Here is a 144,179-nt window from a genome sequence, read left to right as displayed (position 1 = left end):
TACTGAAAATAGTTTTAAAAAACAACTGAGCATCTTGAGATGCAATTTTCTTTCTTGTATGGAATGAAATATGCGTGTTTACTAAATCGATTTACAATAGTCCAAATCATATCATGATTAGCTTGGGTGTTAGGCAAACCAATAATAAAATCCATTGAAATATGTTCCTATGGTCGTTTAGGAATTAGTAAAGGCATTAATAAACCATATTGCTTACCGTGGTGTCGCTTAACTCTTTGACAAATTAAACACTCATATGATACAAAGTTATAAACATCAGATTCCATCTGTGGCTAGTAAAAATCTTCAACCAATGTATGTAAAATAGAAATGATACCTCTATGGCCTTGATATGGGGGACAATGAATTTCATGCAACACAAATGATCTAAATGGAAAAGTTACACACAGCCTTTTCTTATAAAACATAAATCCATCAGTATAAGACAATGAATTTATTGGAATCCAGTTATTTGCAACTAATTTATTCCAATCAACGTGAAAAATGAGGACTTGGTCATAGGTATCTTTTATAGGGATAAGGGAATCAAAAGATATAACGGAGATGTTATGGATACTTGGTCTTCTACTTAAGGCATTGGCAACAACAGTCTCTTTTCCAGGTTGATATTGGATAAGTGGATGAAAACTTTGAATAAAATCAGACCATTTAATATAACGGTCGGAGATTTGTGGGGCTGACTAAGGAGATGTTTAATACTTTGTTGGTCAGTTTTGATCATGAATTCAAATCCCATTAAATAGTGTTTCCATTGACGTAAACCTTGTACTATAGCTAGCAATTCCTTATCATAGGTAGAATATTTGAGTTCAGATGGTTTAAGTTTGTAGCTAGAGTAGCATATGGGATGTGAATCTTGCATAAGGACAGCTCCTATTCCAGATCCACTAGCATTAGTAACTACTAGAAAAAATGGTTTATTAAAGTTAGGCAGTTGCAATACAGGGCCATGTGTTAAGGCATGTTTCAATAAATCAAAAGACTTTTGCTGATTATCATACCAATGATACACAATACCTTTCTTTAATAATTTTGTCAAAGGCAATGCAAGCAATGAAAAATTTCTCACAATTTTTTTGTAAAAGCTAGCAAGACCTGAGAAAGAACGTAATTCATGTACATTTTTAGGTGTCTGCCAATTCAAAATTGCTTCTATCTTTTTAGGATCAACATTAATAGCATCAGAAGAAACAATATGCCCTAAGTATTCAATTTGGACTTGGAAAAATTCACTCTTTTCAGGATTATCATATAATTGATTCTCTTTCAATAATTTGAAAACCAAAGATAAATGTTCATAATGCTCATTCTCATTCTTACTGAAAACCAATATGTCATCAAAGTAAAAAACAATTACATAATACTGATGCTTCAAAAATATGCGATTCATCATATGCCTGAATGTAGCTGGTGTATTAGTTAAACCAAAAGGCATAACAAGGAATTCATAATGACCAAATTGAGTTCTAAATGCAGTTTTGAAAATATCAGGTGTATCGAATCGTACTTGATGATATCCAGATTTAAGATCTATCTTGCTAAATATTATGGCCCCTTGTAGTTTATCCATGAGGTCGTCTACCCTAGGAATCGGATATCTATTTTTTACAGTAGTCTTGTTTAGGGCATGATAACCAATGCACAGCCTATAGGTGTTATTTTTCTTCTTGACTAACAGGATAGGTGCACCAAAAGGAGAACTACTGGGCCTATTGAGTCCTCAGGTTAACAATTCTTCAACTTGGGTTTAAATTTCTTTCTGTTCAATTTGATTATGTCGATAAGGGGCTTTACATGGTGGTTGAGAACTTGAAATAAAGTCTATTTTATGATCTTCAGGACGTGTAGGTGGTAAGCCAGGTGGTAAGTCAGCGGCAGCAAAACAATCTTTAAATTAGGAAAGAAATTGTGTGTGTTTAGGATGCATCTGGTTTTCCTTATCTTCAATTTCCTTCACCCATATTAAGTATGATTTGCTACCTTTTATGCACGTTCATCCTGTGTGTGGCTAAGCAATGGAAAATTATCTAAAGTATGCATACCATGTAATGTGATTTATTTTCCATTAGAATGAATCTTCATTGAATGTGTGGAATAATCTATATCGGGATTATATTTATGACGCCAAGGCATTCCTAAAATAATGTCACTAGATTGCAAAGCCACAACTAAGAAATTTTTGCGATCAACATAATCACCAATTTTAATTTCTAAGTCATGAACTTCTTGTGTACCATTGTATCTAGTACCTAAGAATGCAGCCTTGATACGAGAATGAGTTGGAACAGTATGTAAATTCAATTCATTGACCAATTTTACAGAAATAAAATCATGTGTGCTCCCGTCATCATGTAAAATAATTTTTTCTTTACCATGCACAAGACATTTTATCATTAATAAAGAATGAGGATTTGGCATACTTGGTAAAGTATCTAAAGTAGTACCAATATCATCATCGTCTTCCGTAAAATCTGGCATTTCTTCATGGTCTTCATCTTTAGTCACTCCCAAGTAGTTGATGTGAATAGTTGGCTTTTTAGATTGACAATTCACCGCTAGATATCCAGGTTAGTGGCACTTGTAGCAGACTATGGGTTTGGCTTTGGAAACATTATCAGTAATAGCTGAGAGTTTAGGTATGTTGGGATTTGGCTGGAAAGATGGCTTAGGATTTGGATTTGTGTTTGATGGTAAAGTAGGGGGTCATGTCCAAGATTTATGGAGAGAAGATGGAACAAAGCGATTTTGATTGAATCTTCGAAAGTTAGAATTGAATTGCTTTGTGCCGAAGTTACCATTAGTTGGGAATTGTTGTGGTCGCTTCTCTTGTCCTCAAATTTTGTCTTTAGCATCATGGGCCAAAGAAATTGCATCCTCGAGAGTCGTTGGCTTGAACATGTTCACCTCCACATAAAAGTGACCAAGCAAACAAGATATAAACTTGCGCTTGTGGACTGCCTCAGGTACATCTTCGAGCATTCGAAGTTGTAATAAGGGATTTGAGAAACACTCGGTATATTGTGAAATAAACTCACGATCTCTTTGTTGCAAAAGATCCCACTGTTTGATTGCTTTTTCGTGGAATTGAGGTGGAAGAAAATTCTGCAAAAAATTCTTTTGAAAAGCCTCCCAAGGAGTAGGACAATCAATACTTTGCGGACAACTATCCACCATAGCGATGCTCTGTCCACTAAATGATTAGTGACACACTTGAGTTTGTCTTTTTCGGCATACTGTTCTTCATGAAAATAATAATCAAACTGACTGATAAAAGCGAGAACAGTCTTTCCATGACGTAGACCATTAAAAGTATGGAATTTGAAATTTCTTTTACTTATCTTGGCTTCTTTCCTGATTGATTGTGCTTCGAGTGTCGCATCGATCGTACGTCATATAACATCTTCGGGTTGCGGTCCATCTTGTTTGACAGTAGATTGTTGAAGAGTGGCTAGTTGAGCTTGCAAAGTTTGACGTGCTCTTCATTCCTCTTGAAGTTGCATTATAATTAGGTCTAATTTTTGCTTCAATGTTGGTTCCAGTAAATCAATTTGGCTATAAAATCTTCCATATTTTGATCGGTCAACAACGGTCAACAAACTGGGCAATGTTTGATGATGCCCAAGTAGCATTCCACTCATGGGTTCAAGACCGATGCCATAGAGTTAGAGAAATTTTGTAGGCTAAAATAAGGTAGTGCCACAATCTAGAGCTATACAACTCAATTTAAGGTCTTGAGAGGATGTATGTCCTAGAATACCCAACCCAATGGTGAAATGTTGCACTCTCTATATGTGTAAGGCAGGTATCCACAAAGCTTTAGCTTCAAAAGACCTATCAATTCATAGCCTGGAATATTTCTACTAGTGTCGTAGCCACATTGAGATATTTCTAGCTAAGAAAAAGTCAAAAAAAGGGAGAAAATCAACCAAACCCATTGACAAACCCCATCATATGGAACCTAGTGACTTCATTTAGGGATTCTAACTTAGAGGAAGAAAGTAGCAGTGAGGAGGAGGACTCTGAGGAAGATTAGAGGGCACTTGAAAACCTATTGTCAAAACCCTCTAGCGTACCAAGTACAGTAATTTGGGTCACTTGGTTCCAAGTGCAGTCCTAATTAGTGGTGATGTAGTATTTTTCATATGGCTATCCACGATACAGAAGTCTATCAATGTAATAGTTGTAGTTAGATGGGAAATGCTAGGCCCTAGCAAGGTGTGGGAGGAGCATAGCTAGCCCATTGGAATAACGTCAGACCATTTGCTACCACGACTTCGATCGTATCATACATACAACAAGATTATCCATCTCACGGCATGGGTCAAGGAGGATGAGCAAGACATTAGGGAGGTAGAAGAGGATATTACCACCCCCAAAATAAACTATATTTCTTTTGTATATAAAAAGGCCACTCTAGATTAAAGTGTCTCAAATCCTAATAGTATGATGCTCACAAGAGGCAAAGTTAGGATCAGCCTTCGTTGCCACTGGTGTCTATCAATACGGTGGAAATCAAAGAGCTACCTAAGCTGAAGGTCAATGTGGTTACCTAGTTAGGTAAAAAGTGAAAAGGCAAAGCAATGGAGAAGCCCACAAGAATTTTCTAGGCCAAATAGTAGAAATTTCACCGCGAGGTGGCTATACGAACAGCAAACGAACCAACAATATTGAGAGATCTTTAGCCGCTACATACACCGAATTCAAGATCCATAATAATTGTGGAAGGGACCACACGAACATCAACAATACCACTGAGATTGCAACCAATTCCAAGTTCGAAATTAAAAACTTCCAAATGGTACCACAATGCACCCTCACTAATCCAAATGGTGCCCATCAATCTGGAGACACTGTAGGAGTTGTAGATAAGCTTCTAGGCAAAAGTGTGTGATTCCTAGGAGGGCACAATCTAGAAATTTTGGATTGTCTCCATGGATCCTTGTTCTTTGCTGTGACCCTTGCTGCATCCGATGATCTAGATACCAATGTCCATTCCTAGCCTCCAACCCAACTTACTTTGACAATTCTTATCCCATCTCTTGTTAACCTTGAAGCCACTACTGAAAGGTGAGAAGGATCGAAGCTTGCACGCGAGCTATGGCGGGAGAGCAAGAGCAAGAAAGAGAGAGACAAGAAATGGGAACTCCAACAGTCACAATGTGTGACCGGGCCTTCCTTTATTCAAACTGTCACTAAAAGAATAAAGAATAAAGTGACGTGACGGGCGCCCGCCACCTGCAGTGTGCAGTGGCGGGTACTGTCAGTGTAGTAATACACGGGGCGGCACGGCGGAGGCGCCTTTACCCCCAACAACCTCCCACTTAAAGGCGAATCTGCCCTAGTGAGAGAGAAAAGAAAAAGAAAAGACAGTACAAATGTACATAGGTACAAGGGATGAGGAAAGGCGACATCTCATCCAACGCCCATCAACCTCCTGAGGAAGGCAAAGCGCTCAGTAGTGAGGCTCTTCGTGAGCAGATCTGCAGGATTCTCGTCAGTGGAAATCTTGACAAGATCAACAGACTTGTCCTCCATGACACCACGTATGAAGTGATACCTCACCTCAATGTGTTTCGTCTTTGCATGGAAGACCGGATTCTTAGCCAACTGAATGGCACTCATAGAATCCGAATGCAGTGTAGGTGTAGCATCAATCCCAAGGTCAGCAACTAGACGGCCTAACCATATGGCCTCCTTGCAAGCCTCAGTGGCTGCAACATACTCGGCCTCAGTGGTAGACAAAGCCGTACACTTCTGAACCCTGGACATCCAAGAGACAGCCCCTCCAGCATAGGTGAATACATAGCCAGAAGTGGACTTCCTACTATCTGCATGTCCTGCATAATCGGAGTCAGTGTACCCCACGACCCCTGTATCCTCGCTGCCATAGCAAATACACATATCTGCTGTGCCCTTCAGGTACCTCATGATACCCTTCACGGCATCCCAATGTCTGTTGCCAGGTGTAGCCATATAGCGTGCCACAACACCAACTGCATGCGCAATATCTGGACGAGTGGCTATCATGGCATACATCAAACTGCCCACGGCTGAAGCATAAGGGATCTTGGCCATCTCGGCCCTCTACTCATCTGTCTGCGGACAATCGGCCTGTGATACCTTCACATAAGAAGGTAATGGACAGCCAATAGGCTTTACGTCCTGCATGCGGAAGCGTTCAAGGACTTTATGAATGTACTCCCGCTGTGAGAGATACAAAAGCCCCTGATGCCTATCGCGCTTAATGCGCATCCCAAGTATATGTGAGGCCTGTCCCAAATCCTTCATCTCAAAGCTCTTCTTCAGCTGAGATTTAAGAGCATCTAGCTCATCATGAGCTTTCCCTGCTATCAGCATATCATCAACATAGAGTACCAAGATAAGCAAACTGCCATCACGGGCTTTCTTCGTGTAAAGACATGGATCCATAGCACTCCTGCTGTAGCCCTGTGACTGCATAAAGGCATCAAACTTATGATACCATTCCCTAGGTGCCTGCTTCAAGCCATACAAGCTCTTCTTCAACTTGCACACTAGGTGCTCCCTGCCAGGTTCTGCAAAGCCCTTAGGCTGATCCATATAGATCTCATCATGCAAGTCCCCATGTAGAAAAGCCGTCTTGACATCCATCTGATATAGATCTAAGTCAAGCTGTGCAACCAAAGCCAAGACTAAGCGCAGGGTGGTCATCTTAACCACAGGAGAGAAGACCTCATCAAAGTCCACACCATGTTCCTGCTTAAAACCCTTTGCTACCAATCTAGCCTTGTATGCCGGCTTGGGGTGTCCAGGGGTACTTTTCAGCTTGTACACCCACTTGCATGGCAAAGCCTTCTTGCCCTTAGGCAAGGCAACCAAATCCCAAGTCTCATTCTTATGCAGGGAGTCTATCTCAGACTGCATAGCCCTCTCCCAGGAGTGACTATCACCCCTGCGCATAGCCTCATCATAAGTGAAAGGCTCTCCTGCATCTGTAACCAAAACATAATGCATAGAGGGCTGAAATCTGTCAGGTGGACGTCTGTCTCTAGCAGACCGTCTCACCGCAGGCTCTGCTGCCTGTCTAACTGCCTGTCCAACACCCTGGCCCTGTGGAGGAACTGCTGCAGGCTGTACTACTGGCTGTGCTGGAGCTCTAGGCTCCTCCTGAAAGATCACTCTGCGGATCTCAACCACCTTCTCAGGCTGCCTATGCATCTTGTCTTCATGGAAGACGACATCATGGCTGCGTACTATTTTCCGCGCCTGCGGATCCCATAGGCGATAGCCCATCTCTCCTGACTCACCATAGCCAAGGAATATGCATTTAATGCTCTTTGGATCCAATTTACTCCTCTTGTCCTTGGGCACATGGCAGAATACCTCACATCCAAAGACACGGAGATGCGCATAAGAGGGTGGCTTACCAGCCCAAACTTCCTCTGCAACCTGGAAATCCAATCCACTGGAAGGCGATCGGTTTATGACATGCACTGACGTACTAACTGCCTCAGCCCAAAAACTCGGGGGTAGGCCTGCATGGCTAAGCATAGAGCGCACACGCTCCTGAATAGTCCTGTTCATGCGCTCAGCCAAACCATTCTGGGGTGGGGTGTAAGGGGCGCTCAACTGACGCTTAATACCCCTGTCATCACAAAACTGCTCAAAAGCATGCGAGACATATTCTTCCCCATTATCTGTCCTAAGGCATTTCAGCCTATACCCAGTCTGGTTCTCAACAAGAGCAAGCCATCTCTGAAAAATTGCCAAGACATCGGACTTCTGCTTTATGGGATAAGCCCAGACTTTCCTAGAAAAATCATCAATGAAGGTAACGAAGTACTTCGCGCCACCCATAGACATGCAAGGCATAGGCCCACAAACATCGGAATGCACCAATGCCAAGGGCTCACTCATGCGTGGCCTACCCGATTTCTTATGCGTAGACCTATTCTGCTTACCATAAAGACAATGATCACACAAGTCAAAACATGCATAATCCAAAGGCGGAAGATACTGCAAACCAGATAACATTTTCATTCCTTTCAAAGACATATGCCCCAAACGGGCATGCCAAAGTGATACATGTGGGATAGAGCCCACTGCCAAAACATGGTCTACAGAAGACCCAGATACAACAAGAGGATAGAGGCTGCCAGCCTTGGCGCCTCTAGCAAGCACAAGTCTGCCTTTGGTAATCTTCCAGGCAGAATCCCCAAAACAGACATGAAATCCTGCATCATCCAACTGTCCTGCAGACATAAGACTACGCGTAAGCGCAGGTACATGACGTACATCCCTGAGCAAAAAGGAACTGCCAGTGGAAAACTGCAACTGAATATCTCCACAGCCCACAATATCAAGAGACCTGTCATCTCCAAGTCTGACTGATCCAGATACAGTACGGTAAGAGTGAAACCACTCACGGTAAGGCGTCACATGGAAGGACGCACCTGAATCCAATAACCAACACTGTGCATACATACTAGGTGTCTCAGTCAAGTGTGAAGCATCAGAAGAACTAGCTGCAAGTATAAACTCATCACCACCATCGGACTCTTCAGTCTGCGTGACATTAATTTCCTCAATCTTGACGTTGGACTTCGCAGGTACTATGCTGCGATCAGAGGACTTCTCCTGCACTTTATCTTTCCCCTTATCCTTGCGCTTCTCATTGCGCAACTCATGACACTGTGGTCTAATATGGCCCTTTTTCCCACAATGATGACAAGTGACATTTGCATTGCGTCCACGCGACTTACTACGCGACTTTCCACCACGAGATTTAGACCGACCCTTCTGCGAGTCACGGCCTCGGCCATTACCACGGTCATACCTGTCATTCCTGCCTCTAACTGTCAAAGCATGACTACCACGAGAGGCATCCAAGTTTTTGCGATTCACCTCTTCCTGAAGAAGAGCACTCTCAACATCTGCCAATTTTAGAGTAGCACTAGAGGCACAAAGGGCAGTGCGGAATACATCCCATGACTCATTCAGAGTTCCAAGCAAGAAAAGAGGAGTTACTTCCTCTCCAAAGGTGATATCCTGCGAAGTCAGGTTCTTCAGTATAGCATGGAACTGGCTCAAGTGAGCAGACATAGTCGCATTATCCTTCATGCGCAGATCCATAAGCTGCTTCAACCAGTACATCTGACTCGCCGGACTTTTCTTATCATAAAGATTCTTGATCTTATTCCATAGATCCCATGCACTCTGTGCTTCCTCAAATACATTATAATGTACCTGTTCAGTGAGAGACAATACAATCGTGGACTTGCATAGCTCATCAAGTTCAAGCCAGTCGTCAATGTCCATAGTTTCAGGCTGCTCCCCACTGAACCGAAGTGGCTTAATCTGAGATTTCTGCACCAAAACCTGCCATATTTGACTCTTCCAGTAAGAGTAGTTGGTACCATCCAACTTTGTAATGTTAAAGATGGCACTATCATGCGAAGATGACGCCATTATGCAGGCTGGAAATGCCCAAACAGTCCAAAACTGCTTGCTGTTTTACTGCAGAAACTGCCCAAAAATGACCAAAACGGGGTCCAAAGGGTGAGCAAAGTGTGCCAAAAGTTGCTGCCCACTTAGTACTAGGTGCGGTACACCAAATCAGGATATTTCAGCATGAAAAGTACACCTCAGTCCACCAATAACTGCTTGCTGTAATAAATTGCAGGTATGTAGTCTAGAGAGCAAACTGTCCCAAAATAGGATCCAATGTCAAGCAAATAATGCTAGGTCCAAAGCCGGCATGAAACGGACATAAGCAAGGCCAATGACAGTGAAAAGAACATGAGCTCAACACCAAGCATGTCAAAATAACATCTGCCAGTGAAAGGCACACCCCCAGACACTCTAGGCAAAGTGTTCCCGTAACTGCCAAAACCTGACACAAATAGGTATCTGCTCAAAGAGAAAGATCCAAATATGAGACTCAGCTCATAAGCATCCTGTGAACCAAGAGTACATCAATGCATATCCATAAAGATCGGAGTATGATCCCAAAGTCTCAATGTGTATGTAGCTGCTCAAGACATAAACTGCTTCAAATACATGTAAGTGCTCCAATAGCATGCAACTGTCAAAGGTCAAGAAAGCATGTAAAATGCTCCCACTGGCACAAAAGGCATACAAAGCGAGCTCAGAAGCTCAAACAACCCAAGAGAAAGCACCAGTGATAAGTGACCCTGTCAATGCATCAAGCGCATCCGAGAGAGCATGACATACATGAAGCACCGGTCGTATTAACCATGAAGCAATACATAAGCCCAAATAAGCTCTCGGTCAACTCAATGACATCCAAATAGCAACCAAGATCAGTGATCAAGTAAGCCGGGAATGCTCAAATACATCCAAATCCAAGCTCCAAATGTCGGTATGGCATACACGAACCAAATAGCATATGTCACGAACCAAAGCATGTAATGCAAAAGCCTAACTGTCAAGCAGAGACATGAGGCATAGGTGGTCCACGAGCATGCCGAGTCGGTCCAAATGCCAGTGAAGACGGAGCTAATGCGAAGCTCAAAAGCATCCCATAATCTCATACATATGCTCCAAGTCGTCCCCAAATGTCAGAGATATCATGCCAAAGCTCAAAGCATACATCCGGTATCGGTAGGTAAGTGCCAAAGCATGTAAAGTACCTTCAGCCCACTGTTATTCCAGCATGTATTTACTGTTCTAAACAGTAGATTTCAGCCCCAAATTCAAGCCAAAATCATGGTCAAACCAAATGCATACATCCCCAATACATCCGGGTAGGAAGTAGACCGCATACGGGCATCAAACAAGGTAACCGGAGTAGAGTATAAGCATTAAATGCCAATGCCAAGTGTGGCTGCCCTGTTTCCAGCACTGTATAACAGTAAATAACAGTCCCAAATCAGCCAATATTTCAAGCCAAAATCATGACATAATCATGTGCATACATTCCCAAGGCACTAGGCATCATGTAGACCGCATACGGGCATCAAATAGCACAACCGGAATGGAGTATAAGCAACAAATGCTAATGCCAATGGTGCTGCCCTGTTTTCAGCCTGTTATGACAGTTTATGACAGTCCCAAATCTGAAGAAATCAGCCCCAAAAGATCAAGACCAATACCCAAAGCTTGAATGACATCAAACATGAAGTCTATAGCCCTCTTGATCAAGGTAGAGAGCAAGAAGCAATGGCCAAGTGTGGAGCTGAAGTAGATGAGTGCTCACAGCCTGGAAAAAAATGATGCAATCTGCCTTGTTGGTGCTGAACTTGCTGTTGCTCCACATGGGCTGAAAAGGGGGTAATGGGGGGCTCAATGATGGCCCAAGGTAGGCACATACCAAGCCATGAAGGCCCAATGCAAAGGGGAGGGAAGATATGAGCTATGGAGCTCAAGAAGAGTGGCTGCCCTTTGTTCCTGCCCTGTTTCAATCTGAGAATACACTCAAATGCCTGCAAACGCTGAAGCAATACCTCAAGGGCAAGGCCCTGATGAAGCTCAAGAAGGCCAGGATGGAGCTCGGGAAGCCGGGGAGAGTCGGGAGCTCAAGAGGTCGGCTATGGCTGCCGGGATGGAGACCCAATGCGTGAAGCGAGTCGATGCGAAGGTCGGGAAGCACCGAGTCAAGCTCGAGCAAGAGAATGCCAAGCTCTGATACCAGTTGAAAGGTGAGAAGGATCGAAGCTTGCACGCGAGCTATGGCGGGAGAGCAAGAGCAAGAAAGAGAGAGACAAGAAATGGGAACTCCAACAGTCACAATGTGTGACCGGGCCTTCCTTTATTCAAACTGTCACTAAAAGAATAAAGAATAAAGTGACGTGACGGGCGCCCGCCACCTGCAGTGTGCAGTGGCGGGTACTGTCAGTGTAGTAATACACGGGGCGGCACGGCGGAGGCGCCTTTACCCCCAACAACTACCCCATCCTCCTCCATCCCTACAACCTCTCTTGTTGCCACTGGCTTGACATCAACACTTCAATAGAAGGCTATAACCTTCACCCTGTAACATGTCCCCCTGTCCACTTGTAGGACACGTCTAGCAGCCCATCGGGAAGGCTGTCTAGAAAGCGCCACTCGGCACTCACAAGGAATGTCACGGGGTTTGCGATCGAGGTCTTCTCAAGTCTGCCACAAACTGGAAGCAACTATCCGTTCCCACTTAGGACCGACCTGTATCAGGGATTTCCTAACAGTCAAGTTCCTAGAAGTAGCTAGCAGACGAACCACTTTGCGCAGAAACATCAAGGGCCAAAGCGGATTTGTACTGCACTTGGTTCAAGGAGAATGGGAAACGAAAGGGATTCGAAGCTCGACCTCTCTGCCCATAAGGCATAGTTCCCAGAGTCGTTAATATTTCATTGCGAAAATATTACATTCTCTCCCCCTTAGAGGAATCGAGATGTCCTCATCTCGAGAAAATCTGGGGGGATTGTTGGTTGAGAGTACGTTCATCCATCCAGGTGGCATCCTCTTCACGGTAATCTTTCCATTAGATGAGGTATTCTCTCAAGGTCCTGGATCTCAAATGCCTCTCCCTAACATCTAAGATCCTGTCAGGCCGTAGCTCAAGGACTCCTTGGCTCGGCATTACAACTTGTTGATCATCAAGCACGTGACTAGGGTTAGGCACATAATTTTTCAATAGACTGATATGGAATACATTATGAACTTTTAGGTTTTCAGGGAGTTGCAGTCTGTAAGCATTAGGCCCTAGGTACTTGAGAATCTTGTAGGGTCCACAATACCTTAGACTTAGCTTTTTGCATTCACCCAAGGATAGGGAACTCTTCTTTGGATGTACGCGAATGAAGACCATAACACCTTCAACGAAGGATCTTTCTTGCCGTTTCAGGTCCGCATAAGCCTTCTGTCTGTCCTTGGCGTTTGGATGTCCTATCTTATTGATTTGATTTGGTCATCCATGTCTTCCAGCATCTGCTTTGAAGCTTCAACCCTCAAGGTTGGATCCAAAAAGCTTAAGGGGGTACGACAATCATGCCCATACAATGCTTGAAAAGGGGTCATTTGAATGCTTTGTTGGTAATAAGCATTGTAGGCAAACTCAACCAGTGGTAAATATTGAATCCACTTTTTGGGTTAGCGACAGCAGTGTGCCCTTAGCATATCCTCAATGACTTGGTTGACTCGTTCCTTTTGACCATCGGTTTGGGGATGGTAAGCTATGCTGAAACAGAGTTGAGTCCCAATGACCTCAAAGATAGCCCTCCAAAAGTGTGAGGTGAAGAGAGAGTCACGATCACTAATGATTCTTCTGGGCAACCCATGTAGTTTGAATATTTCCTTGATGAATAACCTTGTGATGTCTGAGGCTTTATAGTTTGTCTTAACAGGGATAAGATGTGCAACCTTGGTGAGCATATCCACCACGACCATAATGGAGTTGTATCCTCCCTGAACTTGGGGCAGGCCAACAACAAAGTCCATACTAATGAATTCCCATTTCATTTGGGGAATGTCAAGTGGCTACAATTTCCCTAGCATTTTGACATGTTCGGCCTTAATGCGTTGACAAGACAAACATTCCGTGACATATTTGAGAATGTCACCTTTGATCCTATCCCAATAATAGCTCTCCCTGACCGCATTAAGGGTCTTGGCATAGCCAGGATGTCCTGAGAAATGGGAGTCATGGGCTTCCCAAAGTATCTTCTACTTGAGTGATTGGCTTGCTGTGATACATAATCTCATCCTATAGTAGACAAGTCCACTATTAATAGAGAATTCTTGATACTTTGTTTGTAGCTTTAGGTCTTGATCTTTGATGGGGATCTCCCTTAGCATTTTCTGATAGGTTGGGTCATGGCATGCCTCTTCTCTAGCTAGCTCAAGAATTGGGTTGTTTGGCATAGATACCTTTGTGGCTAGAGATCTGGGTATTGATGGATCTTGCAAAATCAGAGAATTCAGAAATGCCTTGCGACTGAGTGCATCAGCAACTACATTCTCCTTTCCAGGCCGGTATTTGATTTCCAGTACTTCAATCCATCGACGTTGCCTCATATTGAGCTCATTCTAGGTGAAAATCCATTTAAGACTCTTGTGGTCCGTCACTAGGGTAAATTTGTTACCCAGCAAGTAGTGTCTCCAAAGTTTGAGAGCATGGATGACAGCCAACAACTCCAGATCATAGGTAGCATAGTTCCTTTCATGGCTCTTCAGTTTCCTTGAAGAGTATGCTATAGGATGACCTTCTTGTATGAGCACACATCCTAAGGCTAGTGCGCTAGCATCAATTATCACTTCAAACTTCTTACTACGATCAGAAAGTTTCAGGATAGGTGCTGATACCAAGCTTTGCTTTAGCTTGTCAAAGCTAGTCTATTCAGCAGGTGACCATACAATTGATACTTGCTTCTTTAGTAGATCAGTCAGAGGCACTGCAATCAAAGCATAGTTTTTGATAAAGACCCTGTACCATCCTATCAATCTAAGAAAACTACGTATTTCTTTGACAGAAGTTGGTGTTGGCCATTCCAGAACGCCTCTGACCTTGGCCGGATCTACTAAAATTCCTTCCGCTGATACAATGAATCCCAAATATTCAATCTGTCGCTTGAAAAATGCACACTTCTTCTTCTTGGCATAAAGCTTGTGTGCCCTCATTGTTTCAAGGATGATGCGAAGCTGGGGTTCATGATCTTCTTCCTCTTTGGAGTAGACTAGGGTATCATCAAAGAAGACGAGTATGAAGTCATCAAGATAGGGCCTAAAGATATCCTGCATTAACCTGTTGAAGGTAGTAGGAGCATTTGTCAGCCCAAATGACATGACTAGGAATTCAAAGTGTCCATACCTTGTGCTGAATGCCGTCTTTGAGATATCTTCTTCCTTGATCCTTATATGATAATATCAGACCTGAGATCTATCTTGGAGAAGATCTTCGCACCTTGAAGATGGTCAAGAAGTTCATCTATTCTTGGAATGGGATATTTATTTTTAATGGTCGATTGATTCAACCCTCTGTAGTCAATGCATAGCCGAAGCGTTCCATCTTTCTTCTTCTGGAATAGCACTAGAGCTCCCCATGGCGAACTGCTAGGATGAATGTGGCCTTGGTCTAACAGTTGCTTGAGTTGCTCCTTCAGCTCAAGCACTTCTGGGATGGACATCCTATATGGTCTCTTTGCGAGACTGGTGCAGCTCCTGGCACCAACTTGATTTCGTGATCGACTTCCCTTTGAGGAGGAAGTTCTGTCAATTCTTCAGGAAATACGTCTGTGTATTCCTTTAACCATGAAGGTTCTTCCCTAGATTCTTGATTCTGATCTAGCTCTGGCCATGATGGTGGCTCCTTGGCCATGGACGGCACCTTGGGATGGCCCTTGACGTTGTCCTCTGCTAAGCTTGGAACGCTGCCTTTTGAAGTGACCAGGCTTGTTGCAATGGAAGCGATGGAGATTGCAGCCATTACCTTGGGTAGGAATGAAGTTATTAACAATATTGGCCCTAGCTTTCTTCCTTTGTCCCTGATTATGGCCCTGTGCTCTCTTAGCTTGAGACCTATACACTCCCTTGTTCTGATCCTTGTAAGACCAAGTCATGTTATTTCTTGGCTTGGTCTGCACCTCCTGTATTATGGGTGCAGCTCGAATGAGCGCATCTTGAAGGTTTGTTGGGCGCATTGATTCCATGTGGGTGTTTATGGGTGGATTTAACCCAGCACAAAACTTTGACACCTGTTGTGTCATGTCCATTTGTGGCACGTACTTTAAGAGAGACGAATTTTGAATAGTATGCATCCAGGGACAGTCCAAGCTGCTTTAATTCATAGAATTCGTTCATCTTCTGTGTGCGGTAGGTAGGTGGTAGATATCTCCCTCGCACAGCTTTTTTTAAGCTTCTCCCATGTAACTCACCCTTCCGAGATCCCTTGGTCTCTACACCATTGTTTCCACCAAAATCTTGCTTCGTGGGTAAGCTTCAGTTTGGCGAGCATAGCTTGGTTAGCGTGTGCAGTACCTGCTGCCTTGAAATAATCCTCCATGGATTCGATCCAGACCTTGGCGTCAGTTTGGACGGTCTCCCTTTCCATCGAATTCAGGTGGCTTGATTTGTTTGAGAAGGAACTTCTTCTCTTGAATTACATATGTACTTGGTGCAGGGGTCGGACTAGGAATCTGCACTTGAGGTTGCGCCTAGGCAATAAGATTCTTTACATTAAAAACTTGCTAAACATTTCTTCACATTACATTAACATTCCCAGTTCAGCTTTTAGCCAAGTGATCTAATCACTTAACTCCTTTACCAACACTTACAGCCATGATAGACAATGATAAAAAGTCTATTTCATTCATGTGGGCATAGCCCTTCTGAGTACAATTATTTTGGGAAGGCAGAACAAGCTAATTGGCACATCAGTTTGGGGAAAATAAGATTGTGTTATATTCGGCTACGTGAACTGAGTAATAATATGGAGAGGGGTCATGGATTTTCAGGAATCTATAGGTCACAAGAAGCTTGGGATATCCCTTCCTTTGGTACCTGTTCTTCTCATAACGTCCCAACACCTTGATTTTGTCGGCAGGGATTACTTGAGTCACTTCCTTGTACACATACTTGTTCTGCTTGACCTTCCGACCGCCGACATGTAGGGTTGCGTTTACGTGAGCTTTGACAAAGATGAACAGGTTTACGATCTTTAAATCATCCATCCACTTGATTCTCTTCAAGTTGGTTTGAAGGTACGCAAGTTGGTGGGCCGCTATGTAATATATTCCTGATTCACCCATCCATCTTTGTTCCATGTACAGGGGTGAAGGATTGTAAATGTGGTCTAGAATATTCATCATGCCTAGCCTTTGTTGATAATGCAAAGCACACATTGCAGTCATAAACATAACCTGGAACACCAAGAAGTTATTCCATGCTTCGCGACTTTGCAGGCCAGCATCAATAAGTAAGTAAGAAAATGTTCATAACGGCAACATTGCTCTACTTCCCCTCATTAAGTTCCCTTGTAAATATTAGATTCGTTGGTTCGCTCTGATACCAACTGTAACGTGTCCCCCTGTCCACTTGTAGAACATGTCTAGTAGCCCATCGGAAAGGGGGTCTAGAAAGAGCCGCCCGGCACTCACAAGGAGTGTCACGGGGTTTGCGATCAAGGTCTTCCTGAGTTTGCCACAAAGTGGAAGCAACTGGCCGTTCCCACTTAGGACCAACCTGTATCAGGGATTTCCTAACAATCAAGTTCCTAGAAGTAGCTAGCAGACAAACCACTTTGCACAGAAACATCAAGGGCCAAAGCGGATTTGTACTGCACTTGGTTCAAGGAGAATGGAAAACGAGAGGGATGCGAAGATCGACCTCTCTGCCCATAAGGCATAGTCCCATTCTGTTCCCCTAAAATAGCACAAATCGAAACTCTAGCTCTATAGGTTCTAAGTCATTGTTACCTCGAATCCTTTGAGAAAAGTTCCCGGCCAGCTGGGACCACCCTTCCGTAGGACGGACCCAGGGTCACATCCACCGCACTTTCCTCGGGTTGCTTTAGTTATCTAATTACCTACCACATTTAGTTTGACAAGCAAAAACATCTTCCTTAATTAACTAGTTAATCACTGGTTCCTTCACGTAACTTAGGCACTGACATAGAAAAACAATGTCAAGCAAGTTTCTTTTTAACATTTGATCTTTATTTATCAAATTCTTTGGAATACATCAAATAACCTATCCGAAGGCTATTCCAGCAATCCTCAGGGATCCCTATTCCAAGTTTCGCCCGTTGACTAGTATGCGGGCCTCGAGATCCCATCTCGAGTCACGTCAGCCTCTTATGCAGGATCCGGAGACAAGGGATTTACGGTCAGAGCCTCCCCTGGCACCCAAGTGTCCTCCTACTCCAACTAGCACCCACGGAGAGACCTCTCGTGGCAGGTTCGGTCCACGTACATGGTGCAGCTAACAACCCCCTTGGATAGGGTCAGGCAGACAGTCGAAGGTAATTGATACTGCCTCTCCCTCGGGGCCCTTTTTCCATGGGTCACATCCATCGCACTTTCCTCGGGTTGCTTTAGTTATCTAATTACCTACCACATTTAGTTTGACAAGCAAAAACAGCTTCCTTAATTAACCAGTTAATCACTGGTACGTAACTTAGGCACTGACATAGAAAAACAATGTCAAGCAAGTTCCTTTTTAACATTTGATCTGAAGCATTAGTTATTTTTTCGGCATTAGTTCCTTGAGCAAAGAAGTACAAACAGTGCTCCTAAGTGTACAATCACGAGCATTCCAGTGGTCGTTTGTACGGCCAACTGCTAAGGTGTAATTCCTTCTTTTCGAATACTTTCAGCATTCGATCCTGGATCAATCATGACTTGGCAAGATCCCAAGGGTTTCGTAAGCCGAGTTGCTTGTTTACCCTTTTTCCATGGGTTAGGGTTTATACCCTATTGACCCAAATTGTTACTACCTTAGGTTTCCTTATTTTATGGTCAATAAATCCTAGGCAACCTCATCGCCCTAACTTGGTTGGTCAATTGCTTTCTTGGCAATTCATTACTACCCTGGCTTGGCAAATTAGTCTTCAAGGAAGAGTGTTGAAGCAGGACGACTACTCAATTCCTAGGAAATTCAACTTGCAATTAGAACTCGCCAAACTTGGTCTAAGGAGTAGCAATACTATTTTATGATTTAGACACAAGAGCATATGACGTAGCAGCTTGTAGCACGAGATAGGTGTCAGTATCTTACTTGTGGGATTATATCTTTCTTTGTACGGTCTTTCTTGATCAAGTACACCTTTGATCAAGATAAGGGCTTGGGAGTCCTCTTGACCCAATCCGAACCCTAACCCTACTAGGCCGATGAAAATTTTGGCCCTAGGGTTCCTAAATTCCTTGCGGAGGTCTAGCGTTTGGTCAACTGATCCTTAGGGTGAGAACCCTAGATCATTCTTGCACGGTGATTAATCCTAACATTTCGAGAATGTGGGTAGGGTCTTTAAGATCGGAATTATTAAATCAACATGCTAAGTGCGATACTAGGCAGAATTTTAATATAGCTTAACCCTACCTAGCACATTGAGGTGTTCGTCGTACACTAACTATTCACACCTTTATGAATCCCATGCGAGTTACACAATTACATGCAATTTACCTAATTGATCTAATTGTCTTACGACAAGAGGTGATCTTTCCCTTAGAGATGCAAATACTTTCCCTAAAAGATGTAAATAAGAGATGTATCATTCCATGCGAGTATGCAATTTCAAGACCATAGACCTTCTACTTTTATGCAACTTAAAGAGATCTTTCTTTTCCTTTCCCTATGCAATATTGATTGACATTCAGAGCTATTCTTTAAAACCCTACATTTTATGCATCGAATTCAAGCTTTAGTACTTTAATGAAGATGCATCCTTTCCTAAATTCAAACTTTGATAAAGGAACACCATGCATGAGCGAATGCCATGAGTCCATCATTGATTTAATCCGTCCTTTATCACTTAACCCAACCTAGAATGTAACTATCATCGCATGCGATTTGCAAAGTTCATAAATCATTTCCATCCATTGCAACTATTCAGACATCATTTAATGGCCGTCTACGATTATCTTATACATGAGTCACAACCAGGAAGTTATTACATAAGTTCATTATATGTTATATGCCCTATCCTTTGCGTGATGCAACAAGGATACCTTTGCACAATTTTCAGTCTTTTAACTTATGTATCATACGTTCAAAAATGCAACTACCCTTGACCATGGAAGTGCAAGCAAATGCAAGTTCTCGACATGCAACTAAACTTTGTAAATCGAGCGAGTAAATAAATTTCCCAATGCATTTAAACTTCCCTACAAGAATTAAAACATGCTTTATGCATCCTTTCCATGCCAAAATAATTTTTAAAACCTGGCCATTCAAAATCGGGGCATTGTCCACTCTTGTACTTTGGGTAGAAGCTCTCGCGTGTGCTCCTCTCGACTTTTGCTTAGGAGCCATTGACGCAGTAAATTTCGTCTCAGCAACTCTCCCTTGGTACCCCTTATGAGTTTTGGAGTTGCTATTGACCGAGACCTCCTTCTCTGCATAGGACAGAGGCCTTGCAAGACACGGTTTAAAGAAACCCGGAAGGCACGGGTGAACCAGGCCTAGGGAAGCTTCAATAGAAGCTTTTAATCCTTCTGGATAACCAGGGAGATGACGTGGGACGTGATGGGTGGAGATGATTGGGATGATGATGAAGATGACGACGACGACGATGATGATGAAGACAATGGGAGCGGGGGCGACGACGATAGCCTGGTGGCATGGCAGTATGGCGGCGGCACATAGAAGGTGGCGGGCAGCTCCACAGGGTGGCGGGCAGCAACAGCACGATCAATCCCCCTCTCCAAGCTTGGAAGGGGGGTTTATGTGAAAGGAAGGTTGGGGGGGGGGGGGGGGGGGGGGGAGGGGGGGTGGCCACACAAGTGGCGGGTTGCATGCCTCCTCCCCATGCCCCTCCACCACTCAAGCTCCCCACATACTCCCTCTCCCTGCCATGCAACGACTGATGGGGAGGGAGTTAAAACATAAAAAAATTTGCAAAATTATCCCTTTTTTCTCCTGTGAAGGGGTGTTCCTACGGTGGCTTGCGATTTTGAGCCACAGATTCATTTGCACCATGCGGTAATGGTATTGTTAATGCACGAGGCTGGAGTTCTTAAGCCAGAGTCTCGTTGTTGCAGAAGATCACTCAAAATTTCTTTTACGCGGGATCAAGTGTCGTTAATATTTCGTTGCAGAAATATTACACATCCCAACCCTTGTTCTCCATATGCCCCTAGAGCTTGGTAAGGCAACATCAACTCCATCTCCCAATCTGATTGCTATCAAGAATCATATGGTGGGGGGATTTGCTTGAGTTACTACACCAAACACATACCGTACACATAAGAGGAAGCTCACTCAATAACACAAGAAAATATATTAAGCCCAAAATATTTTATTGCTAGTTTCTTCTTATTCTTTCTCACACAATACAATATACACAAAGTATAGATAAGATACAATATAAAGCAAAGCGGTCTACCAAGTCAAATAGTGCATAATTGACTATACTAATTGATTAGTGCTATAACTATGCCATAATTGTAGGTAGGCACAACATAATAAATATAATAAGTGATAAACTAGTGGCCATGTGAGAATCATAATGACTACCGATGTGCTAAGTGTAAACGTGTGGACCCATCTAACTAGGTAGTCCACCATCATCAATGTCCTCACATGTTGAGCTTGCCATCTCAATACTCCCCCTCAAGCTCGACTGTATCTTTGCAACTCCAAGTAAGCTTCAAAATTTTCAAAGCTTCTTCCTTTGTGAAAATGTCAGCTATTTGATACCATGTGATGAAATATACCAAGTTAATCTCACTTCTAAGTACCTTCTCTCTCAAAAAGTGGTAATGCACCTCAATGTGTTTTGTCCTAGCATGAAATACTAGGTTCCTATAGCTAATTGTATGTTGCTTATTTTTCACATTGAATGATAACTAGACCATCTCCTTGCACATCCAAATCACCCAATAACTTTTACAATCAAACAACCTCATATGTTGCCATAGCAGCACCTCTATACTTAGGCTCTATACTTGATAAAGAAACCATAGATTGATTTTTGCTACTCCACGTAATTATTGCAATATCAAGGGAAATGAATCTATTGGTAGATCTTCTATCAAACATGCTACTAGCCCAATCTATATCTATGTATCCAAATATATATATATCCTTACTTGCCTCATAAAAAAGTCCATAATACAAAGTGAACTTCGTATATCTCAATATGCATCTAACTACATCCAAATGGAGCTTTGTAGGCATTTATATAAAATGATTGATAAGGTCAACAACATATGACCTTGTGATAGACCTGCAAATCAGACTCCATACTATCCTCATGAATATAGTATAGTCTTCTATCTCATCCCCAATATCAACACTCAACTTCATCTTTTGTTCCAATGACACTAAAATAGACTTACATACTATTAAACCATACTTGGATAACATATCCAAGCCATATTGCCTTTGGGAAAGTCTTATACCATCATCACATTTGATCACCTCAATACCAAGAAAGTACCTTAGCTCACCCAAATCCTTCATCTCAAACTTATTCTTCAAATAGTTCTTGACTTCTATGATCCCACTCTCATTATCACCTATAATAATCAAGTCATCCACATAGATGACTATGATGAGATGAAACTTGCATCTCCTTCACATAAAGTGAGTGATCTACATCAGAAACATAAAGACAATGTTGAAAAGATACTCTCCAATCTTATCAAATCATACTCTAGGTGCTTACTTCAGCTAATAGAGTACATTCTTTAACTTACACACATACGTGGAATGCTCTAAATCCTTATAACCTATTGGCTTCTCCATGTTCACCTCTTCTTGCAATTCACCATGCAAGAAGACATTCTTGACATCCATTTGTTGCAAACTCCAACTTTTGGATATTGCCAAAGCAATCACACATCTAACAGTTGCCATCGTGGTAATTATACTAAATGTCTCTTCATAATCTATGCCATATGTTTGAGCATAGCGTTTTGTAAACCCACTCATCGTCAATAGCATTATATTTGCTAACAGAACCATCTACATCATGCTTGATTTTGTAAACCCACTTATAGTCAATAACTTTCTTACCCTTAGGCAATGGTACTAGATTCCAAGTCTTATTGGCTACTAGTGCAACCATCTCCTCATCTAGGTGCATTCTAATGAACATGACCAATACTATCCTCAAAACAAGTGGGCTCAACATCCTCAGCCATGTTTACCATATAAGCATAATGGCGAGCTTCATAACGCTCAAAATCAAATGTTTTAATAGGATATCTGACCATGCTAGACCTATGTACCATTGGATCACTCAATGGAGCTATTACCATGTGCTCTCTGTACACCTAGTATCATGATTGAGGGAATACCAAGCTCATAATCCAAACTCTCTAAAGAATGACTGGAATATCCACCAAATCCCAAATGACTAGCACTTACATCATCACCATTTGACACTTTCTTGTTCCCTTTATCTTTACCTATAACAATTGTAGATGCACTTGAAGATGTGGGGCTACTCCTTAACCTCCTAGACCAAGGGCTAACTATAGATATACTATCTATTAATGTTTTTGATCCACTATTGCTCCGTAAATCTTGCTTTTCTTTTTACAATAACTATCATCATCATCATCATCATCCAATGCATCAGCACTAGATGCATATCAACATCTCATCTCATTATAAAATATCCTTATTCACTATGAACTCACCTATGATAGGATTATAGCAACGATATCCCTTTTTCTCTAAATAATATCCAATAAAAATACATTTTTCAACCTTCAGATATGTTAAAATACATGAGATCTAGAGCATGGCAGATGCGGAAGCTATGGAGGTTGAAAGAGGAAGAAGAAACTCATGAAGACATTGACCCTGACAAAGACAATTTTATCACACAAGTGAATTAGGTTCCAAGATTGAGACTTGGACTCATAAACACAATATTATGTATTAACAATGACAAGACACTTTACTGGAAAGAAAAGAGTACTATCATTGCATTAGAAAAAGAGTGCAAGTACAATGCTTTATAGGAATTGAGTGGTGGTACTTTCTCCTACTGTGCATATGGGATTCTGGTCCTGAGCCCTCACTACTCCTTAGAAAGGGATTGAAGTAGGTGTGATTGTAAATATCTCAACACCCCTCCTCAATCACAACCAAAAGTACAAAGCGTATAGAGGCTTTAGTGAAAGCAACACTTGCAAAGTGTGAGCACACCATAAACATGGCAAAACACCAGAGGGGTTGTTGTGCAAAAAAGGCTAAGTGTGGGTACCACAAACATGATGGTCATTCCAGAGGTTGTAGTAGGGGCCTCACAAAGTGTACAGAGTCTATAGTACAAAGCTAACTGAGGAGTTCACAGGTTTATGTCTGAAGCATTAGGGCTAGGAAATACAAAGCTAAAAAATTATATCTGAATAGAAGGGTTGATGAGGTTTGCCCTTCTCTTGGTGGTCTTCTTCTTCTTCTTATTCTTCCTTTGCTCCATTCTCTTATTCTTCTTTGATTGCAACTAGATAGGCCTTTTGGGACCTTTTTCTGGCATGGAAAAACTTCTTAGTGTGCCCGGTCCTTTTGCAAAAGTCATAGAAGAGATGATTCTTCTTGCCTTTGTACCTGTTGCCAACATATAATGCATGTTCATCTCTAGAGGTGCTTGGTTCTTCCTTAGTTTTTAGCTTCTTTTCCTCCTCTAACAGTGATGCCTAGATATCAACAAGTTTAGGGTTTGGCATGTTGCTAAAGGTTGTTGATACATTATTATATTCAGGAGATAAACTCTTAAGTAGAACACCAATGCAAACATATTCTTCCATTATAATGTTGATTCTTGCAAGTTGGGTTAGAAGTCCTTCCATGTAATTTAGATGTGTGGCAAGTGATGTGCTAAACTTCATTTTAAGCATGAAAAACTCAATCAAGAGACCATACTTTGATGATTTAGACTATGCACCAAAGTTAACAAGGTGTCAAGTCTCTTCCATGTATCCTCTGAAGTCTCACAATTATCCACATGGTGGATATAGATATCATCTAGCTCTAGTTTGATAGTGGCCTGAGCCTTATTATCATTCTTTTGCCAAATGACAGCAAGGTCCGCATCACGAGGCTTCTTTTCTTTTTCGGTGGTAATGGCCCAGAGGCCCTTCTTCATTAAGATGAGTTTGATGCAGGTCTGCCAGGTATGAAACCCAACTCCTTTGAAACGAGCAGTTGGAGAGTCTTTGCCCATGTTAGACTTGCGAGAATAGCAGTAAATCAACTTTAGAATGATTAGATTTAAGTAGTAGAAGAGTTGGTTGAGATGAGTCAAAAGACACAAGTGTTTAGAGCAAAAATGAGTGTCAATAAACATTATGTTTCTTCCTTGAGTCTTCCAAATCTACAAAATCCTTCAAGTTCTTTTAGATCCAAATCTTTTCCTTCTTGATTTGATGTTGGGACCTTCAAATCTGAGTGATAGTGGGTTGTTCCAAGGTGGCAAGAGAGAGAAAATGATGAGATTTTTTAGCTTGGTGAAGTTTGGCTATGGAGTCACAGTTAGGGTTTCTGGGGACAGTCTAGTTTTTCTAGCATTGCAGGAGCTATACTTGATCATTTTGAAAAAAAATTATATGAGGATGAAGCTTACGTCAAGGGCTACTAATACCCTATGGTGATGGCTGGGATTGCGCCCTATAGAACATGCATCAGCAACACGACCTAATCAGCGCATAGATTTTGACAACCACCTGTAAAAATGACAATGCTGGCCTCATCGAGCATCAATCTTGATGATTTTTGTGATAGGATTGAGGGTCTTGATCTGGGGAAGATCTTCTTAGAAGGAAGCTCTAAGAGATGTGCCTTGGTTGAAGAGATCTTAGCCCTCCAAGTCAAGTAGGTCCTGTAGGCTATGGCAGACACACACAATAATTGTGAAGAATCACAATGCTGAGTTTGAATTGGCCTAATGTTGAGCTCTGAGATGACGAGGAGGAGCTCCAAAAGCAGGACAACACTTGTCCAAAAGAAAGTTCAAAGAGATTTGACCTGTGGAGGGAAATATGAAAGTTTCAATATGACAGGGTGCTACTGGCTATGGTAGCCATGAAGGCAAGCTTGAAGGTGGAGATGGAAAGTGAGTTCATAAGATGAGACTAAGCTGAGTAGAGATGGACCATAGGTGAAGAGCTACTAAAACGAGCTAAGCCATGCTCAGTTGCACTCTGATATCATGTTAAAATATGTGGGATCTAGAGCATGGTAGATGCGGAAGCTATGGAGGTTGAAAGAGGAAGAAGAAACTCATGAAAACATTAGCCCTAACAAAGACAATTTGTCACACAAGTGAATTAGGCTCTAAGATTGAGACTTGGACTCATAAACACAATCTTGTGTATTGATAGTGACAAGACACTTTACTGGAAAGAAAAGAGTACTATCATTGCATTAGAAAAAGAGTACAAGTACAATGCTTAGTAGGAATTGAGTGGTGGTACTTTCTCCACTGTGCATATGGGATTTTGGTCATGAGCCCTCACTGCTCCTTAGAAAGGGACTGAAGTAGGTGTGATTGCAAATATCTCAACAAGATCAAGCTTATTTTACAGCTCATCTGACACATGAACATATGCAATACAACCAAACACTTTCAAGTGTGAGACATTGGGCTTCTTGTTTGTAAAGCATTCTTCAAGGGTCATTCCATGAACTGCAATTGAGGAATTCTATTTATAATATAGACAACAGTATGAATAACTTTAAACAAAAAATATTTTGGCATATTCTTTTTAGCAATCAATGCCTATGCAACTTTTACAATATGTTTATTATTTCTTTCTCCAACCCCATTTTGCTGTGGAATATACATGTAAGTAAACTATCTCTTTATCCCATGAGGCCTCAAAAAGTCACTAAACTCATTAGAGAGGTACCCTTCCCCTCCATCTAACCTCAAGCACTTAACTTTCAAGCATGTTTATGTTCAACAACAATCTTGAAAGTTTTAAAGTGCTTAAATATAACACTCTTTTCCTTCATGAAGTATAATCATAGCTTTCTTGAACAATTATCAATAAACATGACAAAATATTTATTACCACCAAGAGATATGTTTTGTGTAGGCCTCCACATATCTGTATGTGCAACATGAAGTATATTCCTGTCCACATCTCTATCATGTGAAAAAGGTTGTCTTGCTTGTTTACCAAACTGACATGCTTTACACACTTTATGAAATTCTGTAATTCCTCTAAAAGCAGACAACCCTGTAACCAACCTTTTGGACTGCATTAATTTTAGCCTTTATACATTTGCATGTCCAATATGTGCCATATTTCAATGTCTACAACTACTCCTTTTCCCTTAGCATACATAGCAGCATTCATAGCAAGAATTCGATCATCTAAAGTGAACATGTGGTCAACTTTACTTCCTTTTGCAACTAACCTACACTTATCATTAAAGTCTTTTACAAAAAAGCCTTTTGTATTAAATCGAAGCTGCAATCCTTGCTCTAATAGATACCAAATTCTTTGTGATTGATGGCACATGTAATACATCTAATAGACTCTTTGTCCTAGCTATCATGCAAGGTCAAGGAAACTTTTCCAATGTGTGAAATTTGGTGGCATGAATCATCACTTGTCTGAACATAACATAGATTTTGTAAATCCTACATCTCTCCAAACCATTTAGCATGACTAGTCATATGATTATATGCATCTGAATCAATATATATACACCATCATGTGTCCCCTTTCCTATAACAGCATCCATCATATGCTGCATGACAAGCATACACTTATTTTTGTCTTCATTCTATCGAGAAGATGATGCATAGTTTCCTTCATGCAATTTATCACTATGAATATAATTCTTCTTAGCATAATAATGGATTGCAATGTGACTTATTTTGCTACAATAATGACAAACAATACCAGAATTTCTAGAACCTTTGTTCTACTATCCATCTCTTCCTTTAGAACTTCCCCTATCTCTAAAGTTTCCGTGGCCTCCTAAAACTTGTATTTCACCAAACTGTTGATTTAACGTCTTTTGCTAGTTATCACTAGCACATCCCATACCATGGCCTCTTGAAAAGGAGCTGTCATGTCTCCTACTTGAACTTGAGTAAAATGCTTGGATCTGTTCACCACTTCTTTTAGATTATTCACCTTGCAAGTTGATCTCTTCAATGATCATGAGGAAGACCAATTTATCAAAATCTGAAAATGACTTCAGTACATTTATAGAAGTCATAAAAGATTTTCAAGTATTTTCATTATTAAGACTGCCCAAAGTAGATGATAATAAATCATCATGATCGGGCATTGCATTAATTGCTATCAAAGCATCTGGAATGCTCGTCACCTTCAAAACATACTCATTGATAGACATTTTTCCTTTCTTCATAGTATTCAACTCTTACTTAAGTTGAATATTTCGTGCATTTGTGTTCACATAAAATATATTTTTAAATGTGATCCATGCTGCATGTAAACTTTCTACATTTCTAATATACCCCATCATTGTATTATCCATGACTGTAGATAGCTAATATATCAACCTTTTTTTCTTTGCATTCCATTTTTTCCATGCCTTTAATTCATTTGTAGTAGGGTCACTCAACTTTGGTTCCATTTTTTCATTTGAAATGAACTCGTAAAGGCATTTTTTAATAAGGAAGTTTGCCACACAGAACTTCCATGATGGGTAGTTGTTCTTGTCCAACTTCTCAATGACGGGGTTTTCACAGTTCTCTACTGTTATTACAAATTTGATATGAAATAGTAAGGAAGTCTTCTACAACCTTTCACAACAAGTGTACATCAATCCACCAAGCAGTCTTTTTCAGTGATTGCTCAACATTTAATATAATCTACAACTTGTTTGTAGATAATGTTGGAAGAGAGGGAGAGAGACAGAGTGGAGCAAAAGATGAGCCTCAACTCATTGTTGTTCTTCTTTCATTATTCTTCCATCATACTAACTAAAAGAGACTTACACACATAGGTATGGCTAACCAAGACTAACTGTGGTAAAGTCACTGACTACACCGACTTATTGAATATCACACACATGTACAACTGTATCCAACTAATGTCAGTCACACACATAAAGATAGACTGACTGAAGAGTAGCGAGAGCTTGATATTCTAACACTCCCCCTCAAGCTCAAACTATCTAATAAACTCTAAGTAACTGTCTGAAATATATGAACTTTTCTTTACCAAGAGACTTGGTAAATATATTTGCTACTTGGTCTTCAGTCTTCACATGAATCAAGTCAATCTGCCTTGTAAGAACCATTTCTTTGATGAAATGGTAGTGAACCTCAATATGTTTGGACCTAGCATGGTAGACAGGATTGCTAGCCAACATAACACTGCTAAGGTTATCACAATGTAATCTCACTCTACTTTCGAGCTGTATTCCCAAGTCTTTCAACAGTTTAATCAACCAAACTACTTCACAAGCTGCTAAGGCAACTCCTCTGTACCCAGCTTCTGTACTAGACAATGCAATAATAGGCTATTTCTTACTCTACCAATCATACTGCTGCCCAATCCAAATGCATAACCACTGGTTGATCTCCTGTCATAAGCACAACTAGCCCAATCAGCATTAGTAAACCCTGTCAAGTCAAGAGATTTTCCATATGCATAAAACAACCCATAATCTATAGTATCCTTCACATATCTCATGATCCTCCTGACTGCATCTAAATGTGGTTTTTGCGAGGCTTTTGCATGAACTAACTAATCAGCCCCACATTGCATAACATAAGTCAGGACATGTAATAGTCAAGTATATCAAGCTGCCCACTATCTATCGATACATGGTCACATTTTCTATGTCATTCCCAACATCAATCTGCAACTTGACATTCTGATCAAGAGGTGTCTCCATAGGCTTGCATTCAGCCATACCATACTTTTGTGACATGTCATGAGCATACTGCTTCTGTAGTAGCCATATACCTTGAGGCATAGAGACTATCTCAATCCCAAGAAAATACTTTAGTTCACCAAGGTCTTTGACTCTAAATTTAGCCTATAAACATGATTTAATCTCAGCAATGCCCTCTTCATCATCTCCAGTGATGATAAGATCATCTACATAAACCACTAGAAACACATATCCATGATCTGTCTTCTTCGTGAAAATACTGTGATCTGCATCACCCAATCTAAATCCATATTGCTATAAAGAACTGTTGATCCGAGCATTCCATGCTCTAGGTGCCTATTTCAGTCCATATAAAGCCTTTTTCACCTTACATACATGTGTAGAAAAGTCCAGGTGAACATATCCTTTAGGCTGCTCCATATATACTTCCTCAACCAAATCACTGTTCAAGAAAGCATTCTTGACGTCCATTTGCTATAATTTCTAGCCTTTGCATGCTACCAAAGCAATGATAGTTCTAACTGTTGCCATTTTAGCCACATAAATAAAAGTCTCCTCATAGTCAAGGCCATATTGCTATGCATACCCTTTTGCAACCAGCCTAGCCTTATAGCGTTCTAACGAACCATTTGACTTGCACTTAACCTTGTACACCCATTTGCAGCCAATGGGGACTTTGCCTTCAGGAAACTCAACCAATTCCCATGTCTCATTTTTAGCCAAGGCTGCATACTCCTCATCCATGGCAGCACACTAGTTATCATCTGTAACTGCATCATCAAACTTTGCAAGTTCTTTGTAACCTGTCACACTAGCCATATATGCATAATGGCAGGCTAAATGACCAGTGAATGTAAACCTGTCAACTGGTTTTCTGACTCTCTCAGATCTCTGTAACTGTGGCTCACTCTGAGCTTGTCTCTCATGAGGCGGTACATAATGACTCTGCCTTGCTTTAGGCATCATAATAGATGGAATGCCCAACTCACTATCCAAACTGTCGTTGTTAGATGACTCATAACCTGCTGAAGTGGACTTGTCACATCCTCAAGCATCTTTTCTTTTCCCTTATCCAATCTCTTCCTCATTGACATATCTATGTTAGTGGACATAGAAGTACGACTCCGCAAGCATCTTGACTGACCAAGGACTTACTGTAGGTGACCCATCACATGTAGGACCACTCATAGATGTACTCACTGTAGGTGTATTTTCAACCTTACTAGTGCTAGTTGATCCATCAATAGCCACTGCAATAGGATTACCATACCACGATGCCAGCTCATAAAAAACATCTCTGCTAATCAATGTCTCATGTGTAGACGGTACATAACACTTGTAAGCTTTCCAGTCATGTGCATAACCAAGGAACACACTCTTGACAGCTTTAAAATCCAATTTCTTCCTCTTTTAACCAGGAACATGCACATATGAAATGTTTCCAAATACCTTCAAGTGTGAAATGTCAGGCTTATGACCATATAACCTCTCATATAAAGTTACATCATGAATCCCTATTGTAGAGGTTCTATTCAACACATAGACAACACTCACTACTGCTTTAGCCCAATAACCATTTGGCAAACTCTTCTCATTCAGCATAGCTCTTGCCGATTCCATCAGTACCCTATTTTTCCTTTCTGCTACACCATTTTGCTACGGTGTATAGCTGCAAGTTAATTTTCTTATGATCCCATGTTTAGCAACGTACCTGTCAAAGTAATTAGATACATATTCTCCACCTCCATTTGATCTAACATGCAATTTTACATTTCAACTCATTTTTAGCATGCTTCTTGAAATCCTTGAATGCATCAAACACATCATCCTTATGTTTCAGTATGTAAAGCCAAGTATACTTGCTAAAATCATCCATGAAGGATACATAGTAACAAGCACCACCAAACAAAGCATTATGAGATGGACCCCATACACCTGAATGTACCAACTACAAGGGTCGTGAACTATTCTGTACATGTCTCATAAATGGAAACAGTGCTTGCTTTCCAAACTAACATGCATCACATACATGTCCAAAGTCATGATGAACTTAGGCAGTCCAAGAACAATCTCCTTCTGCTGCATAGATTTCAGCTTTGTACATTCACATGGCCAATCCGCTTATGCCATATCTCAACATCCCATATAGCACCATCATCATGTGCAAACATGGCTGCTTTCATTTCTAGAATTGACGCATCAAGAGTAAACATTTTGCCATCTCTTTGGCCTCTAGTAATCAATATGCAGCCATTACCATATTGTTCAACAAAGCATCCATCTCTATTAAATCTCACTTGCAAATTATGTTCGGCCACCTGTCCAATTAACAAAAGATTCTTGGTTATTGTAGGTACATGTAGTACATCATGCAGGCTCTTTTTCTTGCCATCAAGCATCAACAACGAAACAATTCCTGTGTGTGCTAAATGTCATGTTGGGTGTCATCCCCAATACACACATAACAATGTGAACCTGCAACCATCTCATCAAACCATTCTCCATGGGGTGTCATATGATTTGAAGCCCCTGAATCAATGTACCATCTCTCATCTCTGTTCTGCCTAGATGCATTCTTAGACACATGCTGCATGGCAAACAATTTGTCAACCTACTCATCATGAGCACTGCTAGAAGATGCATAGTGCCCATGTTGTTTCCCCTTTGCCTTCATATCTCCCTGCTTTTTGTAACAATTCTTTGCAATGTGTCCATATCTTGGACAGTAATGAAAATCCTTATCTCTGTTTAATTGATCATTTGACTGCCATGAACCAGATCCACCACCTATACCATGGGGTGATCTCCGCTTACCTCTAAAGTTGCCAAATCCACGCTGACCCTATGTATTTGTGCCATGCCAGGCATTCTGCTGATGTTTTCCATAAGCATTTCGAGTGTCTCCTCGACCTCAAAAAGAGCCACGGCCTCTGCCACCTCTACCATTTTGACTAGAGTAAAGAACAATGTCTCTACTTTGAGATGTACTAGAACATGTATTCAGCCCAAGCTTAACTTCCTCATGCAGTAGTAAAGCAATCAGCTCATCCCAATCAGGGGATTCAGCTCTCACAAAAATAGACATATCAAATGCTTTATACTCTTTGCCAAGTCCATTCAATGTCACTGCAATCATATCATCCTCAAACATTGAAGATCCAATGGTAGCAAGTTGATCCGCTATGTTCTTGATCTCTGTAGTGTAGTCCTGAATGCTTCTACCATTTCTAGACATGTTATTGAACCGTTGCTTTAGCTGAATCTTTCTTGCATGTGTTACATTTCCATAATTCTTCATGAGTATGTCCCATGCATCCTTTGCGAAACTGCATCCAATAATCTGTATAACCATAGCATCTGATATACATAAGGAAAACCAATGTAACACCTTGCATGCTCTCTCAGTCCATAGCTTATGAGCCCCTTTCTGATCATTTGTCTGATTTCTTTCATGCATTTCAGGTTCAGCCTCATCAACTGCACATAAGTCCCAATAACCTCTACCAACAACCAAAAAATTCTTAATACGGAACTTCCATAAAGCAAAATTTTTGTTGTCCAACTTTTCTCCCACAATTTGAGTGATATTTTCAGTGCCTTGAGCATTTGCCATAGTTGCAGCTTAGGTATTCAATGATGTATACAACCTGTAAGTATCTGACTCCTTTTCCTGTAGTTTAGGACCAGCTTCCTACTATTCAAGACAGTTTCCTACAATTCATGACAGCTTTCCTGTCAATCTACTTTATGCATCATTACCTTATCTCCTTTGTCCATCACAAAAGCATCCCACCAACTTTGTTAAAAGCCTATTTAACTTGAGTCTTTCATGATTACTATCGGACTCCTTTTTGCTAGAGCATTATGAGATACTTAGCTTGAGTCTTTATTCTTCCTAAGTGATGGAAATAAAACAAATATGGAATAGTTACACAAACTACCATGCTAAGCAATCCTAAACATATTGATAATGACGTTGAATTTGACACCCCTAAACAACTGTCACACAACCATCTCCAAGGTTTTTTTGTGATGAGTGGATGCACACCATCATGACATCCACCCCCTCCAAACTTGCACATCCCCTAAATGTGCCACACTAAATAGCCACCTAGATCAAACACCCATATGATATGCATCCAATCAAACATGTGCATTATTATTCTCTCACTAGAATCATAAACAAGAATCATTAACATCCAAAAAAACACATAGCAATCCCAATCTCTTTTACTCAGATCATATGGAAATGGTAGTGCATGGCATCCCTCTATCATATAATCCTCTATGACCAAATTCATGAACTCGGTAGATCCTCTAGGATCAAAGGGTAAACCAAAACCCTAGTGCATCTTCTTATATCCTTTAGTTTCCCCAACAAAAATCATGTGCATCCTTTGTCCATCATCCTGCACATCAACGTATTTAATCCCAACTCATGAAACTGCAAAGGAACACTCTCCCAAACATATATATCTTTATGTAGAGGTAGAACATGACTTACACCATTTGCACATCCATGTTCTCTCCCGAAGCATCTTTTTTTTTTGCATCCTCAAGTATCTTAGCACCATCCCTCTCTTGCTCGATAGCATCAACACACTCCATCACCACATCCTCAATAAACATGTTCGCAATACCATCAATAGTCATATGATCCATGTTATCAATCATGTCATTTTATACATCCTCCCCTAGCATTTCATCAATCAATGCATCTGTATCCTAAACATCAACCTTAATATTAGAAAACATAGTGATATCCTCATACAAAACCTCTACATCTGCATGACCCTCAAGCACTATGTTTATATTAGCATTTATAGTCAATACATCTCCATCAATAACACCAAATTGCATGTTAAACATCATAGAAACAACCTTAGTCATAACCTCTATAGCACCAATAGACTCTAGCTCTATGTCGACATCAACATTATCCTCTCTCACTTCAACATCTAGTTGTGGAAGCTCAAACAATCCAATAGACAAATCACAATCTTGCATACAAACCTTAGCTTCTAGGGTACGCTTGCATTCTTCCCAAACTTTAAGAGCATGCTTGTATTCATCCCAAGCTATATGTCATATTTCTTGAACTTGTTCTTTGAGCCCACTTTCATCAATGTACTCAAAACATTCAATCCTAAAATCCTCTATGATATCAAACTATTGTATTCTTTCATCACAAACTTTGAGATAGCTAGATACATCCTATACATTAAATAGACCCACTTCCTCTACAATCTACTAAAGTTCTTCCATTGCCAGATCCTCCATCCACTCATGTTCATGTTTAGTAATTTCATATTCCTACATATCTATGACTTGATGTGGTAATTGCATTTGTTTTGCCTCCATAAATATTTGAACGGCTCATACCCTCTACAATCCATACCTAAATCTTTATACTTAACTACATGCATACACTTTTCTAGTGATTGCATCTACTCCTTGTTGAATTCCCTATTACAGACCCTGTTAGCTTCACAATTGCTATAGTTTCCCATCCTATAATCCTAATGTGGTATTTCATGTTGTGTTCACCACTTATGTTGGAGGGATGCACGTGCAGGCCAAAAAGACATGGGGTCTTTGACAAGTAAGCCAAAGCACTTCTTGATGCATTCAGCCAACCCCTATGTAGTGCCCATTTGTCTCAAGGAAATTTGGCCTCATCTACCCAATACAATGTCCCCCCCTCTTTCTATAGGAGTCTCTATGCTCTTGCTTGAATCCTCTACTTCATCCACCTCATCTTGAACATATATCTCAACCAATCTCCTATTATCAAATCATATGTGTCATGGATGATCTCTTGATTTTCAATGCCTTGCTTCCATGACATATTCTAGCCATAATTGAGGAGGGGAAAAGCTTTCTTGGAAAAACTATCATGTATTTTTTGTGGATTAAAAAATAGCTTCATGGGAAGGTGTGGCGAAGTATGGAGGAAGTGACTTGCATTGAAGGTGGCGAGCTTGAAGGTGTGATGGTTGTGTGGTTTGTCAGCATTGGTTGACATATGAAGACAATGTAGTATGTGTGTTCCTGGTTGTCATGGACAAGGGAGAAGAGGCACCAGTTCAGAATCTCAGTGTTGATTTAGGGGTAGGATAGCATGTGAGTGTGAAGAGAGGAAGAAGCAAGTTGGTTGAGCCATCAAACTCCATGGACTATTGTGGGATCGTGATCATAATCATGAAGCCTTTGCGGTTGATTGTGAAGATGCTAGGAAGAGGTCAACTAAAGCCAATGATGTTTATAAAGGCTACAGGGCCAATTTGAGGGGCTATAATCACATTGCTTGTGAGAGGGTGACTCATTGTGATAAAGCAGGTCATATAGAAGAGTTGCAATAGTCAGGGGAGGGGTTGATGTATCATCGCCTTGAGGACTTGTAGTTATTCAAGAAAAGCTAGCACAATCAAGGTAAGAGAGTGGATTGGTGTCTATCTACCTAGCAGTAAGCCAACTAGACAATGTTTTCATCATCATAATTAGCACCAACTTCTTAAAAATCACAGCACCATGGGGAGCTATAGCCACATCACTGCATAGTCTTGATCCATCTTCCCAATTGTCCCCCCTCTTCTCACAACTCCTCTTGTTCAAATGGAGTAACGATGGGCATATGCAACAAAGTTGGAAAAAAACACAAGATTAAATCCTACTCTTTCACAAACTTAGGCTTAGGGAAAAAGAAAATGGGGAGTATTCAAGACAGAGAGCTAGGAAGTGGCATAATGCTCATTTTAAGACCAACAAGCAGTTTGCGACAGTTGACATGGGTAACTGTTTACCTAGTGTTTATGCTATATTTGTGAAAAAGCTCAACTTTCGTGTAAGAGGCAAGAAAACAAAATTGAGGATTTGATTTAGAGTACTAATGGCATAATTGTGTTGGTGGTTTGATTTTTGAGTTAAGTCAAGTTAAGTCTATCCATATGAACTAGGCATTTCGAGCAACCCCCAGACCAAATTGATACCATGAGAGAAATGTCCTAGGAGTAGTGTAAGAAGTTTGATGATCAATTTTGAAGTCTATAAGGGTTGAAACAAAGAAGGTCAATCGTTACATTCATTTGGAGTGACTACATATTGAGGAGGCATCAAGTTCATGATCGTGAGGAAGAAATCGGGTCAACTACAACGTCATGTTGTTGGGTTATTAAAAGAGAGAGGCTTTAAATTCTTCAAATTTGTGATTAGACATATAAGGTAGCAATGTTCTTTTGATGAGTTGTATGTGGTGACCAGCTCATGAATGCAATTAGTTATGTGGTTTCATGGAAAGGTGGTCAATGTGTTATGACATATCGTGGAGAGCAGATACTTCCATCTATCTCTTATGCTAAGTCAAGGCTGTAGCTTATCTAGAAACCCATTGAGTATGAGCTTCATGAGAACATCATTCCTTTGTCTATTCTTCATGCAGAGCTTCATGATGTAATTGAAACATATGGATTTTGTCTTGCTATTTGTACTTGAGTTAAACAATAAGATGTTGAGATTTGTACTATGTAGGATGAAAGATGAAATGAACACTTATGTATGTGAAGATTATCAAGATAATGAGCGAATGCTCATAATGTACACAGTTTTTCTTCTTGGGATAGGGTTTGAGCTACATAATGACAATTGTAGCTCAATGCAAAAATAACTATAAGGGTTTTCATTGATATTTGTAGATCTTAAGTTTGTTCTACTTCTTCTCTTCTCCTTTTTCCTGAACCACTTTACAAAGAGTCCGTGTCTTTCCAACCTTCATGAAAATCTTCTTGACAATGTGCATGAAGAGGTTGACAAATTCTTGGGAAAAGGCCATAAGGGCTTAGTCTACTTTGCTTTTTGATATAAGGTTGTTTTGAGCTTTGCTTTTTTACATATAAATACTGCATAAGATGTTTCGTCTTCTTTTGTAATTCTACACAAGTTGTTGAGAAACTACAAAATATTTTAAGGATTATAGTGTCCATTGTAGATATATTATATACAGGTTATCAAGAATTAGTAACTAGTAATTATAGACTACTAGAAACAAGTAGTTTTAGGTTGCAGGTAGTTTGAGACGCATTAGAGATTATAGATTTCATAGTTTTGGAGGTTGTTGTTGGCTATTACCGTATGCAACAAGTGTTACTATAGTAGAGATTATGATGTATACGTTGTAGCAATCCTTGAGCTATATAGATGGTCATATTATCCATGCATATTTGCTTGTGAATGAGTATGAATAATGTTATTTTATGTCTTGTAGATATTCTAGGAATATCAATCTTATAATGTACTTTAGAATACTTGGATGCTTTTATGCTACTATATGAGGAAGCATTAATGTTGTAATACCATCTTTTAACTAAGTGAAGTGATTTTTATAGCGTTTGGACACAAATATATGCATTATTAAATGAATAGTGGTTCATTTTCTATCTTCTCTCAATTCTAAGTATATTGAGTAGGTATTGCAAAATGTTTGCCAATTTTATGGTGTAGTTTGTTGATCTTGTGGTAACAGTTGATTGCTCTTTTGCAAAAATGGATTTATCGTCTATAATGGAAAGGAACTAAACAACATCAGATAGGTTGATGGTACCAACTCTAGTTTATGGAAGGAGCAAATCCAAGATGTCCTTATTCAGAAGAAGCAATTAAGGCCCATAAGAGGCATAAATGAAAAATGAGTACACATGTTTGAAGATGATTGGTCAAAGCTTGATGCATTGCCAAATCCACTATTAGGGTACACTTGGTAGAATTTATACACTTTATAGTTGTGAATGAGACCACTATACCACTTACGGAAGAAGCTATGTGACACTCATGAGAATAAACTGCCTTTAATCTCATGAAAAAATCATTTGAGTTGCAGATAAATGAGGGATCTACTATTGCTTCCCATCTCAATGAACTCAATATCATATCCAGCCAAATGCAAATTCAAATGTTAAAGTTCAAAGATGAGGTTAAGCTTATCTTTTTGTTATGCCTCTTACATGCATCATGGATACCTTTAGAACAACCATCAATATTTCAAATCTAGATGGTGAGTTAAAGTTTAATGATGTTGTGAACAATTAATTGGCTAAAGAGATATGTAGAAAATCCATGGATCAAGGTAGAAATGGTCAAGCATGGGGACTCAAGAAAAAAAGGTAAAAAATAGTACAAAATCACGAATAAGATCATGGATGGTCATGCAACAAATCTAGTTCCAAGAAAGACATTGAATGCTTCCATTCTGGTAAAACAAGTCATATCAAGAAGGACTATTACAAATGGAAGTGAGAGAAATTTTATAAGAAGAAAGAGGATAATGGTGCTAATAGGAAAGAAGGTAAAGAAAAGGTAAATATTGAAGAAATCAAAGCATTGAATGTGCATAATGATGATGGTGATTGCTATTCGCTTCTACTCTTCTTGCACATATTCTAGTCATAGCAAATAGACAATTGGTGCCAAGATTGGATACTTGATCATAGTTCATCTTTTCACGTGACTCCTCATAAGGAGTGGTTCTATTCATATGGCGATAACAAGCATCGGACAGTCCATCTTAGAAATGATGATGTATGTGATAGAGTTGGTGCATGTGATGTGTAGTTTGTTTTTTAGAATGGATCTATCTTTACTCTTTGAAACTTATGCCATGCACCTAAGCTTACTCTAAAAGCTTGATATCTACTAGTCAATTGGATAACTTGGAATACTCTACTACTTTTAGGAGTCAATTATCGTTGAAAGTCCAAAAGGGATCATTTATTGTTGATAAAGGAGCCAAATGTGGCACTTTGCGTCCCCTTCATGTACCTTCTATTAAAAATCATGAAGTTGTAGTAGCAGCCAAATGTATCTTTATGGCATCACCAATTAGAACATTTGTCTAGAAAAGGAATGGAAATACTATATCATTTGGGTTTTTTTTAAATATTTATATTTTTGACCATTATATATACTAAAAGCATGCATGTTCAACCCATAAGAAAAACTTAAACAACAAGAAAAGGAGTGAGATGTTTGACTTGATGCATAGCGATATATTTGCGCCTATGCATACAAAGTCTATAGAGGGGACATCCTATTTTATCACATTCATTGATGATGCATCTAAGAAAGTGTAGGCTTTCACTATGGGTATAAAAGATGAGGTTTTGCTTTGTTTTTAGAAATTGTTGGCACTTGTAGAAAATCAGTATGGCAAGAGACTTACATGTCTCATAACTGACAATGGTGGAGAATATGTCTCTCATCATGAGATAGAAATTTTTGTGCAATGCATGGGATAAAAAGGGAACTCACAACACCTAGTTATCCTATCCAAAATGGTGTTGTAGAGTGCATGAATAGGACAATAAATGAAAGAATGGTTGAGTATACTATCTAATGCTCGTCTTATACTTAAGTATTTTGAAATGAGGCTATGGCAATTGTTGTACATTTGAAAAACATGCTACCTAATACTACTTTGGATGGTGGTATTATTGAAGAGGCATGGTTGAGCAAGAAGCCTTCTTATGATCACTTAAGAGTGTTTGGCTATGAAGCTTATATGCATGTGCCAAAGGAAAATCATAATAACTTAGAACCAAAATTTAGTAAGTGCATCTTTTTGGTTATAGACAAAGTGGTGAGATAGGTTATTGCCTTTGGGATTTAGAAGGTAGAAATATTATCTGTAATAATGATGTGATCTTCAATGAGAAGAAAATGCATTAGCAGCCTCTTAAAGAAGTGAAAACAAGAAAGGTTACTTTCTAGCATGTAGTTCCATTGTTATTTTGCCACATAGGGCAAGTACTAATGTAACAAGTGTAAAAATAATGGGCATAATTGATGCTTTAGTAGTTCCAAATAGGAAGCATGGAGATTTATTGAACAGTAGATAGAGTCCTATGGTACCTTATGAAGAAAGAGTGAAGGATGAAATTCCCACTCCAAGTTAACCCATTGTGATATACACATCTACTTGAATCTCTCGTCCCCAAAAGAGATTTGACTATCTAATATTGATGGATTGTGGGGAGCCATCTTGTTATAAAGAAGCCATGATTCATGATGATAAGCTTAAGCGTGAGCTAGCTATGAAGTCTATTCTATCATGAAGAATTAGACTTGGAAGTTGGTTCATTTTCCAAAGGACAAAAATGCTTTGCAATGCAAGTGGATCTATAAGTTGAAGGTTATAGGCGATGCTACACCAAAGTACAAGATAAGGTAAAAGCCAAAGGTTTTAAGCAAGAAAAAGATGTGAACTTTTGATCAGATATTTTCATCTATGGTGAAGTTGATTACTTTTTCCATTGTTCTTGCCTTGGTGGCTAAGGATAATATGGACTTTGTACAATTAGATATCAAGAAAGCATTTGTACATAATTACCTTCATTATGAGATCTACATCCAACAACTAAAGGATTTTGTGGAACATGGGAAAGAAAAGCTTGTCTACAAGCTAAAAAAGAGTCTGTATGGATTAAAGTAGACCCCACAGGAATGGTATAATAAATTTGATGTCTTTATGTAGTCTCATGGATGTAAGAAGAGTGAGTTATACATTAGAAAGGCTAAAGATAGTAGCTTGATAATGTTGATCCTTTATATGGATAATATGTTGATAATTGGAAAAAAAGTATGAGATTCATGACTCGAAGAAAAGATTAATGGAAACATTTGAAATGAAGGATTTGGGACATGAAAATCATATTCTTGGTATACGCATAATCAAGGATATGACAAATAGATTGTTCTATCTATCCCAAAAGGATTATGTTGCCAAAATGTTGCAGCATTTCAATATGGAGGAAGGGAAAGCAATTTGTACTCCATTGCCTCCATATGTGAAACTTGGTGCTGGTGATTGTCCAAAATCTAATGAAGAGAGGGATGAAATGGGCAAGATTCCATATTCATCATGTATGGATAGTTTGATGTATGCTATGATTGCCAATCACTTGGACATTGCTTTTGTAGTAGTGGGAGTAGTGAGCAATTGTAGCAAAAAGCATTAGGAAGCATTGCATGGAAACTTGAGGTACTTGAATGTTACAAGAGATATGTGCATATGCTTTGGGAAAAATAATAGTTGTGTACTTGGATACACATATGCAAACTATGCAGGGAACATTGATAATAGAAAGCCAACCACTGGATATATTTTTACTATATATGGTGGTGCAATCTCATGGATGTCTTACTTGCTTAAATGCATGACATTATCTACTAGCAAAGTTAAGTATATTGTAGCCACAGAGGTGAAAAGATCAAGGAGGAAAAGTGAAAGAACCATTCATGTTGAGAAAAAGGCTAGATTAGAAATTGTATCGTTTGTGCCTCTTCATACAAGCAAATGAGTGCATCCAATACATTCTATTTTGTCTAGTTTGACTTGTCGACTCAAATCTTTATCCATCCAACTCATCATCCTCATCTCTCCACATTCTAAGGTACAATTCATATCGTGTCACATATAAAGAAGGCACCACTCTAATATGCGTACATACAAATGTTTCAACATTCTTGGTGCTTTATTTGACTATTGACAAGGTGGTCAAGTGAATCAGAAGATTAATTTTACAACGATTGATTATCCCCCCCTCATTAGGCACATTCTATGGCTATTGCTTGTGGGTGGTTAAGCTCTTTGTCTTCAAGTCTTTAGTCTTGTCTTTAGAAAAGGTACCCTTTTCCCTTTTTGTCTTGGTTGTTTTCCTCTATAAAATTAGATTGTCTTTTCAACCTGCATACCTCTTCATGATGTCCAATCTTCTTATAGTGATTGCATTGGGGTAAGTGTTTCGATCTATATTCTATGTTGATGTGTTCTTTCCTTCTGCAATGGTAGCATTCCTTGGGATCCTTATTTGTAAAGAATATGGTGTCCTTGCTCATAGATAAGTCAACCTACCCTTCAAGTTCATTTTCTTTCAAAATAATCAAAGATATGTACCCTTTAAGGTTAAGTGATTGATGAAAAATAAGTGAAACTTTCAAAGATGCATGTTTCTTAGGTAGGCTTACAAGTAGCATTACTATTCCATTCTTTTTTGGAATTTTAACTTGAATACCTTCTTGATTATTAAGCTTCTTAATTTTGATACATTTTCTGTAAGTGAATCATTGTATTCATGATGCAAACTATAGAAATCCATTTTCAAGTACATTTGATTTTTTGCCAAAATTTTATTCAATTCCTCCCACGCTTCCTTTGCTATTCCTTTGATGTTAATGTGGTGGATAAGGCCTTTGGAGCATGATATAGACCAAATAACACAAGTGCTTATTCATCCTTCTCTACTCACTCTTTACTTATTTGTAATGGTGCATTATCTCAGATTACCATCCATAGTTTTTTGTGCATGAGTAGAATCTACATCTCAGTTATTTGTAATGGTGCATTATCTTAGATTACCATCCATAGCTTTTTGCACATGAGTAGAAACTACATTTGAGTTGCCCAATGATACTTCTTCCCACTCTCAAACTTTTCAATGCCAAATGGAATATTGGAAGTTGAATCCATGATTTTTTTGAAGAGATCTTACTGAGTTTGGAATAATAGTTGGTAGTGTCTAACTCTATCACAAGCACAAGAGAGATCAGAGTCGAAATTTTAGATAAACATTCCTACATACACATTGATACACTTTTATGCTTGGATTTGCTTGTGAATTGTGGACCATTTAATACATTGTCATGTGGATGTAACTCATATGATATATTATTCAAATCACTTCTATGTGCACTCACCTTAGCAGTTCAGACTTGCAATGTGTGAACACGGCTTAGACCAAACTAGTTCAAGTATGAGTAAGTGTGAAAAAGGCTTTATGAATGAGATTTTTTAAACTTGTAGACAACCACAGTAGATTAAAAATAGGTCAAATACCATCGTAAAAGAAAAAGATTAACAAGATAATCTAGTAAACCAAATAGATTATCAAGCTCATATATGGTGATAAGATTGCTACTACAAACATGTAGACAACTAGATTAGATTAAAAATAGGTTTGCAAGCATAAGCGTACCTTAAAAACACCTTTCCAATTCAAAAGAAACTAGATTAGATTAAAAATATAAAGAAATAAATTAAGAAGATAATAGATGGAGGATGGGATGAGTGTCATATCATTCCATAGGAATTCTTTGTACTGTCACGGCATGTAGTAGTCAATCTTTGGCTAAGAATGCCATGGCTGCGGCTCTCCAGCTTGGTGGCAGCGTCATTATCAAGACGGCGGCGGCTGTAGCTGCGTCGTCTGTTCCTTCTCACTTGAACAGGTCAGCCAAGAAAACCATGGATGTGGTTTATCTGGTGGAGAAGTCGCAGGAGCCAGGTTCCACACCACCCTCCTGGAAAGCCACCCGCCTCGTGTCCAGTACCCTGCTTGGAGCCCTCGATGATCGTATCCAGCGTGGCAAATGGGAAGCAGCCTTGAAGGTAAGCTCTTCTCTGTCTTCATAAACATAAACATACAACAATTCACAACTTCACTGACACTGGACATGGGCAATTCACAGCATTGATGGAGACTGGCCATGACTGATTGTAATTGGGCCAAATTATGCATGATTAGCCAAGAATTGATTAAGCTATACAGCATTGATTGAGACTGGACATGAGTGAGAGTTGTAACTGGAGCAAATCATGTATCATTAGCCAAGAATCTATTCTTAGTGGTCATAGTCACCTAGGAGCAGGTCTGAATCACGTCTTTAAAGATCTTCAGTCTTTTGCTCTAACCAATTAAGCTATCTGAACTGCTACCTGAACTCAGGAGGAGTGGGTTCGAATCACGTCCTTAAAGATTTTCAGTCTTTTGCTCTAACCAATTCAGCTACCTGAACTGCTAGTACCTGCACGTTTGCACCTTTCCAAATAACATATCACACGTATGCTCTCAAATGTCATAAGATTGCACATGATGTAAAATTATGGATGACTTGTTTGTATGCCAACATACATTGCCCTGTGCTGTCATCGAGTAAGGCATGTCTGGTTGCGTTTTCTGTAACTGGGTTCCACCTGGACATCGCTCATGTGTGCCTATAGGAATGAGCTCTGAAAATGACTGTAGCAGGCAGTCACTCTGTTTTCCCTCCCAAGATAGGTTGCTTATTTTTACATTTTGACTAGATAGGCAGGTCCCTAAGAACTCCCTTTTACTTCTACTTTCAACAGTCACCCAGATTTTCCTACCTTTTTTATTGTTTTGGCTCCTTCCCCATTAAGAAGAGCCCCAATTTACTCAGTTCCTAGGTTGGGAATATTCTCTAAAGTTTCTGAACACTTTTGCATGTACGTCCTTCTTGTGGTCTATCCTTCCACTTAACAAGATGCCCTTTTTAGATCTCATCCCTGAATTCATGATGTCTAAAATTTGTTATAGTTTCTTACTCATATGGTTCGTAGGAGGGTTTATACAATCAATCGAAGCTTCAACATCAATGAGATAATCATTGACATTGAGACTCTTCTTCAATCTACTTTCAAGAAAGCTTTAATGCACTTTTCAAGTTTCTAGCACCTTCAACTTATAAGCAAAAGAATCTGTGTGTTAAGTGTCTAGAATGGACCACTATACCCAGGGGATAACTTTGGCCGCTTGCCTATTTTAGATGGGAAGACTAGATGGGCAAATCTAGGTGTCCATGAACCTCACTACTTTGCTTCCAAACACACTTTAGAACAACAAAACACAATATAAAATGAGTTTTTAGAGAGTACTATAATATTGCATGGAGTCCTAATACTTATTGGAGCCCACCTTTCTTCTCCTTGTTGTTTTTAAAGGAGTATTTGCTTTTCTTCACTTGTTGCAGAATGTGAAGTGAGCAATGGAAGGTGAAGGAACATAGAGAGAAAAGAAGAGCAAATGAAACACAAAAGGAATAGAAGGAAAACACTGATCTGAACACTGAGACAAGGCTGCATACAATGAGCTCTTGCACGTGCATAGGTGCATTAGTGAGTGTGCGGGACCGATGGTAGAAGATGAGAATCTGAGTGAGGAAGATGACTGAGAATGATGGTTAGCTGAAATGGTGTATGGAGGCATGTGAGTGGCTGCGGTAAATAGGCAATGCTGCCCATGATGCTATATAGATAGATTACACAATGCACTTTACTATTTGAACAAGCTTAGTGAAGCAATGGATGAGATGATCAAGGTCTAGGAACCCTAATCTCCACCTAATATGCTTGCAATGAAGGTATCTTGCACACAAGGTAGACTTACAGACTACAACAATAACAGAGTTTCCAATATCCTTGTTTCAAGGCTCACAAGTAGGAGATGTACACAGAATAAGACATGGAAAAACACCCTCTCAGATCATAGGTGTGGTCAACAGCGAGAGAAGCAAAACATATGATGGAAGATTGGACCACATGGATGTGGATGAAGTCCATTGATGACGATAACTAGCTGAGTAGCATGAACCCCTTTTTAGATGATGAGAACTTTCTAGTAGGGGGTGACAAGAAGATCCCAATGGGAGTGGAGACGTCTTGAATAGGTCACACCAAATCAATCCGGTTGGGAATGGACGAGCCAAGTCTTTGATCCAATTAGAAGATGACAGCAAGGAGCTATTGAGGGCATAATAAAGCACTTCTGCCAAAGAGAAATATGAGAGACCAAAGGGTGCAGGATGGGCATGCTAACAACACGGAAGGGTGGCTCAAAGAAAAGTAAAAGTAGCTATTGCATGAAGTAAGGGCCTTGTGAAGATGTGCATCCTTGAAGAGCTCGGCTTGATCCTCGAAATCCCCCTTTGAAATTGATAGGAGGAGGAGGGAAGCACAACTGCATCATTGATCTTGATATCCCCCCTTGAAATGGATAGAAGGTTTGAGGGAACCACCAAAGGAAATGTCCCCACAATTGCATCATTGATCGTGGTATCGCCCCCTTGAGAGGGATAGAGGGTTCAAGAGAATGGAGTCAATAAAGCCACCCTCATGACAACTTGTCCGAAAACTGGTTCTTGGGACAATTGTTAGCCTGCCATTTTATTTTGTTAGTCTGTCCTCTCTTGGTTGTGAGCTCTGTTAGAGTTTGACGGAGACATCAAAGCTCAAGTGTTATTTCCACTCAGTTTTGTGCACATTTCTTTTCCTACTTAGTGTCAGGGATACTCACACACTGTTTGCAGCTATTACACATGTCCTAGCAGAGTTTATGCAGCCTAGACATCAGTGATCTGCCGAGCATATGCCACATCAGTATTTTTGTCTCCAGATTTGGCTGGTCAGCCAGATCTAGCTGGCTGGCCCACTGCATTTATTGCTCCTCTCTCTGCAGCTGGTCGGCCAGTTTCAGCCATTTCTGGGTATATATATCTGTCTCCAGCTTTAGAGCAGATCATCTTCTTGTGTCTTTTGCAGGTTGCTGCAGGCTGCACTCTCCGTTGTCATGGGATTCTAGGCTCATGATGTGAAAATTACAGTTTGGTTGTCTATATGATGGTCTTGCTAGCTCTTGGTAAGGACAAGTTTTAAGGTGTTTTTCATGCTTCATCAAGACTAAGTCACCTAAGTCTGCTCCATGGGACATGATGTATGCTCTATAAATCATTCATTGTTTTAGAAGAAACATTCAACTTGGTTAATTAGCAATATGTGATGACTTCTAGTTTGAAACTTTTCCTCTCTAAGAGTACATTCACTACTTGAGAAAATAAAGTTTTGTAAGTCATGCTACATATGTCATGGTATATGTGATCATGGACAATCATATGGCTTGATTGAGGCTGTGACTACATGTGTCAGTGATGTAGTTACTCCAAAAACATGACTCACAAGTTCATTATAAAGAAGAACCACTAAAGTTCATGAAGTTTACTATGTTTGTGAGCATAGGACATTGTATATGTCTTGCATCTTACTTGTGTGACTAATGAATACTATGAAATAGTCAAGAAAGAAAACAAGAGGACAGCGTGATCAACGCTGCATTTTTCGGGCAGTTCTCAGGATTGAAACTGTTAGCAGTCATGTTTGTCATGCCTTGTCATCTCCTGCCTGTGAGCCTCAGTCTGAGTTAGACGAGGACATTAGGAGCTCTGACATGTCTGTCATGTGTTATGATGGAGGAGGCTAGTCACAGTCTCGACTGGCTGTCAGTTTGCATTTCTATGCATTTCCTTTATTTGTCGGGGTCCAGTGTGCATTTTTAGGGCAGTTTCTGCATTTCCCAGGCTGCCCACACCTGCCAGGTATTGTCCCCCTGTTTCGGGATTTTTTGGCCCTAGATGTGCCACGTCAGCATTTTGCGACTGCATTAAATGCAGTCGGCCCAGTTTTAGGGCCCCTGGGGCAGGTCGGCCAGTTTTAGGCTCTTTTGGCTATATATAGCCAGCCCCCACACTTGGCTGATTATCTCTTAGTCTTCTTCCTCTTCAGCAGGTGCACACTCCGACATCCTTCTCCTCCGTCTTTGGTGCTGCCATCGTCATCAGCTTGATCTAATTCCCTTACTGACGCTTCGGGCTGCGTGCAGGGACTGATCAGTCCATTTCAGTGTATTCAGCATACATCTCAGTCAGTGCAGACTTTCTTCCTTCATTCTCTGCTTTCTCTCCTCTCCTCCGTGTTCGTATTTCCTCTTCCGTTGCGCACTCTCACATGGTATCATCGCCAAACTGAGAGCACGGAGGTCTTCATCGACTGGAGAGAGACCACACCTATCATCTGTTGCTGCCCCCCTTCTCTCCAATAGCCAGGCGGCCCCTCCAGGTGGTCTGAATATTTGCGTTTGCTGCATAGGTGGTCTGAATATTTGCGTTTGCTGCATCAGCCCCTTCCAGAGGCTGCCACGTCATCAACCAGCCCTGTCTCCTTGCGTTTTCAGCTGGGCGGCCTTCTCTTCAGCTGGGCGACTCCACTACAGGCTGCATTTTGCATCCAAGGTTGTCGTTTTCCCTCCTGGCGGCTCATCTCCAGCTGGCGCTTCTCTTCTTGGCTGCATTTTGGTGCCTGGCAACTCTCCCTCCGGATTTTGTGCCCTACACAGCTGCATTTTCACCTCCTGGTGATAGGCGACCTGATTTCCTGGTGTTTGGTGGTTCTTCTGGTGGTTGGTGACCCTTCTGGTGGTCATTCTTCGGCATCGGCACAGTTTTCTTTGGTGTTTGGTATTTTGCAGATTGGAAGATGTCTTATCATCAGTTTACAGGCTTTGATGACTCAGATGATGAGCGATCCCCTTCCAGTGGGCCGAAGATGCAGCCTTTGGTACCCCCTGTACAGGTACCCGTACTTCCTCAGCTGCCCAAAGAGGACCGGTTGGATGGCTCCAACTTTTCTCTATGGTCCTGCAAGGTGGAGTGTATCTTGGACTCCTTCGATCTTTGGGAGCTTGTTTCTGTTCCTATTCCCCGGCCTATGGTGGATCCCGCAGATGGGACATCTATGGATCGCGCAGCCTTATGGGATCGGCTCAATTCTAGAGCCAGATCTTTCCTCTTTCTGAGTTTGCAGGATTCTGTCCTTGTTCATGTTCACAGGTTGAAGATTGCAGCAGACGTGTGGAGAAAGCTCGCGTCTCTCTACCATCAGAAGACGTTTGCCCACCGGATATCTCTCGAAAAGAAGTTGCGGATGCTCGCTATTGATGATAGTCCTTCCATGCAGGACCACATCAACAGATTACAGGATATGAGGGATGAGCTTGCATCCCTCGGTCGGACGATATCTTCTGAAGACATGGCTATGATTCTTTTGACTCAGCTACCATCGCCTCGGTTTGATGTCTTCTACACAAGCCTTCTTACATCGAGGACCCGTGAGAAGCTTCTATGGGAGGAGCTATCCCCGTTTGTCTTGGAGCATGACGAGCGACTCAGAGAGGTCAGTGCTAGTGGATCCGACTCCACTAGAGCCTTTGTTGCAGGTTCGGGAGGACAGAAGAAGAAGAAGACGAAGTCAAAGGCTAAGAAGAAGGACAGTTCTTCAGGCTCTGACTCAGATTCAGAGAGACCGAAGTGCCCACATTGTGGGAAAGGGACACATCCAGAGGAGAAATGCTGGAAGAAGTACCCTCACCTTCGTTCGGGAGCGAAGGGTGGATCTACATCGGAGCCTTCTTCTACCTCTACACCCGCTGTTACCCATGAGTCAGTGTTCCTTCATATCCATGCTTTGGAGGAGGATCCTTCTTCCGTGGCTGCAGTGTCTTCTGCGCAGCCTTGGTTAGTGGACAGTGGTGCTTCGAGTCATATGACTCCCCGAGGTGATTTGTTACAGGATCTCCGTCCATCAGAGGGTTCAGTCACTGTTGGTGACATTTTATCGGTGCCTATTAGTGGTGTTGGCACATTGCCTTTGTTTACAGACCGACCTACGAGCTTCCTTTCACAGGCCCTACATGTTCTGGACTTGGGCCTTTCCCTCCTCTCAGTTTATGGTCTTACGAGGCTTGGCACACGAGTGATCTTCACTGAGCATGCCGTTGTTATTGAGGATTCTTTTACAGGAGCTGTCTTATCTACAGGTTGGCAGGAGAGCGGGCTTTACAGGCTCCATTCCCCTTCTTTGATGCAGGGTCCTCCGAGGCAGTCTATTGCTACACCCGTTCCCGCTCGTGCACCTTCTATTCCACAGGTTCCTTCCCATCCCCCACCTTCTCCTCCGGTGGTTCCCTCGTACCCCCTATCCCTTTCAGAGGGGGACGATCTCGGTGATGCGGCTGTGGATTCCGTGGCCCCTAGTGTTTTAGAGGGGGCTTTCCAGGATCGTGAGGAGCTCCTTTAGCGGGGGCAGTCTACTTCGACGGACTTCATCGACATTGGCATTCCTCTTGCCATCCCCGGATCCATTTTTTCTTCGGCCTTCAGCCACATCCAGGATTTGAGAGGGGGTGTTAGCAGTCATGTTTGTCATGCCTTGTCATCTCCTGCCTGTGAGCCTCAGTCTGAGTCAGACGAGGACATTAGGAGCTCTGACATGTCTGTCATGTGTTATGATGGAGGAGGCTAGTCACAGTCTCGACTGGCTGCCAGTTTGCATTTCTATGCATTCCCTTTATTTGTCGGGGTCCAGTGTGCATTTTTAGGGCAGTTTCTGCATTTCCCAGGCTGCCCACACCTGCCAGGTATTGTCCCCCTGTTTCGGGATTTTTTGGCCCTAGATGTGCCACGTCAGCATTTTGCGACTGCATTAAATGCAGTCGGCCCAGTTTTAGGGCCCCTGGGGCAGGTCGGCCAGTTTTAGGCTCTTTTGGCTATATATAGCCAGCCCCCACACTTGGCTGATTATCTCTCAGTCTTCTTCCTCTTCAGCAGGTGCACACTCCGACATCCTTCTCCTCCGTCTTTGGTGCTGCCATCGTTATCAGCCTGATCTGATTCCCTTACTGACGCTTCGGGCTGCGGGCAGGGACTGATCAGTCCATTTCAGTGTATTCAGCATTCATCTCAGTCAGTGCAGACTTTCTTCCTTCATTCTCTGCTTTCTCTCCTCTCCTCCGTGTTCGTATTCCTCTTTCGTTGCGCACTCTCACAGAAACAGGGCGCAAGACAGAGAGATGGAAGGAGCTCGAAGACTACCACACAAAGGGAGCTGGAGGCATGCAACCACAAAGGAGGATCAACCCATCAAAGGGCTGCAACACTTGACATGTAATTGTATCTTCTCTCCATACGTCTGTTGCTTTCATGGCCACAAGTGGCTGTCCAAAAGAGGGCTGAACTGTGTATTTAAGGGCAGCAGCCCATACTTACTGGATCTCTCTTATGAATCTTGAAGAAGGTTTATTCTTGACTTGTGTATTCTTCTATAGGCTGTGTTTGATCTCTTATGCCAAGAGAGGCATAAAATTTACTCTCTTGAGTACTTCAAGAGTTGAATGAGGATTGCTATTGGCTGTCCAAACCTGTAATCTGAAGAGCTGAAGCTCATCTTCTTGCATTCTCGTCTAATCTTGTCACCTCAAGGGGGGGATTATTCTTGCTCTTGGAAGTTAACTGCAAGCTACCGTTGTAGAAGCTTGAAGAGAGAAGTATCAAGAAGCCTTCTTGACTTGATTATGTGATGAAAGTGGGCTGAAATAGGCAGCCCAAACAAAGTATCGTGGGCAGCAGCACATATCCTTCTCATCTTGAAGATTCATGATCAATCAATGGAGTTACTTGACATTGATATGCTTGATGCAAGTTGACATTGCATGAGCATTGTGGAAGGGAATCAAGAGAGCATCTTGATTGCTCTATGTACATGCTTGGGCTGAAATAGGTAGCCAATAACAGGGCGCAGGATTTCCTTCTTCTCTCCTACTTCTACATGCTTATTGCAAGCAACCTATTGGTTGTTACATGGTCTTGAGTATAGGGGCTGCTTTTGTACTTTATCAAAGAGTCTTCTTAGAAGGTTGATGCCATGTATATGGGCTGAAATAGGCAGCCCACACAGTGAATTTCGTGGATGGCAGGTTCTTTTTCTTCTCTATTGCTTCATAAGGTGAGACAGATACTTGTATTTGGCTGATCTATACCCTCCGTGTGTAAGGGAAAGCTTGTGCTATCATGAAAGGTGAATTCTGGAAGATATTTGGGCTGATATCTTCAGCCATAATCAGAGAATTAGCGCAAACAATGTTTTTTTTTGATTTTTTTCTTGCTCTACAAAAGACGTCTTGACAAAATATTCAAGTCTTATGTGTCCCTATGACAGGGCAATGTTTGTAGATCATTCATAGATGCTTTGAGTTGGATTAAGAGGAGCTTTTTCTCTTTATTTCTTGGCTGAAGTAACCTATCCTTATCTGAAACTCTATTTGAAGCTATCTTGAAGCAAGTCTCATTTGCTCTACTAGCTTGTATTTGACTCATAATCTTTTGACTCTATCAGTCTACATTAAATGTATTCATACAAAGTTGATTCATGCTTTGGCATCATGTATGTTTGATGGGAAGCAGAGTTGTTTATGATACATGACAGCATATTGTACTTTAATACATATCTTGTGATTGCTCTTACAATCAATAAAACAAGCTTAATTTGAGTCAGATCTTATGAGGTAATACTCTTGTGATCTTTGCTAAAAACATGCAGTTGGAAGCTCTATTAGCATCTTTGAGAACTTGACTTGAAACCTTCAATCCTTCTCTTATCTCTACCATCTTTGGAGTCTAAGCTCTTGAACCCGCGTACATTCCTCTCTCAAACTCCTGTGATTGACTGTGAAGTTTTCCTTGAACCCTTAAACATTCATTGGAATCTACTTATTTCTTGAGGACACATCTCCATCTATCTTGTTCAGTTTTCTTGTCAAATCCCTGTGGTGACCTTCAACCCTACGCGCTCCGACATTGGTGAACCCGATGTGAAGGTCGGTTGTAAGAAAACTCCAAGATGGGGGATTCTTCAGGAGATACTCTACAACAGTTGGTGCGTATACTGTAGCAAACTCAGCAACAACAAATCCAAATGTTATAACAACAACAGCAAAGGCAAGACAAAGAGAAGATTGATTCCACAGCTATCAAGGCTCTAGAAGAAGTTAGGCGTGAATTAAAATAATTTAATGGTCAAAAGGTCTCTGTTTTCGTTCACTTGTATGTTGAGAAAATACTCTTTTTTGGTGTATTGCAACATGCATAATACAACCCCAGATCAAGAGATGGAAGATACGCCACAATCTAAGAAGGCCGAAGGAAAGAAGAAAGGCAAGCAACCAGGCTACAAATTGCAGTCTGATAGAGAATTTGCAACCGATTTCAAACGAGTCCTAGAAGAACGAATTTTGAGAAGTAAAATTGAGTTTATCTTAGACGAAATTCTTGGAATTGCCAAATGTGAATTTCATGATGTAATTATTAATGTAATCAAAAGAAAAAGACAATATGTTGGTGATGATGCCGAAGATACAATGCATGCTTTTTTGCAAGCCCTTTGCGTATTTGTACGGGAAGAAGAGAAGCTGAATGCACAAGGAATTCAGCTTGAAGCAGTTAAAGAATTAATTGTAGCAATTGAAGCTGAAGATAAAGAAAGCATGGATGTAGAAATTGAAGAAGTAAAGACTAAAAATGTAATGGTTGACTGGACCAAGCTAGTTGGGCAGCCTGCCTCTCAAAAAGAAGGTCGTTTACAGCACATGCATGATGAGGAAGAAGCTGGATTTATTCCAAGCAGTCACTACTCCCGTACGCATTGGGCAAGAGCAACAATGGAGACAATTGTCAAAATTGGAGAAAAAGAAACACAATGTATTGCACTCTTAGACCATGGTTCTGAGATAAACGTCATGGCTAGGAGTCTCTATGAAAGTGACAGATGGCCCATAGATGTTGATCCAAGTTGGCGAATGAGAGCTACAAACAACTCTTCTGGAGAGTTATATGCTGCATGTCCTAATGTGCAGGTAACTATTGGAGACATAAAGCTCCATATCCATCTTCATAGACACCTCATGGTTCTAGCTCCTCATTTGCCAAGCATGCTTTTAATAACAAGGCTCGTTTCAATGGGTCAAACTATACCACTTGGTCCAATTTGATGAGGCATGTCTTAGACTCTCAAAATCTATAAGATTTAGTGCAGGGATTGGAACCCCAACTCGATCTTGCACTTGTTTCATACGAGGTTGTTTGCTCATGGAAGGCTCCTAACGCCTCTACTATTGTTGAGCTTATATAGGACTTATTGCCTGAGTTTCACTCTCAGCTTCAGCATTTTGACTTAGCATATGAGCGTTAGGCACACTTGACTGACCGGTATGTGGCTCGAGATAGGACTTATCACATCAATTTGGATCATGAGCTTCAAAATTTTAAAATCACAAACAAGGATGACTTGAAAATCAAGTTGGCTGAGTATTGGCGTCTCCTTGCTGGGTCCTCAACCACGAGGGTTTCTAAGTCCTCTGATGACAAATACATTTTACAGCTGATTAGCATCTTTATACAACCCCAATGTTGGGTGAAAAGGTCCTTAAGCTACTCCCGTGTATATATATTTATTTACACATGTTAACACACCCTTGTGGATGTAAGCGTACCGTACCCGAAGTATAAATACATTCTTTTATTCTTTGTGTGTACCACACTGGTACACACCCAACTCTCGACTCTTCACTCTCACTGTACCGCACAACTGAACACACCTCGATTGACGCGTGCACTTCCTGAGTGCTTCTTCTCGTGCTCTTCAAACTGATGTTAGAGCATTAGCAAATGAGTTTGTGTTCTGGAGGACCGGGACAATCAGTCATAGTCAACCAGTGGTCAATCTGATCAGCAGGTGTGGCAGTCGTGATAGCAGGCATGAAGTGATAGGCAAGTGTGGCAGGTTTCTATAGGCGTCAGTTGTCGTGAGCAGCCAACAGGGATGAACTGCAACTGGCGGGACTGACGATAGGCTGGCAGGGTCGATTGTAGGTAGGTCAAACAGCAGCGGGTGGCACATCTAACAGATATGCGACCAACGTTGCAGTCCAGTAGGTGAAACGTCATAGGTCAACGCCTGGGCTGTTCGTCAAATTTTTGGCTTTTTTTGACATTTTTAATTCATTCTAGCAAGCAGGCCCCTTGTTCATTAACGGGGGTTCACATGTACAAGCATAGGGCTCAGATCTGTGCAGATTTATGCCTAAAATTTGGCGCTTTTCCCGGATTTGATGCTGATCATGCAAAATAGTGGCATCTAACCTAGAAATTGCAGACATTTTGTGCATTTGCCTAAAAAATTTGGGGCTTTTCTTATACAAGTGAAATTTTGCTTAGCTGAGCCAATTTCACTATAATTTGTGCACAGTTGAACCTCGACATTTGGGGGGTTTTGCAGAATTTGTGAAATATCTGCAACGTTTGCCCCATATTTGATACTCGGGATGATGAGTTAATGCAATTGGGGCAGACTTATTGCAAAAGTTTTGGGGCTTTTCGCGTTGGTGACTTATTATATAGTAGATTCATTACTGAGTGGGAGAAATTTAGACTTGAAATGTATCAAATGTTATAAAAAGGCAGCTTCTCTTGGTACATGTATTGCTGAATGCTCATTATGCAGTGAAACAGTGGTACATACTGTTAGCCTGCTCTTCTTCAGTCTCAGTCTGTCATCTCCTGGTTGTGAGCTCCTGTCAGAGTCTGACAGGAGTCAGAGGAGCTCTGTCAGGACATTTTTGTGGCTGCTCTAGTCAGCATGCAGCCCTGGGTTTGTTCCAGCCCAAACTGGGCTGTTTTTGTGCTGACTGCCCATTTTTCTGGGCAGTCGGCCAGATCTGGCCATAGTCGGCCAGATCTGGCTGGTCGGCCAGTTTGGCTGGTCGGCCAGTTTGCTGGCCTGGGGGCTATTTATATCAGCCCCCCCAGTCAGTCCAGCATTGCTCTCTGCAGGTACAGCACTGCTCCCTCCGTCTCCGTCTCCGGCATTGGTGCTGCCACTGCTTCCAGTCTGTCCTGGTTCCCTCACTGACGCTCCGGGCTGCGTGCAGGGACTGTTCTGTCCATTCCAGTGTATTCAGCATTCATCTCAGTCAGTGCAGTCTTTCTTCCTTCATTCTCTGCTTTCTCTCTCCTCTCCTCTGTGTTCGTGTTCTTCTTCCGTTGCGCACTCTCACATGGTATCATCGCCTGATTGAGAGCACGGAGGACATACCCACAGGAGAGAAATACCTTACTACTGCTGCCAACAGATCAACCACAGCCAGGCGACTGCATCAGGAGGCTGTCCAGTCTGCGTTTGCTGCCCACGCTGCCTGCAGGGGCTGCCACGTCATCCAGCGACGCAGCAACCCTGCGTTTTCCACTAGGCGGCCTCTCCTGCTGCTGGGCGACCTCCCTACAGGCTGCGTTTTGCTGCTCTGCAGGTCGCTTCCACTCCTGGCGGCACTTTTCCTGCAGGCGACCTCTGTCTGGGCTGTTTCCTGGTGCTGGTGGTCTCTTTTCTGGGGTTCGACATCAGATCTCTTTGCGTTTTGCAGATCCAGGTGTTTGTAGGCACTCCCTGCCTGCGTCTTGGTGGTTGGTGACCACATTGCTGGTCCTATTTCGACAGCGGCACAACTTTCTTTGGTATTTTTGCAGATTGGAAGATGTCTTACCAGTTTTCAGGCTTTGAAGACTCAGAGGATGAGCTTCTCTCTCATCATTCCTCTGAGCGGAGGCGGGATTATCGTGAAGTTCGACATCGGGAAGACCCTCCTCGCACTCGTCCTTCTTCAGTCCATGCATCTCAGAGGGTTCCATCTACTGCGAAGGTTTCTTCAGTGAAGACTGCATCAGATGTGCGGATGCCTTCCTTGATTCCCTCTATCCAGGTGCCGATTCTCCCTTCCTTTCTGAAGGAAGATAAGTTGGATGGTTCCAACTACTCCCTATGGTCATGCAAGGTGGCTTGCATCCTCGATACATTTGACCTTTGGGAGCTTGTTTCTTCGCCCATCGACCGACCCCCCGTGGATTCGTCCGATGGCACCTCTATGGACCGTGTAGCCTTATGGGATAGGCTCAACTCTCGAGCCCGTTCCTTTCTTTTTATGAGTCTCCATGATTCTGTTCTTGTACATGTTCACAGGTTAAAGACCGCGGCGGAAGTATGGACAAAGCTTGCGTCTTTGTATCAGCACAAGACATTTGCCCACAAGATTTCCCTGGAGAAGAAGTTGCGGATGCTCAGTCTTGATGGTTCTTCTTCCATGAAGGAGCACATCACGAAGATGGAGGATATGCGAGGCGAGCTAGCCTCTCTTGGTCGTCTGATATCGTCTGAGGATATGGCGATGATTCTGTTGACTCAGCTGCCATCACCCCGTTATGATGTCTTCTACACCAGCCTCATCACTTCGAGGATCCGTGAGACACTCCTATGGGAGGAACTTTCCCCGCTTGTCTTGGAGCATGACGAGCGACTCAAAGAGGTGGGAGCCAGTGGCTCCACCAAGGCATTTACGGCTGGCACAGGTGGCGGCAAGAAGAAGAAACAAAAGAAGGAGAAGGCCAAGGACAAGAAGGAGGAGGACAAGAAGGATGCGAAGGAGAAGAAGCCCAAGTGTCCCCATTGTGGGAAGGGCACTCATCTCGAGGAGAAGTGTTGGCAGAAGTATCCCCATTTGAAGCCTAAGGAGAAGGACTCGAAGGCGGCCCCAACCACAACAGAATCTGCGTTTGTGCATCTCTTTGTTGAGGAAGACACTGCCCTAGCTTCTACCACACAGGAGAAGCCTTGGCTCGTCGACAGTGGAGCATCTTCACATATGACCTTCCGTCAGGATTGGCTTCAGGATCTTTGTTCCAGAGGGGGTACAGTCACCATTGGTGACAATTCTACAGTTCCTGTTCGAGGCGTGGGGACTTTACCTATGTTTTCTGACAGGCAGTCTTCCTCCGCCAAAGTTCTCTATGTCCCTGATTTGGGTTTTAACCTATTATCTGTGCATGGTCTTACTCAGTTGGGTACCCGAGTCATTTTTACTCAGGATGCAGTCACAGTGGAGGATGCTTCTACAGGTGATGCTCTTTGGACAGGTACACAGGAGGGTGGGCTTTATACGCTCACAGCCTTGGCTGCGCGGACTTCCCATGAGCTTGGGCTACTTTGGCATGCTCGGTATGGTCATTTGAACCTCGATTCTCTTCGCCGGGCTTCTAGGAGGAAGATGGTGGAGGGACTTCCTGATTTCCCTCCTCTTCACACTTTGTGCCCTAGCTGCTTGAGGGGCAAGCAGCACCGGCAGCCTCACTCGCCGGTTGCTTCTAGGCGGTCTACTTCTCCGCTTGAGTTGGTTCATACCGACCTTTGCGGACCTATGGGCACGGCCTCCCTTGGGAAGGCCAAGTATTTGATGCTGATTGTGGACGACTTTAGTCGTTATGTGTGGCCTTATTTCTTGGAGTACAAGAGCGAGGCGTACTCCCGTTTCTGTGAGTGGCAGGTGTTTGTGGAGACCCAAACAACTTCCAAGGTTCGTGGTGTTTGAGCTGATCACGGTGGAGAGTTTACTTCTCATCTTTTCTCTCAGTTTTGTAGGGATCATGGTATTCGGGTGGAGTATTCCCATCCGAACACACCATCAGAGAATGGTGTGGTGGAGCGTGCGAATCGGACCATGATTGAGATGGCCCGATCTATGCTGGAGCATAGGAGTCTTCCTCATTTCCTTTGGGGTGAGGCGGTGGCTACAGCGGTGCATATACGCAACCGCTCTCCGACTTCGGCATTACAGGACATGACTCCGTATGAGGCTTTCTTTGGGAAGAAGCCTTCCGTGTCCCATTTTCGCATCTTTGGTTGCGATGCTTTTGTCCATGTGGACAAGAAGAAGAGGAAGACGAAGTTCGACTCTAAGTCGAGAAAGCTTATCTTCGTTGGTTATAGCACGACCACGAAGGGATATCGGCTCTATGACCCGACAACGCGGACGGTTGAGGTGAGCAGGGATGTGATCTTTGATGAGGCTTCGGCCTCTGAGGATCCGATTGATAGTTCTATTACAGATGTTTCTTCATCATCGACGGACCCCCCCCCCCCCCCCACCTTCTCTCCCTTTACTTCCTTCCAGGATGCCCCTTAGCACCCCCCCTATTCCTCCTCCTTCGGCTTCCCTTTCCCCTTTGGTGGATGTGCCTTCGTCTTCTACGAGCTCTTCTACCGCCACTTTGGGATCTTCACGGGATGTACAGCCTTCTTCAGATGCGGAGGATCTACCTTCACTCGGTGAGGGGGAGTCCCTCTCCGATTTGGGTGCTTTACAGGTTCCGGAGGCCCCCCGGTCTCCCTCACAGTCGCCGGAGTCTCTCAGGATTCCTTTATGGTATCGCCGGCTCATGCAGGATTCAGGTGTTACTCACTTTCCTGCTTCTTCTACAGGTCCACGTCGATCAGCCCGTTTACAGGCCCAGCGGGACAGTTCACTATGTGTGAACTATGCTCTTATGTCACAGATTCTTCAAGATTCCGAGCCTTCCACTGTGGAGGAGGCTCTTGCACAGGATATTTGGAGACAGGCTATGCAGGCCGAGCTCGACTCCATCGAGCGAAACCATACGTGGGAGCTTGTACCGCGTCCCGCGAAACGGAAGGTGATTGGTGTGAAATGGGTCTTTAAGACCAAATATCTTGCAGATGGCTCCTTGGACACGCATAAAGCTAGGCTTGTTGCCAAGGGTTTTGCCCAGCGTGCAGGGTTGGATTACTTTGAGACTTTTGCTCCTACAGCTAGGATGTCCACCATCCGAGTTCTTTTGGCTCTTGCTGCTCACCGCCGTTGGCCTGTCTATCAGATGGACGTCAAGTCTGCTTTTCTGAATGGCGTTCTTGAGGAGGAGATTTATGTTTCACAGCCTCCTGGTTTTCTTGTGCAGGGGAAGGAGGATCATGTCTACAGGCTGCGGAAGGCTCTTTATGGCCTAAAGCAGGCTCCTCGTGCTTGGTACCAGCGGATTGACCGCTTCTTTCTACAGAGTGGCTTTGCGCGCTCCGCTTATGATCCCAACCTCTACTTACGGGTTGTGGATTCTCTTTCGGTGTTCCTCATCTTGTATGTGGATGATCTTATCATTACAGGGAGCGACACTCAGCAGGTGGAGCATACACGATCCATTCTTCAGCAGGAGTTTGACATGACGGATCTCGGGATCCTTCACTTCTTTCTGGGTCTGGAGATCTATCAGATGGCACAGGGCATTTTTATCTCGCAGCACAGGTACATCTCCGAGCTTCTTTCGGAGTTTGATATGGCTGAGTGTCGGCCTATCTCATGCCCCATGGACCCTGAGTCCAAGCTTTTGACAGCTGGAGTTCCTCTTACCGATCCCACCCGTTACAGGTGCCTTGTCGGCTCTCTTATCTGGCTGCTTCACACTCGGCCGGATATCTCTTTTGTGGTGGCTTTATTGTCTTCTTTTATGCAGACTCCTACCCAGGATCACTGGCAGGCGGCCTTGCGGGTTCTTCGCTATTTGCAGGGGACTCGATCCTTTGGGATCCTGTATGGAGATGGGATTACCCTTTCTGGATGGAGTGATTCTGATTGGGCAGGTGATGTGGATTCGAGACGATCCACTACCGGTTATGCTTTCACCCTTGGATCTGGTGCTGTCTCTTGGAGCAGCAAGAAGCAACCTACTGTGGCACTTTCTTCTATAGAGGCTGAGTATCGGGCCCTATGTTCGACTGCTATGGAGGCAGTTTGGCTCCGTCGCTTACTCGCGGAGATTGGCTTTTCCCAGACCGGACCTACGGAGCTGCGCGTGGATAACCAGAGTGCTCTTGCTCTGGCTAAGAACCCGGTGTTCCATGCTCGTACGAAGCACATTGAGGTTCAGTATCACTATGTTCGAGAGCGGATCGTGGATTCGGAGCTGGTGGTGGTCTATTGTCCTACGGCGGCCAATGCAGCTGATCTCTTTACGAAGCCCTTGCCTCAGGCTTCTTTGCTTCATCACATGCGGTTCTTGGGTCTTTAGACACTCCCAGGAGTTGAGAGGGGGTGTTAGCCTGCTCTTCTTCAGTCTCAGTCTGTCATCTCCTGGTTGTGAGCTCCTGTCAGAGTCTGACAGGAGTCAGAGGAGCTCTGTCAGGACATTTTTGTGGCTGCTCTAGTCAGCATGCAGCCCTGGGTTTGTTCCAGCCCAAACTGGGCTGTTTTTGTGCTGACTGCCCATTTTTCTGGGCAGTCGGCCAGATCTGGCTGGTCGGCCAGATCTGGCAGGTCGGCCAGATCTGGCAGGTCGGCCAAATCTGGCCAGGTCGGCCAGTTTGGCTGGTCGTCTCCGGCATTGGTGCTGCCACTGCTTCCAGTCTGTCCTGGTTCCCTCACTGACGCTCCGGGCTGCGTGCAGGGACTGTTCTGTCCATTCCAGTGTATTCAGCATTCATCTCAGTCAATGCAGACTTTCTTCCTTCATTCTCTGCTTTCTCTCTCCTCTCCTCTGTGTTCGTGTTCTTCCGTTGCGCACTCTCACACATACAACACTTGCGTTATTGCATTTGGGCATTATGGTGATGTATTATTGAAGTGGGAGATGTCATCTATGTAAATTTGTCAGATTTGATTCATGTACATGCTGTAATTATCACTTGGGACTTGAATTGTAGCAAAACATCTGCTTCTTGGAAACCTTTGGAAGTACAAGAGTGTGTACTTACTATTATATTCAGGAACCTTGGCACTTGCTTTTGGGTGAAAGTACTCAACATTCTATTGCAGTCTTTTATTATTGAAGATGGCTGGCAGTGCATCTACATGTGACACAAAGAATCTTTTTGAGATTCGTAAATTTGATGGCAATGGCTTTGATTTTTGTAAAGATCGTATGTAGGGTATACTTTTTCTGAAGGATTGTGATGTTGCTTTGTCAGAACATAAGCCTATTGCTTTGTTAGATGAGGATTGGGCTAAAATGAATAAGAAAGCCATTACTTACATTAAAATGGCTGTCACAGATGATATCTTGGTTGATATGAAGGGACTTACCATTGCTTATGCAGTTTGGGAAAAACACAAGGCTACGTATGAGAATACAACTCCTGTCAATCAGGTTGATCTCATGCGAAAGTTAGTCAACTTCAAGCTTGATGAGTCTAAGCTCGCCTCAAAGCATTTAAATGCTTTCATTGGTATTTTGAGTCAGTTTACAGGATGCAGGCTTGCTAGCTTTTGATCCTAAGTTGAGGGCTATCTTCTTGCTCATGACTTTGCCAAATTCCTGGGAAGCATTGGTTGTGTCATTGAGCAACAACCCCTACTTGACATTTGATGGTGTGCGTGGTTCTATTCTCAATGAGGAGATTAGATGCAAGGCAAGTGGGGAAAACATTGGATCAGCCTACAATATAAGAGGACGAATTGAAAAGAGGTTAAATGCTGCAAATAAGAACAAAAATCGCAGCAAAAGCAAGGAAAAACAACAAGATGTCACTTGCTATTAGTGTGGGCGCAAAGGGCATAAAAAGCTTGATTGCAGGTACTATAAAAGAAGCAAGAACGCAAGAAGTAGGCTAATGCAAAAGGCAAAAAGAATGAGAAGGATGACAACTCTACCCCTAAAGAAACAGAAAAGGCAAATGTGGTATCTAATGTTGTTGTTGAGGAGACAGAAGAAGATAAAGATGTTGATTTGTTGGTTGCATCTTCGGATCCACATGCTATGACAGTGGAAGACATGCATATCACTAAAAGGGATGTGATAGATGCCTTGTTGTTTGCTCTTGATGGTTTGCCACAATATTGTTGATAGTGGTGCTCATTTTATGTAACTCCATCCTTGGAGTGTTTTTCTTATTATATAGAAGGTAACCTTAGGAAAGTCTATCTAGGCAACAACTATGCATGTGATATTGAAGGAATGGACACCATACACCTGGCTCTTGAAAATAGTCAGGAATGGGCACCATATTGATTCTTCATGATGTTAGGTATGTACGTGGTATTAAGAAGAGCTTGCTTTTTGCTGGGCAACTAGACAATAGGGGTTACTTCACTATCTTTAGTGGTGGAATGTGGAAGATACACAAAGGGTCTATGCGAGTCATTAGAGGTGGTAAAAAGGGAACTCTATATTATCTCCATTGCAAGGCACTTCTTGGAAAGTTTGTTGTAGTTGTAGAAGTGCAGTTATACATGGAGTTATGGCACAAGCATCTTGGATACATGAGCCAAAAGGGTTTATGGGGACTTTCTTCACTTCGAAAAGTTAATGTGGAAAACTCAAAGCTTGACTTTTGTGATGATTGTGTTCTGGGAAAACATGTAAAGAGTTCATATTCTCATGGAGCGTCTAGGAAGACATGTATCTTGGATTTAGTCCATTTTGATGTATATACCATGCCAATAGAAACTCATAGCGATTTTCATTATTTTGTATCTTTTATTGATGAACATTCTAGAAAGCTATGGGTTTACTTGCTTAAGCTGAAAAGCGAGGCATTGGACGCCTTCAAAAGGTTTTATGCATTTGTTAGCACTCAAAAGGGTTTAAAATTAAAAGGTGTTGATTGCATTCTATCAATCAATATTGTTAATGAACCTGAAAAAATCGTTTTTAAATAAAAAGGATGTAAAATTAAAAGGCATAACAACAGACAATGGGGGAGAGTATGTATCTAAAGAATTCAATAAGTTTTGTGATAATAATGGAATTAAACAAGAGCTTACAGCTCCTTATAACCTGTCATCTAATGGTGTGGCTGAGTGAATGGATCACACTTTATGTGAGAAGATTTGATGCATGTTGTCCATAGCTAATCTTGGGGAGAGGCACTTAAAACCACAGTACATATTTGCAACTGATCTCCACATCGTGCATTTGAAAGTGGCATCCCTAAAGAGGTTTGTTTTGACAAACTTGCTTCATATGACCACTTAAGGGTCTTTGGCTGCGAATGCTATGTACATATACTTGTTGATAGTAGGACCAAACTTGACATAAAATCCCATAGAGGTATCTTCTTGGTTTATGGAGATGAAAAGAAATGGGCTATAGAGTTTGGGTTTCAAGCACGAAAAAGGTGCTATGCAGTCGAGATGTGGTATTTAATGAGTCAAAGAGTTGCTGAAAAATGCGACATCTAATGATTTTGACAAAAAGAAAGTGAAATTTCAGCATGATTAGCCACTTGAACAGCCATCAGCCACTAAAAATTCAGCTTCATTTGATGCTGTTTATGATAATCAACGTATCATAATTGAGCCAGATGATAATGGGCAGCAAAGGGATGCTGAAAATTAGCTTGGGCAACAAAATCAGCATGCTGAAAATGAATTATAGCAGCTTGAAAATGTTTTTCAGCAACCTGAACATGCAGTTTAGCAGCCAAATAATGAGGTCCTTGACATTCCCTTGAATGTGGATCTGGTGCCTGAGAACACAAATCATTGAGTGAGAAGATCCACACGTGTCAAGAGACCTATATAGAGGTTTGATCCCTCTTTGGACTGCATTTTACTCATAGATGAGGGTGAGCCTCTTACATATAAAGAGGCATTACCATGTGAGTTAAAGAAAAAGTGGGAGCTAGCTATGCAGAAAGAAATGAAGTCATTGTATCAAAATGATACTTGGGATTTGATTAAATTGCCCAAAGATAGGAAAGCTATTCCTTACAAATAGGTCTATAAAATCAAGTGTGTGGATGGCAAACCCAAATACAAAGCTAGGCTTGTGGCTACTAAGGGCTATACACAGAAAGGGTTCATGGAAAAGGCTGAATTCAATTGTCTTTTCAGTGCATTAACTTGGCTTTTATGCTTACTAACAATAAGCATATCATCCACATAAAGCACAAGTATTATAAGACTTCCATCATCAGCCCTTTTTATATATACGTAGTGATCTGCATTGCTTCTTTTAAACCCATGTGAGAGCACGAAGACATCAAATTTTTTATACCACTATCTAGGAGCCTGTTTTAAACCATACAAGCTTCTCTTAAGCCTACACACCAAGTGCTCCTTTCCTGGCATAACAAAGCCTTCAAGCTATTTCATGTATAGTTGTTCTTTGAAATCACCATGCAGAAATGCAATTCTAACATCCATCTGATCAAGTTCAAGATCCATAGATGCTACGATAGCAAACAATATCCGAAGCATGGTCATTTTGACAACAAGTGAAAAGACTTTCTGAAACCTGGGTCTAGCATTTTGGGCATCCTTGTGACAAGAGATAGAGAGTAGAAGCTTTTATTTCTCTCACAAAAAAAGAACATAAGCAAAGTACTTGATCGTTTTTTTATCGCAGATGCTAAGCCACTTGGTGTCCCTTTACCACCATACCTTAAGCTTAGCAAAGCAGATTGTCCAAAAGATAATAAGAAAACCAGCTCAATGAAGGGTGTTCCTTATGCTTCAGTTGTGGGTCACTCGTGAATGCTATGGTTGTCACTCAACCTGACATTGCTCATGCAGTGGGAGTTGTAAGCAAGTTTATGTCAAATCCTGGCAAAGCACATTGGGAAGCAGTGAAATGCATCTTTCGGTACCTTAAGGGCGCACAAAGAAAATGCATTTGCTATGAAAAGGGTACGTTAGATTTGCAGGGGTATTGTGATGCAGACATGGTAGGTGACTTGGATACTCGCAAGTCTACTAGCTGGTACATATTTACTTTGACTGGTGGAGCCATTTCTTGGTGCTCTAGGTTAGGAGAAGATAGTAGCACTTTCTACCACTGAGGCTGAATATATTTCAGCCACTGAAGCTTCAAAAGAAGCTGTTTGGCTTGGTCATTTGGTCAAGGATTTTGGGCTGCCCACCAAAACACTTGTACTTGGATATGATAGCCAGAGTGCTGTATGCCTGGCTAAGAATGCCATGTTTCATGCACGCACTAAACATATTGATGTGAGGCATCACTTTATGAGACAGGTTCTGGATGATGGTCTAGTCACATTGACTAAGATCAAAACATAGGATAACCCTGCAGATATTCTCACTAAAAGTCTTGCAAAGGCTCAATATGAGCATTGCATTCGACTAGTAGGAGTTGGTTAAAGGTTCGCTTAGGACTTTAAGTGGGAGGTTGTTGGGTGTGAAGGCCTTACGCTACTCCTGCGTATATATGCGTTTACTTACACATGTGAACATACCCTTGCACGTGTAAGTGTACTGTACCCCAAGTATAACTACATTATTTTATTCTTTGTGTGTACCACATTGGTATACACCCATCTCTCAACTCTTCACTCTCACTGTATTGCACATCTAAACACACCTCAATTGACACGTGTACTTATTGAATGCTTCCTCTCGCGCTCTTCACCCAAAATACACTTAATTAATGAAAAATGCAAAAGTGATGCATGGTTCAAGAGATTTTTAGTGGTCCCCAAAAACCCTAAAATTTTGGGCCACCTTTCAATATCTATAAATAGATAGGCTGCCCACCATTCAACCTCATCCTTTTGTGCAGGTTTCTCACTCTACTGTTGTCGCAGCGCGTAAGGTTGAAGGTCACCACAGGGGTTTGGCAAGAAAACTGGACAAGATAGATGGAGATGTGTCTTCAAGAGGTAAGTAGATTACAATGAATGTTTGAAGGTTCAAGAGATACTTCATGGTCAATCACAGGGGTTTGAGAGAGAAGAATGTATGGGGATTCAAGAGCTTAGACTTCGGAGATGGAAGAGATAAGAGAAGGGTTAAAGGTTTCAAGCCAAGTTCTTGAAGATGTTGATAGAGCTTCCAACCGCATGTTCTTAGCAAAGATCACAAGAGTATTATCTCATAAGTTCGAACTCAAATCAAGCTTGTTTTCTTGACTATAAGAGCAATCGCAATAATATGCTGTCATATATCATAAACAACTCTGGGAGAGATAAGAGAAGGGTTAAAGGTTTCAAGCCAAGTTTTTGAAGATGTTGATAGAGCTTCCAACCGCATGTTCTTAGCAAAGATCACAAGAGTATTATCTCATAAGTTCGAACTCAAATCAAGCTTGTTTTCTTGACTATAAGAGCAATCACAAATTATAAAATCAAGTACAATATGCTGTCATGTATCATAAACAACTTTGCATCCCATCATTCATACATGATGCCATAGCATGAATCAACTTTGCATGATTACATTCAATGTAGACTGTTAGGAACAAAAGCTTATGAGTCAATTACAAGGCTTGTAGGGCAAAGAGACTTGCTTAAAGAGAGCTTCAAATTGAGTTCCTGATAAGGATATGTTATTGCAGCCTAGAAATAAGAGAAAAAGCTCTTGTTAATTCAACTCAAAGCATCTATGAATGATCTACAAACATTGTCCTGCCATAGGGGCACATAATACTTGCATATTTTGACAAGGTATCTTCTATAGAGTAAGAAATGAATTAAAAAAACAATGCTGTAGCTAATTCTCTGAATATGGCTGAAGATATCAGCCCAAATCAGCCCAAATATCTTCCAGAATTCACCTCTGATGATAGCATAAACTTCTGTTAACACGGTGTCGGTGTGTTTGGTGTCGAGAGTCCACCATGGGGGTAGGAGACAGCAGGGTGAAGGTAGATTCAGGGAGAGGAGTAGATGGAAGAGAAGTTGTTCGAAGAAATTGACGACGTAAAAGAATACTCCTAAAAAGAATTAGAAAATGTAAAAGAATACTAACAGAGATGAAGCCTTTTAGTTTCTTTCAGCATTATGAGAAGATATAACTCTAATAGACAAAAACGTGTATAAAATAATACCTTTCTCTATGTTGCTCAGATCGCCAATCTGATGCTTCCATTGGCTCCGAAAGGGGGATAAAATACCAACATACCTGGCCATAATTCTACCAGATCACTCCATCTCCTCCTTCAGAGTGCTGTTCACTGCTTGAAAACAGCGATCGTGTGTTGCGCGATTTCGTCAATCTCTCTTTTTATATAAAATCCTCTCAAATTGGTTGAAAGCTACATGCTTTCTTTTACATGTCATCCTAATCTAGAAGTTATCTACAGTTTTATGGATTTTTACAAGAGAAAATATCTAAAATATAAAAAATTGGCTAAAACTTGTTAAAAAATCTAATATTTTGAACTATGGACACTAACACTAATTTCTAAAATGGCGTTGGCTCTCTAAATCAATAAGAAAGCCACACTCTAGATTTTTTTACACGGTGTGCGCGTAGCGGCACGACATCCACCCCCTTCTAATTTGCACATCCTCTGGCATGTGCCAAAGTCTTACGGATTTGCAGTGTCAAAAGAAGTATCTTCTGCCATGTCAATGTTTTCATCTTCTGCCTCTTCTTCTTCCTCTATGTCTTTATGCTCTTGAATTATATCCAAGTCTTTTAACTCATATGTTGAACTTTCTCTTCATTTGAAAAGCTTGATTCTTTTTCCAGCTACGGGTATCTTTATGCTGGTCCCATCCAATTCAGCCAATGAATATGTGGCATTGTCATGAATGATCTTTACCACATATGGGCCAAATCAACGCTTTACCATCTTCCTAGAAGCACTGTATTGATTGTCTAGGTTGCTGTTATAGACAAGTACCCAGTCATTTTTTTGAATTGCTCTTGGTCGAAGTCGATGTCGCTTATCAAATCTTCTTTTGTTCTTTAGTCTTGCTGTCTTTAGCTTCTCAATAGCTGCTTGAACATCTTCAGGCCTTCTTTCTAGCTGCCATATGCGCAAAGTCAGCAACTCTTCTTTACTGATGCCTTCCTCTCGAGGTAGAAGACTCCATGTGAGAACAGATTCTTCAATTGACATAATTGGTTGTTGTCCATGCATAAGTTTAACTGGCATATAGCCAGTCATTGTGAGTAGTCCGGTCAGCCCATAATGCAAAAGGTAGCATTTTAGGCCATTCTTTGATCTTTCCTCTACAAGACTTTGCTAGAGTTTTGAGAATAGGCTGGTGCCCTCTCTCACTTTTCCCATTGCCTTCAGAGTTGTAGGCTGATGTCAAAGCCAACTTAATACCCAATTGAGCAAAGAAGTGTGCCTCATCAGCGTCTAACTCTCCTCTATCTGCAGTTACTTTACCCACACAACCATATCTATAAAACACTTCTTCAAGCAAAAAACGGCAAATAGCTTGAGTGGTCTTGGTTGTTAAGGCTTTGCCTTCAACTTAATTGGTTAGATCCTCTTTTGCAAGCACTTAATATCACATATTCCATATTCCTGTAGGCATAGTTATAAGATCAATAACCCATCTATAATGTATAGATAAAGGATAAGTCGGTTGTAATCCATCTCGATGCTTGACCATAGAATACATAATATTCTGACACACATAACAGGTTTCATTAAAATGTGCTATGTCACGATACATGTTTTGCCACCAATATTTTTCTTTGACTTTACTAAAGGTTCCCCATATGCCTCTATGACCAGCCCACAGGCTTTCATAAAATTTCTTCATTACTTGTTGTTGCAATCTTTTATTACCTAAAACTCGGACATGCGCTCCTTTCTTCTTCTTTGCGTGCTTCCATAGATGCCCTTCTTTAAGAAAAAAACCATAAGCTTTCCTCTTAATACGCTTGAACTCTTCATCAGTCCAAGTCTCTTTCTTCTTCATTGTGCTCAAATATTGGCTGATCTTCTTCATAATCTTCTTCAAGGAAATGAACTAGAACTTGAGCAATGCAATGAGCATGCTGGCTACTAGTTGACCACCCTTCTTCCATAGATAAATCTTTGATTTTTGTCACTGTATGCTGATTTACAGCAGTACCTTTTCCTGTTCTTAGTGTACTTAATGCTATACCATTAAAAAGATCAGCCTCACCTACAAGATTCAACTTTGGGTTTGTATATGCAGCAACTGAAAAGGTACTTTCAGCAGCCATGGAATGAAATTCAGCAAGTATAGATTCTTCAACTTCATCTTCTTCCATCAGCTCTTCTTCATTCTCATATCTTGCACGTGATAGCATGTCAGCAACTGGATTCACCTTTCCTGCAATATGCTTTAATTCGGGGTTGAGAGATTTAATATATGCAATCCATCTTAGCATAGCAATGTCGGGTGTAGAGCAGTTGGTAATCATGCCCAACAGTGGAAGACAATCAATTTCTACCACTACGGAAGCACCTATAAAGTATTCACGATCACACTTTAATGCTGTTACAACTCCCCACAATTCCCTTTTTACTTGTGCACACCTTCTTTGACGTTCATTGAGAACCTTTGCTCCAAAATGAATTGCATTGAAACCGGCTTGTTCACTAGAAAGGGCGGTAGTGTACAACCAAAATATATAAATGCTTTCACCCAATTAACAGTCGCCCACATTACCTGAACTTAAAGACACAGAATCAAGAAGAAACACAGGAAGCTAGAATGCTCCTGTTGCCACACAGACACCCTGTTGGCCCCTAAGTCAGGCGCCCCTTGCGGTATTTCTTTATTTTTAAAAAAGAGAGAGAATACAATGGGTTGTCTTTCACCTATTCTAGGTGAAATTTGGCAGCATAACAATACAATTACTGACCCAAAACAAGTTGACCAGGAGGGGAAACTCTGCCCAAGTCTGTAACTTCTGGTTGGAGTGCAGAATTGACCGTTTCAGTCTGCTGTAATTACTGGTTCAGACCTGTTCTGAGACCTGTTTTCAACTCATACTGTTCCTTGTACTGTTCAGCCCACTGTAATTACTGGTTCAGACCTGTTTTGAAACCTGTTTTTAGTTCATACTGATCCCTGCACTATTCTGCATCATCTGGGCCAAGTGCCCCTTGACTCTGACATCAATTGGGCTCTGAAATAACCTCTGAACAGTCCAAAATCTGTACTGATTTAGTGCTGTTTTAGACACCTGCTTGGTGAGATTACCACCCTCACCTATTCCTGCTTGGGAACAGCAAACAACTGCTCGTGTTCCTGAAGAAAGGAGGCTCTTGCCTCATGCAGAAAACATTATATTCCCACACAGCTGTACCTGAATCAGAAGAAAGGTCCTTGATTCTGAAGCATAACTATACTGTCAGGAAGAGAGAGAGAGAGTAGGAAGCAAGCTCAAGCCTCTGTGCATCATAGACAAGGTAGGCAAGCTCTCCAAAACCAATTCTGCATCAGCCACTGTTCCCCCTCTTCAAATGAGCCCTCCAAGACCCAAAAAACTGCACGCCAGTCCTCTTTAAAGAGGTAAGTGCACAAATTTGTGCCACATGGCAGCACTGAAAGATATTTCCCGTTCTAACCTTCCGGTTTAAAATTCTCCATCCTCGGTGCGAAATTTGACCTCGGCACAGACCAGATGTTTAATCCCCGTGCAAAAATGAAGATAATGACGCGAACGAATTCTGAGGTCCAAAAATAGTAACTCCCTAAATTTTAGGAGTTTCTTCCATTGCATCCCACTAGTCTTCTGACCATCTTTGCAGACTATGGCTACATCCAAATTTGTAATGTAGCTCAACTGAAAGTGAATTTCCACTGATGACCCCACGTGGACTAATCTCTTGAAGATTTGTCCATCTTCACTTTGAACTAGTCTCTTCCAGGCTAGTTCTTCAACACACTTGTCCATATACACTTTCACAAGTCTCTTCCAGGCTTGTCAATCTACAGTGCCATCAGTCTCTTCCAGACTTATATTGGACCTTAACTGTCCAGTCTTGACTCACTAGACATTCCTGTCCGTTTTACATACTGGCCATGCAACTCAGGCGTTTAGATTTCAAGAGGGATCCTTCCAAAAATAAAAACCAAATAAAGTATGTAATAAAGAAATCAACAAAAAGGTAATAGTTGTCACAGTCTTGTGACATACCTCCCTCTCGAAATCGCAAACGTCCTCGTTTGCATGAATGTCATACATGCTTCCAGCTAACCCAGTAAACTTACACTTGGCAGCACATGTACAACACTTACATGCTATCAGTCAACATTGTGAACTGAACACATTGTTAACACATGTATGTTCTAACTGTGAAACATGGCAGACTATCATTATGTGACTCCACATCACTGTTTCCAGATATAGTGGCCGGTACACCACAATGATATCCCCATAGTGGCAGATTCTCATTTGATGACTCCACATCACCCTGACTAGAGATCTAGTGGCCGGTACATCAAAATGATATCCCCACTGAGTCAATTCACAGAATACATGCCCGATCGAGTAACCATTGTTACAACATGTATTCAATTCAATAGAAGTAAAAACTGTATTCTTGCAAGCAATACTTACTTCTTTAGCACTGAGAAAACCATATGGATACAATAAGTGTTAACCTGTACAAAATCTGTTTCTGTACATAATTTCTTTCTTGAGCAATTGTCACTTTGACAATCTATTTCAGCTTAGAGATACAAGGGGTCAAGGTAGGTTGCAAGCGAAATGCTTCAAGGTAAAGTTCCAACACATTAGGTGACTCTGCAAGTTCACCTTTGTCCATCCACTTAGCATCTATAGCTGGATAGTTCTTGAACTTAACCAAATACCTTCTAGTAACCTTGCCTTTCACTTTCCTTTCCTTGTGTGCCAGTACCTGTTCTGGAACAAGAATTTCATCAAGTTCCTCAACTTCGGGCTGTTCCTCAGCTGGCATATCTTCTGGCACGTCACCCACATAGGGTCTAAGAAGACTTACATGGAAAGCATTATGAATCTTCCAATTGTCAGGCAATTTCAGCCTATAGCTGACATCACTAATCTTCTCTATTACTTGAAAAGGCCCATAGTATCGCATACTAAGCTTAGTGAAAAGACTTTCCTTGCCTTTTCGCTTCTTTAAGCGTGCCTTTTCAAACCGCAACAATACCCAATCACCAAGTATGAAATATCAATTCATGACGGTGATGATCAGCAGCTTTCTTTTGCTTTGCCTGCGTCCTTTCAAGGGCATGCTTAACTTTCTGATACATTTCACCCATACTCTGCACATACTGATCTGCCTGAAAGATCTTATCCTTTGTATGCAAAATGGGAGGAACCTTTTTACCACCTTCAACAATTTCAAAAGGAGCTTTGCGTGTTGACGAATGCACAGTATTATTGTATGCATACTCGACCAAAGGCAAATACTGCTCCCACTTTGACTTGTGCTCTGACACATAGCACTTAAGCAAATCCAAGACAACAGAATTTGCCTCTTCTGACTGTCCATCAGTCTGTGGATGAAATGACGATGAGAACTTAAGCATTGTGCCCATGTTCTCAAATATGCCTCTCCAGAATAGACTTGTCATCCGTGGATCATGATCACTGACAATAGACTGTGGCATACCATGATACTTGAAAACATTGCACATAAACAAACGTGCCATCTGATCTGGTTTTATCTTCTTCTTGACAGGAATGAAATGAGCCTGTTTGCTAAACCTGCAAATAATAGTCCATATCCCATCATTTCCTGTCTGTGTCCTTGGAAGATCAAAGATAAAATCCATAGCTATGCTTTCCCATGGTTTATCTGGAATAGGCAATGGATGTAAAAGCCCTGGTGCTTTTTGCCTGTCAAACTTGATCTTCTGGCAAATCAAGCACTGCCGCACAAAAGCATCTACGTCTCTTCTCAAAGTAGGCCAATAAAAAAATGTCTCTACTGCTTTGGCTGTTGCATCAATACCACGATGCCCTGCATACGGTGGAGAATGACTCTCTGTCATAACTTTCCGTCTCAATGGCATAGTCACACATAGTCTACCATGCATCAACATGAAACCATCCTTGAGAAGATAATGCTCATGATGTTGTCCATTAACAAGCTGATCAAAGATCCTTGCAAAATTTTCATCATCAGCATACTGTTCCTTCATATCATCAAGCTCATGATGATATGGAATTGACACAGTTGAATTTGTGGCTTCCTTGACAAAGCATCAGCCACAACATTCTTTTTGCCTTCCACATGCACAATCTGAAAATGGAACATTGACAAAAAGTTTACCCAACGCATATGCTTTTCTGACAGCTTAGTCTGAGTTAAGAAATAACGCAATGTCTGATGATCTGTCTGGACAACAAAATCTGCCCCAAGTAGGTAGTGTTTCCAACTAGAAAGTGCATGAATCACAGCCAGCAATTCTTTCTCATAGACCTACATAGTCTGCTCTGGCCCTCGCAAGATTCTGCTTTCATAAGCCACTACCCGGCCATCTTGCATTAACACTGCACCAATGCTATTGCCACAGGCATCACATTGGACAACAAATGACTTCCTAAGATCTGGCAGAATGATCACTGGACTAGAAGTCATCTTTTCTTTAAGAAGATTAAAAGCTGAAATCTCTTTCTGTGTCCACTGGAAAGAGACTCCTTTCTTCTGTAAAGCATGTAAAGGTGAAGCAATCTCTGCAAAATTGCGAATGAACCTCCTGTAGTAAGAACACAAACCCAAGAAGCTTCTAACATCATGGACAGTCTTCAAATCTGTCCATGTTCTAATTGCTTCAACCTTAGCAGGATCCATTCGGACACCATCCTTTGACACTATGTGCCCCAAAAACTGGATTTCTTCCAAGAAGAACTCACTCTTCTTGCCATTGATAAGCAACCTATTACTGCAAAGCTCATCAAAGACTGCTTTCAAGTGTTCTCTATGCTCCTGTTCATTCTTTGAAAAGACAATCATGTCATCAAAGAATGTACCAACAAACTGCCTGTATGGACGAAAAATCCTATCCATCATTCGATTAAACGTAGCAGGAGCATTAGTAAGTCCAAATGGCATTACCAAGAACTCATAGAGACCAAACGTGGTCCTAAATGCAGTCTTATGCATATCCTCTTGCTTAATCCTGATCTGATGGTAACCACTCTTCAAATCTATCCTGCTGAAAATTGACGCTCCTTCCAAACGGTCAAGGATGTCGTCAATTCTTGGAATGGGGAACGTGTTCTTGATGGTACTCTTGTTCAACGCTCGATAATCTATACACATGCGCCAAGAGCCATCCTTCTGCACTAAGAGCACTGGTGAGCAAAAGGGAGATGAACTTGGCTGAATCAGCCCTTTTCCTAACAGCTCATTCACCTGGTTCAATATCTCTTTCTGTTGGGCTGCACTAACCCTATACGGAGGTCTATTTGGTGGGCTTCTGCCTGGCACCAAATCTATTGCATGATCCTTAGACCTCTCTGGTGGCAACTGTGATGGTAATGAGTCAGAAAAACAATCACTGAACTGAGACAAGAAAGCAGACTTGTCTCTATCTAACATAGAAAAATTTGACTCATCATTATCCTTGACATCACGTGCAAAAATCAAGTACGCAGAAAGATGATTCTTTATTACAGATGTAATGGCAGAAGCCGATACAACAGGTACAGACTCTCCTTTGAGCTTCACATCAAGCACATGAGTTTTTCCCCTATGTTCCAAAGTCAGTGTCTTGTTAAAGGCATCCAACACACCATGCTTTCTGAACATCCATAGCATTCCCAACAAGACATCACAGCCTTCAAGTGGCATGATATAAAATTCTTCTGCATCAACATGAGACTGCACATGAAGATGTAGCTTTCCAAGAATGGGTGTCACAGACTCTGAGTGGCCAGGACATGCCAACTCTACCTCTGCTGTGTAGCCCATCTCATCTGCTCTAATGCCCAAAGTAGAAGCCAACTCTGGTGAGATAAAGTTTGCCTTAGCTCCAGGATCAAAGAAAATGAGTACATGTTGATCCCTAACTTTACCCCAAGCTCTGCAGAGCTCATTAGCATCCGAGTGTGGCTTGTCTCCCAGCATATCTGGCACTAAACCTGCTGAAGGTTTGGGCTTCTTTCCTTTCCTGTCCTCTTTATCATCATCAGCTGATCTCTTATTCTTGTCCGGACAGTTAGACGCAATATGACCAGTCTGCTCACAGATAAAGCACTTCTTCTCAGCCATTAAAGCCTTTCTCTCTTCAAGAGACTTGCACACAAAAGGTTTCTTCTGGTCCTTTGGCTGCTGTCCAAAGAACTTGGCTGGCTTCTTTTTGAACTGCCAAGATTTACCTGTACTTTGAGAAATCTGAGAAACCTGTTTACCAAATGGCTTCTTTGCTGAAAAATTTTCAGATTTGTCCTGTTTAATGCTGCCGCCAAAACCACTTGACTGTCCCAACAATAATGCATTTCCTGTAGTGGCATTCTCAATTAACTGAGTCAAAGTGGTGACCTTTGTCTTTGTACAATAATTCCGGAGTTCCTTGGGCAGCCCGCAGCAATATTTCTCTATCTGCTCGGTCAATGGCACAACCCTGTAAGAAGTGACTGGAAGTAAAGCCTCCCAAAACTTCTTGTTATAGTCTTCCAGATCCTTGCATTTAGATGCATCCAAATTGTGCCAAGCTGACATAACATCGATCTCAAATTCATTGGTCAACCAAGCAGAAGCAAATACTTGCTTGAAGTAAGTCCAAGTGGCAGGAGCCTGTCCTTGCATCAACAGTGTACTCCACCACTGACTAGCATTATCCTTAAGAAAAGTGGCAGCTTTCCGAACCTTAGAAGGCTCTGTAAAGTTCCCTCCTGCAAATGCGGCATCAAACTGCTGTAAGAAAGAAAGAGCCTTGGTCCTATCTTCAAATCCTCGAAAGATGTCAAACTGTACGGCTGCACCACCTTCCTTGTATGGCTTTGGCTTCTCATGAGCCATCAAAGGGTCCGTAGGATATGCCTGTAACATAGGAACACTAACAGGTGGCATAGGAGTTGTCTGACAACTGGCTACAGGGCTTGTAGACACAATACTTGCTTGCTGGTTTTGATAATCAGCCATACCAAAAGTGCCCTGTGGCATGCCAAAACTGCCCTGAACTCCCTGAAATCCAAGCTGCATGCCTATATTGCCATACATGGGGTTTGGCATAAGACCCTGTGTACCCCCCAAACACTGTTCCTGGTACATAAATCTGGTTTCCAGGCGTATAACCAGCCATACTCTGAAATATAGATCCACCTCCAAAGTACCCAGGATGTACAGAGGTCGGTGGGAAAACCTGTGGTAAAGCTTGAAAATTGTTTCCCTGTCCATTTAAACCAACATTTGGCTACTGTAAAGTGGCGAGCTGAACTGGCAATGCCTGTGTAACTAGCGTTTCCGCCACCTGTTCGTGGACAGTCGGAACCAAGCTTGGAGTCTCCATTGACTCCGCAAGCTGCCTTGGTGTTTCCACTGAATCTGCAGCATGCTTACCCTTATCCTGGACCTCTATTGGATCCGAAATCTTTGCAGATTGCCCAACTTGCTGTAAAGGAAGGGAAGGCTGCAAAAATGCCAAAACCCTTGGATTCTGCATCACTTGAGTAAACATACTCACAGCAGCAACTAACTGAGTCTTGAAAGTGTCTTCATCCATAGAAGAAGTCGTAAGAACTTGTGGCTCAACCATAGCAGGAGGAGTAACAAACTGTGGAGGTCTAGAAGACTCTCCCACCTCATGAACAACAGGGATCTCCTGTGATGCAGACGCTTCCTCTCTGGTATCTTCCTTTCTATCAGCCATAATGCACAATTCTGTGTCTTACACCCAAACAAACCCTGGCTCACTCTTTAGGGAAAAAGTGATTTGATCCCGGCAATGGAACCTTGAAACCGGCCTGTTCACTGGAAAGGGCGGTAGTGTACAACCAAAATATATAAATGCTTTCACCCAATTAACAGTCGCCCACATTACCTGAACTTAAAGACACAGAATCAAGAAGAAATACAGGAAGCTAGAATGCTCCTGTTGCCACACAGACACCCTGTTGGCCCCTAAGTCAGGCGCCCCTTGCGGTATTTCTTTATTTTTAAAAAAGAGAGAGAATACAATGGGCTGTCTTTCACCTATTCTAGGTGAAATTTGGCAGCATAACAGTACAATTACTGACCCAAAACAAGTTGACCAGGAGGGGAAACTCTGCGCAAGTCTGAAACTTCTGGTTGGAGTGCAGAATTGACCGTTTCAGTCTGCTGTAATTACTGGTTCAGACCTGTTCTGAGACCTGTTTTCAACTCATACTGTTCCTTGTACTGTTCAGCCCACTGTAATTACTGGTTCAGACCTGTTCTGAAACCTGTTTTTAGTTCATACTGATCCCTGCACTATTCTGCATCATCTGGGCCAAGTGCCCCTTGACTCTGACATCAATTGGGCTCTGAAATAACCTCTGAACAGTCCAAAATCTGTACTGATTTAGTGCTGTTTTAGACACCTGCTTGGTGAGATTACCACCCTCACCTATTCCTGCTTGGGAACAGCAAACAACTGCTCCTGTTCCTGAAGAAAGGAGGCTCTTGCCTCATGCAAAAACAGCATATTCCCACATAGCTGTACCTGAATCAGAAGAAAGGTCCTTGATTCTGAAGCATAACCATACTGTCAGGAAGAGAGAGAGAGAGTAGGAAGCAAGCTCAAGCCTCTGTGCATCATAGACAAGGTAGGCAAGCTCTCCAAAACCAATTCTGCATCAGCCACTGTTCCCCCTCTTCAAATGAGCCCTCTAAGACCCAAAAAACTGCACGCCAGCACTCTTTAAAGAGGTAAGTGCACAAATTTGTGCCACATGGCAGCACTGAAAGATATTTCCCATTCTAACCTTCCGGTTTAAAATTCTCCATCCTCAGTGCGAAATTTGACCTCGGCACAGACCAGAGGTTTAATCCCCATGCAAAAACGAAGATAATGACGCGAACGAATTCTGAGGTCCAAAAATAGTAACTCCCTAAATTTTAGGAGTTTCTTCCATTGCATCCCACTAGTCTTCTGACCATCTTTGCAGACTATGGCTACATCCAAATTTGTAATGTAGCTCAACTGAAAGTGAATTTCCACTGATGACTCCACATGGACTAATCTCTTGAAGATTTGTCCATCTTCACTTTGAACTAATCTCTTCCAGGCTAGTTCTTCAACACACTTGTCCATATACACTTTCACAAGTCTCTTGGGACCTTAACTGTCCACTCTTGACTCACTAGACATTCCTGTCCGTTTCACATACTGGCCATGCAACTCAGGCGTTTAGATTTCAAGAGGGATCCTTCCAAAAAGAAAAACCAAATAAAGTATGTAATAAAGAAATCAACAAAAAGGTAATAGTTGTCAGAGTCTTGTGACATGCATACCTGTTACCTTCAAGGTCTTCTTAGCCAACAGCTCATCCTATCCCAATGGGACTTGTATCCACAGTAAGGATGATGGGTTGACCATTTGAATAATCAGTCCTTTTGAGAGTGGGGGCTGAGATTAACAACTTCTTTAGTTTGTGTACAGTGAGAGTATGCTCTTCCCCCCAAGAGAATCTTTGGCCTTTTCTTAATAATTGATAAAGATTTTGGGCTACATGAGCAAAATGTAGTATCCATATGAGATAGAATACACATGCGCCAATAAATCTTCTCACCTCTGAAATATTTGTGCATTTTTCTTGCATTCTATTGATGGTATCTATCTTGATTGGTGAAGGTTTATGTCCGTAGGAGCCACACAGATGTCCGACCACTAGGACTTCTTCTATTCCAAAAGTCGACTTAGCTCCAGAAAGGGGAAGATATACCTCTTCTAGCCTTGGTTAAATCCTGTCACAATCATGAATATGGTTAACTACAAATGTCCTGCAGCCATCTTCGTCAAGCTCCTCATTTTTTTCATTGACTTCACATCCCTTGATAGGTACATCATCAAGAAATGGAAGAGTAAGTTGTGGAATAAAGTCCCTTAAGACTTTGTGCATGGCATTCATCATATAAGCTACGGAGTTTGTTGCACCTTGTGGTAGAGTGGACATGCGGACCAATCCAAGGGGTGTCTTCATTGTGGTAATGTCTCGGCTTTCTAATGAAAGCTGAAATTGGTCATATCCTGAATATAGGTCGCCCATAGAATAAGTTGCTCTATCTGTAAAAGCTTCAGCAAATTCGTCAACAATTGGACTCGAACCAACATTTCGGATTGTGACACGATTAACAGGCTGTAGATCTTGGATGAATCGTAAAGATCCATTTTTCTTGGGCACGGTAAACCATCGATTTGAGTAAGGAGCTGAAGAAGGTTTTAAAATCTTTATTCTGATTTTCTCATTTAGAAGTTCCAATAATTTGGGCAAATGCACCCTTGGAACGGGAATGGGCTTGAGGTTTCAAGGCACACGTGGGACCGTAAAAATGACCATAGGAGCCACAATATTTGGATCCACATAGTCTATTTCACTTGGTTGAAATGCAAAAGCTTTTCCATGTTTCATTAGCATTTGTATAAATGAGTGTTTTTCAGCCGGCGAAAGGAAAGAATTTTCATCTATTTTGAGTTCTTTTATACTTTTGGATGTGAACTTGTGACCAATGTTGGGAGGATCACGAAGACTTGGCTGATTTGCTGCCCTATCAGCCAGCCCTTCACTTTTAGGAGGTAGTGGGACTGCTACAGGCTTGACTTTTTATTCAGCGTCTTGTATTTTGTCTCCACTTGCGCTTCAGTCTTGTTGAGTGAACCAATGTCTTCCCGCTTAACAAATTCTTGAATTGTTTGATAAAAATCCAATGTTCATACTTTTATGGACTGATTTTTAACGTGATTTTCTGTATTAGCAGCTGCGTATATTTCAGCCAATGTGCCAGTAGTAATTAGTTTTAAAAAAATGTCTGAAATATCTTCATTTTCAGCCATCATGTCATAAGTTTTCAGCTCCCTTTTTACATAACATAAATATTTTCTTTCAGCTTTAGTCATGGCTGGAAGGGACTTATAACAACCCATACTATTGGCTGTACATACATACAAATTTGCTAGAGAGACAGTTTCTGTAGCATAAGGAGGTTCAATCTTTTTACATAATGCACTGCTATAGCCTCCTTTTATAGCAGTGCAGTCCGAAAACCTTTGAATTCTCGGGCATTAGGAGGCACAGGATAATCACGTAGTTGATCTCTGTTTCGATGATGGTTAACACACACAGTAAGAAATTGGACAGCTCGCTCCTTATCCTTACTTCAGATTCGAGCATAAGAAGAACCATCATCAAGAGCTTTTGTTTCCAAGCGAGCTTCAGAAATGTAAGGTTTCCCAAGAATGATAAGGTAACTACAAGAGACTTAAACAAAAAAGTGAAAATTGTCTTTTATGTCTCCAATAGTTACCTGCACATTAGGACATGCAACATATAACTCTCCAAAAGAGTTGTTTGTAGCTCTCATTCGCCAACCTGGATCAACATCTAGGGGCCATCCGTCACTTTCATAGAGACTCCTTGCCATGACGTTTATCTCCTAGCCATGGTCTAAGAGTACAATACATGGTGTTTCTTTTTCTCCAATTTTGACGACTGTCTCCGTTGTTGCTCTTGCCCAATGCGTACGGGAGTAGTGACTGCTTGGAATAAACCGAGCCTCTCCTCATGCATGTGTTGTAGACGGCCTTCTTTTTGAGCGGTAGGCTGCCCAACTGGTTTGGACCAGCCGACCATTACATTTTCAGCTTTCACTTCTTTAATTTTTGCATTCATGCTTTCTTTATCTTCAGCTTCAATTGCTGCAATTAATTCTTTAACTGCTTTAAGATGAATTCCTTGTGAAGTCAGCTTCTCTTTATCCTGCATAAAAACTCGAAGAACTTGCAAAAAAGCATGGGCTGTTTCTTCAGCTTCATCACCAACATATTTTTCTTTTCCTTTTGATTACATTAATAATTACATCATGGAATTCACGTTTTGCGATTCCAAGAATTTCGCCTAAGGTGAATTCAATTTTGCTTCCCAGAATTTGTTCTTCTAGGACTCATTTGAGATCGGTTGCAGATTCTATGTCAGACTGCAATTTGTAGCTTGGCTGCTTGTCTTTCTTCTTTCCTTCGGTCTTCTTTGTTTGTGGCACATCTTTCATCTCTTGATCTGGGGTTATATTTTCAGCTAGCTTTGGTTGTTTAGGCGTTCTTCTAGTTACCCGTTTCGGAGGGCCAGAAGAGGAAGGCCCTGGTTCATCTTCTTTTCTTTTCTTTTCTTTAATCATGATTTCTTTATGATTGACGTCAGCCAAATGTGCAAAGGCGGAAAAAAAATCTACCGGTTGTTTCCAACCAGTTATTCCTTGAATGCACTGACTGTCGTTAGCCAAATCTTCTTTGGCTACTTTACCACGTTCCATTTGATCTAGTGCCTGCATCCATACTTTAGATTGCACATTAGCTTTACATGCTTTCAAATTTGATTATGTTGTCTCAATTTGCAGCCCATAGGTAGCTGTATCAATTGCTGCATATGCATTCTTTACAACTAAATCTTCTAATCTTTTCTTCATTCCACCATTGCCAAAATTTGGCTCCAGTGGAAGACCAGTTTCAGCTGCATGAATTTTTTCATCTTTCCAAAAGAGGAGCTTCTGTGCTTCAGTCTCACGGAAGGCAGAACACTTCCTTTTGTCATGTTGTTGGCTGTGGCACTAAATACAACGCCTCTTAAAGTCTTCTCTCATGGGTCTTTGAGTTGATGATCGTCCTCATTCTTCAACTTTGACATTCAGCTTCTCCACCTTGGAACCAATTTCTGTAAGATTCAGATGAAGGTCACGCATGCTTTTAATGAGTTCATTCATGACATTATTTTTAGAAGGAACAGAAGAAGAAAGAGTTGGTTGATTAGTCAAAGGAATAGGGGATTTCGAAGGTGGAACAAGCTCCATCAATGAAGTTGTTGAAGTTGAAGTAGAATCCAATCTTAGTCACATCCGCTCTCTTATAGCAATCATGTTAACTGCTTCAGTAACATCTGTCCACGCAGTCTTGACTCCTGATTCGGAGGTAGTATCTTCTAGGCGATCAGCAAGCTTCTCTTACAGAATGGGATCTGCAGCCTTAAAGAATAATTCAATCTTTTGACCTTGCATACTTTATTGGTCTTCAGCATCAAGTTGTCCAAATTTACTTTCAAACTCATGGTATAGAGTTGTTGTAGCTAACCCTTTGTTGGGTTTCTCAACCCAATCAGTGAAACTTTTCTTCGTCATTAGGCCAGAGTCTTCTAAGAAGAATTTGTCGCGTAGGGCTTTTTTGAATGCAGCCCAATCCGCATCTTGCTGAAAAAGACCATGGATTCTTTCTTGAAGACCATGCTTGGCTAGTCTGGAAAAATAGCGACTCCATGCATGTTGCGGTACACCAAAGAAGAGCATTTTCTCAACATACAAGTGAATAAAAACAGAGACATTTTGACCATTAAATTGTTTTAATTCCTGCCCAACTTGCTCTAGGGCCTTGATAGCTGTGGAATCAATCTTCTCTTCGTCTTGCCTTTGTTGTTGTTGCATTTGGATTTGTTGTTGCTGAGTCTGCTGCAGTATGCGCACCAATTGTTGTAGAGTATCTCCTGAAGAATCCCCCATCTTGGAGTTCTCTTACACTGACCTTCATGTCGAGTTCACCAATGTCGCAGTACATAGGGTTGAAGGTCATCACAGGGGTTTGGCAAGAAAACTGGACAAGATAGATGGAAATGTGTCTTTAAGAGGTAAGTAGATTACAATGAATGTTTGAAGGTTCAAGAGATACTTCATGGTCAATCACAAGGGTTTGAGAGAGAAGAATGTATGGGGATTCAAGAGCTTAGACTTCAGAGATGGGAGAGATTAGAGAAGGGTTGAAGGTTTCAAGCTAAGTTCTTGAAGATGTTGATAGAGCTTCCAAGTGCATGTTCTTAGCAAAGATCACAAGAGTATTATCTCATAAGTTTGAACTCGAATCAAGCTTGTTTTCTTGATTGTAAGAGCAATAAAAAATCAAGTACAATATGCTGTCATGTATCATAAACAACTCTGTATCCCATCATTCATACATGATGCCATAGCATGAATCAACTTTGCATGATTACATTCAATGTAGACTGTTAGGGACAACTTATGAGTCAATTACAAGGCTTGTAGGGCAAAGAGACTTGCTTAAAGAGAGCTTCAAATTGAGTTCCTGATAAGGATATGTTACCGCAGCCAAGAAATAAGAGAAAAAGCTCTTGTTAATTCAACTCAAAGCATCTATGAATGATCTATAAACATTGCCCTGCTATAGGGGCACATAATACTTGCATATTTTGACAAGTTATCTTCCGTAGAGTAAGAAATGAATTAAAAGAACAATGCTGTAGCTAATTCTCTGAATATGGCTGAAGATATCAGCCCAAATATCTTCCGGAATTCAGCTCTGATGATAGCATAAACTTCCGTTAACACGGTGTCGGTGTGTTTGGTGTCAAGAGTCTACCATGGGGGTAGGAGACAGCAGGGTGAAGGTAGATTCAGGGAGAGGAGTAGACGGAAGAGAAGTTGTTCGAAGAAATTGACGACGTAAAAGAATACTCCTAAAAAGAATTAGAAAATGTAGAAGAATACTAACAGAGATGAAGCCTGTTAGTTTCTTTCAGCATTATGAGAAGATATAACTCTAATAGACAAAAACGTGTAAAAAATAATACATTTCTCTATGCTACTCAGATCGCCAATCTGATGTTTCCATTGGCTTTGAAAGGGGGATAAAATACCAACATACCTGGCTAGAATTCTGCCAGATCACTCCTTCATCTCCCCCTTCGGAGTGCTGTTCACTGCCTGAAAACAGCGATCGCGTGTTGCGCGATTTGGTCAATCTCTCTTTTTACATAAAATCCTCTCAAATTGGTTGAAAGCTACATGCTTTCTTTTACATGTCATCCTAATCTAGAACTTGTCTACAATTTTATGGATTTTTACAAGAGATAATATCTAAAATATCAAAAATTGGCTAAAACTTGTCCAAAAATCTAATATTTTGAACCATGGGCACTAACACTAATGTCTAAAATGGCATTGGCTTTCTAAATCAATAAGAAAGCCACACTCTAGATTTTTTTACACGGTGTGCACGTAGCGGGACGACACCGTGCAAATTCCAGCCATTAGTCTCCTACCATCTACTGTCCAGCCATCACCGACTACAGCCCATCACTATCCAGCCCTAGGTGGTTTGTTTTCAGCCATCGTCCTACTGTTTGGAGGTCTCCATTTGGTGCGCCATCATAGCACCTGATCAGCTAGCGTTTTCAGCATTTGGTGCTAGGCGACAGGTTGCTGCCATCTAGGTGACTGGTGAAGTACCTATGTTTTTACTGTCCAGCAAGTTGTCTACATCAAGAAACACCTCTCCTAGTTGTTGCTTGACAGTTCACTGCCTTGGGTGACTAGTTTTCAGCCTTCTCTAGTGGTACATTGCTCTAGATTTTAGCCTTGGATTGCTGTGTTTTGGTGACCTGCCTGCTGCCCTTCATTATTCAGCACTCTCTCATCTCCGAGTGGTGGTCACTGCACTTGGGATCTATCTCCGGTGGACGTCACTCTTCGACACTCCATTGCTCTCCCCTCGGGCATTTTGTACACTCTTACATTCATTTACAACATTCATTCACTTTAGAGTTTATTCTCTTTGTGTTTGTCTCTGTATTTGAGTTTTGAGTCTCGTGTTTTGTGTTTAGGGGGTTTGAGTTTTGCTTGTCATTGTTTCAGTTCTTTGTGTTTTAGTCTTGGTCGTACATGCTCCCACTTTTGACATAGTATCAACCATGCGTGTTAGGTCCTGGATCGCTGTTTTCAGCTGTTCCAGGTCTACCCATTGCTGTCACTAACCTTCCTTGACTGCTGCTGCCTAGGTGACTTGATTTCTAGAGGCAGTCGACCTATTTCCAGCCATCGACACCTTGTGTTTTGTGAACAGCAGCCTATGTTTATATTTTCTGAATTATTTTGACCATGTACAGCTACATTTCATGTTGCTATTGTCTACGTTTTTACTACAGCTGCCTGCATTTTCCTATTTTTGACCTTGTGCAGGCTAGGTGATAGTATTTTCAGGCCTTTTCTCAGTGTCTACTGGCTGTAATCTTTGTGCTTGCTCAGATTCTAGTTGTATTTGATCAGATTTTCCCTGTTTCAGCAGTCATTTTGGTGATCAGCTGTCTATCCACTGCTAAGAACTTGTAGTAAGTGAAATTTGTGATATGTTTGGCTGTACTCTCTCTCCGTCTCTTTGTGATCCTCATGGTCAGCTTGAGCGACTAAAGTTCAAGCCAAAGGACACCATTCAGCCTTTTCTACTTCGTGTTACGCATGTGCAGGATCAACTTCGGCACATGCAATTTACCCTTTCGGAGGCTCATCTTGTGGTCACACATGATTTGAGAAAGAAGAAAGAAAGAAAGAAGAAAGATATATTAACGTCTACGTAAGGCCAATGTGGCCTATGAGACAAAATCCAGAGTACATCCACGTCTAATGTCATCTCATCAGTAAGGTAAAGATAACATTACAAATAAGTGGGTGGCCTATGAAACAATACTGAAAATAACTATATGATGGGACTATACTAGGGTTGAACCATGTGTAGTGTTATTCCATCAATAGAAAAGAAAAGGAAAGGAAAGGAGAACCAGATCTGATAGAACCATGTACAAAAGTGTGGTGGGGACAATGGGCTGTAGGTGATCTCAAGAATTGCACATGATCTCAGCTATGATGCGGTCCCTAGCTGCTTCACTGATATGCCTGGTGGTGAGTCTACGGTGTGTCGTGATAATGGCTCTAATCCGACTATGGTGTGGCCTCCTCGGACGTGGTCCTGGTAGATGGGGTCGTCGTGCTTGACGAAGGGAAGTGACTCTATCCAATGTGACACCACGGTATGGCCTGTAAGGTGTCTGGCGGGGTGGCTCTGTCTCTGCTAGGTTGGTAGTTCAGTAGGGTCGGCTCTGTAGAAGAAGTCTGTCATTGCTCTCTGTGTGTGTCCCTCTGGGTGAGCTGGCCTCCTGTCTCGTAGTAGTGCAATTCGGCGCCTCTCGAGCTCCAGAGAGGATGCTAGCAGACTCGTTAGTCCATGTGTGAGTTTGGTTGGTTTCAGAGGGCTATGCATTTTTTTCCTAGAGTGGGTCAGTGGGTGCTAGCTATTTTATGATTGACTTATTATTTTATGCATTTCTTGATTTGGCTAATGTTTGTTTTGGGCCTAAATGCTAGCTGACTTGATCTTGTTCTTTGGCTATCTATATCCAGGATCCCTCCTCAGTTATCATCAGCATATTGAGTTACTTGTATGTCTTGTTGTAGAGAAGGAGTTGGTGCCTGTGCCCACTCAGCTAGTGACTTGCTATTATATTCGATTGTTTTATGTCTTGGTATATGAATTTCATTTCTTGAGCATTCTTTTGAGTTCTTTCTTTGCAATATTCTTATCTATCTTTGCAATCTCTCTTCTTTCTTGTGTAGTGCAGTCTATTTTAATAGTTTCAAGCAAAGTGAAAGTACGATGTGATATGAGTGTGCCAATAATTTGTGTTGGTATACAAAGAGTAAAATATATTTATACTTAGGGCACGTAAGGGTGTATTCACATGTATAGCTAAATATTGTGCATGTACTATACACGGAAGGTTAAACGGACCTTTATCCCAACAACCTCCCACTTAAAGGTCCGAAGTGAACCTCTAACCAACTCCCACTGTTCGTATGCAATGCTCGTGCTGAGCTTTGCTTAGGCTTTTAGTGAGAACATTTGCAAGGTTGTATTGTGTTTTGATCTTGGTCAATGTGATTTGATCATCTTCCAGAATCTGTCTGATGAAGTGATATTGCATATCTATATGCTTTGTGCGTGAATGATACATGGCATTCTTAGCCAGATACACAGCACTCTGGCTATCACATCCCAAAACTGCAGTATCCATAGACATGCCGAGATCCTTTGCAAGTCTGCTCAACCATATAGCTTCCTTAGAAGCTTTAGTAGCTGATATGTATTCAACTTTAGTGGTACTCAGTGCAACGATGTTCTGCAACCTGGAACACTAAGAAACAGCCCCACCAGCAATTGTCAAGACATACCTGCTGGTGGATCTACGAGTGTCCAAGTCACTTGCCATGCTTGCATCACAATAACCCTGTAAACTAAGTGCACCCTGCCCATAGCAAATACACTTTCTTTGTGTACTCTTTAGGTATCGAAGAATACACTTGATAGCCTCCCAATGTGTTTTGCCAAGATTTGACATAAACCTGCTAACAATTCCCACTGCATGAGCAATGTTTGGACGAGTAGCAACCATAGCATACATAAGAGAGCCACAACCTGATGCATAAAGGACTCCCTTCATAGTATTTTCTTCCACGTCATCTTTTGGGCTGTTTGCTTTACTAAGCTTAAGATAAGGAGGTAAGGGTACCCCAAAAAGGCTTAGTTTTAGCCATGTTAAATCTTTCCAATACCTTTTCAATGTACTTTTCTTGAGATAAAAACAGCAATTTCTGCATTCTATTTCTACAAATCCTCATGTCCAAAATATGCTCTGCATTTCCCAAATCTTTCATGGAGAAGGCTGATTTCAGCTGATTTTTAAGAGTATCCAAGCTAGACTTTCCTTTCCCAGCTAGCAACATATCATCCACATACAAAACAAGTATGATGGGGTTGCCATTTGTATCCTTTTTCATGTACAAGCAAGGATCTGCATGGCTGTGTGTAAACCCATGGGATAGCATAAAAGTGTCAAACTTTTTGTATCACTACCATGGTGCTTCCTTCAGCCCATACAGGCTGCGTTTTAGTTTACACACCATCTGTTCTTTTCCAGGAACTACAAAGCCCTCGGGCTGTTTCATGTAAATTTCCTCATCAATGTCACCATGCAAGAAAGCTGTTTTCACATCCATTTGGTATAGCTCTAAGTCCAATACAGCAGTAAGAGTAAAAAGCACAAGTAGGGTGGTCATCTTCACAACAGGTGAGAAGACCTCTTGGAAGTCAATCCCTTCCTTCTATGCATACCCTTTGGCAACAAGTCTTGCCTTGTATTTGGGTTTCCCATCAACTGTCTTTACTTTGTACACCCATTTGTTTGGAAGAGGCTTCCTTCTTTGGGCAACGACACAAGATCCCAAGTATCATTTGTATATAGAGATTTAATGTCTTCCTGCATAGCTAGCTCCCACTTACTACTGAATTCTCATGACTTGGCCTCTTTGTATGTAAGAGGCTCACCCTCATCTGTAAGCATCACATAATGCAAGGAGGGGTCAAACCTATGTGGTTGCCTTCTTACGCGTGTAGACTTGTGTACCCAATGATCAACATTTTTAGGAATTGGATCTACATGTGGAGGTATATTATTTTCAGTATTTATTGGCTGTTGCAAGCCATTTTCAGTATGCTGTTCATGTTGTATAGCACCTTCATTTTCATTACCAGCACCTGCATTTTCGTAATCAGCAAGTCTATCTTGCTATCCATGACCTCCTTGTGCTCTTATTTGCTGTTCATCATCATCTGGCTCAAAAGTAACCGGCTGATCATCAGTTTTAGCCTGTGGTACAGCACCATGAGGCTCATTTTCTGAAGTAATAGGTGGCTGCAAACTCTGAAATTTGACCTTTTTCATATCTTCATTTAAGGCTAAAGTACCTTTCAGCAATTTTGCCTCATTAAACACAACATTACGGCTGCGAATAATTTTCTTGGACTGAGGTAACCACACTCTGTAGCCAAATTCACCCTCATCACCATAGCCCATGAAAATGCCTTTGGTGGATTTTGGGGTTTGTTCCTCAGCTCATCTCTAACATGCACAAAAGCATCACAGCAAAAAATGCATAAATGGTCATATGAGGCCGATTTGCCAGACCAAACCTCCTCAGGGATGCCATTATTTAAGGACCTGTTCGGAGAGTGGTTGCAAATGTGAACCGCGGTTTTGAGTGCCTCTCCCAAAAATTCATGAGGAAGATTAGCAGTGGACAGCATGCAGTGCACTCTTTCACATAAAGTCCTATTATATCTTTTAGCCACCCCATTTGAAGAAGGGCTGTAAGGGGCTGTAATTCCATGCAAGCCACAAAAGGACTTAAATTAAGTTGATGTGAACTCACCCCCATTATCAGTTCTCAGGCATTTCAGCTTTCTACCTGTCTGAGTGGTCACAAATGCATGCAAAGTTTTAAAAAGAGTAAACACTTCACTTTTCTTTTTCAACAGGTATACTCTTTTTTTTTGGAACAATTATCTATAAAGGAGACAAAATATGCAGCACCACCCAACGATTTCATGGGCATACTACAGACATCAGAATGCACTAAGTCCAAGACATTGGACTTATGAGAGACACTAGAGTAAAATGAAATTTTTATTTGCTTTCCAAATTGACACTCATTACAAAAGTAAAGTTTAGACCCTTTTCCATCAACCCTCTTTAGAGAGGTAAGGACATCAAGTCCTTTCAAGCTCATATGACCTAATCGCTTATGCCATAACTCCAAGTGACTGCAAATTTCAGCAACTGCAAGAAACTTGCCATTCAAGGCTTTATAGTGCAAACAATATGAAGTGCCCTTTTTGGTTCCTTTTGCAATCAGCATGGAACCCTTTTTCACTTTCCACAAACCACCAGCAAACAGTGTAGTGTTGCCATGCAAGTCAAGTTGACCGACAGATAGTAAACTCTAATTAATGCCAGACACATATCTGATTTCAACACAAGGTCTAGCCCATTGTCTAAAGACAAGTGTATAGTGCCAATCCCATCAATGCTGCAAGCATGGTTATTTCCAAGATACACCTTTCCATAACTGCCTGCATTGAACATAGCAAAATATTCCAAGCAAGGAGTTATATGGAAAGAGGCACCAGAGTCTACAATCCAAGTCTGAGTGACACCATCATCAACTGACAAAAGTGCATCAATCACATTAGCCTTGGTAATCTATATATCCTGCATGTGACATATAAGGGCGTCGTAATCAATTGCACATAATACATCAGCCTTTGTATTTGAAAGCTTCTCTATGATCACACTAGAGGCCACATTGGCCTTTTCCTTGCCTTTGACTGCCTGAGATGCATCTGTCTTATCCTCCTTTTTATCTCTTGTATTCTTCTTTCTCTCTTGTTCCTTCTTGTAATACCTGCAATTAGGTTTCTTGTGGCCTTTCCAACCACAGTGATAGCAAGTAATGTCACTCTTTACCTTTCCTTTGCTCTTGCTCGTGTTTCTCTGTCCTACATTTGCAATTTTCTTTTCAGTCCTGCCTCTTACATTATAAGCTGAGTTGTTGCCTTCTCCACTAGACATACGCCTAAAAATTCTTCATTTAAGATTGAACCCCTCACCCCATCATATGAGAGATTGGGGTTATTGCTCAGAGAAACCACCAAGGTCTCCCAAGAGTCAGGCAGTGTCATGATAAAAAAGACCACCCTCACCTATCATCAAAGTCCAAATTTGCATCCTTGAGCTGATTTAAAATGCTTGTTAATACACTCAAGTGCTCAGCTGCAGGCTTTGACTCATCCAGTAGCATATTCACCAACTTGCACATTAAATGCACCTGATTAATAGGTGTGGTGATCTCATAGGTAGCTTTCAGCTTCTCCCATATTGCATAACTTGTATCTAAACCCTTAATGTCTGTCAAGATGTCATCAGTGACATCCATCTTTATGTAAGCCATAGCCTTTTTATTTACTCTGGCCCAATCCGCATCAGACATTAGTGCGGGTTTATCTTCATGCAAAACATCCTCACAATCCTTTAGGAACAATATGCCCTGCATGCGGTCTTTCCAAAGGTCAAAGCCATGACCATCAAATCGTTTGATTTCCATCAAACTCTTGATGTCTGAACTGGAAGAAGTTGTAGCCATTTTATCACAAACACAAGTGTAAATGCCCCTGGACTGCAAAAGCACAAGCTGAACCAGCAAACACACTGTTGTTCTTCCTCAACCAGAAATAAATCTCTGCTATTTGTACACGGGGAAAAAAATGTAGAAATTTACCAAATTCTGCACGAACCCCCAAAATTTCAGGTCCAAAATTGCATAAATGTCAGCCAATCTGACCCAACTGAGCAAAATTTTATCAATACATGAAAGTCCCAATTTTTTGGAATCCAATGTCAAGAAATTTTACTCAAAAGAGCAAAATTGTGACAAATTTGACAAAATCCCCAATTTAATTGAGGTTACCACACGCAATGTCTGCAATTTCTGACTTCAATATCACTGCCAGGCATAAACAAGGTCAAATCTAGGAAAAGGCCCAAATTTTCGGGCTCGGATTTGCACAAATTTGAGATCTGTGCCTCTAGCGCATGAAACCCCCCGCCAAGAAAATTGGTAATGAAAAGATTAAGGAAAAAAATTTTATTAAAAAAAAAGGATTAACGGGGGGGGGGGGGGGTCCGTTGACCTTGCCCCGTCACGTCACGTCGCTTGCCCACTAGCGTTGCTTGTCACGTGACCGCTGCCGTCATGTCGTTGCACTTGGCCTGGTCGCTTGCGCCAGTTATTGGAGTATTGACGTCCTGCCCAGTCATGCAGCAGTCAGCCTCGCTGGTCACGATTGTTGCACCTGCCTGTCGCCTGACACACTCAACACCTGGGCTGATTGCTGTTGATTGTACCCGACACACTCAGCACCTGGACTGTCTATTACGTCACACTTGGTGCCTAGACTGTCTTGGTCACTGTCCTGGTCACTGTTCGCTTGCTAACGTCCTGGTCATTGTTCGCTTGCTGACGTCTGTTGGCTAGGAAAGCGTTGGGAAGTGAGCACGGAACCGTCAACTTTGATACCAGTTGTTGGAGCTCAGCTGGATGTAGCAGTTCGAGGAGGAGTGAGCGTGAGAGTGTGACGGTTGGTGAGAGTGAGTTAGAGAGAGAGTAGAGTGAAAGTACGATGTGATATGAGTGTACCAACAATGTGTTGGTACACAAAGAGTAAAATGTATTTATACTTGGGGCAAGTAAGGGTCCATTCACATGTATAACTAAATATTGTGCGTGTACTATACATGGAAGGTTAAATGGACCTTTATCCCAACAATCCACCACTCTCCCTCAATCTCGTTTTTGCAGGTCTTAGGAGTCATAACTCTGTTGCCCACACCCCATTCGTGGAGGACATCATGGTCAGAGCTTCCACCAGCCACCTGCTATCACTCGGTGCCTGATTCTAGACTTTTGCACTCGGTTGCTGTTGTGCCCAAGCCTGTGGAGCTGTCGCCTATTGTTGAGTTGTCGCCCATTACTAGATGCTATCGCCACTTGTTGTCTGGTGTCGCCAAGATTTTCTCTCTCCTCTGAATGCTGCGTTCGCAGTTTCTGGCTGCCGCCTGACATTCTCTTACCTTTGACATTTGCGTTTGCATCTAATAGTTGTTGCCCAGTTTTTCTCTCCTCAGTTACTTGCGTTTTCAGGCTCTCCCTCCTGCATTTGCCGTTTGTATCAGATCTAGCCTTCCTTGGCTGCATTTGCTGGTGTTTGACACTCGGAGGTTGCCTTTGTTGCGATTGGGGTTCCATTCGGAGTACGACACACTCTATAGCTCATAACCCCTGACTTGATCCCAGAGATACGAGAGTTCGATGTTTAATATTCATTGCATAGTGTGTTTGCTGCATGAGCATTGTATACACATTATTCATTTACTTTATTATTCATTGTGTTCACTATCTCTGAGTTACCCTAACCCTAACTCTAATTGTGTTTTGAGTCTATAAGTTTGTGCTTTGTCGTATGATTGGTTTCATGCCTTTTGCGTTTAGAGCATTTCTTCGCACCTTCTACCATGGTCCTTGTAGTATGATATTTTCGAGGGGAATGGCTATCGGGGTGTAATCTACATATGTTGTATGTGTAGCTGATGAAGATCGTCTCATTACCAAAATCCTCTTAGTGTGAGTGAGGTGTTTGGAGGGGGAGTGCGGGCCATATTGGAAGAGAGGTAGTCCATGTCAATCCCATATTCTATGAGCAACTGTTTCACCTATGCATACCATGAGCTCCCATGTCCTGCCTATGCTAGCTGCCTAGAAGCCTTGAAAGCTCTCCTAGGCAATGTGTTTGCATGCAGACCTTGCACTCTATGTATGGTCTGAAAAAGAGCCTCTGTCATCATAGGGGGTGCTGCAAACTCTGCTCTGAGGACCATCTGTGAGAGCATGATAATCTGCTGTCTCCCTATCTAAGGATGTAGCTAAACCAAAGATAAGTGCTCCATACATCACGGCTAAGGTGTTGAACAACCACCTTCATGTGCAGGGCTAATAGAAGTGTGCCCAATGGCAGTTTCTCTCCATGGCTGTGATATCTGGATGCCTGTGACATGGTGAATCTCTCAGAAGATGTGGTAAATGTAACCCCCGAATAGACATGAATCCACTACCACCTGTCCTGGGGAGAGAGAGAGAGAGCCGAAGGCTGTCGCCCTGCAGACGGTCGTCTGACCTGTCACGATTCGCTGTTTCGCCCTCCGCTTCATCCTACGCCTGTCTGGCCCGTCGGGCGCCTGCTCGCCAGCAGTCGCTGTCGTCCGCCTGGTTGGCGCCCGTCCGCCCTGCGCGTCAGGGTTTCTGCCCGCGCCCGACCCCTGCCCTGCGCCGTTGCTGCCTCGCCCGTCCTGCAGTCGGACCTGGGCCCTGTTGACCGTCGCCGCCCCTGCCTTCGTTCGTCGCCTGTCCAGCCCTGCCGTCCTCTGCCCCCCCTGTGGTTCGCCCTCTTGCACGTGCACTGTCAGGGTTGCGCCCTGTCACTCGCGATATTGGGACAGGCTACGCCTGAAGCCGCTTCTCCAGTGCCTGTCCTGTTTTGCCTGAGAAGGCGCGAGAGAGAGAGCGAGAGAAAGAGAGACGCTGCCCTCGCCCATCAGCCACCGTGGTGGTCGTCCCAGACTTTTAACGCCTGCAACCTGTCCGTGTGACGTCCTGCGGGTCGTCCTCCGCCGTGTACGCAACCAGCTTATAGGGGTGCAGCTTTCTAACGCAGCTGACACTGATCTGCACTGTCGGTCAGTCCTTCTTCGAGATCAGCTCGTCGTACACGATGGCTGGTTTGGATCTGAATTTCATAGACCAAACGGTGGCAGCACTTGGCCCGGACTCTGATGCTGAGGAACCGGAAGATATGGTTCCGTGCCCTGAAGAATTGCCCCCGGGTCCTGACATCCAGCCTACGGGTAAACGTACCAAGCATACCCCGGAAGAGATAGGTGTTATTCCGGATCGTTCCTATGCGCAGGTTGCTTCGGATTCTGTGGACTCTCAGGAGGTGGACTGGGAGCATCTGTTGGAATTTGCCAACACTCTGCTTGGTGAATATGTTCAACATAATCAGGAAGCCTTCTCTGACTTTGCTCCAGACGATGTTCTGGAAGCTACCGTTGACCCAAAAACTGTCCTACGCTCCTTTTCGGTATTTTATGATTGCGCGGTGATACTCTTCTTCACTGGTCGCATCCCGCTGCTTTCCCGTATTCGCCAATGGCTGCAGAGTCTGCTACAAGGGGAATGTGTTGAAGAGATTTTTGTTGGATCCCGAGGTTTTTTTGAGGTCCTCTTGAAAACAGAGACGCACCGTGCTGCTCTCCTGTCTAAACTGCCTTTGTTTTTTGATCGTCGGTTGGTTCATGTGGTTCCATGGCGCCCGATGGCAGATTTCCAGCGCCTCCTGCAACGTGAATGCCCTGTGTGGGTAGAAGTGGAAAACTGTCCGGCTGTTTATTGGCCGCTATTGAAGGATGCTATGGCCGCTGTGGGCACGGTTCTGGTCCCTCCCAGTCTCAGGGCTGTGAATCGCAACCGCTTGTGCATGTTATGGGATACTGCAAGGAAACGGCCTGCGTGGTTACGCCTCAATTGCTCTGGTATGCATCCGTTACACTTTCGTTTGAAATGGGGCAATTTTGCAGGCCATTGCTTTTCCTGTGGACAGTTGGGGCACTTTATGGCTGAATGCCCAGAGCAACAACACGTTTCAGATGCGGGTCATGTTGCTCCGCCCATGGAAGATATGGTGTGTGATGCTCCGTCGTTGGATACTATCCACCCGCCCCAAGTTCTGGCCAAAGGCAAACAACAGGTTTCGGGTCTGGATTCCCGTGCCACTGATTGGGTTGAAGTTCGTCCAAAAAAAGGCAACAGGATTGGTGCTGGCATGGAGAGTACTGTGTCTACTACCTCACAAGATTCCATGCGAACCTATATGCGCAGGAAGGAAATGATGTCTTCCGAGCGCTCTGCTCCTGCTATGGTTTCTTCAGCTCCCCGTCATCAGCCCGCCAGGAAAATGTATTCGGATCGCCTAAAGGGTCCACCTGCCCAGCTGGCTTTTGATACCAGAGGCAATGTTATTACTCCGTGGGACCGTCGTTACCCACGTTCCAACCCCAGGCAAGCAGATATGCCGTCTACTTCCAAATCTAGTCCTCAGAACTCTTTTGCGGTGTTGGCGGATTTCTTGGATGAGGGAGTCCTGGACATTCTCGCCGACAAAGTCAAATCGAGGCAAGCTGTGCCTCGTACCTGATTGTGTTTTGTATACACATGAAAATAGCCACGTGGAATGTGCGAGGAATTTGTTCTCGCCACAAGCAACATGCCATGTGGACTGCATTATATGAGAATTAGTGGGATGTCCTGTGCGCTGTTGAGCACAAGAGTCACAGTGATGCCGGTAAAGTTGTGGATTGCCATGGCTTTCGTTTGTTCTATGCAGGAACACAGGCCATGCATTACTCGGGTGTGCTCATGATTGTACATGCCAAATATCAGCCTGTTCTTATTAAAAATGATGTTCATGGCCGCTTTTTGGTGGTTGAAATCTTATTCGAAGGGGAAATCCTATGGTTACTTGGCCTCTATGCTCCGAATGATTCGTTATCTCGCCGGGAGCTTTGGCAGACTTTGCAGACTTCCTTGTCACTTGGCAGACGGGGCTTCTTCATGGGGGATTTCAATGTGTGTGTTGATTCTTCCCAGTCTACATCGGAACACTCGGTCATGGATGTGCCGGAAAGTCGTATGTGGCAAGAGTTGGCTCTTGCTGTTCTTAAGCAAGATCTTTGGTCCTGGCTACACCCGTCTTCTCCAGGCTTTACTTTCCATTCGGCCCAATATGCCACAACATGGTCGCGGTTGGACCGTATATATATCATGCAGAATGATGATTTTCTGCCTGAGATGCTCGAAATAAAAGTGTTGCAGCAATATGTCTTGTCGGACCATTTCCCTCTGCAGTTCGAGTTGCTTGCACAACCCATTGCCCCTTTCAAGCAATTTCTGGAGAGACTTCCTTTGCGTTTCAACTCGTCCTACTTAAAGCATACAATTTTCCAGGGCTATATGCAGCAATTGCTTGACAGATTCTTCTTGGACTTTTCCTCTCAGGGCACTGCGTCATTTGAAAGATTGCTCTCTAATGTGTAGCGGGTTGCTCGGCAATATGGGATCTATCATGCCTCTCTTTGTCGGCGCCGTCGACAGGCAGCGGAGGACCTGCTGGTTTTGGTTCGCTCCCTGCTGGTGGACACTCCGAATGATGCATTTCTGCTTGCACTGGCCATGCGGGTGGCCGATCTTATTAAAGAATTCCAGTTAAAATCGTATCAGCAGGCCAAATTGCAACATTTGACAGAGACTTTGCAAGATAGTGCATGTCAGACCCATAAGTTCTTTCGAGCTCTCCATGCCTCTCCTGCTCGAGAGAATATGACCAGACTCGAGGATGCACAAGGCCACCTTATCCTAGATCCACAGACTATTGTGCATATGTGCAGGAATTATTTCCGTGACCTTCTCGGTTCCGCTTCTCCACCTTCCGCCCAAATTACTCAGGCCCGTTCGGTTTTTTATGACCTGGTCCGCAATCAGCTTCCGCAGGACATGCAAGCTACTCTGGAGTCAGATATTGGTGAAGCAGAGGTTATGGATGTCTTGTTACACTTGCCCAAAGATAAAAGTCCGGGTTGGGATGGTCTCACCAATGAGTTCTTTGAAGCTTTCGCTACCCAACTGGCGAAACCATTGCAGGCTTTGTTTCAGCAGGTGTGGGAAACGGGGATCATGCCTCCCTCATGGAAACAAGGACTTATTAAACTGCTTCCAAAAGTTCCTTCGCCATCTAAGTTGACACAGTGGCGCCCCATTTCTTTGATGGGTTAAATGTACAAAATCTTTTCCAAAGTAATGGCGAATCGGCTCCATAAGCATCTCCCTGCCCTTGTGCACCCTCTCCAGTATGGTTTCATTAAGGGCCGAAATATTCTACACAATGTGTTGAATGCCCAATTGGCCATTGATTATGCCCGGCATTCTAATCAGGAGGTGGTACTGATTCAACTGGACCTGGAAAAGGCTTTTGACTATCTGGACTGGTCTTTCGTTGCTGACCTTATGTCTGCTATGGGCTTTGGTGCTCGGATGTCTCGTCTGATCTACACCATTAGCGCTGCGGCGTCTTCGCGAGTCATGCTGAACGGAGGTGTTACTGAGCCATTTGTCCTTGCCCGTTCTGTCCGACAGGGGTGCCCTTTGAGCCCTTTATTCTTTGCCCTTGTGACACATCCAGTTCTTTCCATGTTATCACATATGGCCGCCTCCTCCCAGTTGGCCGGACTGTCGCTTCCTACAGGACAACACTTCATTAGCCAATCCCTGGCGGATGATACTTTTATGATTTTGCGTGCGGACAAGGATAACCTTCGAAAAGCATTGGATGTTTGGGGTCTCTTTGGTCAGGCGTCAGGCCTTCGTATCAATGCGCTCAAATCAGCCATTCTAAGCTGCACGGAGTCGGATTTGCAGTCCTTGGACTGGCAGGGTCTGGTTGTTCCTCGAGGTTCCATTGTCAGGCATCTTGGATACCCTTTGGGTGTTGATGTTCCCCCAAAGAAGCTTCTGCAGTGGATTTCTCAGAAAATGGTGGCCAAGTTTATGTATTGGAAGTCTCAGGCCTGGCCTTTTCATGTTCGCCTCAAAGTAGCCCAGATTATTATGTTGCCAATGCTCACATATTTCTTGCCATTGTTGCCCTGGACTCCTACGACTCTGAATGCTCTCACTCAGTCTATTCGCTTCATGCTATGGAAGAAGGATTCATTGTATGCAGGTATTTCCTGGATCTCCTGGTCGCATGCGTGCACCCCCAAACGCATGGGTGGCGGAGCTATTTTAGATGCCCAAACTCACATGCAGGCACTTCGTTGGTCCCTTTTCCGCGCCATGTGCTCGGATGATCATCATCCGTGGGTCGCTATCGCCCGTTATTTCCTCGAGGGCCATGGGCTTCGGCATGGCAATACCCAACTCCGGAGTTCTTGGTGGCACGTTCTGAATGCTGATTCGCGGTTTTCCAGTTCTTCTTCATCGCTGCTTACTCATTTGGTGTCTTCCTGGAAACACGTCCTTCAAAAGGCTCAGTGGCACCCACCGGAGGATCGCTTGGCCACTAACTCTTTTCAATTGGAATTACTGGCAGTCTCGCGTTTACTTTCGTGGGAAGGTAAACATGAGCTTAGACCACAATTCAACCGAATGGCACGTTTGGGCTTGTCTTCAGTTGCGGATGCCACCCTTGCCAGTCGCAATGTGCTTATATCGTTTCGTACTGCTAGACGGCTTTTCAGGATCCCTCGTGGATATAGGCCTTTATGGGAATAGCTTTTGACGGTGATCCAGAGCAGACAACCCTTTCCTGCTCTTGCTTCGGATCATCCCTGGCAGGATTGGGACCTACAAGGCCGGCTGCATTTGAGCAAAGCTTCTGCTAACCAAGTGTATCATCTTCTGATTAAAGATAATCAATGGCTAGTCACTAAAGCGAATGCTTTATGGGGATTGCGCAAATCCCGGTCATGGTGGAGGGCAACTGTGATGGAGGGTTGGGTCAACAAGACACCCTTTAAATACAAAGTCTTTCTTTGGAGAGTGATGATTGGGGGTCTTCCGCTTGCTTCGGCTCTTTCCAAGCGACGAATCTCCAATGGCACCTGTTTCTTTTGCACCACTACTATGGAATCCGCCCGCCACCGATTTATTTCTTGCCCCGTCGCTAAGAAAGTCTAGTTATTTTTGTCGGCCGTTTGGCGAGGGGTGGTTGGTATCACACTGCGCCCCTTTGATTGGGTTTTGGGCCAGCCCAAATACCCTACTCCCACACAGCCACATATGAAGCTCATGTATCACTTTCTTCGATACTGGGGCTGTTGGCATAACTGGACCATTCGGAATGCTTTTCTGTTTGACTCCGCCCACAATGTTCAGCGGCATATTGTAAGGCTTAAGGGCCTCTTGTATTGGCAGTTAGCTCTTCTCCATTGTTCTGATTTGCTCTCTACGGAGGACTTCCGTCCTTGGCATATGGCAATTTCCTCCGCATCCTTGCCATGAAATTGTAACTTGTAGTACTTAGCACCTCTTCACATGATGGCTTGGATTGTCGTCATGTTCTTGTAATCAAGTAATCTTGTATTTTTTCGTAATTAATACAATTACCTTTTACGAAAAAGAGAGAGAGAGAGCCATCACAACAAAAAAAGAAGTGTATTCAGATGTGTATTTGCATGGGCAAATGTTTGGAATCTGATTCAAGTCGCATCGAATGCAATTATAGTTCAGATTGCACTGTTGAATCTTATTTTGAAAGAGGGGCTGTTTATTTACTTCCCATCAGAAGATAAATGTCATCCCTTTCAAATCAGTTAATATCTTACATCCTAAAAAGTAAGCAGTTCTATGTTTGAACATACAATTAACAAGAATGACTCAAGCTATTAACAGCATAGCTAAAATCTAATGCTTTTTGGCAGGTGTTTAATCTGCTTCGAGAACAGGAGTGGTATGAAGCAGATGTTGCAACTTATATAAAATTATTAAATATGCTAGGAAAGTGCAAACAGCCTGAAGTGGCCTTCTCAGTTTTTCAGTTGATGCAGGAAGAAAAATGTGTGCTGTCTGCGCAAGTGTACACAGCACTTCTCTCAGCTTATAGCAGAAGCAATCGTCTAGAGAGTGCCTTTGTTATACTTGAAGAAATGAAAAGAACATCTGATTGTCAACCTGATGTTTACACATACAGTGAATTGGTTAGAGCTTGCAGTGAAGACTTACTTTTTGATCGTGTTGACATGTTGTTATTAGAGATGAAGAGTTTGGGGCTAAAACCTAATACTGTCACATACAACATTCTAATGAATGCCTATGGTAAAGCAGGCATGCTTAAAGAGATGGAGGATTTGTTTATGCAAATGGTTGAAGGTCAAGATTGCAAACCAGATACCTGGACACAAAATGCCATGCTTAGAACTTATGCACAAGCTGGAAATATTGAGGCAATGGAAATGTGTTATATGAAGCTGCAAAGTCTGGGGTACAAACCAAATATTATCACATTTAACACTCTGTTATCTGCCTATGGAAAGAACTGTCTTTTTGATAAGATGGAATCTGTAATAGATTATATGCACAAGTATCACTATAGAGGAGACACAGCCACGTATAATATCATGATTGACTCCTATGCAAAAGCAGGTCGAATCAACCAGGTCAGAGAGGTTTACCATGAAATGCTTGTGATGGGGGTGAAGGAGGACAATCGTACTTTTTGCTCTTTGATCGATGCTTTTGGTAAACAAGGAATTTGGCCCAAAGTTGCGAAGATACTGAGACAATTGCATAACTCTGATATAGAACCTGATACTGCTGTTTATAATGCTGCTTTGGATGCTTATAGAAGGGCAAATATGAAAGTTGAGATGCAAGAAGTGCTTCAAGAAATGGAGAGGATGGGTTGCCCAGCAGATAATTACACCCAAAGTATTCTGAGTATGGCTACACGGAAGAATAAACTATAAAGATTTAAGATGGGACTTCTAGAGCAGCTATATGTCTCCTGGATAATTTCATGGATAGAATCTGGCCTTACCAGCATCCCGAATAGATCTATAAGCATTCTGACCATGGCTACAGGGAAGATAGACTATAAAGATGCAAGGTGGGACTCCTAGAGCAGCTATATGTCTCCTGGATATGGGTATTGGTGAATTGTAATATCTTTTCATGGATAGAATCTGGCCTTACCAGCGTAGAGAATGTGCTTTCTTATAGATTGAAGCATCCTACTAGCTGCTATCAAGGGCCTGTACAAGGTTTTTAGTGTTAGGCAAAGCCTTTCACACTTGAGCAGTTTCAAAGACTTCAAGATTCTTCAACCAATTACTGAAAGTGAACGGTTGGTATCATCTCTAGATGCTTTTAAGTAAGAGTCTGGCTTTTTGCTTTTTTGCTTGGGTAAGTTACGAGTATTGGATGCCCTGTCTGGACTTTAAGCAACTTGGACAATGGATGCACAGGTGGCGCTACACCTGATGTGAGCATGATAAAAGCACTCTCAACATTCTGCTATCCTGGTGAACAAAACAGCGATTCAATGGTCCTCAGATATTCACTTGCATCTTGAGAAGATCATATTGGGCTCTTGATTGCTTGCATCTCCAGAAGTTTGCGCTTTTGAGCAAATTCATAGCTGCTAGAGCTCTGCAAATCTTCTGGTACAAGTGTTTATCTGTTGACGCTGTCAACAGGGAGGCTTTCCAATGCAGAGAGCTTGACAAGTACTAACAATTACAACACAGGATAGAGGAAAGTTGTATATGGGAAAATGCTCATCTTCCCAGAAAGGAAATTACGTGTGTATGTAAGGAATTTAACGTGTACAAAGGGATGCTGACTTCTGTGTGTTTCCAAGGATGGCTTCCTACATTAACAAGAATTATGTACATGATAGAAGAATCACCTTGGCACATTCATCACAAGAAGCATAATATTCCATGGAAGGATGTCTTTTATATTGTATAGAAGAGCATGAATGTTCTGACTTTTGATCCAATGGATAACATAGTTTTTAGCTTATTCTTGTTTTCATTCACATGAATTATTGTTATGGAACTCACAAGCTTTAAGTAGAGCCATTGCATGCTGAACTTTGGTAGTTTGGCTAGGTCTAGCATTGCTTGTATGCTGCCAAAATATGATAGCTCTTGTTGGTGAGACTAGCTAGTTTTTTTTAATCATGTGGGCACCTACATGCTTTTTTTAAATTAGCCAAAGTTGTTAAGGCTGATAGAAATAAGTTTTTAACAGTTACATGGCAATATTTGGTTGATTGTAAATTAATTATTAACATATTTCAATATTTCGGGTTCTGTTGTGCATTTTTGCTCGACTTTTTTGTCACGTCGCTATAATGGAATTGGTTATGCATCTTTACATGAGGACTCACCATTTAATGCTCTTATGTGGCAATCATCACTCTCACATGTGAAGGTCTTAGCTGGTGCTTTTGCTTGTAGGGGCCTTATTTTGTGTTCAGAATTGCCTCTTTCATTCAATGCTCTTATGTGGCGATCATTACTCTCACATGTGAAGGTCTTAGCCAATACTTTTACTTGTAGGGGTCTTATTTTGTGTTCACAATTACCTCTTTCATTCAATGGTTTTTTTTAAAATTTTCTTTCTCTTGCAGATACTTGCATGTTATTTTTTTTGACTCACATCCTAGAATGGTTGGGGCTCTTGCTCACATGATATGGTTAGACTCTTTATTTTCTAATTGCTATGTGTGGTAGGATCATATCCAATCTATGGCTCTTGTAAAATTGTAGTGCTAGAGAGACAGCTCACAAGACAAAAGAGGTTGCGCTTGTGGGGGTGGTGAAAATAGCTAATGGAGAACCATCCCATCTGCATTAAAACACCAGAATTAAATGTGAGAAGAGGGTCTAGAAGTACCCCGCAGCCTTTTCTCTTCTTCGTCTTCAGCAATGCAATGCATCAGATGCTGAGCAGGGATATTCCTTCACTTCATAGAAAGGGTCCCATCAAAATGAGAGTTTGAATGATGGTTCAATGCTACCTATGAAACGCGGAACTTTCATTGACAATTTAAATTATTGCTAATAATTATGTATTGAGTTTTGGTTTGCTCTTCTCCTAAAATAGAGTGCACCCTAATAGTCTAGTGGGATAGAAGGGGGACCTTGTCCATAGTCTCATGGTTAGCCAATACCAATCCTAAAGACATACTCCTATTCTAAAGACAGTCTCCTTTTTAGGGCTGCCCAAGTGGCTTGAGGAAGAGGTGGGTGCCATTGCAAAGGCAATTGCATAGTTGGCACCAGTACCATGCATGAAAGGATTCATACCATAGCATACTATAGGTATTGTACGGTACGCATTAGTACAATAAGGTACCAACTTAATGGATACTTTTTCAGTCTGATCTGCACTTTGGAATGAGTTAAATGCTTCTAATCCTTTTACCATCTTCTCATGGGATTGTGTTGTTTTGAGATTCAAACTACTTCTCTACCATTTTTTGTCAACAAAAGTTAACTTTTAATTAGCTATTAATTGAAAATGACCTATTTTTATCACACCACACCATAAAAGAATTTTAAGTTACCATTTAGTACCATGTTTTATCGTTATGTACCATAACATATTTTTTGTATCCAACAATCATGGGTACTTGGGAGGGTCCTCATATGCTTGGAAGCTCGAGTGGGCTCATGTGGACAAAGGAAAAGGCTTGTATACTTTGGGATAATAAGCAAGAACCCTTGGTCACGTTTGCTGTCTCCTCATACATGACGTGTTTGGCGTGAATCTCACCACTTTGATAAATGTTGTCCTAGAAAGACTCAAACTTGAGACCAGAAGAGGGAAGAGATTAAGAGTTCTCAAGATTGGCCAAGAGATTGAATCAGCCCTACATGCTGATGCTGAAAAGACAGTTAAGGAGGCAAACTCTAGCTCTTTGAAATCTGACGGCGAGTAATATGTATGATTAATGATACAAAGGTATGTTGGGATTCTCTTAAGCATTATCTTATTGATTTAGTCATGACCAAAGAGGAGGCCCAAGCTATATCACGAGTGACCAGGTGATCTGGCCTCCTAAAAGCTGAAAATAGCATGTCCCTATAGCACATGGCATAAGTGGTGAATGCACCCACTAATCATATGGGTGCAATGTAAACAAACTCAATTGGGCTAGTGCAATTGTAGTCTAATCTCTCCCTAATGTGCTTGAACTGACGAAGACCTATCAGACTAAGGCTCATAAGGAGGATATGTACAAAAAAGAAGATAATGTAGAACCTCTACTAACACTCCCTCTCAATTCTTGGATGTGACCGAAGGAGAGAGTAGCAGAAAATTTAGTAGAAAATCAAACCATTTGCATGTTCACAAAGTCCATTGATGTATATATCCAGCTGAGTAGTATGATCCCCTCTCTAGATGAACATCCACTGCTAGGGGTGGCTGAAACAAGATACTGGGATTGGAAAAGCCTTAAAAGTGTCACAAAAGTTATACAATGGGGAATGGACGAGCCAAGTCTCTAAGCTGACAGGAAGACAATAAGAAGGAGCTATTAAAGGTGCTGTGAAGCACTGTTGTCAATGAAAAAGATCAAGTATCAAACAAAGAGTATGGGATAGGCATGCTAATAGTAAGGAAGGATGGCTTGGAGAAGAGAGAAAGAAGCTACAACATCACATAAAGCCGTTGAGATAATGTGCATCCATAAGGGCTAGGGAATCCATAGCCACATTGCCAATATCGGTACACCCCTGCTGAAAGAGATAGGGGTTCCGAGGGATCCAACAGAGAAGATGGGTGATGGGTGGGAACTTTTGGGATTTGATGGAAGTTGGGTGGTGGGGCGATGGGAAGATGCCAAGGAGGACCCTACACATACGAAGGGAAATGGAGTCTATAGAGTTCATACTCTAAAAGACCTATCCAAAATATTGCTTTTGAGGTAGCATCCTCAACAAAGATGACATGCTCTGTAAAGAAAACCATGTCCCACGATGGGTAAGGCCATGGACTGAGAGAAAATGGAAGCTCAACTCTGGGACATGGAATACTTCTACCAGACTTCTACCATGGAATCAGAAGGATGGCCGAGCAAAAGTATCATGATTGTACCCCGCCTGTTCTCAAAGCCCATTACCAGATGAGCCGACACCGCTTGTGCTCCCACCCACCGCACCACCACTCTCGCTATGATCAATGTCGTAATTAATATTGCCATCACCGTCTGGTTGAGGCCCCATGTGGCTTGTGCTGTTGTTGCACGCCAGGACCAGTTAGACCCTCCTCTCTCTTCACTTCTAAAGACAAGTTAGACGATAAGGGAAGGACCTCTACTTTGTTTGTTTCTCCTCCTTATATAGGGTTTTTGCTCTCTCACAACACCTTGTGTCTGATAAAGCTAAGACTTTTAGCTTTACAATCAGAGTGTGTTTAAAAGGCCTAAGGCTTTGAAATGTTCAAGCTTTCCATAACTTTTCCTTCACGCTTTCTTTAATCGCCACCTTTCATTCCAGAGAAAGCCTTCGAATGAAGCCATAAAGCAGCTACTCCGCCCCTTCCTGCATTTGAGAAGCCGTCCCTTTTGTTTCTCAGAATATGGTCGATCCGTCAGCTCTGCAACGAGGAGATTATGACCTTTATTGCATCGCTCATGGCGATGATATAATTGACATACTCTTAGAGCACGTTGGCTTCGGTTCCCTCTGTTTTTCTGGTGAAGTTGATTCGCAGAGTTTCTTATCAGGCACGCGGCTTATCAACAGTATGGACAACCCGACCCTTCGGATTTTGCTACCCACAAACTCCCTTATGACATAATCTGAAACAGGCCTACGAGCACGACGCCAAGATTTGATATTGCTACACTCTGACTGCCTAGTTACGAACACCATAATCACACAGACGACAAGGGAAAACCCGTAAGTTCTGTTCTATGGCTGACAGGCCGCGTGTTGGTGACCCGGCACTTTTTTAAGGGTCACATTCCTTTTTATGATATATAAATTTAGAAAATCCAATGTATTTTAATTGTGCGTGCATAGGTGAGATGGTAAGCAAGTTGTCTAGGAGATGAGGGGTGTGAGTTCAACCCATGGTAGGAGCAACATCTTATTATTTGGTCCAAAAGGAAGGCTTTGCACTATCACTGGCTGTGATCGGATGCCATGTCACCAGGCAGACCGAGATTTAACATGAGCCTTGTTCTATTAGGTGATTGGATTTTGAATTGGAACGAGAGCTCCAATAATTTCAAGAGTCCTCGAGGTATGAAAGGCAGATAACCTCTATAATGAGTTGGGCAACATTTCATCTGCTATTGCCTAATCCTTACTAAGCCGATTTAAAGTTTGCCCTGCCACGTCACCAAGCAGACTGAAATTTAACGTGAGCCTTGTTCTATTAGGTGATTGGATTTTGGATTGGAACGAGAGCTCCAATAATTTCAAGAGTCCCCGAGGTATGAAAGGTAGATAACCTCTATAATGAGTTGGGTAACATTTCATTTGCTATTGCCTAATCCTTACTAACATTGAGATGAATATAACACTTGCTCAACCACCTGATCATGCATCTGGCTGGCTGCATTCAGAGCTATAGTTGTGAAAAAAAGAGTCCTGATGAAAGATAGAAGTGTTAGACTAGTAGCTAAATAGGCATAAACTACTAGATATACTTCTGCCTTCAAATGATATCTTCCATCTGTCCATACTCTCATCCAAAAATCTATAATATGAATTGACTTAAGTAGGTCAAACGGAATTATAGAGTTGCGACTTTGCACATCAAGGCTCTCCTCTCTTCAGGATGGGCTACTTCAAAAGGAAAATTCTTCTTGACCTTTTGCACACTAAACTCCTAATTCCTCTATGCAATAACATAGATTCCTATGCAGCTTTCTGATCTTCTTCACAAGTTTCTTGGCCACCTCCTTGTCATCTTTAAAACATGGCTTGCCTTTCTCAAAACGATAATCACAAACCTCGTACTTTTATTGCATTCAACTTGTAAATGATCACGTCATGTGACTTCACACGGGCACATCATAACATCTTTTTTGAAAATAGGAGTTGGCAGAAAGTGCTCTAATTCATTCCTATCTTTCAATGTATACACTTATGCATCAAGAGGAGATTCCAACTACTGCATCCAATGCGCTGAGTCTATTATAATTGAAACTTCCTTCTTGCATAGGATATATCCAAGCCACACTATTCATAAGATCCATAAAATCTTATGATAAATAGCTTCCCCTATTCTCAAGGGTAAGACTATCTTGAGAAAAATATATGATTTTAACCAAACAACCCAAGCTTGAAAAAATGTACCGATGCTTGAATAAAATCCAAGCATAGATCATGAAGCTCAAGATAGGAGAAATCTTTCTCTAAGACAAAAACCCATATCTCTTTGTTCTTCAAAAGAGTATAATCTTTTCGATGTACCTGCTTTCAAATAAATGCATTGTGTCCTAACCGAAATTATGCTTAGAAGTTATATGCAATGCTTAGTCATATATGTATTAAGAAGAAGTGTAAAGTTGGAACCCATGCCATACAAACTTGCAAACAATCACTACAAGATACATGCCTCATACCGACGTTCAAAGCGATCCAAATGTTTACCTGTCGTCGCTAAAAGCATCGATATAAATGTCTCTACAAAATCGTTGCTATTTGTGACGCAAATAGAGATGCATATAGCGACATAGATAGCGACAGTTTGTGACGTGCATAGCGATGGCAATAACGACATGTGTAGAGAAATTAGTGACGCTAATAGCGACGGTTTATAGAGAAAAAAAAATTGTGGTAGAGTAGCCACATATAGCACCATGTGCTGTATAATATTTTGCAAAGCAATTACATGTTGGATACGCAATGGTTGTCAAGACGAGCGCAAAAACTACTTGAACCCACAAGATTGATAATTCATAGAATAAGTATAAGACTAGTGATGACAACTCATGACATTACATGGAACCATGGAGAGAGAGGAGATCCAAAACAAACATGAAATTCTATATGTAATTATCGTCGCAAGATATAATTTTATACAAAGGATGACAAGTACATCTAAGGAACAGTACATAGAAGATGCCTACAAAGATCATAAGACAAAAAAAGAAGAGGGTGCACTCTCTATGAATCCAAGTGTGAGCTATAGATCCTCACCATCAAAAAGCTCGTCCCGATGCAAAAGAGCATCGAACAGACTTTGCAAAATGAACAAGTACACCTCAATCCACCATACACAATGTATTAAAAAAAATAGTGACTACGGACAAGAAAGATAATTGACTTACTGGGCCGTTGTGCGCATACAATCTATCGATGAATGCAGTGATACCACGTCTCTCTACATATCGTATCTCTAAACCTATGGGATCGTGGTTTGTGATAAAGTGCTGCAAAAAAAAAAGAATATAATTGTTAGAAACACGATTGTTAGTACAAGTGATATTGCAAATAAGAAAGCAAGAAGAACAAAAAGAAACTTACAAAGTCCTCCAAATAAGCCATGTGGCCATCACTCCGTAGATGATGCATGACCCCTACCTCCAATCGTACCCTCGCTGCCTCTCCCACTATGCTATCGCCAACGTCCTAGAGAATCTGTAGCCTCCTCTTTGAGTCTCTGTCAATCATCTACGTCTAGTCACTCGGGCTTTGAGGAGCAACTCTTGAGTACCTTGTATGTGTCCCGATCGTCTATGTGACATGTATGCACGCATACACTCCATCATCCACCCAATGGAAAACCTCTCTATTGCGGTAGATACCAAAAACTCCTCATGCAAGGATGCCACTATATAGTCCTTGCTTTCCTCGAGTATATTCTTCCTTTAAATGGTCCAAGACGTTGTGCCTAAATACTTGTTGGTACAACTTTCTCATGTGAGACATCACCCTCCTCCCCTCATCGTTCATGATCACAACAGCTGTCCTGTCATCTATGAGGTATCCATACCCCTCTGGGGTTATTAACGTGTAAGGTGTGTCCTTTCCCACCTATGACTGTGCTCTTGGGTATAACTAGGAGACTTTTGTATATTTGGTGTATCCATGGGGGTAGTATCTCTCGGAGTAGCACCCATAGGGGTGCCACTTGCGGATGACAGCGCAAAACCTGGAGCCATTGGAGTAGATGTCCCTATAGGTGTGACAAATCTTGGAGGTGATAAGTACCCACCAGATCGATGAGATGAAGGCACTACATCGGTGCCTTCACAACACCCATGTGAGCCATCATCCCTAGAACCTGTACGAGATCGAGGAGTAGCACCCCTATCTGGAATTGATTGTGGGATCATAGCATCCACATCTCCGCAGCATCCCCCAAAACCACTCCCTCCATCCGGGCCCTATCTAGAGCATTGACCTCGTCTACTAGAAATTGAAGCATCAGAGCGTGCCGAAGTATATCTCACAGAATGACCCGATGGTGTCCAAGACAACTCTTGGTCCACCATATCTCTGAATCAGGCCATCTGATCCAGAGACATACGTATGAATATCTCTTGCAACTCCTCATCGCTCATCCCTCAACTCATCTTGCTCTCCAAGTATCGTCAACAAAGGTAACCTGCATATATAAAAAATAATGTTAGCATAATTAATATAAAGATTTAGGTAAAGCACGATAATATAACTCTGAAAAAAATGATGCTAATTAAAATGAATACTCTAAAGTACCCTTAAAAGTGAATCATCAATGGATTGGGTAGGTGGATGCAAATATGACCTGGGCTATGGCTCCATGCCAATCTCCTAGCACAACTCCGCATAAACTGGAAGGTCTATAGATAGGTCACCCCCACAGAAGGAGTCTACTTCATTCTCAAAAAATTGTTGGCATCCTACCACTTTGAACCAATGTAGATCGAATATGATCATGGAGAAGCTACAGTAATCCACTGAGATAACACTTTGCAAGTTCCCAAAATACTCCATCTCATCTACAATGGTGTTTAGATCTATGGCTCGTTGTCGGCTCTCTTGCTTGAACTTTTCCATGACACTACAATCCGTTGTGAAATGCATTTTGTTGATGCACTCCATGTGGAAATGTTGCCCGTGCGACCACGCTGCATTGTAGATTTTGTACTATACAGTGAAACAGTTAGATTAGTTGTCACATATAAAATCTAGATACGATAGCTTATAAAACATACGATCACCTTCAGACTATATCCCCTTGAGAATTCCCACTCCTTAGTAGAGACCTCTACTCCTTCACAAGAATCCTTAGCAAGAAGTTGTGATCAAAGCTCCATGTAACCACCGCATATACATAAACCATGGTATCTCCTCCATGCCCTCAGGATATTGAATTGGTCAATGGCATGCATTGCGTCAAAATTTTGATTGCGCTTCTTTCCGATCTTTTCTAGCCTGCTCGTACCTAGCGAGCCACTTCTCCATGGATGCATGATGTAATATACAAAAACGATTCACTTTCTCCTCCATTGTGCAACATCCATCCTTTTTTCTACTCCATTTTCAACCACCACATCTCTGGTCACTCTATCATTGTCCTTCAGCGACCAATAGCATACTGTTGTCTGAATCCACCATTTATAACCACTGTGAAATATGCAGTAATGCCTCTAACACCAGCCATGCTACCTTCTGGACGAGCTCATTGTGGCATAAAGCTCTTCAGGGTTTTCATAGAGTGCTATAAGAAGAACATCTATCGCGTATGGACAGGTCCCGTAATCTCCACTTTATCTACGAGATGCACTAGGAGGCGAGTTTGTATTGTGAGCATGCTGGTGGACATGTACTTCTCAAAGAGAAACCGTCTCCATTGCTCCTCGCGTTGCGGATTCAATAGAGGATGTCTTGATCTCCTTTTGTGAGATCCATTGTACTAAATTTGACAATTTGTAAATCACGTCGTGTATTTTTGGAGTGAGGCATCTCGCGATTGCGACCGGTAGTACAAACTACCACAAATGAAGAAGCATTACGAATCCTGACTAGACACTAAATAGCAAAATATGCAGGCTACTTGCAACCAAGGTCAAGACAAACCTGATATATCTTATGCCAATCATGGGATTTTAGCCCCGATAGTTGGTCATCTTTAGAGATAGCAGATCTGAGGGAATGCATCATATCCATCGAGGTGCAGATAGACATGATAATTTGATTCACAATGTATCCTTCTTTAGTGGATAGGACCCAAAGAGCACAAGGTAGTTGCAAGTGACCATTAGTGCTCGACTGTGGACAAAGCCCCTCTATCTTGCCTACCTCCTTCAAATCCATTCGTACCCCTATAGTGTCTCTCTTTCTTGTGATGTGGTTCCATAATAAGCTGGTCACATTATCAAAAATATGTATGGCATCCAATAAATGGTTGATCTATAAGTGGGTCCAATACGATAACTCTTAGAAAATTGAGAACTGTCATATTTCGTTTGGATGTGACTCCTTGTGGACCATTTTCAACTTGTATCAGCTTTGGGCGTTCATTCGTACTGGAGGTCATTCAAGAAGACCTTCCCTTAGTTCATGACCCTTCGGCAAGAAAGTGGCATGTTCTTAATATACCATCTTCTTCATGGTTTGTGACCTTCGAGAGTCTAACTGTGGCCCTAGCCCACACAATCTACATTCATGATAACTTGAGATAACCAGACATGTCTCAATACCCCTATTTAGCCAATACAAACTTGAACGAGCTATATTAGATATCACCAATGAGAATGGAAGCCCACTTACTTAAGCACTTCTCGAATCCCAGAAAGTTGTGCATGGTCCACATGAGAATGGCTTGTATATTGGCAGACTATCGACTATCGTGCTTGCTCATGTCTTCCACAGTGACCCACTCCTCCCACAAAATCTTTAGCTTATCAACTAATGGACAGAGGGAGAGGTCCATATTCTTGGCTTTGTAGTGCTCAAGAATGAGCAAGCTAAGAATTAGGTGTCCTTTCTTCGTAGAAAGCCATGGCAGGATGTTATAGTTAACAAGGACTATAGGCCACACACATTGTAAGAAGTTGAGCAGAGACCAAATGGATTTACGCCATTCATGGCAAGATCGAGTTGAAGATTCCTTGGCTCTTATGCAAAGCTTGGAAAGGTGGAGTCAATGTGGCTCCATGCACATGAATTTGCTGATATTCATTGGACTCCATCTGTGGATTTATTCTGCATATGTCACGTTGTCAAGCTCTTCAATGCCTGACGTACGAAACATGTGACGTATACGTAGTATAAGTGAAAAGTGTCTAAGAACTTTCTGAGGGATGATTTTTCCTTGCAAGTCTTATCAATACCTGTGAGTACCACACTTTGGACATGTCTCCATAGTCTTTTAGTCTCCTCGAAACAACACACAATCGTTGACACATACATGGATGTTGTTGTAGTCCATGCTTAGCTTTCGTAACACTAGTTGCGCATCATCATGAGACTCAGGAATCATGTTTCCAAGTGGTAATCTATGATTTTTTAGCAACTTGAAAAAAAATCAAAAGACGCCTTGAAAAAGCACAATAAGTGTTTTTTATAATGGAGTAAAAAAATCCAACGAAGCATAGAATGTACCTGAACAACTCGGTCACACTGCATCGCTCCACTCATACTTTACCTGCACACTTAGGAGCACAAGCTGCATCTTTAGGTGAGATACTTGGCACCCATCGTATAATGGTATGGACGCTTCCTCTCACAATGGATCAGATGACTCGACATCCATGGGCATCAATGCATCAATCGGTGCCTCCATCTCTAGGCTCCAAGATTGGAAAAAGGTTGGAAAGATTGACTGTCTCCTCTGGTATCAAGGGTTTAGACTGAGTCGTGCCCTCCAATTGGTGTATCGGCTCAGGTACTCCATCCATCGCACACCCACGAACTCTTTTAGCTAGCCGTAATAGGTGCATTCCTTGGGACGATGCGTCACCTCCTTGTACAAATTTTACGAGCACCTCTAATGTTTTTGTATATGATATTCAATTACTTTGGGAATGTAAAGAATGATGGATATATGCTTTTCTTACTGTTTGCTTAAAGTTTGAGATCACCTGATCAATGATCTCGGATTAAAACTCACAGAAGCGTCATACGTATTCTATAGACAAGCGACGCTTTTGTCTAATTGCCAGCTTGCATTGAAAGAAAGGACATGGGACATGCTAATTAAGATATGCCTTACGATCTTGGACATCACAACCATCATCATTTTCCATTTGGTCTATGCTATAAAAAACAATAGGTTTTTGTTCCCCTCATTGATGATTTTCCTTCGTTTTAATATCTACTTCTCTTTCTCTCCCTTTTCATTTATTTGTTTGCCTCCCTCCACCTCCCTTTTCTCTCCAATGATGTCTCTTTGTCTTTATCTATACCCCTTTTTATTTCTCTTCGTGCTCCTCTTTCTCTATCTTTTTTCCCCTTTTTTATTTGCCTCCCTTCCTCCTCCTTTATTTCCCTTCCCACCTTTCAAATTCTCTCTCTCATTCTCTTTTTTTATTTGGCTCCCTTCATCCTTCTTTGATTCTCTCCCTCTCCCCCCCTCTCTCTCAATGTTTCTTTCTCTCCCCCATCTTCTCTCCCCACTCTCACTTCTTCTCTCTTTTCCTTTCCCTCCCTTTGTTTCTCTATGTCTTTTTCTATTTTCCTCTCCACTCACACTCAATGTATCTCATTACAATCAAAATCAAATATAGAAAATAAAAAACTCATAAAAAAAGACATTGAAAGACCCTCTCTCCCCACCCCTCTTCGTGTCTCTCTTCCCCCTCTTCCTTTATTTTTCTATGATTCCGTTCTCTCTAACTCTCATTATTTCCATTTTTCTCTCTCTTTCTCTCTCGCTCTCTATTTGTTATTTTCTCTATCTCTCTTTTTTCCCTTCATTCAAAAGAAAAGAAGAAAACATAAGAACAAACCAAGAAGAGGCAATGTACCTACCACAAAGACCCAATGATGAATTTTTCACTTTCTCTTCATGACATCCCTTCTTTCTCCCTCGTATACTTCTCCCTTTTCTTTGCGTATGGCAACAGCGGCAATAATGACAGTGAGAAGCTATCCTTCTCTTTCTTTTCCTCTTCCTCACCCTCTCTCTGTCAAGGCGATGATCTCTCTTGGTCTCTCTTGAAAATGACGGTGAGAAGCTATCCTTCTCTTTCTTTTCCTCTTCCTCACCCTCTCTCTGTCAAGGTGATGATCTCTCTTGGTCTCTCTTGAAAATGTTTGTGAAAAATGTCATGCTTTTTTTTTCTTAGACTGGCGTCACTATTTGTGTCGCTAATAGCATCACAAAAATTCAGCGATGCCACTATTTTTCGTCGCAAATTGCCGCCACTGTTTGCCCATTCCCTTGTAGTGAATACCAAACACAAAAAAATGGATGCACTGAAAACATGTGTGTCTAGTCTATCTACATGTTCGTGGCATAATAAAAAAATGCAAACACAGATCCTTGATTGAATTATGATCCTTAACCTCACCTTTTATGACTTAGTAAGATAAATATTGTACTCTGCTCCACCCTCCCAAAATCTCATAGTCTCATAGAAAAATACGATCCTCAAGATATTGACCACAAAAACAACCCATCTAACAACTGAAGGCATCCTTCATGATCCTCAAGCTCACTTAACCACCTTTTCCACTCAACGAGCAGTTCCTATTTGAGTGATGAATATCCCAATTCTTGCGGGTGCAAGAAAATAGTATATGCACAATGAAAGGTGCTCTCTTAAGTACGCACGTATCTAAGATTTACTATATATAGCTCCAACGGGCATCATGCCATGCTAGTGCTCAACGATGGTGCAAATCGTACATCAACCCAATCCACATCATGGAAGTAATTGATAAAGTCAAGAGACGACCCTTGAGTGTGTTACACCCTTGGAAGACCAAGATGAAAAAGCTGAAAAATCGAAAATGGAAGACAATCCCAAGACAAGAGGAAAACCGAGGACAAAGGCACACTTAGAAAAAATATGAAGATATAAAGTGCAGGAAAAAGTCTCTGATGTAAAAGGAAACATACAATAATAAGTGCATCGTGATATGCTAGCAATAAAAATGCCAAGCACATTGTAATTCATTTTGTAAAAGAGTGCCAGGCTCTCTCCTGTGCAAATTATAAAGAATGAGAGGTGTGGGTTGAGGCCTACGTTAATAGGAAGGAGAAGACAAGAGAGTAGAGGAATGGAAAAAAGCTAGACAAAAAATGGGATGGCTGCCCAAGGGAGGGATAAAGGGCATATATAAAAGTCAAGAAATGAATGAAGAAGCTTGTTCTTGTGTGTGACCAAACTTGCTCTCTTCTTGCTACTTGCTCTTACTTCCTTATTGTGCATGAGAGGGAGAGAGAGTGTGTGAGAGAGGAGAGAGAGAGAGAGTGTGTGAGTGAGGGACCTTAGGGAAACTCTTCTTCTTCTTCTTCTTCTTCTTCTTCTTCTTCTTCTTCTTCTTCTTCTTCTTCTCTCTTTCCCCTTCTTGTGTGCGTGGCTATGGAGGTTGAAGCTCAGAGCTTGGAGATGGAGCTTGCCTAAGGTGCATCATTTTAAATCGTGGAGCTATCGGCGAATTCGTGGGAGGAGATACTTGATCACATTCAAATGTAAGCTCACTACATTGGTGTGTGGAAGAGCACGTATCATGGCTGTGTGAGAGGTAGCCATAGCTCTTGGCTTGAAACTCTTGAAGCAAAAAGCGGTCCATAGGTCTTGGGGGTTTTCTCGTGAGAGTGATGACAAAGTGTAAAGTGCAACATGAACCCGTAATCCTTGGAATGTGCAAGAGTATTGGCAAGAAAATTTATCAGAAGACACGGATCTAGAGCATGGGAGGAGCTATGGAGGATGGAAGATAAATATACAACTCATGATGACATAGACTTAGATAGACTAACTGTTACACAAGTGAATTAGGTTCCAAGATAGATTAGCTTGGATTCATAAACACATTCTTGTGTAAGATGGACAATGACACTGACATTGACTCAAACTGATAGTTCCATTACCTTGTAATGAGTGTCAACCAAGTACATGCCTTTATAGCTTTTTGGATAGTACCACTCTGCTCACTGTGCATATGGGATTCTAAACATCTCTTCCTAGAGCATACATTATTTGTCTATGTTTTAGCCTCTTCAGGGCATACATCTAGTGGCAAGCATCATTTTCTATTCTCAACACCCCCCCTCAAATGATGAGTCTCTACCCTTGCTAGCTTTTGCCCCCCCTACATGATGACATGGTCCAGGAGGCTAGCTCTTTGGCAGCCTAGTCAAGTTAAGGCTTAAAACTTTACATCTTTGATAATGGATTTTACATCCACTATGGAAAACAAGATCCACTACAAGAAATAAAGATCCATTATGGGAAAACAAGATTCACTATGGGAAATAGAGATCCACTATGGGAAAATTTCTTTGTTGTCAACAGCGGAAATTTCTTTATCTTCTTCATGCTTCTTTGGCATCCTTTTCTTTTCTCAATCTTCTGTCTTTGATATTCTTAGACTCCTTCTTGGTCTTCATGCTTTTCATCTTTGACTCGTTCTTTGTGCTCTAGTCTTCTTTGTGAGGTCCTTTTGGTCTTCTTTCTCAGTGAGTTTGAGATGGGTACATTGCTGTGACTTGACATGACTTGTTGAGAACTATTTCATAAAACTTGGGATACATAGCTTTTGGGATTTCATATGGCTTTGACTCATGGCTTGCCATTACATTGGATTTTTTAATGGGATCATACAACATATTGTCCTTCATTTTTCTTGCTTTGTTACTCTTTACTTTGCTTGTAGCTTCTTTGACTTTGACTTTGCTCTTCTTGTCCCCCTCAAGCAAAGGTACCACCAACTTTGAGTTTTATATGATGACCAAGGCAGTTGGAATGTCATCAAAAACTTCAAATGAAATCATTGATTGCTCTTTTATGTAGACAACTCCATGTCTTTCTGCAAGTGGGTCAAACAAGTCTTCCATGTAGTTGAAGTGTGTGTGTCTTTTTGTTTGTATGACGCACGAACACAAGTAGTTAGGCTAGGCACAATTTCTTCAATGCATTCATCAAATTTTTTGTGAAAGCATCGTTTGAATGATTGCATTGCATGGATTTTAATTTGCAAACTGCATGAATGATTGGGCATGAAATCCTCTTCCAAAGCATATTTTTGTTAGGGCACAATGTATAGAAATATAGGTTCATATGAAGGAATCCATTTTGAAGATTCAAGGATCAAAGAAAAAGGACAAAAGATAAAAGGGCACATTGAGAAAGTACAAGGGATTGGATTGGGACCTTGAATACAACAAAGGTATCCACTCATATCATGGACATTTAAGGTGCCTATCGCTACATCTGACACACTTGCATTCTTTGTGGAGATGGTAGAGAATCGCTTACATATACAAGATATCCTGAAAGGAGACTGGTTTTGTCCAAAGTGTCAATGTTCTTTCTGCAGTAATAGCCAGGATAAAACAAGCTCTACAAATAGCATGTTGTTGTGTGCTCAATGTGAGCATCGATATCATGTATGTTGCTTGCATGGTAAACAACTTGCCATGTAGAGTACTATGTTTTGGAAAGAACATTGTTAAAAGATATATTCAGATTTGACAAAACTTATTGGGATTACACATACCTTGGACAATGGCCACTCTTGTTCTTTGTTGAGATGTGAGGAGAGATATTGGTCTTCCTCTGAGGATGTGGATTTTCTAGCTAATTACCACTACAAACTTCTTGTTGCACTTCATGTAATGGAAGAGTGTTTTATACCCATGGATGATCCATAGACACACATCAACATGATTGCACATGCAGAATTGGGGACTTTTGAGGATGCAAGAAAGGTGTTTCATGTAGCACTTTCTCAAAATGTTGTTTCTTGGAATGCCATGATCGCAGCTTATGCCAAACATGGATGCAGTAAACAAGTGTTTGAACTCTTTGAGAAGATGGTCTTCAGATGGAAGTGGTTGCCAACAAAGAGCACATATTTTAGCCTTTTGAAAGCGTTCGATAGCCTAGTTGTTGATGAGGAGATAAAATTGGTTCATTCGTACATTGTATGAGGTAGAATCAAAGATTGCAAGTACGATTATTGACATGTATGGCAAATGTGGCTTAATTGATGAGGCAGTTTCAGTGTTTGAAAGGAAGCATGCTTAGTATGTTCATGTGCTCTTATCCTGATGTATAAGAGAAGAAAATGTGTTGATGATGCACTTAAGGTTTTCGTTAAAATGCCTAAGCGAGACTCTCTCTCATTGTCCTTGGTTATCAAAGTGTTTGAGAGGAAGTGTACTAAGTATGTTCATGTGCTCTTATCCTGATGTATAGCAGAAGCAGATGTGCTGATGATGCACTTAAGGTTTTCGTTAAAATGTCTTAGCAAGTCTCTCTCTCTCATTGTCACTGGTTATCAAAGTGCAAAAGAGGCTATCAAACTATTTAAACAGATGCAGTATGTAGGCATCTGGTCAACTGAGTCTACATTTAGTATTGTTATTGATGGTATTGTTAGTTCAGAGTTCTCAATTGGTCAAGGATATCCAAAGTATTCAACAAACATAGATTTGATGGTTGTTATTGAAGATACATAAGGTGATGATGCATCAAATTGAATTAGAATAAAGCAAATAATCGAAAAGGAAATGAAGTGTTTTAAGGTGACCAACTTGTTGCCACACTAATAGATGATGGTGTATTCTAATGGTGGCATTAGAGCTAGGATGGTAGCATGGGTCACAGATTAATTGCTCATTAGAGAATGGAACCCCACTATAGGAAGAATGCGTTTGAATCCGATGGTGAATCAGAGAAGGAGTACTGATTTTGGGATGACAAAAGATCTATTTGCATAAAAAGATGAACTTTGTCATGCCAATCAGAGCTCTTGTAACCCTCAGAGTTCTTTGTGAAGGTCTTTATTCTTTCAAGCAAGGAAATCATAACCGTAATCAATAGCTAATGCGAGCTCGGGTGTCACAATAGCACTAATGCTTTGGCAAACATTGTTGGAATCTTTGGTCTCTGTCTCGCCATTAGGATTTCTTTACTCTCGTGGATAATGGCGGTGAAGAAAACATAGTGGTAGCTTTTTGTTTAATAGTCTTAAAAGCTATTAATGCAATGAGTTAAACATAGCTTTTAAGAAAGCTAATGGCATAAAAAGCCCAGGGCTTTGTTGGGAAAAGCTAAAAGCACAACGTGAGAAGAAGAGGAGGAAAATCTATATAAGAGAGGCTCTAGTGGTGCTCTTGGGGAAGATATGGGTCATCAAATCAAGTGTGAAAGGCTAGAGGTTGAGCTTGTATCCCTCGCCTTCTTCGAAGACCACCATCAAATTTTGGAGAGAAGGCTTGAAGTTGAGCTTCAAGCCCCTCACCTACATCAAAGTTTTTGTCATCGCGAATCTATGAAGATTTTGTGTTGAGTTGATCTTTAAGATTCTCACCTATTTTGAAGGTCGTTATCGAGTTCCTTGAAGTGGCTTTTGAGTTTGAGCTCAATGCTCCTGACCTTCCTCAATTCCACCTTCTTCTCTTCTTTCTCAGATTGATTTTGATCATATTCAAAAGTCTTTTGAACATGTATCTTGCCTATATCTTTATTCAAGAATTTATTTTCTCATTCGACTTGAATCTATATAAGAGAGGATCACTTGCATCTCATCCCGTGTAACATCTGGTGAACTTGACGAAAAAGTTTTGCTTCTGATCATCGAGATGGGAGACTCTTCGACTAATCCACCTACTTCATCGACTGCTTCTTTATTTTCAATTGATGAGATGAAGACTTTATTACAAACTCTTTCTTTAGCCATTGTGATGTAGAATCAGCAGATGCAGTTATCTATGCAGCAGCAGTAGTAATTACATCAACAACAATTGGATCAACGATAAATGTTGCATCAAGAACAAAAGCATATGCATGGTGCAACCAAGGTGATTGAGGCTGTGGTTAGTGAGCGCAAATTATTTGATGGCCGAAATGTATCAACTTACATTAAAACCTTTGAAAGACAAATGCACTTCTTTGGAGATCTGTCCAATTGAAGCTCATTGGAGCAACTATTTCTTATGGCTTGTCACGCTTGCTTTGCGGGTTAGAGTGATAGATTTGTTTGTGCAAGACTATAATTGGAATGTTTTCAAGAAAGTGCTCAAAGATGAATATTTTCTAGAGGATTATGGTATTGCTACACAGAAGACATTCAGAGAGTGGGTCTGGTCTATTAGCCCAACAAAGGTCTTGTTGCTTTTGAGTTGTTGCAAGAGTTTGAAGAGCGATACAACCAGTTGGATGCACTAGAGCAAAGAGCTTTGAACTCGAAGAAAGTGGAGTTATTCTTGTAGGCGACTGATCCTGCACTTTAGGATGAGTTGGGAGAGCTTCTTGAAGACCGTACACAACCTATGGGATTGAAGATGGATTTTCAAGATGCTGTCGATGTGGTTTCTACACTGACAAAGAGGTAGAGATGGAAGGCTGACTTGCAGAACAACATGCAATCACCACCAACGATGTCTTCTCCTACCTCGAATTCTCCTACTTCTCCTATTGCTCCATCCACTATTCCTATTTCTTAGCATGTGTCTATGCCTACTTCTATGCCTATGCCTATGCCTATGCCTATGCCTATTCCTACTGCGGTCGTCAGACCAATTACAAAACCAACTGTCAAAGATATGGTAGAAGAAATTCAAAGAACTTAAAAGACCTACAAATCAAAATGATTAGAATGGAGCAGCAACCACTTAGTCCAGCTTCAATTTCAGCCCCAACTTCTTCAGCTCCTACAAATTCTTCCAGGAATGATCGTGTTTGTTGTTGCATATGGTGTGATAGTTCTGATCATGAGCGAAAAGACTGTTAAGATTTTGAAGAGGTGAAAAGATTGAAGTTGGTAGTCTAGAAGGACAAGATGATATGTTTTGAGGATATAGAGCAGCCGATTAAACCAAATTTTGGTAAGGGTGGTATGAAGAAATTATTGGAGGAGTCTCTTTTGCGCTCTTCTTATGTAATGTGAGAGGTGGGAAGAGAAGCTACTGCCTATGGCCTTCAGCTGGAGCAGTTGCCAAAAGACAAATCTCCTTTATGTTCCTATGCACTGCACATAGAGAAAAAGGAAAAAGCTTCATCATCCAAACTTTCAGCCATAGGAGATGCGATCATAAAAGGGATTGGATGAAATGATCGAGTTGATGTCTTTTCCATCTATGCTTATATGTTGAAATATCAAGGATTTGAAGTGCTTGTTGAAGAGAAGTGGAAAAGAGATAATGACCAGCCTAAAGGTTCGAAGAGGGTGACTACTAGGAGGAATGTTCCAGCTTCTCAGCCTAAGATTGGAGCAAAGTATGGCTGATGTTCAAAAGCCGAAAGTACAGGAAGATCAGAAAACCCAAAAGACAAAGGATCCAAACCCAAATAAGCAACGTGGATTCAAGTTGCTTTCCGACATTGAGACGACTACGGACTTGAGAAAGGTACTTGAGGATCGGATTCTTAACTACAAAATTGAATTCACTCTTGGATAAGTCTTGGGGATTGCTAAAAGAGAATTTCATGATGTTATCATCAACATCATTAAAAGAAAATGATAGGTTATTGAAGAGCCGACACAAGATATGATCCATTGAGAGGCTTTAGCTTATTTAGGGGTTGTAGATTGAGGAGATTGATTCTGATGAGGAGATTACTAAGGAGTCTATAGATGGAGCTTTATGTATGTAGTCCAAGAAGACTGTTCAGCCTTTACTTCAGCCTGTACAGTATGCGGAGAGTGATGATGTGCCTAGATTGGTGTCTCATAGCCATTTTTCTTATAGTCACTGGGCTCGTGCGACTACAAAGATTGTGGTGCTTGGTGAGATAGAGACCCCTTGTGTTGCTCTTTTGGATCATGGCTTTGAAATTAATGTCATAGTGCATGGATTATATAATACTGGTAGATGGCCAATTGATGTGGACCATGGTTGGCAACACATGCATGCGGCCAATAACATTGCAGGAGATTTGTATTGTTGCTTGAACTTATTTCTATTCAATTTGGAGATGTGGATGAGTCTTATCATTTCTTTATGCGGAATTCTTATTCCTATCCTATTATTTTGGGGCATCCATTTACTGTTGAGTCTTGGATGGAGACTAAGGTTCTGGACAATGGGTCTACTTAAGCAAGGATTCCTTGAGGGATTCCCCTCTTCTAGTAGGAGAGTCGGATTTTTATTAGGTACCACTGTCTTGTAAGACTATGGTGGTATGAGACAGGGGAAGCTCTCACCTCCTAGCAGTAGCAAGTTTTCCTCATGTGTTTATGGTGTATCTATTGAAAGTACCCCTTGGCCAAAGCATGCGGTGGATGGGTCAGAGAGTGGCCTAGGTTGTTGCCTTACGCCTTATGGGCTGATTGCACTACTCACAGTGTAGCTACAGGATATATGCCAACTGATTTGATGTATGGGCAGAAGCAAGTCATGCCTATAGAGACTTGCACACTTATTGGGAGTACTCTACCATGAAGAAGAGGTGAGTAGAGAGGATCTTTTGGCTCTTCGTATTTGTCAATTAGAGAGGAGATCAGAAGATATTGAGAGAGCCGTTAAAAAGCTCAAAGAGGCCATAATTCGCAACAAAGATCGATTTGATAGCAAAAACAGATTGAGACCTAGAGAGATTGAGGAGGGAGATTGGGTATTGGTCTATGATAGGAGTCTACACAACCACTATAGTGCTATCCATAAGGTTTCGAGACGATGCTTTGGCCCTTATTTGGTGTAGCATATCCATGTGACAACGCTACATATTCCTTGACATAGCTTGATGGCATGGACTTGTGGATTCCGATTGTAGGAAAGAGAATCAAATTATTCAAGAAAAGAGATGATACAACCTAGGTAGTTGAGGAGTTGGATGATGAGATTTATGATGAACCTAAACTAGGAGATGATGTTGATGAAGATGTAGATTTTACATATGATTTTACAAAAGATGAGGAGATTGCATTGACTGTCGAGCTTGGCGGTGATAAGGATGGGTAGTTGTGGCCCATCTGGAGGATGTGCAAGTTTGGAGGGGATAGATGTCTTGACACTGCGCGTCCACCACTGCAAACATTGGGGGGGAGTTTTTCACCAAGATTTTTAAAACATTAGTCAGTGTCATTAGGAATTTATTTTCCGTTGTGTGTGTCTTTTTCTTTGCATGACACACGAACATAAGTAGTTAGCTAGGCACAATTTCTTCAATGCAATCATCAATTTTTGTGTGGAAGCATAATTTGAATGATTGCATTGCATGTATTTTAATTTGCAAACCACATGAATGATCGGGCACAAAATTGTCTTCCAAAACATTTTTGTTAGGACACAATGCATAGAAATACAGGTTCATATGAAGGAATCCGTTTTGAAGATTCAAGGATCAAAGGAAAATGACAAAAGCTAAAAGGGCATAATGAGCAAGTACGAGGGATTGAATTGGGACCTTGAATACAACAAATTTATCTGCTCATATCATGGACATTTAAGTTGCCTATCGCTACATTTGACACTTGCATTCTTTGTGGAGATGATGGAGACTTGCTATGCTGTGACCACTATCCCTCTATCTATTACACATCATGCTTGCACATACAAGATATCTTGAAAGGAGACTGGTTTTGTCCAAAGTGTCAATGTTCTTTCTGTAGTAATAGCTAGGATAAAACAAGCTCTACAAATAGCTTGTTGTTTTGTGTTCAATGTGAGCATCGATATCATGTATCTTGCTTGCTCAGTAAACAACTTTCCATATAAAGTACTATGTTTTGCAGAGAACATTGTAAAAAGATATATTCAGATTTGACAAAAATATCGGGATTACACATACCTTGGACAATGGCCTCTCTTGGTCTCTATTGAGATGTGAGGAGAGAGATTGGTCTTTCTCAGGATGTGGATTTTCTAGCTGATTACCACTACAAACTTGTTGTTGCACTTTGTGTAATGGAAGAGTGTTTTATACCCATGGATGATCCTTGGACATACATCAACATGATTGCACATGTAGAATTGGGGACTTTTGAGGATGCAAGAAAGGTGCTTGATGCAGCACCTTCTCAAAATTTTGTTTCTTGGAATGCCATGATCACAACTTATGCCAAACATGGATGCAGTAAACAAGTGTCTGAACTCTTTGAGAAGATGGTCTTCAAACGGAAGTGGTTGCCAACCAAGAGCACATATTTTAGCCTTTTGAAAGCATTCGATAGCCTAGTTGCTGATGAGGAGATAAAATTGGTTCATTCATACATTGTATGAGGCACAATCAGAGATTGTAAGTACGATTATTAATATGTATGGCAGATGTGGCTTAATTGATGACGTAGTCAAAGTGTTTGAAAGGAAGCATACTAAGTATGTTCATGCGCTCTTATCCTGATGTATAGCAAAAGCAGATGTGCTGATGATACACTTAAGGTTTTTGTTAAAATGTATGAGTGAGACTCTCTCTCTCTCATGGTCTCTCGTGATCAAAGTGCGAAAGAGGTTGTCAAACTATTTAAATAAATGCAATATGCATGCATCTAGTTGACTGAGTTTACATTTAGTACTGTTGTTGATGGTATTGTTAGTTTACAACTCTCATCTGGTCAAGGATATCCAAAGCATTCAACAAACACATATTCAATGGCCATTATTGAATATATGTAAGGTGACAACACATCAAATCGAATTAGAATAAAGCAAAGAATCGAAGAGAAGACGAAGTGTTTGAAGGTGGCCAACTTGTTGGCAGACTAATAGATGGCAGTGTATTCTAATGGTGGCATTATAGCTAGGATGGTAGCCTGGATTATAGATTAATTGCTCATCGAGAAGGTTGTGCCTTATGGGGATCCTAATGAACCCCACTATAGGAAGAATGCATTTGAATTCCAAAGGTTAATCAGAGAAGGAGTGATAATTTTGGGATGATGGAAGATCTCTTTACATAAAAAGAAGAACTCTATCATGCCAATCGAAGCTCTCATAACCCTCAAAGTTCTTTGTGAAGGTCTTTCTTCTTTCAAGCAATGATTTCAAGCAATGAAATCATAACCGTAATCAACAGCTAATGCGAGCCCGGGTGCCACAGTAGCACTAATGCTCTGGAAAACATTGTTGGAAGCTCTGGTCTCTGTCACCAGGATTGCTTTACTCTTGTGGATAACAGTGAAGAAAACATAGTGACAGCTTTTTGTTTAATAGCCTTAAAAGCTATTAATGCGATGAGTTAAACATAGCTTTTAAGAAATATTATGGCATAAAAAACCTAAGGCTTTGTTGGGAAAAGCTGAAAGCACAATGTGAGAAGAAGAGGAGGAAAATCTACATAAGAGAGGCTCTAGTGGTGCTCTTGGGGAAGATATGGGCCATCAAATCAAGTGGAAAGGCTAGAGGTTGAGCTTGTATCCCTTGCCTTCTTCAAAGACCACCATCAAATTTTTGAGAGAAGGCTTGAGGTCGATCTTTAAGCCCCTTGACTACATCAATGTTTCCATCATCTCGCGAGTTGCTATGAAGATTGGCTTGAGTTGAGCTTTAAGATTCTTACCTATTTTGAAGGTAATCATCAAGATCCTTGAAGTGGGTTTTGATTTTGAGCTTGATGTTCCTCCCCTTCCTCGATTCCACCTTCTTCTCTTCTTTCTCAGATTGATTTTGATCATATCCGAAAGTCTTTTGAACATGTATCTTGATTATATCTTTATTCAATAATTTGTTTTCTCATTCGACTTGAATCTAAACTCTTATGGATAATTATTTTATGTTGAGTTTTTCCATCTCAAAGTGTCCTTATGCTGAGCGACTTCCACGAACCCCCACACGAATCCCATGCAACAATGACAACAACAACCCAGGATGTGGATGCGGAAGAGCAGCTGGTGCCCGAGTAAATACCATGATTGGACAACTTGAGGAATGCACATTAGGTGAAGAAATTAAAAGAGGATCCATTCATGCTACCATGGAAAGGAAAGGAGCACACCACCAATGTTTAGAAATTCAAACTCTAGCTACTTACAAGGATACGCCATTTATAATCTTGATTGATTGTGGTAGCACTCATTCTTTTCTTGCAGCCAAAACAGTTAAAAGATTGCATCTAGAATCCAAGGGGACAAGGAAAATGATAATAGAATTAGCTAGCGGGAAGCAAATTGCCTCAATTGAAACTGTAGGGAAACTTCAATTTGAGTTAGATAGCCATACAACTAAAGCAGAATTTCGAATCCTACCACTAGGATGCTATGATTGCATTCTGGGAATGGGTTGGCTCAAGAAGAACAAATCCCAGATTCTATGTGTTGAAGAGGAAATAATCTTTCAAGACTTGGAAGGAGAAACCATAAAGGCATATGGGAAAGGTGGAAGAACTAGAGTCCAACTAGCCAAGGCAAGACGACTTATGAAAGGATTAAAGAAAGGTCAACCAATCTACATGATCCGGTTGAATAAGGTAAAAAAGATGAATGAATGCACTCTACCTTCTTGGATCAATGACTTTGAGGATGTCTTTTCAGAAGAACTGACTCAACTACCTCCAAATCGTGAGGTTGATCATGAAATAGAGTTGGTTCATGTGGAGCTAAACCAATATCGAAACGATTGTACAAAATGTCTATCCCTGAAGCTATTGAGCTTAAGGAGCAACTGAGGCAATTGATAGAGAAAGGATTTATCCACCCAAGTATTTCACCTCGTTGAGTTCCTTTTCTCTTCCAGAAAAAGGATAGAACACTTAGACTTTGCATTGATTTCAGAGGACTAAACCAGGTTATGGTCAAGAACAAGTACCCCATACCCAAGATAGATGAACTTTTAGATCGCCTACATGGAGACAAGGTTTTTTCCAAGATTGATCTAAGGTCTGAATACTATCAAGTCCAAATCAAGGAGCAAGATATCCCAAAGTTTGCCTTCAGCACTAGGTATGGTCATTTATGAATTTTTGGTCATGCCATTTGGATTGACTAATGCTCTAGCCACATTCAACCATCTAATGCAAGACATCTTTTGACCATATCTAGATGATTTTGTGCTACTATTCTTTGACGATATACTAGTGTACTCCAAATCAATAGAGGAACATGAAGGTCACTTAAAGATTGCCCTAGTAACACTCCATGAAAATTAACTCTATGCCAAGATGAGTAAATGCATATTTCTCATTGACAAGATTGAATATCTTGGATACATTGTTTCCGCTAATGGAATCTTAGTAGACCCTACCAAAGTAAAAGATATCCTAGAATGGCCAATACCTAAGACAGTAAAAGAAATCTAAGGATTTTTTGGGATTGATAGGATGGTACCAAATCTCCATCAAAGATGATTCCCTCATTGTTGCACCCTTGACAAATATTTTGAAGAAAAATATAGTAATCATTTAAATCATTGAGCATAAAGAAAGCTTTGATAAGCTTAAAGAAGATGTAACCACTACATTGGTACTAAAACTCCCTGACTTGAGTCAACCATTTGAGGTGATCACGAATGCATGTGGACTTGCAATCGGTGGGGTGCTAGTACAAGAAGGAAGACCAGTGGCCTATACTTCCAAAAATTTGAAGTCCTACAAGTCCAACTATGCCACTCATGACCTTGAGTTACTTGCAATAATCCATGCCTTGAAACTATGGAGATACTATCTATTGGGAAGGAAATTCACTTTAGTGACAGATCATAAAAGTCTTAAGTGGATCTTCACCCAAGTTGACCTAAACATGAGGCAAAGAAGATGGATAGAGATACTACAAGAGTTTGATTTTGAAATCAAATATCATCTATGGAAGGACAACGTTGTTGCAGATACCGTAGGCCAAAAATCCTTTCTTAACAGCATTGTCAAAGTTTGAAGCTTAAGAAATGTATCCATACCTGATAACCCTGTACTTGAGCTTGTACGCCAAGCTATTTCTCAAAATAAGGAAAATTTATGGAAGGACAACGTTGTTGCAGATGCCTTAAGCCAAAAATCCTTTCTTAACAGCATTTTCAAAGTTTGAAGCTTAAGAAATATATCCATACCTGATAACCCTGTACTTGAGCTTGTACGCCAAGCTATTTCTCAAAATAAGGAAAATGAAGGACTCATGGCTAAGGTACTTCAAGGAGGAAGCTCTGACAAAGAAAGGTCTAAGATTAAGGATTATCGTGCTAGCAATGGTTATCTATATTACCATGATTGCCTTTGTGTCCCAAAAGGACTAGAAGTGAAGGCCAAGATCTTAATATGGAAAGCACATGAAAACCCCATTGCAGGACATTCAGGGTATGCCAAGACACTGAAAGCAGCTTGTAAGAGCTATCACTGCCCAAGATTGAAAAGGAATATATTAAAGTATGTAACTCAGTGCTTGACTTGTCAAAGAGTCAAGGTAGAAAGGATCAAGATGCCTCGAGAGTTACAACCCTTGGACATTCCACAAATGAAATGGGAGTCAATAAGTATGAACTTTGTTGTTGGATTACCTATTGTTGTTGGTGGATTGATAGATTGACAAAAGTTGCACACTTGATCCCATTCAAAACAACCTATAAGTCATATGACATTGCTTGAGTCTTTATCAAAGAAGTATTTAGGTTACATGGATTGCCAAATATCATAATTAGTGACCAAGACTCCATGTTCACCTCTAAGTTTTGGACTTGCCTATTCCAAGCAATTGGAACACAGCTATGCTTCAGTACTACTTATCATCCTCAAACTAATGGACAAACTAAGAGGGTGAACCAAACCATTGAAGATATTCTAAGGTCTTATTGTGGCAAAGAACCGAGATGGTGGATTGAACATCTAACTTTGGTGGAGTTTGCTTATAATACTACATCTCAACAAATAATCAAGATGTCACCATTTCAATCCTTGTATGGGCAAGAATGTCTTACATCTCTAAGCTTCTCAGATCCCACTCTTAAGTTAGATGCTTCTAAGGCTATGCAAAGAGATGGACCAACAAATCCAATTGATCTGACATGACATTCAAGCTGCTCTGCAAGATCGGCAAAAGTCCTATGAAAATCTTGAAAGATCCAAAAGAAGATTCAAGGTGACATGGTGTTTCGAAGGGTAAGGCCCGAAAAGAGCTCATTATCCTTGGGAAAATACAAAAAGCTTAGTCCAAGGTACTGTGGACCATATGAAGTAATCAAAGTAATGGGAAGGCAAGCCTACAAGCTTAAATTGCCACCTTATCTCAAGATTCACCACGTACTTCATATAAGTCTACTGAAACCTTATGTACCAAACCCCAACCATGTGCTTAGTGGACAAACAAATAGTCATGCCTACCCAAGGAGTTTTGGAAATGCAACCCGAGAAGATTCTAGATACAAGGAAGAAACATCTAAGAAGCTAAATCGTAAGAGAACACCTAGTACAATGGAAGGATTATCCTAAAGAGGATGCCACTTGGATCACTGAGGCAACCCTTATAAAACAATACCCCCGAGATGAGGACATCTTGATTTCTCTAAAGAGGGAAGACTATAATGTCCCTAATACTTAGTTTATTTTAATAAAAAATGTGTGTATACATTCCAAAAATTGATTTATGTTGAAAAAAAAAAAGGTAGAGATTGAACATTTTTAAAAGTAGCTCTAACTATGAAGATAATTGTTATTATTAATGAGGTATTATATGCCAATTCATGGAAGAAAGGCTTGGGAAACCCTCCCAAGACAAGCTTATAAAACTATATTTGTAGTATAGAACAACAAAAAGAACTAGCCTAGTGGATAGTCAATTGGAAGTTAATTAGTGCACTTGGGTGACAACACTGTAGGGATGGTGGGTGACCTCCCGGAAGCTTTTCCTACAATTAGTGGGAGCTTCTCATGTATAGCCAATGGCTCCAATGAAGCCTTTATAGCCCATTGCCAAGTATGGTAATGCCAAGATGCCAAGTTCTATGCCTTGGTCATGAGCCTTGGAGTGATACTCGCCTGATGACGCGACACGTGGTGCTCGCCGATGTGTTTGTAAATTTTTATCTTCACGCTACAAAAATGGAGCCCCCTCTCTGACATCATTGATGATATCATCAAAAATGCTAAAAGCAAGCGTTCTCTCTTTATCATCAATGATGTCATCAAAAAATGCTAAAATCAAGCATTCTCTCTTGCCCCCCTTTCCCTCGATTGCTATATAAATAGGGGTAAAGTGTCACGTAAAAAAGAATAACCCATACAAAAATCTTTTTGCTATTGACGTGACAAAGCTCTACTGCAATCAGTCGAGCCTCTCTCTCTCTTCACACCTAGGCGGGAGCGCTTCTCAAATCCATCAAGCTTCTTCCATGGCTCCCAAGAGACATCAAGATGTTGGGGGGCGAGGTCATGTTCGGAGAGCTCCCCAATGCGAGTAAGTAGTCGCTGCTAAGGGAACTCAACATGAAGCTAAAGCACAAGTGAAAGTTACCCCCGAATCCATTTAACCCAAAGGACCAGTTATTCCACATAAACCGAGGTTGCAGTCATACCTCGTAATGATGATGGGTGGCCGAACAGAGATAATCAGATTTAGTACATAAGAAAAGGTTTACTTTTAAGCTATTTTACAATAAAATGAGGAATAAGTTAGTAATGTTAGAAAAACCAATAGGATAAGTATGTTACATAGATTACAATTAGTTAGAATGTACTTAAACTTACAAAAGCATGTTAGTATTATCAATTGCTTTTTAGTAAAGAACACGAGAATTGATGAGGGAGATAGATTCTGTGCATTGCATACATTGACAAGTGTGCTAAAATTGTTTTATGGTTATGACTGCTTTTGGATTTGTGAATGATGAATTATGTCTCTTATGATTCCATGCTTGCACATCCAAACGATTTGTAGATTGTGGTGGCTTGGGATGTTGGGGTCCCCAACCCAATGCTTCCTAACACTCTGTGGAGTGTGGAAAAACTCACTTGCGAGTAGGGGTCCTATGCTCCTGAGGGAGATAGGTGTTTTTGGTTTTTGATCACTCGAGCACCTGAGACGGCAAAGGGATATGTCATAAGTGTCCCTATTATGTAGGATGTCTTGTGAGGCTCAAGGAAGCTTAGAGGGGCTTTGAGCCAATAAATTCCATGTTGACCAAGGATGGAGTGCGATCACATACAACCCAATCTTGAGGAATTGGATTTTCCTAATAGTGTCTTTCTGCAGAAAGATGGTTTTGTACCACTCTACGGAGTGATGGTTCTACTTGTTATTATGAAATAAAGTATTTAATTTTTGAATTGTTTGTTATGTGCTAAAGATTGAGTTTAACGAACCTAGTTTAATAGAGTAATAAAAGGAATATGTTGTTTATATGTCCAAATATCATGGTAGTATGCTTTATTGATTAGAAAACTAAAACAAATCCAATCGAGGAAAGTGGAAGGCTTTGATCATGACGATCGAACACCTATGGCTAGGTGGACCCGATAAGTAGGGTAACTTTCCAACACTAGATAGAGCTGATTACATCATGACCCTCCCAATATCGATAGGATTAGTTACCATATTTAATGTTGTTTTAGGGGGCCAGAGTTCAGATTTTACCTTTTGGATAGGGGAATCAAGTTACACTCTCCCCCACTATCGTGCCGCTACGCAGACACAGTGTGAAAAACTCTAGAGTGCATCGTCATTTGGTTTTCTTATTAATCTAGAGATCAAATGCCATATTAGTCATTAGTGTTAGTGTTTTAGTATGGATGGTTGAAAAAGCTTAGCCTATTTTTTATATTTTAGATATTATTTCTTGTAAATATCCAAAAGTTGTAGACAACTTCTAGAATAGGATGACATGTAAAAAAATCAAGTGGATTTTAGCCATTTTTCGGGGGATTTTATGCAAAAAGAAGAATTGGAAAAATCGTGCGATGTGCGATCATAAGTTTACAAGAAACAAACAACACTCCGAAAACGAGGAGAAGAAGAAAGAATCATCTGCAAGTATTTCTACTAGGTATCCTAGAATTTTACCCCCCTTTCAAAGCCAACGGAAGCATTAGATTGGTGGTTTAAGAAACAGCGAGAAAGCTATTATTTTATGCACGTTTTTGGTCTACATGAGATTTATCTTCTTAGGATGCAGAAATGAATTGATAGGCTTTACCTCTATGAGTATTCCTCTACATATTCTATTTCTTTAAACCCTTTCTCTTACGTCTACTCCTCTCCTTGAGTCTTCCTTCACCCTATGGTCTCTTACCCTTGTAGTATACTTTCGACCCCAAACGACGCTCCAATAGTGGGGAACTCGATGTGAAAGTCGACAACAAGTGTGTAAAGATGGGGGATTCTGCAGGTTTAAGTAGTGGGGATACTTTACAACAGATGATTGCTTTGTTGCAACAACAGCAGCAACAGTTGTTACAACAGTAGATGCAAACTCGGTAGGAAGTAAAAATAATTGATTCCTTAGCTGTGAATGCATTGTAGGCAGTGGGACAAGAATTGAAGCACTTTGAGGGTCAAAATTTTTTGGCCTTCATCCGGTTATATGAAGAAAATATGTTGTTTCATGGGGTACTACAGTATGCATGGAGTTGGTATTTCTCCCGTTTGGCCATGCATGCATTGCATGATCGGATTGATGAGTTACATAGAAGAGATGTTGATTGGGCAACTTTTAAGAAAGCTTTGAGAGATGAGTTTTTCTTGGAAGATGAAGGATTTGTAACTAAAAATACATTTACAAATTGGATTGAAAATCCCAATAAAGGGTTGGCTACTATAGCTTTGCTCCATGAATTTGAAAGTCGATATGCGCAGTTGGATGCCAATGAGCAGCAATTGGAGAGTCAGAAACCCGATTTGTTTTTGAACGCTTCAAATCATGTCGTCTTGTAGGAGAAGCTAACTAATCGTTTAGAAGATGCCTCTTCTTTTGAAACTGGATTGAAATCAGATTGGGCTAATATAGTGAGACAATGCATATGTTGGTAAAGAGAGAGTGGATGAAATTAAGATGGGATGCAGGCACCACACTTGCCACTGCTTAGAACGGGGCTGAAATTGTAGCTAAGGTGCCTGTAGCTATGGCGGAACAACTAGCTATACTTGTTGATCTGGCTCTTAAAGGTGATGTTGTGGATGAATTAATCAAAGGTATGCGTGCTTTGAGGCTAAATTTGACAAAAATCAATGCAAAGGTAAAAAGTTGGATGTTAAGGTAGAAGAGAAGGGCTGGGCAATAGCCCAAAGGCCGTATAGAGAAGGATACAAGAGGGGATGCATTTGGTGTGACATTTTATAGCATGAAAAGTGAGACTGTATAGCCTACCGTGAAGTGGAAGCAAAATGGTTAGTCTTTTGGAAAGATGGAAAAATACATGCAATAGAAACTAGTCTTCCAATAGAGCCAAATATTGGAAATGGTGGCATGTAGAAGAGGTTGGAAGATATGGCTGCAAGGACATCATTTGTTGCTATAGATGCAGCCACATATGGATTGAGAATTGAAAGGATTGATGAAGCTCGTAAATGAGGCATGGTTGACGAAAAATCTCGTGTTTGGATGCAAGCATTAGATTGCATGGAAAAGGGAAAAACAACAAAGTATGAATTGACTGATGCAAGTCAGAGTATACGAGGGAGAACAAGATGGAGTGCACTAGTGGATTCATTTTTAGCCCATGCTTATTTGGCTAAGGTTCATAATCAAGAAGCTCTTTTGGAAAAAAAGAGAAGAAGAGATGAGGACACTGTTGGTTCTTCTTGTTCAGGCCCATTTAAACGCATAATATGAAGTAAAATGGAGTAGCCGAAAGAGGTTGAAAAAGCCATACTTGAGCATGTTATGGAGGACACATCTCAAGAGAAGAAACAAGAAGGGAAGAAAAGGGGAAAGGAGCTCAGTTACAAGTTACAGTCGGATCTTAAGACTGCCACGAACCTTAAAAAGGTCTTGGAAGATCGCATACTTGGTAGTAGAGTGGAATTCACACTTGGCAAAGTTCTTGGAATCACAAAGTGTGAATTTCATGATGCAATCATTGATATGTTGAAATGAAAAAGACCATTTGATGGTGAAGTTTTGCAAGCATTGATGCAAGTTAAAAAAGACATAGAGAAACAACTTCAGAGGGAATATGATGATGCATGTAATGCTGATTTGGAGCAAGCTAATGTTGAAAATGGGTTAAATGAAAGTGTAGACAGCAAGCTTATGGATGAAATTGGTCTTATGGGGGGGAAGTAAGCATAGAGAGAAGGCTATGTATAATGGGGATATCCATCAACAAGTACATGAAGAAGAAGATACTCATTTTATTCCAAGCAGTCATTATTCACCAACACATTGAGCTCGTGCTACAACAGAGACAATTGTTAAAGTAGGAGAAAGAGAGATGCCTTGCATAGCTCTCTTTGATATCATAGTTCCAAAATCAATGTTATGGCACACAGTGTGTATAAGAATGGAGGTTGGCTGATTGATGTAGATCCAGGATGGCGCATGCAAGTAGTAAACAATTCATTAGGGGATCTTTATGCTGCTTGTCCAAGTATATCCGTGACTATTGGAGATGTTAGGGATGAATATCATTTTTTGGTACACAATTCATATAGTTATCCGGTGATTTTGGGATAGCCCTATATTTCAGAATCAAGGCTGGAAACAAAAGCCTTGGATGTTGGTTCTTCATATGCTCAGGTTTTCAGAGTAAAGAAAATACAAAGGAGGTAACCGTTTCTCACTATTTGTGTGAATCATCCTTGCAATCGGGATAGTTTGTGGGATAATCCCATGCCACCTACTAATGCACAAGAGTTTAAGGATTTTTAAGCAGCATTGCTATAAGTGGAGGCTATGGCATGCCTCTAGGAAGATAAGTATGCCTCCAAGAAAGGAGGAAATTGTGTTTGTGTCTAGATTGCAGAAATGGATAGCATATAGTCTTGGTAGTTTTAAGAATATTTTAGCCATGTATAGGACTGAAAAGAAATATGTAGGATGGACCGAAAAATAGTTGAAGATATGGTTTGATGGCTACAAATGAAGGTATTTCAGGGCTATTTTCAGGGTTGGTTAATGTTAATACAGTGGTTGAAACTTCTATAGCAATTAAGGTTGAAAATAGGAAAGAAAAAGAGGTTATTTATGTCGACACTTTAGAGATGTATGAAGTCATTCAAGAGTTTGTTGAGCATGAATGTTATGGGCTACAAAATAGGACTGAAGAAAGGGTGGATGCAAAGTACAAAAGAGTTGCAAAGAAGGCTAAGCCTATGGCTTTGACTTTATTGCCTGAAAGTGATGGGTTGACTGAAAAAGCATCTCAACAACCTAGTTTACGGGATCCACATGGAGTAGGACATAAATTTAGAGCTAAAACTTTACAAGAGCTGAAAATTGGTGATATAAGCTTCCTTTTGCCTACAAAAAGAGCTTGTTTCTTGCATATGTTGGCAAGGCATGGGAAATCCTTTGTGTTTCAACCAGATGAAATTGAATGTGTTGATCTGATAGTTGCACCTATGGTGATCTTTACAATACCTCATGTGCCATGGAATTTAAAGCCTATTCCAGTGCCACGAGCATATTTGCCTAAGCTATTGGAGCTTTGGAACAAGAAGATCAAAATGTGGATTTTGGAGCCTTCTTCAGCTCCATATTCGAATTGGTGGTTTACTGTTCCAAAGAAGAATGGTGCTTTGAGGTTTATACACGATTTACAACCAGTTAATAAAGTCTCCATAAGGAATGTTGGATCAGGCCTGATAGTGGATAAATTTGCAAAAGCATTTGTAGGCAAGGAAATTTACTCTATGGGTGATTCATATTTAGGATATGATCAGTTCCAGCTTGCATTGGAAAGTCGGGATATCACTACCATGAAGACAATGCTTGGATTGGTTAGGATGTGTATGCTTCCACAGGGAGCAACCAATTAAGTGGCGCATATGATGAATGCTATGCATAAAGTTTTGAGGGAGTATATTCCTCAATTGACCTTACCCTTTCTTGATGATGTGCTGATTAAGGGATGTGATATCTATGAGAAGAATGAAGAGTTGAATGAGCATGGATGTAGAAGATTTGTGGCTGCTGATCATATTGCTGATTGTGACAGGATTTTAAGCTGTCTTGAAGAAGTGCATTAGAATCTATCAAGAGAAAAGTGGGTTTTTGGAGTGGAGGAATTATTAGTTGTTGGGCACACATGTGGACTATATGGGAGGAAGCCTTCACAGTAAAGATTGATGCCATAAGCATGATGCGGGAGTGTAATGTGTCAAGATCTTGTCATGTTTTAGTAGTCCATTGGGAGTTTGATCTAAATACGCTGCCTGGCACTCCCACCGAATGTCATAGGATTTTCCGGTTAGTGACTCCCGAGTCTAATCTGCAGTGAAACGTATTGGCCAACCATGTTAGGATTGACCTGAATCTTACTGGATTTCTAATGGTCAAGTCATTCCATAGCCTTCCAGTGTTAGTTTTCAAACGACGATCTCCTTTGTGCAGATCATTTGAACCAAAGTGGACTCATAACACACTTGGTTCAAGGAGAATGGGAAACAAAAGGGATGCATCGCTCGACCTCTCTACTCATGGGGTAAAGTCACATTTCGATCCCTTAAAATGATATGAGCCAGGGTTCCACCCTACATGATCTAAGGTCAATATGTCATTGTGATTTGAATGTTGAGAAGCCTCCTAGTTCTCTGGGACCACCCTGCTGTAGGGTGAATCCATCACGGGCTCCACCCACCTGCTTCCCTTGATAGCTTTAGTTTTCTACTTACCTAAGGGAACATTAGTGGTAACACATACAAGCAGCTTCCTTAATTAACCCGTTAGTCACATGTTTCTTTACATAATTTTATGCATTGATACAAAAATAGTTCAAACAATTTCTTAAAAGTAAAATTTATGTTAAAATTTCAGTTGAGATACCAATCCCATCCATAGGACGAATCCTGCAATCCGTAAGGATGCATCTTATTTTCCTCCAAGTTTCTGCCCTTGCACTAGTAACAGGGCCTCAAGAATCCATCTCGAGTCACGTAGACCGTTTGAGTAGGACCTGGAGGCAGGGGATTTACCGCCAGAGCCCCCCTGGCATCCAAGCATCCTCCTACGATCAAACTAATCCATAAAGAGATCTCTCGTGGCGGGTTCAGTCCACATTCCCGTCACGATTATTTAGAACCCCTTGGATAGGGTTGACAACTAGCTGAGGCTGGCTTGGCACATCCTCCAAGAATTTAAACTGATTCATTATACAAGATTCTTATGAGAGCTTTGGTCAAACAATCCTTTCACAAAAAATGCTCCTAAAATTACAAGCACAAACAATAATGCAGGTGAGTGCTCAAAACACCTGCTAAGGTGGAGTTTCTTTTTGAACGCTTAGCATTCAACCTTCGGATTTTTCTTATCTTGGTGTCAACTGCAATGCCCAGTGTGGGGTAGGGAATACCCTTGTTCCATCCCTCATTTTTATGTAATAAGAATGAGAATTTATGCAATTATGCTTACATTCAATTGGCAACACCCATTAGTTTCCCGATGGTAAATTTTTCCTAAGTTCTATAGATCTTGGATTGGGTTTTCAGCAAAAATCTAGATAATTCAATCTAAGACCCACAAGGACCATTTGAGGGTGGCTCCATCCTCTTGAGAATCTATTACAAATTTCAATTCTGCTTCAACTTGTGTTAAGAGTTTCTCCCCTCTAGGGTTCCATGATGGAAATATTTCGCTCAATCCTCGCGCGAGTGTAAGGAGTAACCTAGTTCATTTTAATTAGCTCTTGTCCAATTGCAAGCTTTAGGTATGTTATTTAATTAGCAGAGAGGGTCCTTCCTTTGATGTTCAATGCATCAATTTAAGTGGTATCATGCCAAGAAAGTTTGTTTAGAGGGATTCTTGAATCTAGTAACGATTGTTGACAAGGTTTGATTTTTTTGCTTATGTTGTTTCGACTAAAACTAACTCCACTTTGTAACGTTTTTCGATCTATCTTGTGGTTGAATTCTTAGTTTGTTACCATCAAAAGAATGTTCTAACAAATTTTCCTCTTACAAGCTAGCTTTAGTACAAATTATGATGAAGACCACATCCTATGCGCATTATAATCAAAATTATATCTATGATATCAAGAAAAATTAGGATGCAAGATTTAACACCCTTGAGAGCAAATGCTTTCTATGTAATGTGTGATCCTTCATGCTTAATATGGATATGCAAGCTATCTTTCCTAAACATGTCTTGAGATGCCATTCCTTGCAATAATTCAATTTGAGAAATTTTCTTTTTAAAGATGCATCCTACAACCAAATGATATTGGCACATACATCTTAAGAGAGCAACTTTATGAGTCAAAGACAAAAACTTTTATCTCTTCCTATGAGTTACTTAACACATTTATCCACTCTTCGTGTGTGGATTTATGCAAGCCTTGTTAGTTGCATGACTTTATGAATGTGAATGACCTATGAATTACAAGTTGTACTTTTGCAGAAATAACTCTAATATTATGCACCAATTTACTCAATTCCATGCAAGAAAACATGATCATTTTAATAGGCCATTTCAATGTAAGATCATTTCAATGTAAGAAAGTATGATCTTTTGCAAAACAAATCTTTTTTCTTTATCTACCATTTGCTATGTAGGAAATATTATCAATAGCACCTTGTTATCCTAGGATGTATTATCTACATGCAAACCCGAGTTGTTGTTTGTCGTACTCCTTTAACGGTAACTCCGTTGGTGTTTGTGGGATTTCCATTGGTGCGAGGAAATCTTCGCTTGGGAGCCATCCTAGGATACACTTCCTGCTAAGGACGAAGGCTTGAACAATCTCGGATCAAGGTAACTTGAAACCACTCCTTGCGCATGCGTACTTGGTAGATGGCTTGCTGAGTATATGCCTTACAAAAGATAGTGTGTGGGTACCCCTCTCAAGAGGGGGGAGCTTGGAAACTTCTAGAAGTTTCTTCTCTCTCTCTCTCTCTCTCTCTCTCTCTCTCTCTCTCTCTCTCTCTCTCTCTCTCTCTCTCTCTCTCTCTCTCTCTCTCTCTCTCTCTCTCTCTCTCTCTCTCTCTCTCTCTCTCTCGCTGATTATATGCCTTACGAAAGATAGTGTGTGGGAACCGCTCTCAAGAGGGGGGAGCTTGTTCTCTCTCTCTCTCTCTCTCTCTCTCTCTCTCTCTCTCTCTCTCTCTCTCTCTCTCTCTCTCTCTCTCTCTCTCTCTCTCTCTCTCTCTCTCTCTCTCTCTCTCTCTCTACACAGCTCGAAGGGGGGGAGGGGAAGAAGGGTCTTTATAGAGAGGAGGAGGAGGAGGAGTGGTATGGGGGTGATGGTACCCCTCTCCTCACCATCCACCTGGGCGGTCCAAAATGGGTCGTCGCCATGGAGGCCATTGCTACAAGTTGGGGGAGGGATGGGGGGGGGGGGGGTGGCACACATGTGCCCCTCCTCCCTCATCATCTTCATCGTTGTCTTCTACTTCCCCTCCCTCCCGCCAATTGGTGGCATCAACAGGGAGGAGTAAAAATTTTGGAAATAAAATCAGTGAATATTAGGGAGAGGGGGGGGTCCTATGGGACATGTAAAAAGGGGAGGGGGGTTCTTACAGGGAGTCATGTTTGAATGTATTCGAGGTGAGAATATTTTTGGGTGCATGTGTCTTTTACTTGATATGGATTCCGCATTTTGCTCAATTTGGTTGAAAGTTTATATCAGGTCTTGAGAAAAGGGCAAAAGTTTTCGTGCGGTAAACAACATACAAGGTAGTTCAAAAGTTAAAGAGCTTATTGATTTCAGCCCCAACACTAAAGAGAGAAAATTATGAGAATGGGAAACCTATTATTCTCACTGTGGATACAAGCCCAATTGACATTGGTTGGGCAATGGGTTAGGATGATGCTATTGGGAATAGGTATGCCATTCGGTTTGGAGCAAAGGTGCTCAATGAACAACAAGGCAGTATTCTCAAGTCAAAAGAGAGCTTTGGGGTATAGTGGCAGCCCTTAAGTGTGATAGGGAGTATTTTATGGGAGCTCATGTAGTGGTAGAGACTAATTGTCTACCTCTATTTGGCATGATAGTAAATTGCTCAACTCCCAATATTGCCATGTTACGGTAGATTGCTTATATAAAGTCACTTAACCTTGATTTTTAGCATATTGCAGTTAGAGAAAACCTCGTGGTTGACATGTTTTCACAAGCAAGGTTTGAAGATGAAGAGGAGATGATGGAAGATGAAGAGGATGATGTGATATGTGCTGAAAAAGACTTTATGACAGCAGGGAATGAGTATGCAGCTGCTGTTACTACAGGTACAACTATTGTAACAGGGATTTCAGCAGTAAGAAAAGAACTTACAGCCATGGAGAAGAGATGGGCAGTAGCGAGAAAGCATCATAGTGTTATGCTTCAGTGAGAACACAATTTTTGGAATAGTTGTATGAGGATGATTGGCTAAAAATAGGCCAATATCTCAGCCTCATGAGACAAAGAGGGCTGAGTTGTTTGAAGTTGAATTCAAATTTAGGATTAAAACAAAAGCTTATGGGTTTTTCTTGAAAGATGGATATTTATGGAAGCATGCAAAGAAAAAGAGAGGAGCTCTAGTACGTGCATTGGGAGATAGGGCTTCTCAACAATAGGTGATGTAGGAGTTTCATGAAAGTTTACGGGCTGGGCATAGAGGAGTTTGGGTCACATTTTCCAAGATCAAATAGAAGTATTGGTGGCAAAACACATATAAAGATGTGGAGCATTATGTGGAATCATGCAGTGTTTGTTATCAGATGTATTCCATAGTAAAGCATAGGGATGGATTGCAACCAACTTATCCATTGTCTATGCATTACAAATGGGTAGTTGATTTGGTTACCATGCCTACATGTTTATGGAATATGAGATATCTTGTGCTTGCACGAGAAGACTTGACAAATCAAGTGGAAGGTCAAACTCTTATTACAAAGACTACTCAAGCAGTTTGCTGGTTCTTATTGGAAGAAGTCTTTTGCAGTTATGGTTGTGTTGGTAAAGTGGTTGTAGATAGAGGATAATTGTATGCGAATGAGGCTTGTGACTTCTTTTCACACTTGGGTATCAACTTGGATTTAACTTCAGCCTACAATCTTGAAGAAAATGGCAAAAGTGAAAGAGGTGATAGTCATGCAAGCAACCATTGATGAGGAGACTATTGCTACTTGGAGTGTCCTACCATGGGACAAGGGCTTGAATAGAGAAGAATTGCTGGTCCTACACATTAGATAGTTAGAAAGAATGCTTGAAGATATTGAGACAATCATGAAAAAGCTGAAGACTACAAGGATCAAGAACAAGAAGAGGTTTGACGAGCGACACAGACTTCGACCACGAGCTATATATGAAGGGGACTGGGTGCTGGTTTATGACAACAGCTTGGAAAATCAACATAGTGTCAGTCGGAAGATGGCAAAGCGGTGGTTTGGTCCATATGTGGTAAGGTTGTTTTTGACAATGCTACATATGCATTAAATGAGATGGATGGGACAACTTTAAGGATTCCAGTGTCTGGAAAACATATCAAGCTCTTTAAACATAGGGAGCCTTTAGCATATGAGTTGAAGGAGTTGGATATTGAGCATGAACATGAGAATATGCAAGAAGAACATGTAGAAGATGAAGACATTAATATGGTAGAAGATACTTCTTCTCACTCAGATCCATATGGCTTTGGCATATTCCATCGGAGAATATGTAGGTTAAGAGGGGGTGGATGTCATGCCACTATGTGGACACACTGTGAAAAACTCTAGAGTGCATTGTCATTTAGCTTTCTTATTGATCTAGCAAGCCAATGCCATATTAGTCATTAGTGTCAGTGTTCTAGTATGGATGGTTCAAAATTATAAGATTTTTGGACAAGTTTAACCTATTTTTTATATTTTAGATATTGTTTCTTGTAAATATTCAAAAGTTGTAGACAACTTCTAGAACAAGATGACATGTAAAAAAAGCAAGTGGCTTTTAGCCATTTTTGGGGGATTTTATGCCAAAAGAAGGATTGGTGAAATCGTGCGACGCGCGATCACAATTTATAGACAACAAACAACACTCTGAACAAGGAGAAAAAGGAGTGATTTCGGAGTATTTTTACCAGGTGTCCTTGTATTTTACACCCCTCTTGGAGCCAACAAAAGCATCGGATTGGCAGTCTGAGTAGCAGAGAGGAAGCTATTGTTTTATGCATGTTTTTGGTCTACAAGAAATTTATCTTCTTAGGATGCAGAAATAGATTGACAGGCTTCACCTCTATGAGTATTCTTCTACATATTCTATTTCTTTAAACCCCTTCTCCTCCGTCTACTTCTCTCCTTGAATCTCCCTTCACCCTGCTGTCTCTTACCCCCATAGTAGACTTTTGACCCCAAACACTCCGACACCATCTCTCACTCTCTTTGAACCAAGTGCGGTGTTAACCTCACTCCTGTCTTTGATTGATTACAAAGTGGTCTTTCTTAGGTGGGCGTTAGATTGTTGTTAGAGGTGACTTGTCCATGCTTCCCCTATGAAGTAGAGCTGAGATTCCCATGTTTGACTAAGTCCTAGGTTTCCCATGGGGAGGCTAGATGGTGATGTGCATGGATATGAATTTCAGTCGACTACTAAGAGGACTCCTTCGGGTCTGTTGAAGGAGGCACCTCACAACTCCCAACTTGGTGGAAGAAATCATAAAAAGATGGTTGACTCTTACAACATCAAAGAGCTTTAGTGCTTCCTATAAAGTCAGTGACATGCATTTTCATTTAGATACATGTTCCTTTTCACCCATGTATTTCGAGAGGGGGATCCCAATGTTTGGACTCTTAAAAAATATTTAAAATCACACAATGGCTTTAAAAAATGTGGGTCTAGACTATTTTATTTTATTCATGGATGCTATTATAATATGGTAGGAGAATGTGCTTTTGATGCAATAAGAGGGAAAAACATATAGGCATGTGCAATAAGCAAGCATGTATAAGTTGTCAAATGCATAGAAAAACTACCAAACTACTTAGAAAGAGGCATTGAGTATGACCTTTATTTGATTTAATATAGGAATTCTAATATTATGTTTCAATGAATTGCTTAAACATTTCAAACAAACTAAGAAGTGCTCAAACGCCTAGCCACCAAGCTTGAGCCAAGCATTTTCTATTGTTTGGTGATTGAATTATTTGATTATCTTTATGCTCAAAGAGTTCAATTTTAGAATTATAATTTTCAAAAATTAAAACTTTATGCAAGGTGTCTCAAAAATATCATTGATGCCAATTTGTTTACACTTATCATCAATCTTGAATCCCACGATGGATATGATGATATGTCAAGATCTATCGGCTAGTTTCTCCTCAAATGAGCGAAAAAGCAAGCAAAAGAGTGACACAATGTCATTACAAACCAACTTTACAAGCGAGTTGTCCATAGGTCACAAGTGTGGATTAAACAGACTATGCTCTTTGCAAACTATGTTTGTGGAGAGAAGCAAGCATACAAGAGGGCACTATTGACTTCAGCAAGTCCTAGAAGGTCTTCTAAAACTTGGCCAACCACCCCATGAAAAATATAATATGCCCTTACAACCTATTATATCCTTAGAGGCTTTCATGATCTTGGGCTAGTTGTTTAAGAGAGAGAGAGAGAGAGAGAGAGAGAGAGAGAGAGAGAGAGAGAGAGAGAG

At 41.3% G+C, this 144,179-nt stretch overlaps 2 protein-coding genes and 1 pseudogene across 4 annotated transcripts; 1 reads left to right on the top strand and 2 right to left on the bottom strand.

Annotated features, from left to right (window-relative positions):
* The first annotated feature begins 43,605 nt into the window (after positions 1 to 43,605).
* LOC148037122 (uncharacterized) lies at positions 43,606 to 102,443 on the top strand. 3 transcript variants are annotated; one of them, XR_015690578.1, is made up of 3 exons: positions 43,606 to 43,924; positions 100,419 to 101,839; positions 101,961 to 102,443. XR_015690578.1 is itself a non-coding variant. In XM_087676055.1 (2 exons), exons 1-2 carry the CDS (start codon positions 43,676 to 43,678, stop codon positions 101,460 to 101,462), a joined length of 1,293 nt encoding a protein of 430 aa, XP_087532181.1. In that variant the 5' UTR covers positions 43,606 to 43,675; the 3' UTR covers positions 101,463 to 102,443. The 3 variants fall into 3 exon arrangements, 1 of the variants encoding a protein (XP_087532181.1); XR_015690579.1 differs by having other exon boundaries at positions 100,419 to 101,866; XM_087676055.1 differs by having other exon boundaries at positions 100,419 to 102,443.
* On the bottom strand, positions 72,166 to 72,748 carry LOC148037124 (uncharacterized; annotated as a pseudogene).
* LOC148037123 (uncharacterized) lies at positions 73,790 to 76,617 on the bottom strand. The gene is made up of 3 exons (XM_087677016.1): positions 74,466 to 76,617; positions 73,966 to 74,042; positions 73,790 to 73,870 (listed from the first exon to the last, which is right to left on the bottom strand). Exons 1-3 carry the CDS (start codon positions 76,600 to 76,602, stop codon positions 73,790 to 73,792), a joined length of 2,295 nt encoding a protein of 764 aa, XP_087533142.1. The 5' UTR covers positions 76,603 to 76,617.
* Positions 102,444 to 144,179: the final 41,736 nt, after the last annotated feature.

This window comes from Lygodium microphyllum, chromosome 4, assembly GCF_053477565.2.
Source record: "Lygodium microphyllum isolate KBCC chromosome 4, Lygodium_microphyllum_v1.1.10, whole genome shotgun sequence".
NCBI lineage: Eukaryota > Viridiplantae > Streptophyta > Polypodiopsida > Schizaeales > Lygodiaceae > Lygodium > Lygodium microphyllum.
Note: the sequence above shows the minus strand (reverse complement) of the source record. Positions and strands in the feature narration are given on the sequence as shown.

Excerpts from the sequence above, each read along its gene's own strand:
- LOC148037123 (XM_087677016.1), bottom strand. The coding sequence starts at position 76,602 with ATGCCACAGGGCACTTTTGGTATGGCTGATTATCAAAACCAGCAAGCA. Across the intron at positions 74,043-74,465 it reads TCCATACAGGCAGTTTGTTG|ATCTTAGGAAGTCATTTGTT; the intron begins GTACATTCTTTG and ends TCATTCTGCCAG. Across the intron at positions 73,871-73,965 it reads TGTTAATGCAAGATGGCCGG|TTGGAAACACTACCTACTTG; the intron begins GTAGTGGCTTAT and ends TGCACTTTCTAG.
- LOC148037122 (XM_087676055.1), top strand. The coding sequence starts at position 43,676 with ATGGCTGCGGCTCTCCAGCTTGGTGGCAGCGTCATTATCAAGACGGCG. Across the intron at positions 43,925-100,418 it reads AATGGGAAGCAGCCTTGAAG|GTGTTTAATCTGCTTCGAGA; the intron begins GTAAGCTCTTCT and ends GCTTTTTGGCAG.